This window comes from Lonchura striata, chromosome 3 (genome assembly GCF_046129695.1).
Source record: "Lonchura striata isolate bLonStr1 chromosome 3, bLonStr1.mat, whole genome shotgun sequence".
NCBI classification, from domain to species: domain Eukaryota; kingdom Metazoa; phylum Chordata; class Aves; order Passeriformes; family Estrildidae; genus Lonchura; species Lonchura striata.
The window spans coordinates 80,034,210-80,178,388 of record NC_134605.1 but is presented as its reverse complement, the minus strand read 5'-3'; the positions used below and the strand labels follow the sequence as shown (position 1 = coordinate 80,178,388).

Here is a 144,179-nt window from a genome sequence, read left to right as displayed (position 1 = left end):
GCTCACTGTGGGGTCACAGTACTCCAGGCAAGACCTCATCAGCCCTGAATCAATGGAGAGCTTTACTTCATATGTTTGAACATGTTTGAGCCATGCCAGTGCCCTCCATATTTGTCAGCACAATGTTTGCCTTTTTGCAATAGTGCAACACTGTTAACTTCTGCTGGGTTTGTGATCTGCTATAACCCCAGGTCCTTTTGTGTGAGGATGGAGGTTGGGTGAGTTCATTGGGAGAGACCTTTAAGATCATTGAATCCAACTGTTAACCCCACACTGCCAAGTCCAACACTAAACCATGGCCCTAAGTGACATGCTTACACCACTTTTAAATACCTCCAGGGATAGTGACTAAAAAAAGGGTGGAGATGCTCCTTTAACCTTCTTTTTGCTGATCATGTATTTATAGAAACATTTGTTTCTGTACATTAGTTTAAAGAGTTACAGATTTTTATTTAGTTATAAATTTTTTGGTTGGGTTGGCAATAATAAGTCAAATTTGGAAGGGACATAAGGTTAGTTTTAAAAAAGATTAATTGTTTCATGATATACAAACCAATTGAAGTATTTTTAAAGACTGTCTTTAACATAAACATTTTACAGTAGTGGGTGACTATCCTGATTTGTGCTAGGTAATTTGAAAATGAAGTTGAATTTTTCATTATTGTGACATATATTTTTAGTGAGGCTGGAGGAGAAGCAAAAATTGAACTGTATAAGCAGTACAAGGTTATTGTTTAATAATGATTTTTTTATTGTCTTGAAGTGATTTTTATAACATAAAGGTGGTTTTTGAAAAAAATATACTTCAAAGTAGACAATGCACTCCTGAAAGTTAAGAGCAGAATCTAGTAGGTTTGAAATGCCCAAGTGTCTGCACCGATCACTGCCAGCCTGCCTGTCCCTGCCTGCACTCCCAAGGCTCCTGCCCACCCTGCCATGGTTCAATACCCCGTATCAGCTCTCAGGGTCATCGATCACTGCCCCAGCAGCCCCACAGCCCTGCCCAGGCCTGGCCATGGGCCCTGCTGTCCTGGACCCTGACCACCTGTGGGCTGACTTGCCAGGCTGGTCTCCACAGCCTCGTCACTACAGCGTCACTCAACAGTCATGAGGCTGTCCCTGACCCTGGTTACCCTCACTGGGCTGACCCCACTATACACCCTCAGCTCAGCCTCAGTCGAGCCTCAGCAGCACAGCACACATGGACAGGGCTGCCCTCCGCTGCCCCAGCCTGCCCTCCTCCTTCAGTGGGGGTGGTGGGATGAACCATGACTGGTGACACCTTGCCTGCCTTGCTGGCCCAAACGGGAACCTCGCTGGCCCATGCCCACACTGCACCCTGGCCGGAAGATGGGTATGGAGAAGGCAGAGCCAGGCTCTTTTCACAGATGAAGAGGTGGCAGTAGCAAGGTGCACGCAGAGAACATCCAGTTAGGCTTAAGCCCAACATTTTCAAGCAGAAAGGTGGTGAGCACTCACGTGGGCTGCCAAGAGATGTTGAAGAGTTTCATGCATGCAGCATTTCAAAATTTGACAAGGCTGTGAACAATCCAAATCTAGCTTTGAAGGTCAGTCTGTTGACAACAGAAGGTTGGGCCAGATGAACTTTGGACATCGTTTCCAACGTGGACTGTTAACATGATTCTGCAGGTAGTACACTGCTGAGAGTGACAAATTCTCTGAATATGCAGACATTTTTACAGGAATTTCATTTTAGTCACAAGAGGCTGTTCCTCCTCATGAATTCACCATCTTTCTTTGATCTCATTCTTCTGTTTCTGACACTCCTTCTATTAAGGCTTATTTCTGTTTGACCAGTGAGATTTTTACTCAGAACTTGCTTCATACCTCTCATGCTTTATCCATTTCTGCTAAGGGTTTACCCTACATGCATTAAATTTAGTTAAACTGTTGAACTTCAACAACTAGTGCTAAGTATCCTAAGACTCCACAGTTTTGGAGTCCCTTGCTGGGTTCATAGAAATACTAAAATTATTCCAGCATAATACATATATTATATATATATATAAAAATCAATAAAACAGTAAGAATGCCTGTTACAATTTCTGTTAGTCAACGTTCCATTGTCTGGGTGTCAGGAAAAAAGCCGTACCTGGCCCAGTACATGTTGTTGGAGATGTTGAAGCACTGTGAGCACACGTCCACATACACATAGTACCATTAGGAACTTGCAGCACTTCTCAAGTCAGATGTAAATTAGGATGAGGCATATAGAATTAGTTGCATGTCTATGTAACCACTGAGGCTTCACAGCAGGCCTGGAGTAGAATGAGACTTTAATTTTCACACATGCCAATGTTATTGTTTGACTGGTAGACCATGTCCTTATTATAGTAAATCTAGCACAAGGCAATTAAAATATGCATGCCACAGTGCAGCATGTTCTCAGAAGATATTCAGGCTGTATTTATGTTTCAAGAAGATTAAAAAATGCTCAAAATAAGCATCTAACCCTTTTCCAGTGTTTGTCCGAATAGTGCTATTTTCTAAGAATTTTTCTGTTTCTACAAAAAATACCCCAAAACGGTAGAGGCCAAACTATTCACTTCTTGTTTTTTAATCTCACAAGAACAAAGCTAATGTGAGGAGTAATAGATTGAAAAGGTGATTTAAAATGCCAGTATTTTGAATATACAGACACTCTGGAGTGACTTAAATGACCTACATAAAGGCGTGAAAACTCACATTCCTTCTCTTCAAACTATTCAAAATCAACCAAATCTTCCTTGAAATATCCTGTTAAAATTAATTTCCTGAATTGGCTGGGGATGAGGAATGTAAAATATTTCTAGATCCAAAGCCTGCTTATCTGAAGGATAGGAAATCTTGATAGTGTTATCTTTTCATCACTAATGGAAATGCCTATATTTAACACTGCACATAGTTTTAGAAATTTAGATGTGCACATTTATTTCCATCTCAAATATTTTAGAGATATTTTCTAGAAGAATGTTTCAGATTAGGAGAATTTAAAATTTTTAGACTGTTTGGTTAACTGTCTCAGAACAAATTTTTCTTGGCTTCGTTTCAGTTGCACTAACACTGAATTTAGAACTGAAGATTTTTGAATGCCAGAATTAAATTACTATGACTTTATGGTATGATTTGTATCTTAATGCTGGGAGTTCACTGTCTTGCTAGGAATAATAGGATTTAGAAAAAGGCCCCAAACAGCACTTTTACTTAAATTGCTGTCTCAGATCTGTGTTCCAGTAATAAGAGCGGAAAATCTGCAAGATTCCTTCCATTGTTTATAAAAAGAGGATGAATTCTTTCAGCTCTTCCAATTACAGACAAAATTTCAAACAACTTCAGCACCTTTAGGATAATTTTGGAATTGTATTAGCCAGTGCACTTCCATTGTTTGCTTCCATAGTTATGTCTGGCACAGGAATTTTAACAGTTTAGCAACAGACAAAGCGTGCTCAGAAATTTTCCTCTTTTAACTACTTTGTCTCCTATGCACAGGAGCCCATGAAGGACTTTTTCTTCTTTTCCACGTGCTAATTAGCATAAATATTTTGGAGACTGTTTTACAAACTCTGTTTTGTTTTCCAAATCATTAGCAATGTTAAAAACAAACCTCCTGACAAAAATGTTGGCAGAAGCTCAAGCACAAGTCCTAGTTCATCAAGGAAACCCTTCCCTATGCAAAGGGTACTGTGTGGGGTCCTTTACATTCTGTTCACTTGCCAAAGCACATGAGATTTAGGACATGGGATTCCAGCTGTGCTTAGGTTTTATGTAAAAATCATTAAGAAAAGACCAATTAAAAGTTAAATTCAGTTGAATCATCAGGGAAAAAGGATGAGTACTTTTAGAGGTAGAGAATTTCCACTCTGCTTTAACAGGAGGCTGTAAAGACTAGGTAAAGGAATCGTGGGCATCAAATGACAATGATGCTCGGTTTGCAATTGGAAAAGACCTAGACAGTTTTGGCATGAGTACAAAACACAAGGGTAAAAGGAGTATGGAGTGGCCTGGGCTAGAAGGGACCTTAAAGATCATCTGGTTTCAACCTTCTGCAGTGGGCAGGGACACCTCCCACTAGAACAGGTTTCTCAAAGCCCCATGCAACCTGGCCTGGAACACTTCCAAGGATGGAACATCCACGGCTTCTCTGGGCAACCTATTCCAGTGCCTCACCATCTTCATAGTGAATAAATTCTTCCAAATATCTAATCTAAACCTGAAAGAGTTCAGTCTAAAGCCATCCCCACTTGTCCCATCACCACATGACCTTGTAAAAAATTCCTCTCTATCTTCCTTATAGGCCCCCTTTAGGTACTGGAAGGCTGCTATAAGATCTTCCCAGAGCCTCCTCTTCTATAGGCTGAACAACTCCAGCTGTCTCAGCCTGTCTTCATAGTGCAAAGCCCAGGATGTAGTTGCCTGTCTGGTCTGCAAGTACGCTGTTACAGCTTATGTTGAGCTTCTTGTCAACCAAACCCCCAAGTCTTTCTTCCCAGGACTGCTCTCAATCCTTTCTCCACCCAGCCTGTATTTGTACTCAGGATTGTCCTGGTCAAGTGCAAGGCTAGGGTTAGGGTTGTACTTGGTATTGTTGAATTTCAGGAGGTTCACATAGGCCCATCTCTCAAGATTGTCCAGGTCCGTCTGGATGACATTCCTTCCCACCAGCATGTCAACCATACCACACAGCTTTGTGCCATTGGCAAACCTGCTGAGGGTGCACTCCATCGCACTGTTTATCATTTTACCAAGCTTATCACCTGAAAGAGAACACTCGAATAATGGCTCATAGTTCATGCTTCACTAGAGCATAAAGAAGAGTGTTTCTCTCCAACCACTTTTAAGATGATTCTCACCTCATGATTATTCAGGTAGTAGCAGTTGATGTCCCATGAACTTATTCACTGATAGATCTGTTCACCTTGTCATCCAAAGAGTCTTTCTATACAGCTCTATAGAGGCCCTCAAAGGTCTGGAGACTATAGCTTTAATATAGCAGTGGTTCTGCATAATATAAATTCTTAATATGAAACTAACAAGCATCTAATAAAGACTTCTACTGAGATAACAATAACTTCCCATACCAAAACCCCAAAAGGATGCTGTATTTCTAAGGCAATATTTTGAAGATGAACTAACCTGGTCATTTTGAAATTTGACAATGTTTTCCAAATAGCATTATGTCATTTTACATAGTTAAGATTATTTCTTCTGAGCTTAATTTGTAAAAATGTCCAATTTTATTTTCTGTTGTGCAAAAGAAAAGAAATAACAGATACTTTGTTTAAACAGCAGACTTTCTGGTTTCAAGTGGTCATGTACAAGATAATTCACCATCACTGTGGATTTGCAGTTACAGGACAAGAATGACAGAGTTTCAGAAATAATGTGGTGTTGTTGCCTGTGCATAGCAATTAGTTGGTGGCCTAGTTCAGATGAGAGTTTCAGTGTCTTATAAAATGTCGAAAGAATAGCTGCCCTAGTTAATATAATTGACTGCAAGGGACAGTTGAAGGGCATGGTTTATTTATTTGAGGAAATATTATCCAATAATTAAACAAATTTGGGCAATAAATAAGCTGTAGTGATAAATATGAGTAAATTATAAATTTTAGAATAGACCGATAAAAACATTACTTCACAGCATTAAATAAATAAACAGGCGTCTTCTTGCTTAAGCGTGTGAGCTGTTTTATGGATTCATACTTGTAAGAAGAGAATTCTTGAAGAAAAACATTATTCAAAATGTGTTTAAGTGTTTCTACATAATAAATAAATACATAAATATACATATCACTACTTGTTACTCTATCCTACCATTACAGTCCTCATAATTCTTCTAGTGAATGATCACACCACATATTTCCCTTATGGCTTTAGCCAAAACCTCTAGATCTCCATTAAAAAGAGAATTACATTGATTTTATACACAGCTCATGCAGTCTGTGCTGTGACATGCCTCAAAAGGAAGGCACTGCTGGGGGAAGTACAACAGCTACAATGACGCAGAGGCCTTTCCTAAGTGGTGCTAAGTAAATTAAAGTAATCCATTGTGTATGTTTAATATTTGGATTTAATATAATTTGCCATTTCATTACTCATTCATTTGCTATTGAAAGGACTTCTGAAATTGCATCTCACTCTGCCTCCCTCCCTGCAGCTGTAAGCACAGTCAGACTTTCTTTTGCCAAGTTCTATTTGGCAATGAAGAGAAGTTTAATGAGTCAGAAAATACAAGACTTTCTCAAAATCCTGTTATCATCTATCTTTTCTGTATGGCAAAGTTCTTCTCTGAACTTGCCCTCACAGTGCAAAGATGCTGCAGGCAACATTATTTGTGGTAACTGAACTAGTGGTATGAGTATTACCCTAGTATTACCCTAGCTCCCTGTTCTCTGAAAGCCAGGTCTTGGTTTACTTCTGATGCCTGCAATCTGTGGCCAAACCAAAGAACCTCCATTACCCCAACAGTTTTAATGTTGGTTGGCCAGCACTAACCAGGCCTGCAGGAGATGGATACAATATGCACATAGCTGTACTGTGGAGCCCAACTGCAATTTACAGCTGCACTACTCAGCTGCTCCAATGTGCGAACCAGCTCGTCATTTAAAAGCATAATGGTGATCCTACTGTACTGTGCTAATTCCTTGTGTTAGGAGCACTCGTCTGCAGAGAGGCAGTTATGAATTTATTGTGGCCGTCCATGAAGTGGTTGTCATATTCAAGCCCTGTATGCTGCAGCCTCACTAGGTGCTTATTCCACCATCAATTTATCAGCAGGAATAGATGACAGCAGCTTACTAGTTAATGCTCTGGTAGAAACTGAAAAAAGCAAATAGAAGATCAAACATTAAGGGTTTTGACAAATACCTTCAGGATGAGGAGGGGCAACAGTCTTCTAGCAATGCAGGTCTGTCCCAAAGCAAGTTCAGTCACTGTGGCACAATGAATGTGGGCAATGTACCCAGAAATCACAGTGTGGTGGAGGTACCACTGGCATAAGATTTAGTATCCATTTATTTATGGTAATTCAGACTGCAGGTGATGGATTAGGCATGAGGAAATAAGAAAAAAGGGTTCTACGTGGTACTATTAGCATATATTAAAGAGAAATGTCAGTATTTTTTATCACATGAAATAATGCTTCTCCATCATAAGGTGACAGATCTTGCCTAATTAAACATTAAAAGTGGTAAGCACTTTGCCCCTTTTGTTACTAAAATAAAAAAAAATACTTGCCTCTAGTGCAAAAGTCCCCAATTCTTCTCCACCGTGTGATGTAAATACAGTGTTAACTAGTGAAATATAGGTGGACTAGAAAGGAGTTTTGCAGAAGGCAGGAGCTAATGGCCCACACAGTGCTTCCATAAAATAAATAACTAAGTAGGCAGTGTCTGTAACTTTTCTTGTAACTGACTATAGTCAGTTGCCTTGTAATGAAATTACACTGATGCCTTGCCTTTACTTCTCCCATCATGTGTGCCTCAAAACTGAGCTAATTTGATTTCTTTCCTGCTAGAAATTATTTATTCTGACTGAGTCAGAATCCAGTGAGCATTTTAGACCCCCAAAGGAATTGTTTGTTCTAGGAATTAGCTACGTGGGATGTGCAATGAGTCCAGACTCAGAGCCTTGAACAGATTGTTCAGCTGAAAGGGGGGGGGATAACTTCCTTACATTACAAGATATCAATTTTAACTTCTCTTTAAAAGATAATACAAATAGTATAACATGATTGCTCTCAGGCCAGATGTTGGTATGGTCAGTTTTAGCTACAAGGTCATACACTGTGCTTGGGTCAGGAACAGAATCTGTGAGAAATATAATCTCCCTCTCAGAAAAACACTACTGTAATCACTGTGTCCTAACAAGCATGACAGCACCAAGGTGCACTGAGAATACGTTCAATTACACGTTAACATTTGCACAACATTTAATCTACAAACTATTTTGTAAAGACTAAGTGAATAATCTTCATGCCACCTACCTGGAAACATGTAGTTGCGCTTTTTAACTTTCATTTGGCAAAACATTATGCTGAGTGTTAAGTACTCTGAATGCCCTTTGGTTTCCAGAATAAGCCTATGGTTTTTCTAGAACTGTGCCTTTAAATGATTTAGCAGCTTTCAAATACACATAGTTGGTGTATACGTACACGGTCCCTTCCCCTCTGAATTTTAAATCTGAGGTCCTCATCCAGCAAACATTTCTCTGCATATTATATTTTTTATATGTGTGAGAGGTTCACATTAAACTTCCACTGGGAAATATTTGCAGAAAGACCACACCTGCTGAGCTTCAGCCTTTCTGGCAAGTGCACTATAGAGGCCTAATGGGAAATCATGGAGAAGAAAAGTTGCCTGCATTTAAAAAGGGTGTGAACTACGCATGCCGCGTTACAACAGTGAACTCTCCAAGCTCTGAAGCTATATGCAAGTTTATATTTAGATAACCTGAAAGCTCTGCCTATAAATTGTCAGGGAGAATTAATGAATAGTACATGTGCAGTATATCAAACATTTGGTGTCTCAGCCATTATTTTCATATGCACCAAAGTACATGCGTGTTCATTACTGATGACAGTATAGAATAAGACATGTTTAAAGTTTAAAAAGACACATTATTTGAAAGCATCTGAATGCACAAACCAATGACCCATTTTCTTTAATAGCTGGGAGACACTTTTTGTGTTCCAGCAAGTATTTCTAAAGGGGTTTGTGAATCAAACAGTCCTGAGACAGTTTATCCTAGACTATAATACTGATGTTTAAAAGAAATAAAATGCAAGTTCTACCTCAGCCATGGCTTCAGTCTCTGATTTTATTCCCTTGGCCACATTTTTTCATGGACTCTATTATAATGTATGTTTAAGAATATGTCAATATTCGTCTTGCCTGTGGACCTCATGCTACAGTTGTAGATCTCACATTTCTTCTTTCTTACTTATTTCTGATGAGACACAGTGTGAAGACATCAATGGCTTTGGGATGGTATGCAATATTTATTTATTTATGTTCCAAAGCTGTTAGCAGTTGTCTTAATAAGACTGAATGCTCTGCAGCTCTTGCCAGCCTTGCAGTAGCTCTCAGTCCCCTTTCCCTTCTCACCCCAAGCTCCTTAGTAGGTCTATTATTTCATTTGGGGTTAAGGTACTGCATGTCTCATAGCTTTATCTTCTGAATCTTCTCCCTTACATCTAGAGATGGCATTCATATGAATTTGTAGCATGATGAGCCTTTCTTGTAATCTCTATGTTTGCTATCTCAAAATACTTTCTCTGAAATAGTGATCCAGATTCCTGGATGCCATAGGTTTAATTCAAGATGTATTAAAAGACTGCATAAAGTGAAGACTTTAATCTGCTTTTATATTTCTTTTTTTTTTTTTTTCCCAGTGGTAAATGAATCATGTGTTGTAACAGCCTGCTCATTTCTAAAGAACACTGATCCTGTCTCCTGCAGAGTCTGCTTCATTATGAACACCCTCCTGCAAGATGCTGAGGACTTTGGCCCTCATTCATGCAAGTCTTCAGATACTGAGCTCTGGACGAAGATCAGTGCATAACAGTTTTCAGGATATAACTTTGCTCCAAGAAGCATTGTTCATCATTTACTCCTGTCAGAGGATGGGTCCTAAATAAAGGAAATAATCTTGTCTTTCTGTTTTGTTTGTCGAGCAGAAGAGAGACTATTAACCTAGACAGGAGGACTTCAAAATCAGCTCAACTTAAAATATTCCATCCAATTGCTCTAATGATGTTAAGGTTATGATAAGCTGTATATTTCTGTATAAAAGTTAAATTAATAGCAAAAATAAATTAATACCAAAAAATAATCTAACATATTCCAACTTTGTTATTATTTCATCAAGCAATAATGAACTGGGAATTTGGCCAGTATATAAAAATATACTTAATAAATCTTACGTTATTCTTGTGGCTCCCTTCCACATCAGCATACTTTGTGATTCTGTGAATTAAGCATTTCGATGTATGTGGATTGTACAGCAAAACAGTGAAATAATTGATTCATGTGTGTGATTATTAGTGTACCAATTAAAAACCAACATTTTCTTGGAAGGCAGTGCAACTTTGACGTAGGACTTGCACAGTAATTTAGTCCATGAACTGAGAGGAGAGTAGAAAACTGTCGGAAACATACTGGGCATATGTTCTTTAGGAAAGGAAAAATTTTGGGTCATCTAATTAGTCACTCCCAAGTCCTGCATTTTAGTGTGAAAAAGGAGAATAAATTTTAAATGTGGCAGTGTTGCCATCCCAAGTCACCCACTTCTTTATCTTCAGCTCTTTGTGGAGGCAACACAGTAAAGCAGATCAGCAGCTCTATTTAATTAAAATCAACAATTTTCCAGTGGATTTTTGCTAACTGAAATAATTATCTGCACTCTGTGTGATGCACTCAGAGCTATATACCAGCAATGCAAAAAGGCTAGGGGGGTGGAATGCCAGCAATAGCTTCCTTGGTAGTGGCACTATATACTTATCCCTGAGGTACCAGATGAAACCTGAAAATTTGTTCTCGGTGTAAATGGAAAACAAGTGTTAAAAAGACATGTTCTAGGTAGATAAAAGAGCTTTGTAGTTGACTCTGAGAAGAACTTGACCTCCTGCCAGAGACCCTGCCTGTGGACATGAGGAATCTTGCAATTACTGGCTGTTCCATTTGTCAGCAAATACATTGTTGTAGAGAATATTGCAAAGATATGTTTCTTCAGTCTGTAAAGTGGTTGCATGAGAAAAGCCAGCTAGGCAAGAAGGGCTATAATGAAAAGCGAAAACACTTAAAACCCATTGAAGTTATTAAGGTATAACATGCTATGTTATGTATATAATTTTGTTTCTTAGGAAGTGACTTGCAGGGATTTGCAAATACTATCTACTATTGCAGTAGTTGCACTTGTCCTCTAACTACTTTCACTGTTCAGGTTCAGTTTCAGTTTGCATGAGATTTCACATTTCCCATGTGCTTGAGCAGAGATTCCCCTGCAGTCCATGGTGCAGATCATGGTGAGGCAGCTGCCCCTCAATGGAAATCCATGTTGGAGCAAATATCCGCTGTGGAGCAGATATGCCATGGAGCACCTCACCCTGGAGCAGGGGGATGCCTGAAGTAGGCTGTGACCCTGTGGGAAGCCTGTGCTGGAGCAGGCTCCTGGCAGGACCTGTGGCCTCATGGAGCAAGGAACCCACATTGGAGGAGGTTTGCTGGCCCCGTAAGGGGACCCACACTGGCCCAGTCTGTCCTTTAAAGGCTGAACCCTGTGGGAGCAGTTAATGAAAAACTGCAGCCTGTGGGGAGGATCCACATTGGAGAAGTTCATGAAGGAAAGTTCATGAAGGACTGTCTCCTGTGGGAGAGACCCCATTCTGGAGCAGGGGAAGAGTGTGAGGAGTCCTCCCCTGAGGAGGAAGGAGTGGCAGAAGCATGTGAGGAACTGACTGGAGCCCCCATTGCCCATCCTTTTGTTCTGCTGGAGGTGAGCATGTGGAGAATTTGCAAATGAAGATGAGCCTGGGACGATGTAGGGGTGGAGGGAAGATGGATTTTAGATTTGTTCTTATTTCTCATTATACTATGCTGATTTGATTGACAATAAATAGGTTGAGCCTGTTTTGCCCATGACAGTAATTACTGAGTGATCTCCCTTATTCTCATCTATACCCAGGAGCCTTTAGTTGTATTTTCTCTCTGATGTCCAGGTGAGGAGAGGAATGATAGAATGACTTATGTGGGCACATGCACATGGTGTCCAGCTAGGCTCAACCCACCTCTGTCAGTAAAAAGACATTTTGTAAGTCCAATCTTTGGACATGTGACAAGATGGCCTTTGTAATGTTATCCAGATAATCTGTAGTGATTTAAAATCCTATTGTAGTTTCTGTATCACTTGTTTTATTATTTGATTAAAATCCAGCAGAGCATTAAGGATTAAATTTGTCTGAGGATGAATGATTTACAATTAGTTAGAAAAAATGAAGGCATTAAAGAATATGCCAGGTTAATTTATTTGACAAATGAATGTAAAGCTACTTACACAAACATTTCAGAACAGAGCAGCACCTGGTAGGTAATACATTTTGTAGAAGAAATGAAAAAATAATTAACTGAGGATGGCAAAAACAATGCCAGGAAGTATAGCTAAGATCTATCTCACTAAGAATGAAGGGGTTGACTTTGTCTGCACCCCACAGTTGTGCTGGGTCCCAGTAGGTGACAGCCTGTAGGCCAAGGGATCCACTGGTAGGGAAGATATGCTATACTTGGCAGTTAGGACATGGTATGGAGGCATCCAGCCTGGGATTTGTACAATTAATTTGTATTACGATATCTGCTAATACCAAGCTTTTAGTATTTTCTATTTTAATGTCAATAATAGTACAGTAATGTTGACATCTAGCTTTCTAAAACACTACATGTTCTTAATTTGTTTATGTTGGCGACATTTGTTATTTTACAGTAGTGTAGGAAACACCCAGTGGTGACTGATTTAAGCTACTTGCTGCCTGTTTCAGTTTGGGTCATGATTTTGCTGTAACAACAGGATCAACACCCTGATTTGAAGCACTGCAAATGTAAAGAAACAAACTGTTCCAAAAAGTCTAACTGAGCACATTTATGTCTGTGGGTATTGTTACCTTAGGCTGTTGCATTCAATGATTGTGAAGTGTTTGTATGTTCCATATTTATTACTTCACATAGATATTGTGTTCCATGTATTTTGACAGCTGTTTAGCTATGAGGTGGTATTTTCATGGAAGTATCTATTTATATGGCATGATTTCAGGCCATAATGGTAATTATCTACTCTAGGTATACCACTGTATATGTTAAGCTGAAATAGTTTCTTCCCCATATCACTTGATGGCAATCTCCACTCAATTTTATCTGCCATTTTATTACCTGGACACTCATTGAGTATCAACCACATATCACTTGCCATGTATTTTTGTAGCTCTTCACACTGGCCACCATTTTTAATTTACCTCAGTCATAAGTATACCTGCAAATAGTCTGTGGTACCTACTTTGTCCTGGGAGGCCTTTCTTGGATTTGGCTTATGTAGTAAGAGTTTGAGAGAAGAGACTGTACAGAGACAAGAAATCATTAAGAAATTCATGCTTATGGAAGGAGAATATTCCCCTTCCTTCTCCTTCCATGCTGGGCTGTAGCTACTTTTAGAAACAGAAGACCTCACAAGGCTCAAAGGGGGATGCCCAGCTACTAGTGGTACCTTTCTCATGACTTCCCTACATAATTGGATGCCTTCTGCAGTTAGGGAGACCTAATACATCAGTCTCCACATGTCATCTCCATGAGCTCAATTGCCAGGAAAGTTTATTATCTAACTTCAGAAAAATTCCCTAGGAAATCAAACCATTTTTCCATTCTGCTTCTGGAAATGCAGAATGCCATACTGAGAGCAGGTAGCAAAAGCTAAAAGCTAAAGTTATATATTAAAACTTTCCCTCAGTAAATTAAAAGTGAATTTGACTGTTTCCTTTAATGAATGAAAAACGCAGTGGTTAGGCTTGGGAATGATGCCCTCTCCCAGGCAGGTGCAAGGATGTGGAGTGCTCCCTTCCTCATCCAGCATGCAGGTTCCCTGATTCCTTTCTTACTCTTTGCACCAACCTTCTCAGTACTCTTCCCTTCTCACACAATTAATGCTGACCTTGTACAGAAAAGCCGATTCCTCTTTCATCTTCTTCTCTTATCTATCAACAACAAACCCTAAATACTATGCCAAAGATTTCTAGTACTACAAGTCCTCTTTCCTTTGGGGGCAGGAGGCCAGGGGGAATTTCCTGCCTCTTCATCTCAAGCAGGCATGGGTTCTTATTTACTAAACCTGTCCATGTAGTCAGGCACATATTCCCAGATCATGAGTTTTTTCTGACTCCCTTCTGCCAAGCCTGCTACATTCAGTGATTGATCTTGTATCTAATTTCACTAGTCACAGTTTTCCTTGGCAAAACTCTAAAGGATCTTAATTTGCTGATGTCGTTTGTCTAGTTAATTATTGGGTTTGGGTTTTCTTTCATATGATTGATATGTCTGCCAGAATTGCAGTAACTGTTAACAGAATTGTGGTTATTTCATTAACATACAGAATGTTGAAATACATTATGATATTCTGCTTTTGCCCCTAATTACTGAAGTATTTTATATACTCTCATATCATTTATTATTATGAAAAAGAGTTTGACAGCCAAATACAGTAAAATTATTAAGGTATTCCAAAATAATATCAAAACCCAATGCTGTTTTAATTTGAAACTTGAAATTACATGTCTAAGTTTGACAAGAAATACTTACTCACACACACAGCTGTAGGAACAGTGTAAAACACTTACGTGATTATATCTGCTCATTAAATTTCCCGTACTTATTAATTTTGTGTCTTGTTTTCAGCTATATGTGTTATAGCACAAAGATTTGACAAGATGTGAGCAAGTCTTTGTACTGATGACTCCTAAAAAACCGCTTTTACATGGCTAGAATCTGAAGTAGGATGTATTGCAGATTTCTTCATTACTGTTCATTTTTGTAAGACCAGGTCAAACGTGAATGACATTTATGTGGATTTTTTGCATTCTCCAAAATCATGAAGGGACAGGATAGGCCTATAAACTAAAGATTGCTGCTTAATTGTGTTTCTTTCAGCAGCTAAAGGTTATTATAATTCTGAAGTTCATATAGACCTGTACATTTTTTTGCATAGGATTGTCTTGTATTGGAATTCCAGACCAGTGGAAAACAAGGAAGCACAGAAATACAAACCTATCATGAGAAATACTGGATAAATAGATGGAACGAAAGGAAGGCAGGAAAGAAAAGAGGAAAGGAGGAAAACAAAGGAGGAAAGGGAAGGAAGAGAGAAAGAGAGAGAGGGAGGGAGGGAAGAAGGGAGGGAGGGAGGGAGGGAGGAAGGAAGGCTGCAATTTCTGCTAAGCTAGCAAATATAACAACTCAAAAGTCAATGTTCTTGCAACTAATTTGGATGCATAGTTTGGTGAGGAGTATGACAGTACAGAACACCATCTTCTTTGAAATTTATATTGTGGAGAAAGAAATTTGTGTAAACAGCCAACCCCCAAGTAATGGAATTTTCTCCTCTTAATCTGTCTTTTCTTGCAGAGAATTGTAAAGCAGTGGCATGGGAAAACAGAATGATTAAGTGTTTTTATTGTGAGATATTTAGTTTCAAGACACAATCTCTGATACGTATTTTGGAAGTGATGAAACAATATGGATCCAATCTTCCCATAAAAGATAAAACTCTAGAAATCTTGGAGAGACAAATTCTACTTTAAATAAAGATCTGGATTACCATTCCCATTTACAAAAAATTTCATTATTATAGTATCCTAAAAAATTACAAAGGAAGCATAAGGACCACAAAACACAAGCAAGATGCCATTCAAAAATCTTTGGACTTTAATCCTTTAATTAAGGATTCATAGTTATTTGCCCACAAGAACACAAGTATTACTTGGAGGATATATAGTCTAAAAAATTCTTGTTACCTTGCTGTTTGGGTTCATTTTTTTCTTTAAATGTATCAAAGTAATTTATTTTTTAATGTATCTTCTAGTCCTAAAATGTTGATTTATTTTTAAGAAATTATATTTCAAAATTATCTTTAATCATACTTACAACCCAAATCCAGAAAAACAATGAATGTATTCTTCCTTAATTTTCATCATAGGAGACAGTTGCAATAAAGTAGCTCATGATTAATTGCACCACAGTCATAATGGGATTTACCTCCTCTAAATTTAGCCACCTAAGAGTTTGGCAAGTGTTAAGTATTCCAAAAAGGTAACTTTAGCCATTCAAGCTAATGTTTCTAGGCTCCCTCTACAGTTTTCAGCAGATTCAGAGCCAAAAATCCTAACTGCTGTGCACTGAGCCTTGAAAGGCTAAGTAAATGCTCCTCATTTGGCTGACATGCCTTACTAGCCCTCCTCATCTTCACTCTAGTAATAAAATTTCCTTTGATAGCTCATAAAAACAAAAAGCGTCTCACCTTAAAACAGATGGAGTGGAAAAGGCTACAGAATATTGTGAGCTTGTAGACTCATTTGCTTTTTTTCCTCCATTGCTAAATACAGTTTCTGGAGAAAAACCAGAGAAAGACAATTAGTGAAAGATACAGACATTTTGAGTCAGAGGTAGTGAAAGCTTTGAAGCAACTTACATCTAAGTCTCTCAGGAAGAAATCCAAATTGGATACCTAGAACACACGGAAGAAAATAATTTGCAATTATTTTTACCCTGGTCCTGTCTCAGCTGAAATCAATAAACAAATGGATATGTATCAGGTTAAAGGTTGGTCTGAAGGTTTAGTTTAACTGAAATAGTTGACTTAGAACAATGACCAGAATGAACAACAACAACAACAGTGAGGCATCTGATTCTTAGCACTTATTCCATTACACTGATATTGATACACTGAATGCGTTAAAGTATTATGAAAACAGTCAACAAAATGAGGAAGCTAGGTAATAATTTTTAAACAAATGTTTCTTTATGCAATTATTTTATAATAGTCTTTTTTAAGAAACCCATTAAGGTAGTACTGGTTCAGTTATTTTAATATTTTTATGCAAATTGCAATTTATGGCTTATTAGTTATATAAATTCTGTGGGCTCATACTCCATGTTGCAAATACTATCATGATGTCAATCTGTGTGCAATTTAATTTTTAAAAAATATACTGGAAAAAATTACAGCTATGATAACAGTGGGCTGTGAGAGAAATAGCTCAAATGGCAATTTTTCCTTGGCATATGCTTTAAAGGGTTTATATTGTGTGGTGCTTAGGTCACTTAAATGTCAAAGCAGATCCTTGCTTAATTATTAGTTCTTTCTTATTGAATGGGTACAAATGATAGAGTGTAAAAATTAACAAAGCTTCATCTATTCTCACTTAGCAACTATGCCTGGTGCTATGATAGGGCTACTGATTGTGTGTTTGTTCAGGTGACTTCCAGCATGTTCAGGGAACACAAGATGCTTTGGGCTGAATGAAAGTCTTAACAATGAGGCTTGCAGCTATTTCTGTGGGCTTGTGAATGCCCAAATTGGGAAATAATACCCAGAGTAGATCATATGGGTATCACCTATTTATTTAAAATAAGCATCCTTTTTTTTCTGTAAAGACAGCCCTAGACTGCTTTTCACCTTTTCTATCATATGAGCAGTTGTGACTATCCCACAAAATTCACCCTCTACAGGACATTCTCTACTTTCCTACCTTCAGGAGAAATGAAAATCTCTGTTTGATCTTTATGAAATCATTCTGCCTGTAGATAAGGATCTGATCACTCTCTTTATCAATCAGCAATTCCTGAAACCTGCTGACACTTCATCAAACACAATAAGAGATTCATCAAGTAAAATACTTTAAAAAGGAGCCAGTGGTGAGGGAGTCTGAAAACCCAGTGGGCTCCATTGTGGGGTCTCCATCCTGTGAGATGTATTGGATTGACTGCACAATTACTAAGCACAAATCTTAATTTTGCAATTGTGTAATAGCACTGCATATGAAATCTAGAAAGCTATTTAAGACTAGCTAAATTGATTTTAAGGCTTTAGCTAATAATTGTAACTAGGGACTAAAATCAACATGGGTAGAAAGATCTCTGCCAACATTTCAATCTCACTGTTGTGTGCTGGGAATGAAAGAAGTATAAGAAGGTTTTGAGTAAACCAATTTAATTTTCTATTAACTGGGTTAATAAATACATCTTTGTTCTTTTGACCACTGTGATTTGATTACCACCTTTTTGAATTGGGTGATTGGGACAAATGATGGCTAAACCATATAGTATTTTAGCCTACTGATGTTTTGAATCAAAATTAGTTAAAACTTTAATTTTTAAAATTATCTTAATTTCCACATAGTTAATTTCTAAAAACTTACATTTTTAGAACTTCAAATCTAAGCAATAATTTCAGTTTTGTAATGTTTGCTTCTTGCAAAACAATGGAATTTGACTTCTGCAAATATTAGCAGAACTGATTTGTTCTTTGGATAGCAGAATTGAAAAATAAAAACTACATAAATTAATGGAGGTATATAAGCTTGGCCCACTCTACAAATTAAATTTTTATCCAGTAGTATTTCACACTTTTAGTAATGTACAATGCTAATTAAAAATTATATATTTTGGGAATTATGTCTTAGAAGTTAAAAAAATCTTTTTTTGAAGGAAAATAAGAATATTTCATTTAAGGAGAAATTTTCTTGTAGTCATCTCAAAAAAGACTCATTCTAGAATTAATAAATGAGACTCACCAGTCGTGATTCTGTATGTTTTACAAAAAAGAGCTGATTCAGTGGAACTGAAGACAGTGTTTCCAATTCTTTCTGGCAAGTGGAATAATAAAGAAGTCAGAATGAAGTCAGGATCACACCATTATTTTTCTAATTAACTCCATGCAGGAAAACCTTAATCGAATATTTTAGAGTTAAGATAATAATTGCATTGCTAAGCAGCAATGCAATTTGCTGAAGTCAACAAAATATGTAAAGAAAAATTCAAAGAGAGTGAATTTCCCCATTATTCATCTCTTATTCCCTTAGGATTTTATTTTTGTTCTTTAGTTTTTAACCTCAGAGTCATATTCATGTGTTATTAAATCACTAACAATTGTTGTTTAAAAATCTTGGCTTCCTGAGACCAGTTAATAATCCAGATGAGCAGTCTACCTCCCTAGGGGAATTTTCTTATGTGGAAGCTGGTATGACCTCCACTTAAGAAGTTTGTACACAAAATTATATTTTTGATGGGCTCTGCTTGTACACATAATTCAAAAATAACTTGTAGTGAATTTTGTCTGAAAATTTGACCCATTATTTTTGCTTCTTTACTTTTACATCACCCGTTTTAGTAAGTAAATAATACATTTTTTTTTGCCATGAGATACTCAAATAAATCAAATAACTAGTAAGTTATGCAATTGGCATCCTTACAGACATTATATGCTTGCATTATTTGGCAGAAGGCAAAAGTACTCCTATGTATTGTAAGCAACACTTGATATCTATGAATAGTTAAGCTAAGAGAACAGTGGTTATGCTGTTCTCAGCCTGTGTAACCACACATTTTGTAATGTTTGAATAAATTGCTGAATGAACTTCAGTGGCTGCTACATTTGTGAAGTTTACAGAGGGCAGATGGCCCTTTCTAAATATTGATAACTGCCACATCCCCATTCAGACCTTTAACAAGTTCCAAGAAGCAATGCAAATTAGTCCTTAAGTAAACAGTATTGATTGGTTGAACATTTTGACGTCTTGAAATCTCTGGTCATGTACAAAATCCCAAGCCAGACAGACTGGGCCTATCCTTTTTAATTCCTCCTCTGCAGTTTGACTGATCTTGTAGGAAAAGTGCAGAAGAGTTGATGGAGTCACTGACAAATCTCTAACTTTCCTCAGCCATTCTGAAGTTTAAACAGTCTACCATGGGCTGGAGTAAAATCTTCCTGGGTTTGAGAAAAAGGGATAAATAACTGGAACAAGGAATTACAAATGGGCTTGAAGAGGTTCTAAGCAAATTGGGATGTTCATTCTCTGGAAGTTTTACATTATCCTAGAGAACTCCCTTTTATTTTGCTGTTAGCAACTGGGAAGCCTTTCTGCTGGTTGGATGCTTATTTAACTTGCAAGGCCAAAGCCATTTTATTCTGCAGTAAGTGTTTAAATTAGGCATATATTTTTTAGTATCTGTTTCCAAAGGAAATCAAGGAACCAGCTATTTCCATATATTTCTGACATGCTACAGTTATTTTTCTAACCCATATGACTACAAATGCTGGCTTCCTACTTTTACTCAGCACTGACTGTCAAAGCATAAGGAAGTATAAAGCCAATACACTGTAAATGAGCTATTTTTTTTTTCAAGTTCAGAGATAATTGAAATACAGAACAACATCATCACAGTTCTGAACATGGAAAAACATAATGCTTTCTGGAACAACGATCTCTTTTGTGTTCTGAGATAAAGCTTCTGAACTAATCAAATATGCTTAAACAGAAACCGATGGAAGACTGTAGCTTGAATGGCAGTTTTCAAATGAGGATATATTTTTAGATGCACTTCATGAATTACTAAACCCAAGATTTTCAAGTGGAAGTGCAGAGCTGTTGCTGCAACTGTGTGATAATAGTACTTGTGATTAAAACAGAGCAGGTAATTGCACAAGCAGAGCAACTACATACATTTAGATTTCTTCCAAAACCTGTATTGTGACAACTGAAGTAATACATGTGCATATGTATTTCATCCCATGCTGCAAAAATTAATTTATTATTTGTGTTATAATTGCTTATGTAATCTCCATCTCAAACCAGGACTCTACATTCATCTGCTGATATTTATTGTAAATGGCATACAGACAGGAAGGAGAGTACAAAGAGATAATAAAATAATGGTGGTCTGCATGATTGGTTTTGTTTGGTTTTTGCTCATCAATAGCCTAAATGTGATAAGTACTCTTTGTGTGTCACAGAAAGGGAGAGCTTTAAGGAAGCATTTGAAGGGGCCTTATGAAGTAAAAGAGAAGCTCCTTTTGAAGTGAAATGGCGAGAGCCAACAGCAGAAGCAGTTGAACTGTGATGGTGTTCACCCCAGCACAATGTGTGGGAAGCACTGGATGATGTTACAGGCAGTGAGAGGAGCTGGCAGCATAATAACAAGCAGCACCTTAATGAATAGAAAATGAGGTTTGATTTCTGGTAATAATCTGAATGTATATAAATGTTCGCCTCCGCTGCAAGCAAGGTGAGGTTTGTAGAAAAACAAGATACCGGCAAACCCCTTCTTAGGGAGTTTTGACAAAACATACAGCTAAGGAGGATTTGGTAACTCAGTCACGTGTTGTTTTTTAGTTTAAAAAAATCTTGGCTGAGCAGAAGTATATGGATGGTGATAATTCTGTAGAGTATCAGTTTTCCATTACAAGTTGGAGCTATAACTTTCCATTTGTTTTAACTTGCATGAAATTCATTCTAGAGTCAATCTTCTCACATCTGTTTTGTTTTAATGTTGTTACACTCTGCAAGGAGACTGTGGTTTAGAGAGTTAATCAGAAGGTAAAATTGTAATGGGTGGAGGGGGAGAATCTATGTGGTTATTGAATCCCCACTATTGTTTTTCTCTCTTGAGACCTGCTACAAAGTGAAGTGAAAAAGAACCCCTTTCACTCATCTTACTTAGAGCTTTGGGTTTGTCTCCCTTACCTTATTAGTAGTACCAGCATGAAGACTAAATAAATTAATAGACATTAATATGATATTGGTATTAAACAATCCAATTTACAATTGGTAGAATTGTTGAAGATGTCACTGAAGATGCATTCTCTAGTACATTTAATTCAAAGAGCCATTCAAAATAAGAAGTGCAGGTATTTTGGTATAATAAATAAACCAACATGCTACTTTTGATTTGCTGATACCTCTGACCAGTATTGGTCTGATTTAGCTACTTCCATGTTCTAGCGGTGTCCTGCTCTGCACTGTTAGAACATTGTGTGTTCTACTGTGTTATAGCTGAGACAATTTACTAGAGAATTGTGAGGCAAGAATAAACAGAAGCAGATTTTTTCCCAAAAAACTTCAGCTTGTATCATGGTTAATTCAGCTTTTGTTTTTCCAATTGCCCTCTGGACTTATGCCCAAATTTACAGTTTTTTCAAGCAATATCAGAAAAAGGAAACAATAACATATTTCCTAGTTTCTGTTATCTTTTTTTCTTTTTGTCAGAGAAGTTAACATATTTTGTTAATTTGCCTACCACAGGGGGAAAAGATGCATGCTGTATCTTCCTTCTTCTCTTTCCTTTTTCAATGTGCTGCTCTTCTGAGAGAAACCCCAGTGAGTCTTTTTGTGACTGCATGAGAATGCATCTTTCCTGAACCTGGGCGTGTCATGAAAGACAGCGAAAGGTCACTAGACAGTCTTAGGACATGTCTTTACTAAGATAAAATTCAAATTTACGTCAGACTTTATTGGAAAAAATAGGCAAACTCATTTGTCAATAGATATTCCTGTTTATCTGTCGGTTGCCTTTGAGGGTACATCTGCCTGTAATCTCTTGGGAATGATGCTAGATCTCCAGAAATCCTTAGGGCACTAGCATAGTTGGAATTACAGTCAGGAGATGTGATTGTCTTCAAGTGCTACTGCAGAAATCCATACTGAGAAAGTGTGAAGGGGTGTCTGATGAGGGCGAGGCATTTCTGCTTTTCCTCTTCTTGTTGAACTATTTACTGGGTTGTTAGCATATGGAAATGATTCCAGCAGCAAACTGAAAACCTACAGGCAGCTTTAAAACTATCTGAAATATGCAGAGGCTTTGTGATCCAAGAAGGATGGTTATGAGTGATCACTTCCATCTCCTGTATTACCCACAAGAAAGATCCCCCTAAAGACCTTTAGCTGCAGCTGTGCTTTCCCTGTTACCAACGTGACCCAGTCCTGCCTAACACAGGGGTGGTCACAGGGGAGAATACGTGAATGAACAGGAAGACACAGAAGACAACTACATGAGGTGCAAAACAGAAGATGCACTAAAACATGTCCTGGGTGCTGTTTAGTCTTAGTTTTCCATGCCAGCTTCAGAGGCAAAAAGGTAATGTACATTTATCTGGGTGGCAACAAGGCATACTTAGAAACCCTGATGCCATATTCACCACGGGCTTTGTCACTCAATATAATGTTGTTTTCCTACCAGTAATTATGGCTCTGAGAGATATAAAATGCTTGTGCTCATTCCAGTAGAAGATTAAGTTTGAAGTCTAAAGTGAAACCTTAAAATTTCCACCATTATTAGTTATTACACTGTTAATAATTTTAGCAGAAACATCCAGCTATTTCAAGCTTGTTAATGGAATTTTTAAACAGTGTCACCAGGTTTCCTTCTGATCTGATCTGATACCTACATTTTACTAAGAATTAAAAAAAAAGAATTAGCCTTATAATGGAAGAACATTCTGGAATGTGGTTCAGTAAGTGGTCCTTTTTAAGTGTATTTTTTCCTCTCATGTTTGTATTAATTTTAAATTAATGCAGCTATAGTTGAAAAATTAGTCATGTACTCTCCTGGTCTCCTGGGCATGTTTACAGTGGCAGTAAAAAGGTTTATGATTACCTTCAGTTAACACTTACAATAAAGACTGTACTCCATAATACCCATGAATTAGGGCCAATATCCCCTTTTTAAATGTATTTTTTAATGCAATTTCTGTTACTCCATGCTTCCCTACTTTGTCCATACTTCTGGAGGAATACTGCTTCAATATTCTGTTTGGAAGTTGAATACTCTGTTTGGAACTCATGTTTTATGCTGAATGTCACGTTTTTTCCAGTAACATATTGCTGTTAATTCCTCTGATTTCTCAGACTTTTTAAGATGTGCATTTCACTGCCACTCAATCTCTGCTGGTTTGAACAGTGATATTAGGTGGCATGTCCCTTGCCAGTTCATCTTTCCCTGGATTCTCTTTCCCCTCTCTTGGATCGATCATGCCAAAGGTAGCTAAAATCTAATTTTATCTAACATGTCAATGTCACTCTATTAACTTTTCTCTGTGGTATGCTGTTTCCATTATAGGAGTTTAGAGGCTTGGGAAGGGGATGAATATCCAGCTTTAGCCAGGCAAATTTGGGGTTTCTTCCAAAGCTTCTCAGAGTCTTTGTTCATGCACTTCTTTTCTCCTCACATCAATATGTCATTTATCCATATCATGGTATGCTGCGTTAGCATCTGTAATTCACTGAATTTCCAGCAAAGCTGCTGATGGGCCGTGCAATGGGAATGCCAGTCGGAGGAAACTATTTCCTTCAAAGTACTATGCTCGCAAAAATGGTGTGGGTTGGATTTTTTTCCTTAACAGTACCTGCTTGCAACCTGCCAACACATGGCCTGCACAAAAATATTTGCCAACTGACACATCTCCAGGAGTTCCTCTTCTTGTGGAAATTTTCCTTAAGGAAAATGTTCACTTTACATATATATATATATATGTAAAGTGAATGTTAGATACATATAGATATGAAGTGAACTATATATATATATATATATATATATATATATATATATATATATATATATGTAAATAATTTCCAGGACGTTACATATCAGGTAAGAACTGTAGGTTTTGTTTGTTTAGTAATGATGAGTGGGCAATCAACTCTGCTTTTCTACTAAATGCACAAATGTTAAAACAGTGAGCCTGTCCAACTTCATTTTCAACTGCTGCCCTGGAGGGACATAATAATGTGCTAAAAGTCAGGAGCTGGGTGGTGCCTGGTTTATTAACTGACTTACTTTCTGCACTGTTAGAAAAGCATCTCTCCTGTGGATCATATACTGAGGCACATTTATTTTTTCTTGCTGACTCACTGAAGAAAAAATTGTAGAATCAGAGAACAGCATGCATTGTAAGGGACCTTAAAAATGATCCTGTTCCAACCACACTGCTGTGGACAGGGACTCCTTTCACTCAACCAGGTTGCTCAGAGCTCCCTGCATCTGCTTGATTCGATCACAAACTTGACACATTTTTAACTCAGAGATGGGACTTCATCTGTTTGCACTGCTACAAAGTGAGGTTTTTTTCACGTCTGTTACTTAGCCATATATCTAGTTCTTAAACCCATATTGTGAAAATCAGGTCACAATTAGACGCCTCAATTTTCACATCCCTCCTTTGTGTTATCGGTAAATTCCTGTGTTGATGACAGTGCACTCATTATTAACCGCTATAGGTCTGGCACCACAGTACTTTATACATCCAATTCTAAATGGATACCTCACTGTACTGCTATAGTCCATTGGTCTATGCAGAATTCTCCTGAATTCTAGCATTTCAGGAGAGCTAGCAATGCTGTTTGTCATCCTCTCTGTCCCCATTGTGTGCACTGTTAAACAATTACACGATGTATTGCAGTTTTTGCATCTTTTTCAAGTTCTCAAAGGCAGGGTCTCTAACAGAGGCCTGTTTCATTCAGGGTTTCAGTCTAACTGGTCAGCACTGTGTCACAGGCACCTCTGAACAGCACAATAACCAACCCCACTGGTCCACAAAACAAAAGGGCCTCTGTGGCAACAGGCTGCCACAGAAGAGACACTACCATGGAGACTATTCGTGATCCTGTAAGAAATATCCATTGTATTTCACATCCCTTTGTGCTGAAAGCAGTAGGAAATATCTCACATTCATTCATCACGAGCCAATGAGTTACCCCAAGTTTAGAGTTTGGGAATTGGATAAGTGTTAAAACTCACTAAAAATAGTCTAGGACCAAAAATCTGTCTGGGATAAGAAAAGTAGAAAGGAAGGAAAACATATATCAGCTGAGCTGGAAGAGTACCCACAAGCTTCAACTTGAGAATTAAAGAAGAAAAGGGAGTTACCTGTACTACCCAAGTAATCATTAGTTTTGGAATAAAGCATATGGGTGCTTGTATACATAAGTAGAAGAAGAGCTGAAGAGAAAAAGGGAAGAGATTAAAGCTGACTTCTTGTGGATAATACAATAACTTTTAATTTGGTTACAGGCATTTGCATTCTTTTTACATCCATGAACCTTGTTTCAGTTTTCCTGAGTTGCCTGTCTTCCCTTAACTCACATGTGAAAGAATATTTTGTGGGTAGGTGCAGTACAAGGAGTACAATTCAGAGGTTGCAGACAAGGCATGTTGTGCTGTGATCAAATATTTTTTGGATGTGTGCAATGCAAGACCCACGTGTTCATCCAACACCGCAGGGCCAAATGACATTCCAGGAGCAGCTGCCCAGCCACTTACATCCATGCTCAGTGTATGTTCCCTGCAGGGAAAATTGAAGCTCTTATATCAGATTTCTACCTTAAAAAAAAAAAAAAAAAAAAAAAAAAAAAAAAAAAAAAAAAATCTGAGAGAATCTTACTTGGAAGCATTTTGTAACCCATTTTGTGCATTATTTACCCCAAAATAAAATTACAAAATTTCTGTGAATTCACTCAAATCCAGGCTACAAATCTGATGGTAAAAACTTGAAGTTTTTACTTTATATTCTTTGTGGATATGCAGGAAGAATTCTGATAGACGTTAGTGCATTCTTGATGTCTTGATGTTAATGCAAATTTTATTTTTTTATCTGACTCTTTTTTTTTTTTAAATTTAGGTATCATTCTTTCAAAGTTGCAATTGAACATCTCTCAGTTAGTATATGATCTCAAACTTATTTTTGAAACATGTAAAAATACCAAAAGGGTTGTTAATCTTTTGATGAGATAAAATTACTTCTGAAAGATAAAATTAGCATGCTGGAAATTTTCCAACAATTATATTTTTACAGTCCTACTATGTATATTATACAGTATATTCTTAAAGAATCACTACTCTGAAATATACATTACTTACATCTTTTGCAAACTATATTTTGCTAAAAAATATAATATTTTAAATTTTAAATACTATATTAATTTTTTTAATCTCTCATTATTTATGAAGAATGATCCATACTGTATAATATTGTTATTGTGCGAAATATAATATTAATGAAACAGGCATCCTGGTTTTGGCTAGGATAGAGATAATTTTCTTCCTAATAGCTGTTTCAACACTGTGTTTTGGATTTAGTATGAGAACAATGTTGGTAACACACTGATATTTTGGTTGTGGCTCAGCAGTGCTTACCCTGAGTCAAGGACTTTTCAGTGTCTCCTGCTCTGCCTGTGAGGAGGGGCACAAGAAGCCAGGAGGGAGCATGGCCAGGACAGGTGACCTGAACTGGACAAAGGGATGTGCCATACCACAGAACATCATGCCCAGTGTATAAACTGGGGGGAATTGGCTGGGAGGTGCAGATCACAGCTCAGGACTGGCCTGGGCTTCAGTCAGCGGGTGGTGAACAATTGTGTTGTGTATCACTTGTCTTTCTGGAGCTTTATTCCTCTTTTTTTTTTTTTTTTTTTTTTTTTTTTTTTTTTTTTTCCCTTCATTTTTCTTACTATGAATATTGCTATGGTTGTTGTTCCCATAGTGTCCAACTTTATTTCAATTATTAAAGTGATGTTATTTCAGTCTATGGGTTTTAACTTTTTCTGATTCTCTTCCCTATCCCACTGTGGTGGGGAGAGTGAGTGAGAACCTGTGAGGGGGATTAGTTACTGGCTGGGGCTAAACTATGACACAGAATTAAAGAAAAAATGGTTTAAAATAACTGATAGGTCGAAAGCACACTGATCCCATGACCCAGAGTTCAACAAACAGAAATGAACCTGCAGCATCCATATTTTCTGAAAAACAAGAAAGAAAGTATAGGGTAAGGGGGATCAGTTTTTCAAGGGATGATAGGCTACCAATAACAACCTGCTTTGTGCTGCACTATTCAGCATATTCATAAATAGTCTGGAAAAGAGCGGAGCAGTCGGTGACAAAGCCTGATGAGGCTATTATTTAGGTTAATAAATATGAGACAACCTTGATTATGTGCAGGAAAGTTTATGGGAGTGACCGTACAATAAAATTGCAGTGGAGTTCAGTGTAGATACAAAGTGTTCCACAAGAGGAAAAGGACCCTTACTTCAGATAGGCAATGGCAAGATTTGGTCTGGTCATTACTTCTTAGGAAAGAGAGTCCTGGAGTTAAGAAAATGGCCCTATGAGAACATCAACCTGGTGATCACCAGATTAAAAATATAAAATAAATTTTAAAAGTACTAGTAAGTATTAAGAAATCAGCCAAGAACAAAATAAATAATATTTTTTGTTGCCACAAATATCCATATTTTGCTTGCATCTTCTGTATAGGTAAAGAATCATAGAAATATTGGTTGAGAGGGACCTCTGCAGGTCATCTAGCTCAACCTTTCCCTTGAAGCAGGATTACTGCCAACACTAGATCAGATCAGCTGTGGCTTTGTTTAACTGAGTGTTGGAAACCACCAAGGATGGTGATTCCACAACCTGTCTGGGTAATTTGTTCCAGTGTTGTAAGCTCCTTTTGGTGAAGAAATTTTTCCCCATTACCAGTTTGAACCTCCCTAGCTGCAGCTGTAGCTCGACACAGCTGCCCAATGTGAATAAGCTGTTGCTCCTTGCCATGGCCAAGAAGTGTTTAGCTGCATCTTCCTTCAGATGCTTTTCTGGTCCCTGAATTTCAGCAATAGGATGGAAAACAGCAAAGTTTTTGATGTAAAGCACAGATAACTTAAATAGAATTCTTCAGGGTAGGAGAGGAGTTACAGACTATATGATAGATAACTAGTGAGCATCAAATGAAGATAGCAGTAGCCAGGTTGAAAAGACACTAAAAGAGGCAAGATTTCACACAACGATATGTTTGACCTGGAGAATTTGTTACCAGACCAGGCTGTAGATACTACAGATCCATATAGGTTAAAGGGAAGACAAGCAAGAACCCGACAAACAAATCCAGTGAAGGTTACTAGATCATAGAACCTGCACCTGCCTCATAAAGTCTCTGAGTCTGAAATATTGGTGGCAGTGAAAGTGCTGGAGGGAACTACTGCCTTCAGTAATGCAACCCGATACTGGTCTAGCAAAGCCTTTGGTTTCACCCAGTGTGGAAGCTCTCATGTTCAATATATCATTTGTAAAACTTAACTACTTTGCCTACATTTCTGTCTTGCCTTGCTAATTACATTGGTAATTATTCAGGTAATTTTCTCTGGCACATGAATTATTATTATATTATTGTTATTTTTCTTTGTTTTTAAGTTGTGCACACAAACAACAACAAACCCAGAATTACAAATGAAATCTACATTTTGAAGAAATAAGCCTCAGTCTTCAAAATGAAACTGCAGGCTGCAGTTTGCTGGACAAAGCCTCATTTCCAATCTCTATAAATTTGGGTCCACTAAGTTTTTGAAGTTAGGACTTTTAAAGGAAGGATATGCTTATGATTAAAACAATGAATCTGGACTCTGGAGATCTCACTCTGATCTCCAGCAATGCCACAAATTTCCTGCTGGTTTTGGCAAATCAATGGTCCTTCATTTAGCATGAAATGAGTTTTCAGCAGATGAACTCAATGGAAGTGCTTGGATTAAGCACTAGCAGACCTGCTTAGTGAGGGTACGTTTCACCTTGGGCGTTTGTGTGGCAGTGGAAAGCTTTGGGGAGGGCCCTGCTGTAGTGTCAGGGGGTGATCCAAAGAGGAGAGACCTCCACACAAAGCTTTCTGCCTGGTGAGGAGAGACCACAGCAACCCCGAGGGAAAGGAGGGAGGCAAAGAGGAACAAAGTGTGACGAGGAGAGGAGGAAGGTGCTTCTAACCTGGCCTCTGAGGCCCAGAGGAGCGGGAGTGGTCCAGAGGAGGGGGGCAGGGAGGGTCCCTGAGGAACAAGCGCTCCGGAGGAGCGGGGCTGGGAGACAGGGGCGAGGGCAGAGAGGAGCGGGCAGGCCACGGTCCGTGGGAACGCCATTCCCCGCTCCTCGCCTTCCCCGGGAGCGCTCCGGCGGGGCGGGGGAGCGGCGCTCCCCGCTGCCGCCCGGTGCCGCCGCCCGCGCAGGTGGAGCGGAGCGCACGGTGCGAGCCCCGCTGCCCTTCCCTTGGGACGGGGTGCCTCCCCCTCGCCGCTCGCCCCCGCCTCCCACCCCCCGGCAGCCTCTCCCGCCCCATCCCCGTGCGGGGCACCCGGCCCCGCGCCCGGCGCCCAGAGGAAGCCGCCGCCGGGGCGATGCGCCTCCCCGCTCCGCAGGCAGAGCCCCTTCCTCTCTTCCCTTCCCATCCGAGGAGACACCAGGATCTGCCTCCGCTCCCCTCGGCCCTCCCCCTCGGCTTCCTCCCTCTCGCCTTCTATTTCTTCCCCCCCCCCCCCCTTTTTTTTTTTTCTTTTTCCATCCCCTCCCCCGCCTGGGAAGACCTGGCCGCTCCCCCCGCCCCGTCCTCAGTAGCCGCGGGCGCTGGGCGGCGGACGAGCGGCGCGGAGCGGGGAGCCGGGAGCCTGAGCCCCGGGGCTGCGGCCGCCCTGCCCTCCGTCCGTCCTGCGGGCTGCCAGGTATGGCCAAAACCCTTCCCGGCGTCGGTCCCTGGGGAAGAGGCAGCCCCCAGAGACCTGGGTGGGCAGGAGCGGAGCTGGGAACGGGGGCTGAGGGGGACCGGCCAGTGCGAGATAACCAGCATCTCTAAGGTGATAGTTTTTTTGCGATGTCATTCTTTCTATGCGGGTCGTTTTTTAAAAAATGATGGTGCTGAGCGATGTCAGTACCTTGAGACTGGCAGCTGAGATGTTTTGTGTAAAGTTCCTGCCTCTTTAGCCTGATGGATATATTTTTGATAGGACTAAAACGCCACGCATTTATCTGGTCCTTATTTTTTCATATTTGAAACCGGTTTCACAAGACGGCTTAACGGGACTGAGGCAAGGGGCATATTTATTGGATTTTTGGGGGTTTGTGTCTGTGCTGTACCTTCTGCGAGGAGCAAACAAGGAGCCTCCTGACCCTTCAAAACAAACTCCTTTAATTCTAATTCATCCCCTCAGTATTAGCGCTACCATCTCCGCGCTCCTCTGGAATTGACACTAATTTCATCCAGATTCGTCACTGCTGGAAGTAGATTTGTCTTGGAATAGCAAAAATAAAAGAGCCGTGCCAAGGTATTTAACTTGCAGGCTTTGTAGAGACGGGAATTTCCTTCGGACCAGGCGCGGAGAAGCAGAGCCTCCTGTGGAAAGCAGGACCAGGGAAGGCTTAAGGAGAGATAAAGGCTTACTCTCCAAATCCTCCTCTCCTTCCAGGACAGCCCTGGGCTTTCACGCGCGAACACATAGGAGCGGCCAGCAAAGCGGAGAGGGCAGAGGGAAGGCGGCCATCCCGGCAAAGCCCTCCCGTCCCGGCCGTTCCCTGGCCGGTTCCCGGTCTGTGCCCACCCGCTGCCCGGCTGGCAGGGCTGGACCCCCGGAGCCGCTCAGCAGTAGAACAGTGGCCTGGGCGCGACCTCCTTCCCGTCCGCCTCCTCCCGGCGCGGCGGAGCGGGGAGCGGGGAGCGGATCCCGGCCGCGGGAGGGGAGCGGGGAGCGGATCCCGGCCGCGGGAGGGGAGCGGGGAGCGCGGAGCGGGGAGGGCGGAGAGCGGAGCGATCCCGGCTGCGGGAGGGGAGCGGGGAGCGGATCCCGGCCGCGGGAGGGGAGCGGGGAGCGCGGAGCCGGGAGCGGGGCGGGCGGAGAGCGGAGCGATCCCGGCCGCGGGAGGGGAGCGGGGAGCGGATCCCGGCCGCGGGAGGGGAGCGGGGAGCACGGAGCGGGGAGCGGGGAGCGATCCCGGCCGCGGGAGGGGAGCGGGGAGCACGGAGCGGGGAGCGGGGCGGGCGGAGAGCGGAGAGATCCCGGCCGCGGGAGGGGAGCGGGGAGCACGGAGCGGGGCGGGCGGAGAGCGGAGAGATCCCGGCCGCGGGAGGGGAGCGGGGAGAGGATCCCGGCCGCGGGAGGGGAGCGGGGAGCGCGGAGCGGGGAGCGATCCCGGCCGCGGGAGGGGCGCGGGGAGCGGATCCCGGCGGCGGGAGGGGAGCGGGGAGCGATCCCGGCCGCGGGAGGGGAGCGGGGAGCGAATCCCGGCGGCGGGAGGGGAGCGGGGAGCGATCCCGGCGGCGGGAGGGGAGCGGGGAGCGATCCCGGCCGCGGGAGGGGCGCGGGGAGCGGATCCCGGCCGAGGGAGGGGAGCGGATCCCGGCCGAGAGAGGGGAGCGGGGAGCGATCCCGGCCGCGGGAGAGGAGCGGGGAGCGGATCCCGGCCGCGGGAGGGGAGCGGGGAGCGGATCCCGGCCGCGGGAGGGGAGCGGGGAGCGGATCCCGGCCGCGGGAGGGGAGCGGGGAGCGGATCCCGGCCGCGGGAGGGGAGCGGGGAGCGGATCCCGGCCGCGGGAGGGGAGCGGGGAGCGATCCCGGCCGCGGGAGGGGCGCGGGGAGCGGATCCCGGCGGCGGGAGGGGCGCGGGGAGCGGATCCCGGCCGCGGGAGGGGCGCGGGGAGCGATCCCGGCGGCGGGAGGGGCGCGGGGAGCGGATCCCGGCCGCGGGAGGGGCGCGGGGAGCGGATCCCGGCCGCGGGAGGGGCGCGGGGCTGGAGCGGGCGCGGAGCCGCTGCCGGCGCTGCGGGAGCGCCGCCCCGCGGCCGCGGCGGGCACTGCGCCGCTTGCTGGCGGTCCTTCCTTTTCCCCGCCCGGCGGATTTCAGGAATGAGCTGTCACGCCTGCCGTGTAAAATTAGCTCTTCCTATGAGTACTGAAGCTGCCTAAATTTTTGCAAGAGACAGGAGCCGCAGTAGGGTTTTTTTTTCTCAGATCAGAGAGGAGGACAACATCCTTACACCACTGTATAGAGTGAGCGCACCTGGAGGAGGGAAGGGGAAGCAGTGGTGGGTAAGATTAGGGCAATGTTTTCTTCCAGGGAGTGTGAGATATCAAAAATTTGTTCTCTGTTTTGCTTTGTCAGAGTAGAACAGTGAATTCCAACTTCCGGGTCATGTCAAGAATGAGACCAAAAGCAGTTAAAGGAGATGGGTACTATAGAAGCCTCTGTTATTTTAGGGGTTAGAAAATGGATTTTAAATTGTGTAAGCTTAGTTTGAAATGTGTCAACTTTTCTACAAGAAGAAGGAAACCCCAGGGTAGAGGCTGCACTGAACAGACCAAGATAAAACACTGTCAGGAAGTGGGACTGAATTGTTCTTCTGTCTGAGCTACACTGGCATGTAAATTTCTTTTATGATAGCCTGAAGAGAAACCTATTCTAGTTCGGCTTGACTATAAGCCTTTTCCTGAGCATCTGACATGCATTCAGCTGGAGTAAAGTAAGACAAAATATTGGAAGGATATCCTCAAAAATTAGGTAGTTGGGTTTTTTTTCGTATGGGTGCAGAAAGGTTTAATTTTGAAAGCAAGAAATGAGAAGAACTAGAAGTAGTTTTATTTGTATGTATATGCCTAGTGGCTGGAATGCCACCAAAGTTATCAGCTGAGTTTGGAAACTGGAGGAAGAATTTCAACATTCAGAGCTGGGGATCTCTCTCTTTCTAGTTTCCATCTTGTCTTCTCTTAAGCCAATTCATTGTATCTTAAAGAGCTGACTCAAGAATTTCAATTACTGTAAGCCAACCCAAAATCTGTATGGAAAAGGAGTGAAGGAAAGGAGAGGGCAGAGCATCTTGGGGTGGAGGAGGAGTGGAGAATGGGTAATTGAGGGTTTTTTTTCTTACAGTCAGCATGAATCCTTCTCAGGACATTTCCTCCTTCTCCTGGAGGCTGTATTCTCTCTCCCTTTCTCTCACCCTGAACTTATCTTTGCACCCATCTACACATTTCTGTCCTCATCATCTGGCAAGAGGAGCCCTGTGTTTCCCTTTAGCCAGCAGCCTGTGCTGGGCCATGGCAACTGCTGACATTGATCATGCTTGGATTTAGCCTCCCCTAAACAGTAGAGATGGGGTTAGTAAATAGATCTTAAATGCATGGCTGGAAATGACAAAGCTGCCTAGCAGAACCACTGCTCTGGTCTGTAATGAGAATTACCATGTTTATCAAGTTCCTTGAACTTCTTCCAGTTATCCTGAAGTATAGTTAGTTCATTCCCAGTGACAAGTGGTTCATTATAAATGAATTTGGCTTCCAAGACTGCCTTTGTAAGTAGTGAGCACTTGAGTACTGTGTTTCAAATGGAGGGCTGCAAGGGATCTATGGAAGGTTCTGTGCTTTGTTTTTTTCTTTCTAAAGAGTGCCAGAAGGGAGCCATAGTACTCCACCCACTTGCTTGCAGAAAGTCTCTCTATAAAACAGAAAGAAAAAAAATTGACTTCTCTATAAATTTACTTATGAGATCATCTGGGAAGACATCAGCCATCACAGTGGAATGATATCAACCCAGACTTTCTATGTCAACAAGCAGTTAGTGACTGAGCTTTCCTTAGGGCTCACAAAGTTCAGCTACAGAGAAAGATCAAATAGCCAGACCCTTAGGAAAAGCTGAGAAAGGGAGGAGTATTCTAGGGAAAATTAGAAAAGTAATTCTCAAGCCTGATATTAGAACTGTCTTGTTCAGCAGTTATATTAGGGCAAAGAAAATTTAAAACAGATTTTCTACATTAATAATACATTATTTATCCTGAAACCATGCTAGTTTGTGACAGGCTGGAGATAAGGACACAGAGATGCTTCCTCATACAACATGTAGTTAAGATGTGTGACTCCTGGATGCAGAATATTATGGCTACAAAATGATATGTGTATTCAAAGGAAGACTGTCAAACTATGAAAGAGGAATTAAGTAAGGTTTACTTACACTACAGAAACTACCTCTGTTCTAAAGTCCACCAGGTACAACTGCTTGTAAGTTAGTTAAGAAACTGTGAGGGAGGAGGGCCATACCTGGTTGCCCTGTTCCTGTCTCTATCCTCTACCCTAGGCAAACACATTTAGGCAGTGTCAGAAACAGGATTTTAGGAAGGCCTTTGGTCAGGCCAAGAAGCTACTTTCATACTCTCATTATAACATTTTTTGGCACCTTCTAGCTCACCCACAGATATGTAAAATAGTAATTCCTCCTCAGATTTAGTGCTAATTGAGCAATAACTGAACCAACAACGTAAAGTTAACTTTGTATATCAAAGTTAATGTTTAAATGTGCACATTTCTGCTATACCAATAAACTAGACTAGTGTGAACACCTGGTGTCCTTCTACAAAATCTTGTGTCTGGGGTGATTCCCCAGCTCTGCTTTCAAAACTGTCAGATATCTTTTCATATGACCACATACACCCCGGAGCTCAGATCTGTGAGTCACTGTAATCTCCAGATGTCTTAGGAAAGTCCACACATCTTCTCCAAAACCTGAATTAGTTACTTTAAAGCCAGGGAGGGTTTCCTTGTATTCTAAAATGTATCTATCTATATATATCTCCTAGTAAGTGGACTCCATTTCAAAGTTGGTGTTCCATCTGGCAGAGGTGGAAAGTGTTAAAACTATGCTAAAACAAATCCAGCCTCTTCTTGGCATCAGGAGCAACAAGCTGTGGTTGAACTGTAGTGTTATGTAACTAAAAAAATTATAAATATTACTTATTATAGACAACAAATATGTCTATAGGGTAAAAATGCCTTAAAAATCATAGGAATCACTGGTCCATTATGCAGCTTTGAAGGCAATGTTCCACACTGCTTTTTCCATACACCCCTATCTTTCATGCTAGACCTTCAGTTAGCCTGTAGCCAGGCTGTTTCACTGGAGAGCACCACTTCTACTATTCTAAACTAAAATTAAGGAAAGTGGTTACGTTTGCTCTGGCCTACACTGCCACTGCAATGTAAACCAGAGAGCTAAACCACATACAAATCCTTGAATTGCTTTGCTTTTTAAGTTTAATCATAGACCCTTTCTTTCTTCACTGCTGAGGTTTCCATGTAATTGGAATGAAGGATGTTGGAACCGAGCACAGGTTTCCCAGTGGCAGCTGCCAGTAGTTGGATAATGCCACTGACATCAGTGCTGCCAAAAGAGAAAAATGGTCTTTTCAGTAATGTTTTGAGTTCAGAATCAAAAGTTCTGGGTTCAGTTTCTGGCTCTGCCTCAGACTTCTAACAATGTTACATTTTTCCTGCATGTTTCCCAACTAGAGATGGGAATAATACTGTTTTTTCTCTTTCCCATTTAAAGTATTAGCTCTTGGTGTGGTGGATCACCCCATCTAGGTGGGTCATTCTACATGTGACCATAAGGCACAGACAGCACAGTTCCTACAGCCTTTGTGGGATCCTGAAAAATGTGATGAGTAACCAAACTTGTCCCTCCTACTCAGCTGTGCTTTGCTGCATGGATATAAAACCAGGAAACTCCTCTACATCAGCAACATTCTCCTTTCCTCATTTTTCTGTCTATCCTGGAAGACCTTGGTTCCTTGGAATAGTGGTTAGCAAAGTGCCATTTTTCATACAGGCAGATTCATAGTTATCAGCTGGGTGTGTAATGGGGAACCTTTGCTGACTTTTAAGTCAGCTAAAGCCATGTTTTGGCCATTGCATGAAAGAGCAAAATCGGTTTGGTTTCCCAAGGATTCCTAAGTCTCATGAGTGTAGTATGTCTATCCATGTCTGCTTAGATCTCAACTTTTGAATACACTGAGGGTTTTCAAGTGTGTTCTACCTTCAACTATATAGCTGTAGAAAAGAGAAACAGAAACTTAATATGTAACTGCATACCTTTGAAATAAATAAAACCAGGATAATCTACCAAGTGGAATGACCCAGACTCTCCACTGAGGGAAAAACAGGTAAAACTCAGATGGTTTCATCTTCCAGTAGGTAGCTCAGCATGGATGCTGACTGAATTATCTGCATCCATCTTTCTAGAAACGATTGGAAAAGTCAGAGGCAATACAAGGACTATCTGAGGCACTTCTATTTTGAGCAGATTGTAGAATTCTGCTCCACTGATGTCAGTTCTAAAATTGCATGATTATACTTAGAAGATAATAAGATAACGGTATATATTTCCAAAGTGTATTTTCAAATCTCTCTTTCTTGTTTTAGAAAAAAGTAAAATAAAATGGAGCACATGTTACTGCTATTCCTAATTTTCCTACCTATATTGGGTCTCAGTAATGGAACAGAAACTGAACAAGATTTTACTTGGCACTTAAAGAAGATTCCCCAGATTGTGAGAGAAAGAACTTTCTCCCTTGACAGCCCTAAATTTGAAGCAAAAACCAAATTAGAGCTGAACAGTGTATGTGGAATTGAATGTCAAAGAAAACTGCCAGTGCCAAGCTTGTCTGACTTGAAGAGCCTCTTTTCCTATGAGACTGTTTACGAAAATGGCACACGGACCCTGACTGAAGTGAATGTCCTCGGAGCAGTGCCTGACCCAGCTGCAAACACAACCACACAAAGACCTCTGAGAAAGAAGAGGCAGATCTATGGCACAGACAGTAGGTTCAGCATCTATGACAAGAGGTTTATGACCAACTTTCCGTTCAACACAGCTGTGAAGATCTCCACGGGCTGCAGTGGCATTCTCATTTCCCCCAAGCATGTGCTGACAGCAGCCCACTGCCTGCACAATGGCAAGGATTATGTTAAGGGCAGCAAAAGACTGAGGGTGGGCCTGATGAAGACAAAGTCCAGAGGCAATGGCAGGAAACGCAAAGGTGCTAAGAGAAGTAGGAGAGAAATTTCTGCGGCCAAAGAGGATCCCAAAGCCACCACAGAATTAAGGCAACGATCCAAAGGTGATGAGAGAAAGCAGCGGGGATCTGGGAGGAAGCAAGGTACCTCAGATGGCATGCCCTCCTTCCAGTGGACCCGGGTGAAGAGCACTCACATCCCAAAAGGCTGGTTTAAGGGTGTCTCTGGGGATATTGCACTGGATTATGATTATGCTGTTCTTGAGCTCAAGCGTCCCCACAAAAGGAAATACATGGAGCTGGGGATCAGCCCAACAATCAAAATGATGCCTGGGAGCATGATCCACTTCTCAGGTTTTGACAATGATCGGTCTGGGCAGCTGGTCTATAGATTTTGTAGCATTTCTGATGAGTCCAATGATCTGTTTTATCAGTACTGTGATGCTGAGCCTGGCTCCACAGGATCTGGCATCTATCTCCGTCTGAAGGAGCCAAACAAAAAGAAGTGGAAACGCAAGATCATCGCTGTGTACTCAGGCCACCAGTGGGTGGACATCAATGGTGAACAGCAGGATTACAATGTAGCGGTACGAATAACTCCTCTCAAATATGCCCAGATTTGCTTCTGGATACATGGGAACGATGAGAATTGCACACAAGGCTGAAAAGAGCCGAGCCTCAGTTGCTGAGCACCCTCGCTGCCATAGAGTGAAAGGCGGCTGCAACAGTGACTGGAAGAACATCACTCCACGCCAGAATGTTCTTGAACTCAAAGCTGTCAAGTAGTGCTATGGTGACTTAAGGAATGCTGAATTTATAGGGGAACGGTAGAATTGTCAGACAAACTATTTCTAATTGTAATCAACCTAGATATGCACTTAAAATCCCAAACTATATTTATGTTTGCAATTGTGATAAATTCAAGTCCTTATTGAGGAAAAAATTGGCTGCACCGGTTTATCATTTTTTTCCCCAAAGGAAGAGTTGAAACATCTCAAACTGGTGTTATTAAACAATATCTATTTTTTTTCCAATGGATTTACTTTTCTCAGGGTTCTGTTCCAATTTTCAAATGCAAGTTGTGCATATAGCATGTTCCTGTCTGTGCAGAATGATCCAGAGAACTGCATGAGAACAAGACTTTATTCTGGCATTCTCTAAAGACCACAGGTCCATGCTGAGAAGCAGCACTATAGTTAATGATTGTTATTTTGGAAAACTTCCTCTTCTGGTTGCTGCAGGAACACTCCCATGGAAATTACAAATTTATGTAGCTGAGGGTTACACCTTAAAGAGAAAGTCACTTCATTGCTCAGTAAAAACAGAAAAAAATAAATTAAAGTTTCTATGTTTAGAAGAAGACACATTTGGACATAGTTCAATGCCTTTAAACATTCTTAGAGAAGCTATAGAAATCTTAAACACATGCATTTGCCTTCCAATTAGTATTTGGAGAGCTGTAGGTTTAGTTTCTAGTCAAAAGTTTAGCTTTACCACTGGGAGAAGTCACTGACTCCTGAAGTGGCTACTTGACAATCATTTGGAGCTTCATAGATGAAATATTTTCTGGGTGCTAAACATTTCTTCCGTTTTTATAAATTACTTTTATACGAGTTCAGCTTCATAGATAGGATAGTATGTATTAGACTGGGAGTTGGAAATCAATATTTTAGTTTGGCTTTATACAGTTTGGCAAGGTGTGTAGTTTTAATCATGTTATATTCAGGCTCCACCTCAACATGATTCACAGGGTTAACTAAAAAATTTCTCCCAACTAAATTATAGCACCTTCTGAGTGGTAGAACTATCCTGTATATTATAAAAGGTATCTTCTTAGACAGCAGCAGTAGTTAGCAAATAATTTGGTACAATATGTTTGCAGAACCATGTATTTAATGGAGACACAAACTGAGCTTGACTTTTACACATTTAAACACAAACCACCTTCTTAAAAAATGTTGTTGATTACTATTTTATGCCAAGATTTTGAAGTACATAGAATTTTTATGGTGCTATGTTAATCTAATAACATAAAAAATACTGTGCCTTTCTGATAATATCCTTTCAGTTTCAATACTTTCAGATTATTCACCACTGTAATATTTAATTTTTTACCATAAGTTTATGCTGACCAAAATACATTTTCTTCCTATGCAGGAGGAAAAAAATACAAGATTTTAAAATAATTTTTGTTTGTTGGAATCTTTAAAACATGCTTATATCTTTTGATGAAATAACATGATTTTAAATAACCCTTTTTTTGGTATATGGTTGAAAGTATACAACCTGACACATTGAATGTGCAGGCAACTTTGTCCTATTATTGCCAAAGCATAAAAATTTAAGACTTGCTTCCATATCATAACCCTAACAATACTTCATTCATTGGAAGAGATCTGACTTTAAAGGAAAATATTTCTTTTAATTTCAGCCTTTCCAAGGAACATGCAACTTTTCTTCCTTTATAATGTTTTAATTTTATTTTGTGTATTGTTTGCAGAAAACTAATAATAATTTTTAAAGTTTAGAAATAAATCTCTAAGATTTTAGGGTTAATTATTTTTTATTGTTATTAATGTCTCTATTAACACATGTGGCTTTGCTGACAGTAATTTTAAATCACCTCAGTCCTGTATTTAATACTCTCTATGCAACAGATTTATAGTATTTTTTAGTCAGGTCTGTAATGTTTTTCTTAAGTGCCTTTTTCCATATTTACTGTGACAAATAAGACACCACATCATTAATCTAATACAGGACAACCCAGGTCCATAGATATATTTACAATTATTATCATTGTTGATTTGGGTCAAAAACTGATCAAGATAAGGGGGCTAGTAAATTTCTTGTTTTATTGAGTCTTGTTTAGGTGTGCTCCTAAAGAGCACACCTAAAGAAGAAATAAAATCTATTTCTTTATCACTTTGGGAATTGGGAGCAAGGTAAGAATGAAAAATGTTTAATGTCAGCTTCCAAATGGTCTTGTTATAATATTCATCTGCTGTAAATATCTCAGCCACAATCTGAAGTTTCCATACCAGGTTGATATAAACTCTTTCTATTCAGAGAATAAATACTAGATGCTCAGTCTAGTAGACTTCATTTTGTAGTACTAAGAGATTAAAGAGGTTGGCCAGAGCAACATAAAAATTAATTTAAAACAAAAAAACAAACCTCTGTGTCCATGCACAAACACTTGCAAATATACAGGGTTGGAGAGCACGTCTTGTTTTGACTGAGTTTTGGTGTTGTCAGCACCTTTTTGGTGTTGTCTTCTACCTTCATTCCTTCAGGGAATGAAGGTAGAAGAAGACACAGACAAAATGTTTTTCCTGTTGTCTTGGCATGGTAGGCATTTTTGTCTTCCACTTGGTCTAACAGAGAAATAAATGCTCTATGTAGGCATTGTGATTACCTACTACAGGGACCTCTGGAATAGTTCACAAATCAAGTACTTACACGTAATCCCAGGAATTCAATGTCCTGAATAGAGCTCTGGGTACCCACCACTGCAAATGGGACAAGAATTTCTGAGTCATCTCAGATTTTCTTAAAAACTGTGGTTACCCACCACTGCAAATGGGACAAGAATTTCTGAGTCATTTCAGATTTTCTTAAAAACCTGTGGTTACTATCTAATTGCCAATGAGAAAATATGAGGAGGAATATATGATCCCAGTAGATCAGATCTTGCTGTTGTCTAGGACACCAGCAGCAAGGCTGGGTTTCCAGCCCTTGTGATGTTTACCTCAGGGATTTTTCCTCTCTCAGGTACCAGGCTATGCATAACTTGTTCTCATCAATACTAATTCTTTTCCATAAGAGTTTGTATTGTAGATCTTTTTCTTTAACTGTATTCCTGGTTTTAGGAAAAAAGCAACTTCAGGCAAATCTCTTTTCTCTTAGAGGGCTACTGGAATTTATGAAGTCAACAAGTAAGTTTTTTTCAGGGCCAAAGATAAACCTCATATGCAAGCCATTAACACACCCAGACCAGCTTCTGCAAGGTATTTGTGCATGTGTTTAATCTGAGGTCCTGAGACACACAGTGGAAGTCAACGGGGTTATCTGCAGTGTGAAAAAATAAGTCTAAGTTTGTATTAACAAAAGAAAAGCACAACATAATGTAGGAAAATTCTTTCTGTTATATCAGGTGTAGACTACCCAATGTTATAATAATTGCTTAAAGAAACTCCTTGGCTCCTTAAGATTTACCATCTTAATTTTGCAGATATATGTGTTGATATGGAGTATGAATCAGCATGAACATTGCTTAAATAAAAAAAAAAAAAAAAACCAAACCAGAAACATCTTATCCACGTGAGGAGAGAAGCAGCTGGGGAGTTCTTTCTATTCTGCTGATAAGGGATGACCTGGAAACAAAAAGCAAATAAAACAGAAAGAAAGAACAAGAAGATGGTATGGAAGGCCAGGAAGATGGAGATGGTATGCAAGGGATAAAGAAAGTGTGCAAAGTAACAGATAAAATGGCTGCAAGGTAGCAGAGGCACCTATTGTGAGAAAAAGTAGGCAGATGGTAGACACTTAATAGTATGAATTAAGATGTGAAATTCACAAGTTTCATGAACAATTTTTCACTTTTAAAGATAAGGCTTTGCTTCCCAGCCAACAGCAACTGGGAAAGGGCTGTGAGTGGACTCAGGCTGTGGCAGGGACTGCTAGCAGGCAGGGGTTTTGACCCTTATCTGCAGTCCATGCCTGAATTTGCAGGAATTATGCTTCTGTTCATTCAGGGTTCTTGGAAAGCAGCAGATCCATGTTCTAACCAAAAAGCTTGGCAGTATGAACCTCCCAGTACACTGGATCACCAAGAATGTAGTGAGTAAAGGGAATTTCTCAAACCTGATCTTTTTTTTTTTTGTATTCCTGCAAAGGCTGTTCTCCACTGGGAAAAAAATTAAACAAAAGAATCTCAGACTTAAAGTGTTTAAATGTTGGCTCCATTTTTTGCATGTATCTAGAAATTCTGGGCAATATTTTTTTTTCAAGTGTCTTGTGTTTGGCATCTATAGAAATTTAATAAACTGCTTCCAATTTTAAAGCACAGATTACTGCAGATAGTCCCATCTACAAAATTCTGACACAATACTTTAGAATATTTTTAACTGTGCAAAATGACAAGCCATTTGAGAAAATAAATGCAAACCTTTGCTCTGTTAAGATATTATATGATGCACTTATTCTGTTAATAAATATTTTCTGTTGTTTTTCTTTTCTTCTGTTGTGATGCAGTTTGTTAGCTACAGTTATGTTACACAAACTTCATTCTCCAAGTGGCTGTAATGATTTATCAGTGAATCATCTGAGACTTGGTCTTAAAAGATATTAATGTGTCTTTAAACTTGTTCTGGGAAAAAAAGCCTCTCCGTCTTCAAGATAATCACTCCATGAGCAAATTTGATGAGTAAAAATATTCAGTTCTGCAAGGAAATGACTCATAGTCTACGCCACAAGTTATTAATTCTAAAATAAGTAATTAGTTCTGTTTCTGCTATTTGCTAAAGTTACACTTTCTGCCTTGGAGAGCTGTTGAACCAGGCCAAATTAGAAGTGTGTAAAGTATTATAATTTTGGTTCTTAGAATTATCTTAACTCTGTAGCCTTGAAACTGGTGCTGATTTTATCTCTGAGGGTAAAGGGAGAGATTTTTGGCAAGGTCAATAGCTGCTAAAAATATTTAATGGAAAGTTAAGAAATTATTACACGGTAATTAACCGTGTGTCTAATACAAGCAGTATTTACCAGGGGTCTGGTAATGGCTTACCCACCAGCTCTTATATAGCTCTTCACATGGGGGAGGAGTAAGTGCCACAGGGAAATAAGTAAAATTGGGAAGTTTTTTGACCTGGAAAAAAGTCCTTTTGGGGCTAGTAAAATATTTTCATTGCTGAAATCTACTTTTTGCCATGATCTGGGCAAGTACCTTGGTGCCTGAGAAATATCTCTCAGCCTCCATTCAGGGAACATAAACAGGGACCCAGGGGTGACAGCTGTGTCCCCTGCAGGCCATTCCCAAGCCACTGGCACAGATGTGGTTTCTTTGGTGGAAGATACATTCCAACACATGTTATGGATTGTACATTCCCTTGGGCCTTGGGGGACTTCAACTGGAATCTTATCCAAATGTCTATTCAGCCCTAAAATGTTCCCATACAATCCAGATCCTTGTGCAGGTATTTTCCAGTCATAATCTCATTTCCCATTGTGTTTAATAAATGTTCAAAAGGCCTTCCCTAAATTACAGACATGCAAATCCTCCAAAGTAGCACCTTATGCTGTTTATTATACAGGTATTTCTGATGAATCATTCATTCTTTCTGCATCAAATATGTCTTTAGATCTTTGATAATGGCTAATCCTTCACTTGTTATTGCTCAGAAAAGAAATCAGATATACTGGAAAAGCCACACAAATATTTACTTGTGCCTCTTGGTAATTATGTACACACCACACTTTTTGCAGTTGCTATGGCTCTAATTCTTTTTCTTGTGAAAGAGTTTGAAAACTTTGGATGAAACAATATTGGGCTGGTTTTCAGGCAAATTACTCAGCCGCCCTTTGGCTGCAGTTGCAGCATTCTCCCACCCCTCTCCTCCAGTTTAACTTCCAAATTTATGGATAAAATGCTGTTTAAAGCTTTGCTTTATCAAGGATGAAAGCAGCCAGGAGGCAGCACACAGCAGCGGAGCCTTTCTGGCTGTATCTCTCTGTGGACATTTTGAAGCAGGGAGAAGAAGAGGACAAGAGAAGGCAAAGGTTAAGCCCCATGAGCAGTAGCGAAAAACTCAGTGCCTTACTGAATGGGACAAAATGTGATTTCTATTTTTTCCTACTTTCAAGGGCAACACTAGTTTTTGTATTTACAATTCCTTTGTGTTTTCTTGATGATTCATCAGTTAAATATTTTTGGCTCTGTACAGAAATGAACCAGTGGTAGTGGGGATACAACATGGCCTTGAACACCGGCAGGGGCTTCCCCTCTCCAAAACACACACACTAAGAAAGAATTCTAAATTACCCCAAAGGGAATTGCTAGTAGTACAAAGAGCGGTCAAAAGCCTCCTCTAAGGAAAGCACCAATGGGATATTTGGGAAAAAAGTTTATGCATAAAGGCAATGGAGGCTTTATAGCTACACGTGGTTTATGGGTTTTTCTGCCATGGCTGTCTGTGCAGGACATTGATGCAATCCAGAGCTGTGGTGAGTTACATGGTGAAAGAAAATCCACCTGCTGGTTGTCTATCCCACCACCACCCCATGGCAACAGGGACCTGTTGCCACCTGTGCTACCAAACTCTCGCTGCTTGTTGTGAGTTTGAGCTCTGACCCAGCCTTCATAAACAGTGGATGTGAACAGAGACTTCCAAGGGTTTGGCCACTAACATTTTAGGTTTTATACATTTGCATCCACACGGAGGATGTATGATGACATTTTTAGTGAGTTGAAACAGTAAGCTCTGTAAACAAATATTCTGATATTCTGATATTCTCCTCTCATTTATAATGCTTAGTCTTGAAGGGAAATTTGACCCATCGCATAGTGTATCTATATTTACTTGTTGTAGAACATTATACACTAGCCATTTGTGACCTGTAAATTTCTTTTTTTCTGAAAGAAATGAAAAGGAAGCCAATACTCAAAAGGGAAAGTAGCTTTGTCAGTGTTCAATTTACTACTCAATTTACTTCCTTGCTTGCCAATTAACCTGGTACAACAGTGATCTGTGATCCAATAATGCTGCTCATTCAATTGATGTGCTCGAGTCCTTCACATCTTGAAACTGATTTTTCCTTAGCAGTTCATGCTAGATAAAATCAGGCAACTGTGTGAAAACAGTGTCCACAAGCTTTAAAACCCCCCAAAAAAGCTGCCAGTAATTGTATTTCATTATTTCATATGTTTCCTACTTCATTTCTTTCTTTCTTTCCTGCCTATCTTGGATTCTAAGTGAGTGAGAATTCCACTTTAAATGTTTTTTAACTGTGCTCATTTTGGATTTTCACCTCATTTAATTAAATAATGCCCAAGCATGGCTGTATAACAAGGAGCTTGGATTACTGTTTAAGAGAAGCCACTTTAAGTTGCTATTAAGATAACAGCTGCAAACAGAGAATGAAAGGCAAAATCACTGAAAGCAAACTAGTGTTCATAGCTCTAAGACAACACATCAGATCTGGAGCTAGCCCTGGGAAATGCTTTTGTAAGCTTTGAGTCAACATAAACACAGACTGCCAGCTGAAGGAACAATCTTGTGACATCCTTACAAAACAACTCTGGGAAGCCCTGACAGCTCCTCCTGCCACAGATGCTGATGGAGGGAGAAGCCACTGGCTCTGGACCCCAGCAGCAAGCACAGGGTTTTATTGCCTAGGCACATCCTGCTCTCCAGGGGAAACTGATTTAATTTCACTGGTTTAAATGACTGCAAAAATAGCAATTATTTGATCCTATTAATCAAGTTATACTACCTGGGCTGCAAATGGCTCCTATCACAAGATTCGCTGTAATGACAGTTTCAAATAAAAAGCAATCGATCCCTGACAGGGAAATGTGCCTGTGTGGGATCCACATCTGCTCAACACCTGCAGAGATCTGGCAGAAACTTGGTTGGTAGCTGGCTGTGGGTGAGGTTTATTACACCAGTTTTTGAGCCCACTGCTAAGGCAATGTCTTGTTGCAGCAGCACAACCTTCTAGGGCTAATCCAAGGACAAGGCACAGAAGAGAGCAGTTAGAGATGTTTCAGAAAGGTCTTGTGGCATTTCTTTACGCACCATTTATGAAAGAGAACATCACAACTCTACAGAAAGGGCAGAATCTCCAAACTCCAGTACGTACAATGAACCTGCCTTCCCTCCCCTTCTCCCCAGCGCAACAAAACAGCACAAATGAAAAGCACTGTAAGTATTGGAAAGAACTCAGGAAATGCCATGCTTCATTATATCCCTATTGCAGCCCTTCCTTTAATACTCAAGGAGGAGCCAGGGCTGTAAGCACAGCCTGATTGCCAAACCCATGCTGCCCCTCATGCTCATCTCTTGCCACAGCTGTCAGAGCCCACATGCAGAGCCAAAATTACACAGTCCTGGGACAGAGGGGTGCAGCCACCTACTTTTCAAGGCCACAACGTCATTTTCTTTTTTTAATTTGGCTAAGATTACTCTTCCAAGTAAGTATTTTTAGACACATCAGAAGTCACATTTCTGGATCTAGAAGCCGGGTCCCTCTTCCTAATTTGAAAGCAAAATTTTTGTAAATTTTTAGGCTTGTCTGGCAACATTACTGTGGAACCAGCTCCTGGTAGAAACATGATAAAGATAGAGTTCAGACTGACTGATGGGACAAGACTGGTTGGAAACAAAGCTACCTGTGCAGCAGATAATTACTAAAATAAAATAAAACAAAACAAAACAAAATAAAATAAAATAACAGCCATTATTAAGAAGATTTTACAGGATGTCTTTTTTTCTACTACTTATTGACTATGTGCATGGAAAAAAAATGTTTTGCTTTGTTTTGTTTTCTTTTTATTTTAGTAATATGCCAATGTCATCTTTTAGCAGAAGGCTTTTTAGGCAGCTCCACCAATTACAGTATTAGGATTTAAGCAGATAGTGTTACATGCCCTGGGACAACCTAAAGGCAGTAGGGATGGTGATGATGATCAACGTACTCATGAGACTGGTTTTTGGAAAACAAGCAAACAAAAAACAGTCCAGATATTACGGCCATTAATACCCACAAAACTTTCCATGACAGCTGAGCAGTTTAGACCTGTGCCCTGCCTTTCACTATTGTCTCTTCCATATTCACAGCTGTGGTAGTTTGAAATAGCTTGGGTTTTGGAGAGGATGGTTCTTTTCCTTGCACAGGATTCTTTCCCTTGCTACCTGTGTCACATACATGTGCCATGAATAAATGCAACTAGCAAGGAAAAGAAAACTGTGCTCTCAACCTGTTAATGCTACCACCATCCTTATCTGAGAGTCATCTAAACATGCTGTGTCCTGTCTCTTCCCTCACCTCTCCCATATCCTCCAGAGACGTGCAGCTGCTTTTTGCTTCTGTCTCTCCTGCCAGGTGCATGAGCAAGGCATATGAAGGAGAAACAGAGGTTGAGGATCCTGCATTTGAGGGTCTGAGGAAGATGGATAGTCCCATCTCCTCCAGAGCCCCTCTGCCATCATTGCAGCATGCTGAATTCTCCCAGGACAGTTCCTGATGCTCAAAGGAATACATTCACATGAAAAGCAGGATGTGGAGAGACATTCAGCCCACAGCTTCCCTCTTCCTTCCCAAATTTCTTATTTTATAAAAATATAGCAGTGTGCTGAGTCTTATTAATGTCACAGAGTCCAACGTTAATGCTCTATACAGAGCATATATTATATAATATATATATACTGAGCATATATTATCTAAACAATCAAATTTCTCCCTTTTAAAGCTTTTAAAAATTACTTCCTTTTAGAATTTTTATTTCTGTTCTTTTTTTTCTCTTTTTATTATTTTTTTCTTTTTTCAAAAAATGGCTACACACTATGAATCAATGTATCCTGAAGAGCAATTTCTTGAGCTACAGTTCTTCAGGAAGGTCTCTAAGAGCACAGAGGAGCATAGGCTGCCCAACAGTGCAATTCTGCTGGGGAAGGCACAGGTGCCACAGTTGAGCAGAGTGCAGAGAACATCAAGATTAATATCCAGAAAACTTGATTGGCAAGGAAAGTTTGAAGACAAAGGGCATAAGCCAAAAGCATGACCATGGTAACTGTCCAAATACCATCACTCCTACTGCAAAGAACAAAGAGGGTCTCCCTGTGGACAGAAGAAATAACAGTTCAACCTGCAGCAAGGAATGGTCAGGCAATACAGTAAAAAAAATCCAGTAACTCTTTCAGGGTGAAGGTGATGATATTCTTTGGTGGTGTTTGGAAAGGCTGTGGAATTATGGAAGTCTTCTAGAAAACCTGTTTTGTATTACCCAGTTTTGGTTTTAGAGCAGGAAACTAGAGTAGATAAATGTGATTTCTATCTTATCACCCTGCCTAGAAGTCTTAAAGTGGAAACTTTATGTGCTCTGACAGCATAACCTTTGCAGTGGAATGCAGAAAGCTGTGTTGGTCTTGTTTATCTGTAGCAGAAAGCCAAATTTTAAATGGAACAGTATGCATAGTTATACTGATATTTTATATTGGCAATAAAATGCTTTGGATAAGAGAAAAATATTTTATTTCATACCAGAGTCTGTCCCAGGAAAGCATAGATTGGATCAGCTTAGCTCTTTAGTTTGGCTAGGGAAAAATTATTTCATTTGCATGTCTTCTCCATCTCTGACAGATCTATCAAAATACTGGATTTACCAGTTCAAGTTTTCAGCCACTGTAGGCTCAGTTTTGAATGGAAAAGTATTGCTGGCATGCTGAACTCTGCTACTAGAAAAAAAATATTCTTAAAGCCTGCCAGCTATTTTAAAGGTTATTACATGACAGAAGAACATCATGGCAGGCTCTGCATGAAAATTCTGCTGAATTGGGTTGTAATCCATACATGAGACCAGCTACTTAATTTTAAGCTTTTCAGAGCAACCACTTGCAATACTGCAGTGGTTACTAAAATTAAACTGGTTAAAAGGTAAGTTAGGACAATTTTTACGTTAGCCTCAAAGGGGTGAATGTACAGCAAAGACAGCATTGCTGGTTTGAGATGATTTTCCTCGCTAGTGACAGAAGCAGTTCATGGGATACAGCCTGGCTTAGGTGTTACTGCTCCCAGGGCTTGCAATTCTTTTGCAGTTCTCTGTTTCTCTAAAATATGCAATTGAATGGAATGTAGATGATTTGCCCATTTCTCAGTACACACTTCTCATCTAAAGAGACATGGAGGTTGTTAGTGATATGTTTGCAAATTCTTGGGAGTATTTCTAAAAGCTGTTAAAAGCACAAACCACCCAGATCCAGCCTTCAACATCTGTTTGGGGAAAAAAAAAAGAAGCTGTCTGAAAATTCCACAAGCCAGGGTAAATGACATAGTAGGATTAGAGTCAATCTTGATGATCAGTCATGAACCCAAATGTCTAAAGAAAGAAAATATTTTAACAGATACATAAGCCACTTTATTACAATAAATAATTTTCAGGATTCTAAAATTGCAGAGAAATCAATCCTAGATACAAAACACTATATTTTGGGTGGACAGAACAGTGTAACCCTCCCAAAAACTACATTTTTCTTCACTGAATGTATATGTGCAAGACATATCTATCAAGACCTAATATTACGTCTTAGTAATCATCAAGAATGTAATCTGTCAGGTTATGTTTTAAAACCTCCAGAAAAAAACTCTTCACTTAGGAACCACAAGGTGCACTTTTTTTGAGATACTGAAAATACTGGAGAAACCAGGTAGGCTTAAATATACATGGGTACAACTATTACCTGTCCTCCAGCAACATGTTTAAAGAGCTGCTCATGAGAAATAGATTTTCTTGGTATGTCAGACTAAAGAGTGTGCAGAGCATTAGAGAATTATACACACACGTTAATTTTACAATTGCTAGTTGCAATTCTAAAAACTATTTGAGCTTTTAAATAGAAAAATCTGTTAACTGTCACTATGTAATCTTTTTATGTTATTTTGAAAAAAAACAGTATTTTTTGTATGGTCTCTGTTAATCAATGGGAATCAACTCTCTTGTCTGTACAAGGATTATGGTAACAAGGTGTTTTCATCTGCATATTTTGGATTTTAAAATATAAAGTTAAAAAGATAAAAAAATGCAAATAAATAGCCTAATTTAATTTCACATTAGTTTAGGAAGATGCTTAAAACTGTCCATGCACAAGCCCAGATGCACTGCTGGGTAATGTGTATACAACTCAAATTGATGGAACTTTTATGTAAATTCAAAATTAGGTTCAGTGTGTTGAATTCTACCTTGCCTCTCTCCCTTTCCGGGCCTCGATCATGCCTTAGAGAGTAAAACATTTCAGCCATCCTACAGGAATCACAGCCAGTCAAATGTTTTGAGAGAGAAGTACATTTCCAGTACAATTTGCCTTGGAGCCAGAGGTTCTTTAGGCAAATTCTATACAGTCAAATCTTGAAGAAAACAAAAAGAGGCAAGCAGCTGGATTTCCATCAAGACCACTTCTGAAATGAGAGTGATGGGAAAGTAATTCAGGCGTGTTGTTGCAAACTTTCACAAAGAGAATGACAATACTTGGGACCCAGGCAGCAAGGAAAAGTCACCAGCTACCTGCAATCGTAAATGTATTTAACTATATATATTTATTTGTGTATTTAAATAAATATTTATATATTTAGATATTTAAATATAGATATATTTATAAATCTTTTATATTAAAAATCAGGATGGCTCATGTCCCACAAGACACTCAGAAAAGCTCAGTGTGTCTGCTCACCCCTGAGCAGCAGGGATGATAGACATGTGTGTCACGATGGGATGGAGGTGAGCTGGGAAGGGGGAATTTCAATACACTGCTGGAAACCTCTTTTTCAAGCACAAAGGGTTGCTCTATCTCCCAAAGGCATGTCCGCAGAAACAGATCCTAAACCAAAATCTCATAGTGGCTGTGAACTTTTGTGCAAAGGCAGATTCAAAAATGCTCTATTCCTATGCCAGAATTTGTATAGTTAAACAATTTTATTTATGCAGTATACTGGTCTTAGTGTTACTTCCTCCCCCGCCCCTTCTTCCTTTGTTAAAAACTTTATTTTTCCATGTTTGGAAAGAGAAGTGATCTATTTTCTGTCTTGATGTTTTTCAAAACAAATTCAATCCTACTCTTTTAGTTGGCTGGAGAAAGTGTGGGATTACTGCACAAAGGAACAATCACTAAAAACTCTCTTGATTGATCAACTCAGACTGACAGGGTGTAATTACAGACACATCGTAGACACATAAGGCATAATCTTAAAATTAACTTCAGAATTTAGCTTGTCCTATGCTTGTATCTCAGTAGCATTTAAAAAAATCTCTTTTATTTATATGCTGACACTCAGAGTATGAAAGGTGTCTTTTAAAGCTTGGTGTCTGCTTGAGGCTGTAAATTGTTCTTGTACACAAAATCTTTTTGCTGACATTTAATACCCACAATGTTCCAGTGCCTACCCCCTTCTTTAATTACAGACAGCCTGCAGCCCCAAGAGCAAACCCACACTATTTATCCCCCACACCATTCCCTAGTGTATCCATCTTGTCCTTCCTCTCCTTAATGCAATACTATCCCCTCTCCTGCAGTCTCTTTCCAAACTTGGAAAGGCAAAAGTGCAGACAAGGACTATGGAAAGGTGATGTTCTTGGGATCCCACCAGTCCCTGCACTTTCCCAGAAAACAACTAATCTTTCTCCAACTACCAGTTTAACTCTGAAAGTTAATCTGGCTCAGATTGTGCAGGATGTGCCCTCCTTGGTGCACTTAGTGGTATGAAATCTCTGCTTCCAACAGAGTGGGATAGTGCTTTGACAGGACCTGCAGGATCTCTTAAAAAGATGGCTACTTTAGAATTTTAGGATATTGAGGTAAATGGAGAAATCTCTTCCATCATAATAAAGTATATTTTGAAAATATGGCTCAAACTTGGCCATGTTCCACCATGAGCATTTTAATGCAGGTGCTTTACAGTGCTGTGCAGAGTGGGCATTCACCAACCCTTCCACAGGTTCTGCAACACCATCAGAGAACAGGTTTGCCCTCTTCAGTCCTCCTGCAGTGGATGGCACACCCAGACACACATTTCTTCACTTGTTTCCTTTTCTGTTTCTGGTCTACTGCCTTTGCTAACTCCCAAAGGCTACTATTCTTATACCTTTAATTGCATGAAGAGATGTCACGGGCAATGAAGCAAGCATCAGACGTCTGCTGCCCATATCACTTGCAGAATTTAATTAAGGGAAAGGAAAGAGGTGGTGAAGCTTTAGGAGCCAAGATCTGGAGCAGAAAAAATAGCAGTGCTGTCTGCTTTAAAGTATGTATAGCCTCTCTCCTTCTGTAGTCCCATCTCTAAAATTCTTATTTCAACCCCTCATTACCACTCAGTGTCTGCCACTTCCCACACTGCTCACAGCACTAGCAGCACATAACACATGGAAAAAAGATTTTCTATTTTAATAAAACTCCTGATATATTTCAGGTCCTGGAAGGTCTGAATCACTAACTCAGTGTATTATCTTCATGTCACTGCCACTACTCCTACCACAAGTTTCACTTGGCTTTTCTAGGCATTAAGAATTATTGGGATGTTTTTCCTTCCCCATGCAGAGAAAGTTATCTGAACATGCAGCTCTTATTCTGTGATGAGAGATGGGGAAGGAGGGGCAGGAGCAAATGTTCATGTCACAAAGACAAAACAATGTCATCTGTGGCCAGCAGATATTTCATGAACTAGATACTATCTGACCCCAAAAAACAAATCAGAAGAAAATCTTCCTTTCTTCCTTCCTTCCCTTCCCTCTCTTTTGCCCCCACCCCAGAACAGCTTTTGCTCTTGACTTTCCTGCTTGTTTTTAGATCAAGTTGCTAGCCTTTGCAGCTGCCTTACTAAATCTTAAGAATGGAAGTTCAGGCATCAGTCTGACTGCACAACCAGCCTGAAAGGCTAAGGTGGTCCCCAGGATCTCAGAAGACAACTCAGAGGTTTAGTTCTCACCATCCAAGCTTTCATCTGTGGAAACACCAGCATCAATCTAGAAGCCATCAACTCAAGATACAGTACATTTACAGCTAAAATTTTCAAATTAAGCCATTGAAAATGAATGAACAAATGAACAAAGAAGTGGACTAGGAGGAAATGCTAACTCTAAACATTCAAAAAAATTGAGTCCATTCTGCAGAATGAGTTGGATTTTTTTCAAACCTCTGCAGTAGGATGAATTCAGGTTCTCCAGGTGTTCACCACTCCTTAAGGCACTCACAGCTTAAGGGGGAGCTACAAAAGCCTCATGTGGTCAGAGGTGCCAGCTTTTAAAGAAGTCAGCACACAGGTCAGCAAGAACTTGGACAAGGGACATATCAGCTGTCTGAAATCTGTCCTCCCCTCATGAAAATTGCAGGGGAAGGAGATAGTTTCTTCTTTCTACAGATGGGAGCACTTCTTTCCACCCACTCTTCCCTACAGCTTGTATTGAAAAGTGGTTAGTCATAGCAGGACACAGACACGTTCATGCCTGGATGATGAAACTCAGATGATAACAAGAACATGTTCTTGTCTACAGGCCAGGAGACAACCATGTGGTTCCCTTGCAAGCCAGATTTTATAATTCCTTTGTGCTAGGGAGAGCAAGTAATTTGTTTAGCCCGAGTCAGCATTCCAAAATACACTGGTTTTACTTCCCACAGTGAACAAACTTCTGGATGCTTTTCCCCTCAGCTTCCTTTTTGTCCAGGCTTCTATTTGCTCAGAGGATAAGAAATCACACACACACAGCTGCTGGCCATGACATGTACAGAAAACTAACCAAAACCAGTACCAAGGGCTGTGGACATGGATGAAGCTAATGCAGAAAGTCAATTATTCTGTGGTAGGGGCATGTACCTGGCAAGGAGAAAACCCTCACCCTGGTCCCTTGAAACATGTGATGTTGTAAACATTCATTTGCAATTCAGTGAGTAGTAGCTCTTCATCTCAATTTGAGTAAGATACGAATGAACTGGTCTAAATATATTTACTTGTTTGGTTATGATTCTCCTATGCAAATGCTGTCCTCACTTTGAGAAGACATGCACAACACAGCGGTAAGAAGTCAAGCATTCCCTGCATTTGGCAAGACACAGCACACAAGCAGGATGGGAAAAAACATGGTGAACCTTTCTGGGGGTACATTTACTCACCGTGTCCAGGTCTTCATGCTCAAACAGTGAGAAAACACAGCAATTTGCTGAGCCTTACATATTTTTAATCCAGAAAATTGGGATGCAACTGAGCTCATCATAAGGCTGAGATACATAATTGATGCCCCCTTTATCCTGCCCTGGGGCACTGTGAATGCTGCAGTGCCAGGTGGTGGCACTGTGACATGAGGGTTCTGGGGTCCCCCAAGTGCAGACCTGCCCCCCCACCCACCCTTACACCCAGCACCCTTCCAAGGAAGGCTTTTATGGTCCTGAGGGAGTCCCTGTGCCCAGGAGGCTCAGGGGGCTGGCTCCTGCCCATGGTTGCCATACACTGGGCACAGCTGAAAACAGCTGGGAATGGCAGCAAGCTGAAATTACTGATGGGGTTATTCAGATACATAAAAGAAACTATAAAAAAAAGTCCTCTAGCACACACTTGGTAATTAATTGGCTGCAAAATTGGTGCAATGAGCGCAGAAAGCTGTCAATGTGGCACTTAGGGACATGGATGGGCATAGAGGTGGCAGTGTTATGTTAACAGTTGGACTCTATGATTTTAGATGTCTTTTCCAATCAAAATGATTCTATGATTCTATAAAAATCATTCCCATATGCAGCAGACTCATCAATCAGTATCAGGATCTAAACACATTTTTCCCCTCTCAAAGTATATTATTGTGCTCCACATCTTAATGAGTATGAAACTGGCAACAAGATATTTACTTTGATCAAGGTGTTTATTGCATCTCAGAGGGCACACATGCACTGGGGTTTTTTTGTTTTTTGGGTTTTTTTTTCGTTTGGGATTTTTTTAAACTGAAATACAAAGAAAAGCCATTTTGAAATTAACTTTTTATAGAACTTTCCCATTACAGTGTATGTTATCCCCACAGCAAATTCAGATACAACCACTTTTAATGGTACCATACATTGATTAAATAGTTCATTTGAAAGATTTTAGGTGAATATCTTTCCAACCCAATATGCTTTTACAGAGAACTGCCAAGCCACTTGTAACACTGATCAACAGTGACCTCATTGAAGAGTCAAGATCTTACACCAAGCCATCAGCAGAAACAGTATGAGAACAAATAAAAATTAAAGAAACACAGTATGTACAGTAAAGGGCATGGATCTCTGGATCAGAATTAAATCTAATCACCAATAGTACAAAAGCTACTCACAGCGCATTCGGGGCAATGAGAAAACACTATCCTAAGGCATACACAGGTAAGCACTAAATTAAGAGATGTACGGAAGAACTGAACAGAGATGAGGAACATCACTTGTAATGTTTTGACTACAGATATACCAAAAAGTGCTCTCGTATTTGAAATCCCTTACTGCCAGCACAACTATGGTTGTTTTTTCCCAACTACATGGAGAGAAACTGACCCTTTACTTATTTTCAGTGCATTTAGTAAGAACTGATAAATAGGCCAATTATAAATGCAGAAACTTAAACAACTAAAATAGATTTAAAAATAAAAACAGCAATAAATATGGTATTCCTTTAGATATGATTTTTGATTCTTGGTAAATCATTGAAAAAGTATTTGTTATGGAAGTTTTCCTTTATATTAAATTATTTTAACATATACAGTGCCACAAAAATAAAACATTTTTTTCACGACAATTGAGATTCCTGTGACTGGAAAAAAAAAAGAGTATTCTGCACAATTTTGTAAATATTTTCTTTACTATTTGTTATTATCACACTATGTTTTGTAACAGATAAAGGAGAAATTGAGTCCTAGGGAAACTTTGGGTGTCCTCAAAAAGTTATATACATTGAAACCTTCAAAAACCACAGACATTGCTCCAAATGGCTCACCAAACAACAGCTGCATAATCTGCCCCTGTGGGATAGGTTCAGAAAAGCACTAGAAGGCATCAGAAACATACATCCATTGTTTAAATTGTAAAACACAAATAACCCAAGTACACAAATTTCGAGAGAGTAGGGATAACAGCTAAGGTAGTACACATTCCTAATGTTCACTTTCACAGCTGTGCTACACGTTTCAGGAGGAAGAGAAAGTCTGAGTAAGCACTGGGTTTGGTACTGGTGGCTCACTGAGAAACTCTGAGCATCCATTTGTAGTCTCCAAACTCACGTTTTTAGCATCCAGTCAGAAAAAACGCAGCTGTGAATATAGAAAAGTATTAGATGAAAACCGATATAACGAGTTAGTAAAGCATGTTCTACTAAGAGCACAAAATCTGCTCATCTCTTCACACCTCAAAGGATTTACCATCAGATTCTAGTGAAGTATCAGTCTTCCCAGAGCCAGTTATGAATCTCTCTATTACAAATACAAGTTGAAAGCAGTGATTCCCAGCAGTGGTGTATCTCCCTCCATTCCTGGCTGTCTCTGCCAAGTGCCAGGTACACCTCTCTGGGGCTGGAATTTGGAGAAGGGTGAAGTAGGACTGGGAGATGCCTGCTAAGAGCAGCCTGAATCACTTCTGCCAGCTCCAATGCAGAGTGGGCTCAGAACAAATTTTAGAATTAAGCTCTAGGAAGGGAGAAAAGTGACTCATGAAGAAGGCTTTAAAGCTATATAATGATTGTCCTCTCCTCACCTTATTCTAGACACATTATTCTAGTCTTAGTTATAAAATGCATACCTTATTTCTGCATTATTATTTTTTAATTTGCTTAAGCATTTAATTCAATTTTATATTCCTACTTAGCCCTCCAGAACCATCAAAATTATGTTTTGGCCTTTATTTCCTTCCATTATGCAGTAGTGTTTTCTTTTCTTATCCTCCATTTACTCCTCTGTTCTTCCCCATTGTTGCTCTACATGGCACTGCTCAGGATGTCATGGCTTTAGCATTCAGAAAAGCAGTGCCTTGAAAAATTGTATGGCAGGGTAGAACATTAGCTGGCAGCAGTAAAAAGCTGCAAACAACTTTCCCTTGATGACAAGAATATATAAGTTTTTCTCCTTTTGACACCTTCATACCTATGAAACCAAATCTGTTTCAATACCCACAAGACTGGAAGAAGCCTCTTCGGCACCATTTCCCCTCATCCCAGGATTTGTACTCTGCTATCATTCTATGTGTTTCAGTAATATCTTCAAGAAAATACCCAAACATGAATGCTTGGACTAAATGGAAACAAGGAAAAAATGGAAGCTATGCATTGAAAATACTTTTTTCTTTACAAAAAGCAACTGTCAGAAAAAGTTATCTGTGAATCAGGATTCCAGGCTAAAGTTAAGAGTGTGGACAGAGAATTTGTTTTTTTTTTTTGTTTTTTTTTTTTTTTTTACAGTGCATGTTTCTAGCGCTGCAGCTGTGATTTTATCTGTCATATTCAACCTAAACAACATCTGTGTGCTAGACATGTACCACAGTGTGACATGCTCAAGGAGGCAGCCACAGAATACCTTATCGTTTACAAGAAATCCTTGATGTTAAGATCCGCTAATGGGTCCTTTGTTGGAGGTTTCTTGGGGCTCTGAGTAGCAGGAGTTGGGCTTGGAGAAAGCTGACAGACACCAGCCAGGAAGGCAGGAAAAAAACAAAGCAGACAAGAATACACAAGCATTAGATAGGCACACAAGCACATTGCAAGCATAAAAAGTTCTCATTTGTCTGCAAGTCCAGCCATTTTGCTCAAGCATTGTACTACAGGGTTAAAAATGCTTGGCAGGTTTAGTGGATAGGGCTGTAGACACTGCAGATCCTAATTAGCACAGCTTGAGATCACTCCCTCCCTGTTAATCAGAATGGTGTTAGAATCTTCAACCCAGACAGGAGAGACAATTGTTAGATGTTAAAAACCGAGGTTCAGAGCAAGCAGAGTGCATCCTGCAGGGTACGACTGAAAATCCCTGTTACCATCAGTTAAGTACAAATTATTTGACACTGGTAATGTAAATAAGAGTCCAAAGCAAACTGTAAATATGACTAGATCATATTATGTTCCTCCTTTGATAGGTACAAAAATCATAATTCCATAGAAAACATCAGTTTTGAAGTTCCATGCAAAACTTCTGACTATAGTGGTCAAATGATTCTCCCACTCTGTCATTACTCCTCCCCATTCCTACTTCAACTCAGGGCACAAGAGGTATTTTATATGTAGCCCCAGCACCTTGATGACCACTCTTTCAGGAAAAAAAAAAAATCTGTGTCTCATCATAATATTCTTGGTAAGTGCAGAGATAGCTTAAAGTAGGAGGAAAACCAAGACTAAGTATATTCTTAGAGAACTTTCAAGTTCTTTCTATTTTTACACAGAAAACCTTGACAAGCTTCATTGGGAATATAGTTCCCTACATAAAAAAGTGTGGTTTGCTATATGTTGATTACTTAGCACTTGCAAGGGTAGCCTGGTTTCCAGGGTTGCCAGTGAGATTTTACAGCTGCAACATCAACTTCCATCTCTTCCTTACTTGAAAGGCAAGAAAGACTTCTAACTCACAAAGAGAAAAATACTACAGCTAAATAATTTCCTGCATCTCCTCTGGAAAGGCTTTTTCTTTTTAGTGTTATTACAAACCACACTCTATTTGAAGTAATAGCCTGGGACAGGTGTTACAGCTTATGCTGCACCACCTGCTGAGTGTAGCTGTAGTAAATTTTGGTAGGCTGTGAACAGAATAGCAGTGCCTGAGAGTTCCACTTGGAGCTTTATTCAAATATCCTCCAAAACCAGATCTTGGATGTAGTTAGCTGTAGGAGACTTTTCAAACCTGTTCCATTGGACTCATACAAGGCAACTGAAAAAAAATCCAGGTGGTTCCTGTGATTTGCTGCAAGGAGGCAGCTGATCCTTGATGACATCTGTAAGAGGCCGTCTGAAGACCCTCACTCATTTGCCTGTCAATTGCCACGAGCAGGAACTCCCTTCCCCCTCTGCAGTTCCAGCTTGGAGAAGGCAACAGTGCAGGTGCAGCCGCTGCACTGCTACGTTGGCTGTTCCCAATGAGGCCCGGCAAGAACTTGGCAAGGAGTTGGCAAGGACTTGGCAAAGACCCAGTGTGGACCCAGCATGGAGCGGCCTGCTGCAATTCCTGCTTCACTCTCCACCCTTAAGCCGAATGAACTGTTGGGGTGACCCTGGTGGTCTCTCACTGAAGACCCCTCATCTGCCTCACTACCACCATGACAGACGGAGATCAAAAACCCTCTCCCCAAGGACTGAGACTGAGACCCCTACCACAAAGAGTGGGGTGGGGGGAGGATGACCTGACCTGTTCTTCTCCAGTAACTCCAATGGACTTATTATTGATTGTGTTTGTTCAGCCTGGATGATTTTCTGTAGATACACCTGTTCCCCCCATAGCAATTTCAATAGACGCTTATTGTTCTGCCTGTTCCCCCCTTTTCCCTCTGTGGACTATAACTGGACCCCTGGGTTAGGTAGGACTTTGGAGACTCTCCCCAACACAACAAGACGGATCCCCATCGTCCAGACCAGTGAGGACTCCGCCTGTGTTGGTAGCTATTCCCATCCCCCCTTCTCTCTCTCTATCCTTCTATTTCCTTTCTGACCCCACTATCGCATTTATTGTTTTGGCCCCTAATAAAGGTACATTTTTTGTGATTAAACTGATAGTCCCCTGGTGTTTGTCTTTTGCACTTTGGGATCGGCTAACGAACCATCACGACACCCCACTATAAGTGGATCGTGACAACATCTCATTTACAGGCCCAGAGCTGGAGTTGAACTGAGATAATGCACACACACGAGCTACTTTCTAGAGCCATGGAGAGCAATTAAACGTTTGTGTAGCAGGAACACTCACCTGTACACCAGGGCCAGCGGTGGCTCCAAATGGGGGCCTCATCATCGGCTGCCCGTACATCACCGGCTGCTGGGGCATCATGGGCACCCCGGCACCTGCTGGGGGCTGCAAACCAACACCGAGTCAGCAGGGTCTGGCTGAGGGAAGGAGAGCGCTCTAGCAAAAGAGACTCACCATCCCAAATGCTGCTCCTGGCTGCGGGACAGGTGGAGTACCTCCTGCTGCAGGAACAGCACTTGCTGGAGGCACAGCTCCTGCCTTAAAAAGAAAAAAAAAAAAAAAGCAAGAAAAAGCAAAAGTCTAACAGCAACCATCTGGAAACCACACAGAGTCTCCAGCATTCTCAAAGCTGTTCTGGAAAGTAGGACTGTTATGCAGCCTCAAAACCACAATGTTTCAAAGAATGAGAGAAATGAATGAGTCTTTATGCTCAGCTTGTTTCTCCATAAGAAAGCAATGGTGACAGACTTCATTCTCCTCATGAACAGAGTCCATTTACTGACTACAACTCAAAATAGGCCCAAGAAAATGCAGTTTCCTTCTCTTTCTACATAGTGTAAGAAAGCATCCCAATTTTGTAACAGCTAACACACTATGGCACTTATTGTAGCACTGCATTTTAGTAAAAACTTAAGCAGATTGTAAAGCTAAAGGAAATAGCTGCTATAATTAGTTTACAGTGAAGACAAAAATAATTATGCACCAAGATTCATTGAAGTTAAAGGATAAGTTCACACACTTAAACCACAATCAGAACCATTACATACTTTACTACGAACAGTTTAGTTTATCTTGCTATGATTTTCATTCATATGCTTGACTTATGATTTTCATTAAAATAATAAAAGGCAAAAAAAAGGTTATTTTCCCTTACAATTCAGAAAGAGAACTATTAGTTTAGTACTCTGATTGGCTATACAGCACAAGAACACCTTTAAAAAGGCCACCCCACCTCACTTATCTAGCACAGCCTACACATCATTGGCTCCCTTCTGTGTAACTTCCCATGCAGTGTCTCCTTATAGACTTGAAGGCATCTAAAACTTTCCTTTTCACAGATATATACAATCCAAATTATTAACAACTTTGAAGAGAGGCAGAAAGTATTCAAGGAAGGGATGTAAAAATGGCAGCAGAATTTTATTACTGCTCTTGTATGGCCTAAGCATACTGGCACAATTTCTCAAGATGTTACATGAACTGTATGTCATGCCTGTGCCTCCACATCCTTACCAGTAACATCCCACAACACCTGAAGAGCAGCTAGCACATTTACACTTCACAGGAGAACTGTTTCTCTGGAGATATGCTAAACTGTACAGTCCACTTCTGTGAATGCTGCATTTTAGTGCCCTTGGTTGATCCTTGCTTCCAGACTAAAACATGTCAGTTTCTTAAGAAGCTGGAGACAAGTAAAGATAACCTGTCCCAAGTTCATTTATCCAAACCACTACATCTTCTGGCAAGGAATTTATGAACTCTATCCCAGTCTGAAAGTTTTCTGGGGAGCACTTCAGTTAAAAACTGTACTGTGCTAGCAGAGCCTCCAAACTAAAACCAAGATCTGGACACTCAGGTATGTAAAGCAAGAAACTAAATCATACAGATTAATAACATCAGAATCAGTGATCTGACTGCTTTTACAGAGACCCATTGTAGCACAACATCCAGTCAGGCAGATGCCAAGAAAATGGCCACATAAAGTGAATCTACTCTTGCCTTTAAGCACAAGGTCACTCGAGGGAATGGGGTTTGATGTAATTCTGCTGATTTTAATCCTGGAATTGAAAGGTCACAAGGACGGGAAGTAGTGACCAGAACTTAAGTGGTTCAACAATGTAATGAATAAAAGCTTCATTTTTTCATTCATATTTATTTTGCCTGCAGACCTGGGCTTCTTTGGTTTCAAAAAGTACCTAAGTGCATGATTTTGAATAAATATATACAACACATGTTTCATGAAATGTTATCAAAACTACTCGGCTTCCCAGAAAGACAAGTTACTTATCAGATGGTAAAATCACTACAAGATCAGACTGATGCTGCAGAAGCTCAAAATTACAGGCAGTACAAGTCATCAGGTAGTTCATATCCAAGTAAAGCAGTAAAGAGATAATTTTCAAGCTTACAGCACAGAAATGGTTAATAACTACTGCCATATTCAACCCACTGGCTGAGAATTGTCTGTTGGACAGATAGTTCAAGAGGAGCCATGTTAGAAGCTTCTAGCTAGTTTTAAAGCCAGCAGTAGTAACTGCAGTGCAGGTGAGGTGCTGTTAGTATCTTCATGTTTAGTAAATGCAGTAAAAGGTCAAAAAAAATTCACTTACACAGTACAGTATTGCCCAGCCTTTCTATTAAGAAAAAAAGTTGGCGTTACAACTAGCATTAAGAGAAGTACAGAGAATTCTTGTGTCTTCCATAGTGTTATGGAACATGCTCAGAGTCATGTCAGCACCTGACTGTGGCAGCAAGGAGCTGAACTGACCATAGTTCCCCTTCAGAGCTCTTTCTTTCCTTTGCCAACCCAACCTCATCCAAATGGAGGCTTTTTAAGCTTTGTGAGACATTTGATGAGATGAGGTATTAGTCCTCTTCAGAATACTTTTGTATCTCACTCATGATCAAGATGCTCTTGTTCCAAGTTTAGATTTTTAGCTCAATTCAATCCTCTTCTCTCAAAATTAGTGCCTTCTGATACTTTTTACAGGGTAATCTTACCTTTTCCAACTGCTTTACCCTGCTAAATAAGCTACTCACTCCTGATCTAACATCAGGTACTAGATCAGTATCAATACTGTGTAGTCTTTTGATCTACTTCATCCACTAAAACTTGAGGAAAATCTATATATTTTATCTCCTTATAGTACATCAGCTTTGGATCAATAGTGTTTTATGTTGGGCACTTGACTTGGGCCTGATCCTGGACAGACCTTGGAAATGCCCACAGGTATAAAATGTACAGGTAGAGCAATACCTTGATACACACACTAGTGTATTTTTCATTTGCTACTCAATGGTTTATTCAGCTGGAAATCTGTTCTTAAAAAATGTGACTTGAAATACTCATTATAATTTACACAGAAGCAATCTCTTTAGCCTCAATAGAGTGGAGCAGACCCTACAAGTATGTTTGCACAGTCTCATCAAATATTGGAAGTCCAATACCAGTGCTATCTATGGATTAATCACCTACCAAAGGACCACCTGGGACACCACCAGTTGACCATGTTGCAGGTGCTACTTTTGGCTGCCAGTTTGCTCCTCCTGTTAACTTTTTCTCTCCAGCATTCCACTGAAGGTCTCCCCTAACAGAGAGGGAGAGAGGCAGGCTATTATTTGCATACTTCCACAGTGAAAACGAAAACCAGTTGCAGCATACATTAGCATTAGACGTGCAGCTACATTAGCTTATGGTGTATGCAGTTATTAACAGAAAGATATACTTTTAGTGACACTCAGTTTCAAGGTTGTTAGCAGTAGACACCAGAACACTCTAAACTGAAGTCAGTTACATGGTTATGGCCTTTGTGGTGAGAATTAAAGAGAAGTTTTACTTAGTATTGACTGAAGGTGACACATCATATATACCCTTGCAAGTAGGAAGAGGGACTGCTACTGCCTATTTTACTGGGGCCAGGCAGGACAGCTGCCTGCTAGATGTCTTTGAAAGGCCATTTCAGTGCTGGAAGTCTTGCTCAGACAGCTGAAGAAGAAAAGCATTCAGTTCTGCAAAAAGTTGATAGATACAAGAGAAACAAATCATTCATAGAATAAAAGGGCTGCTGAAAAACCAGGTTTTGTTACAGGCTGCTCTACCCAGAATAAAATACGCCATTAGAACAAAGTAGATTGAAGGAAGTCACATTTTGAGGCTAAACCTCATGATGTGTTTGTACATATCCCTCCCATCATCTCCACAGAGGAATAAAACATTTTGAAGTCTTGCATAAAGAGGAAGGCTCAGGGCATAAGCAAGAAGTTAGATTAGGAAGATAAAAAATAAACGCAATGTTATAAGTATTTCTTTTTGCAAAAAGAAGCTTATCGCTGCATGGAATGAACCTCTTTTCTATTTTGGAAGTATTTCAATGCCTACACAGTAAGTACATCCAGTATCTGTAAAACTGTAAATAAACTATTACATATTAGCATAGATTACTGAGGGGAGCTATACAAATATATATTACCTGGATTATTTGTTCATTATAAACTATTTGGAAATCAGCTATCCAACATGAAGACAATAATTTACGGAAAAAATATTTCTAACATTCAGATTAAAGACAGTAATTTTGTAAGTTATATCAGGAACATTGAACCTGTACAGAATGGAATACTTCAGAATTTTCCTGGATAGGGAGGTCAGGGCATATAAGCAATTCATTGTTATTTAATAAACACTGAAATAGATGTAGTGCTTTACAGCAGAGTAGAAAACTTCCTTTTACCTTTAAGCAAAGTTGAACTTACTTTTTAGAAGTAGTACCAGAAATTCCAAGATCTGAAAATTATAAAAAAAGAAGGAAATAAAAAAGAAACCACATGTTTGGAAAATTGAAGCATGTCAAAGCAACAGGTTACATTTCATTGCATTAGGGCCTATCAAGAAAAAATAACTTTTGGCTGTCTTCATTTAGACAGCATCAGAGGACTGGCCACGTCTACCTATTCTTCAGGACAAACATCTGAGAAACCCTGCAGATGTCTTGCACTTGAGAAAGTAATTTTTGCTTCAAAAGCAAACCACAGTAAATATATGTAGGCCAAAAAGTTCTAAGCTATTTAAGAGCACCCAACTATTTACCATGAATGGCAAGACTAGTTTCTGCTCCTCATTACACATGCAGAAATAAAAAGCTGTACTGTACATACACATAAATGTGGACATTGCCTGTAAGTTTGCACTGTTTTACCTGCTCTGTCATACATAGAAACTCCAAATAGTTTCTTTAATTACCCTTTGGAAGAAGTCTTAAGTTAAATTTTAAAGAGTACTCTTCTCACAGGATCATTTTAAGTCCTATAATTCAGAAATTGCTGTTTGATTTTCTCCTCCAAACTTGGATATAGCAGATGACTTGCAGAAGACATTTCAAGGGATTAAGAGTCTTGTTGACTTCTAGGCACAGTATTTTCCCCCACATCTAACAGTCATGTCTGCATCATAAGATCAGTTACATCTTTGTTGTGGTGTGTTTACATATACTAAGGGAGTATACATTTTATCCAACTTCAGCAGGATTACACCTTAGCCTAGGTGAGCTTCTGTTAGGTTTTTTTGAGGGGGCTGCAGCTACTGATCTCTAATTACAAAGGCTCTAGCCCTTTTTTTTACTAGGGGAAAGTACATATTTAAGTTTAGCATTTTAAGAATGCTTGGCACGTTCTCTGCCCTGAAAGAAGGCCTGCTCTTGAGTGCACTCATCATTCCACTGTTACTCCTTCTCTCATTAAACATGAAGTCAGCTACTTGTGTCCACCAGCTTTGCTGCTTAAACTGCCATCAGACACTTTGGACAATTTTCACCTTTCCACCTATTACAGAGGGGCACATCCATTAAGAGTCTGATGTTCCTCTGAAACGTAGCTGGGATGATCAGACATTAAAAATCACACCTACCAAACAAATGCCATTATTTGACTCAGATCCTGGGCTCCAAGAAGGACAAACCTAGACTAAGTGAATCAGCTATCTGAACCAAGCCTTATTCCTGCTGATAGCTTCCCCAGTTTCCACAGCAGAACAGGAGGACACTGAAGCGAGCTAGAATAGACAGGTAGTTGCTCCATGGAAAAGCAACATGCATGCTTAAAATCAACATGCACTACTTAAAACCAAAATTTGTCACTTACTGCCTACTAAGTTTGCAAGAGATGAATCAAGATCACTTCCAAGGCCTTTGCTCGCTGCAGCAGCAGGGACTGTTGCTGTGGCTGCAGGTGCTACAGGTTGACCAGAAGGAACCATAGTTGGCATAAGAAGATCACCTAAGCCATCAAACACTGGAAGTGAAAGGAAAGTGAGTTAGAACAGCAGCTGTGATCAAAAATGCACTGCCTGCTACTCTGCTGTTGCTCAACGATTATAGCACAGACAGCCACACCACAACTCTTACCAAAACACCATTTGACATTAAAAGTAATGCCAACAAGGGCATGCATGTCATTTTACTAGACACTGAATGTACAGTAATCCTCAAAAAACTATACCAATGAAAACTAATATGAGAAGACATGCCTAAAAGGGATTTAATTGGAGCATTGAATCTACATAGATACAGCACCACTTCCACATGACACTATTTTTCTTACAACCATCCTTACAGAGATGTCAGATACACACACATTTGTCAGGAGATATTCATTTAAAAGTTTTTAAAATGAACATCTTGCTGCAAACACCAGTCAGAATTACTGTGGCAAGGGCAGTTTTATACCTTGACATCTCACAGCAACAGGATTGGCAGTCTCAAGATGTTACTATTCACTTGCAAGCAGCAGGGAATCAGGAAAACCTATTAACATCTTATGAGATCAGAAGGAACCAGAACCATTTTCCTTAGTCCAGTCATCTAACTCAGAAGTACATTTTTTAGATCCCTTGAAGTCAAACTGCTTGGTACATCTCATGCCTGAGTTCTATCTTCTGATCTGTATTTGAGGTACATGCTAATGTTAAGTCAACAGGGAGGGGTAGCATGTGCACTGGCAAGCAACCAAATAACCAAGCAGCAGTACTATTTCCATCTTTTTTTCTTGTACGGTTGTAGAACTCACCAATTTTAAGTTTGTAGCAAGGACCCAGCATGAAAAATATAGAATGGAAGAGATGCAAACAAAATGATAGCAGTGATAAAAGTTTAAGCTTATAGTCAGGCAAAGAACTCTAGGGCAGTTTCTGTTGTGTGTACCCTCAGGTGCCATGCAGGCTCCAGAGCACCATCAGAAGCAGAAGCAGAAGAGGGCATGATTTGCCTGTATACTTGATTTACAGAGTAGAGTTTTCCCAGTTTGTGTAATTTCTGATTCATGCTATCAAGCACATGCAAGGATGATGTATACACTAGTTTGTTTTTTACTGACATGGTAGAATAAAAAATGGGTAGAGAGAGCTCTTGGTAACACACCAGCCTTATCACCACCCTGAGGTTCTTCCAGTAAGAAAGAAAAATGAGGTCACTGATATTGCTTGTACTCAGAGCCTAAATATGGTGTCATAAACTTATCTACCACACAAAACATATTCAAAAATTCACAGGAAGAAACCCTGTAGCTCACCTGATGCATCAAATGAACTGCCAGTTGTTGGAGCTGTTGTCCCAAAAGCTGCATCAAAGTTAGGCTGCAGTAATCCAGTTTGAGCTGGAGTGACTGGGGATGGAGATGGAGAGGGAGCAATAAAGGAACCTCCAAAGCCTTTAAAAAACACATAAGAGAGGTGAGGACATTAGAGTTAGCTTTGTTAGACTGTGTTTACCAAAACCTCATTCTATAGAGGGTGGAATAATAAAGACAATTCTTACTAGACCATTTTAAAATAAAGAATATTTCAGCAGTCTATGTGAGCTTCCCTATGTTTATTAGGCCTACTTCAGTATAATGGAACCAAGAGGCTCTCATAACCTAAATCCTAACCCACAGCAAGTCTCCTGCTCACAGTAGCTAACCCTGAATATGAAAAAACACACTGGCATCAGAGATCTGCCCTCATCTCGCCACAGTTTGTTCTTGACATGAGTTTGTCATGGAATAATATAGGTTGGAAGGGATCTCTGGAGGTCAGCCAGCCACACATCCTGTTTAAAGTCAGTCTAATCAAATCAAGTTGCCCAGATATTTGCCTTAGCACCTCCAAGAGGAGCTCTTACTGGCTCTCTGGGTGGCCTGTTTTCATATCAGACCATTACAGTATTTAATGAGTTTCCCACACACATTTCCTTTTTTCACTATCTTTGTGCATTTCCAAGAAGAACCTCCTCTGCATACTCCTGTGAGTTTAGACATCTATAAGCATCTTTGGCCTTTTCAAGGCAGAATGAGCCCAGTTCAGCCTCTTTGCTTATGTCATATGCACAAGTCACCATCTCTGTGGCTCTCTGCTGAGCTCACTCTGGTATGCTCCACATCAAGAGATTCTCTAATACATTCCAGACTACCCATGCCCAGCTGCATTCCCTATCTCCCTTCCAAAACGTACTATGGCGGTTCCAGTCGCCCTAGTGCCAGAGCTTGTCATAGTGATGCTTTCTCCAGATGCCTAGAAGAGGCTTCCTCTACTTGCCTCTTCTAGGTGGTCTGCAGCAGAGACCTGCTAAAACACTAGATCATCACCTGCCCACTTGCCCAAGGCAAAGCTCTGTGCATTAAACTATCTACACAAAAGTACTAATCTCCACAGAACCAGATCAGAAGCAGGTTGAACAGATCCAGGGATGACAAATACACTGCAGCAATTCCTAAAGGGGAGCCATCTAAAGAGGCTGTCTTTCCACATCCTGAGGGAGAACAAGGAGCCTGGCAGAAAGGATGAGCCAATATCCTTTAATAAGATTCTGTTTAGAAAGTTCTGTAAGCTTTTGCAAAGCCCCATAAAGTGTCTGTTTTTCCAGCTACAGAAGAAAGGACTCCCCAGCTGCTGATTTGTATCATCACTGGTTTTAATCTGATGGCTTTTTGACTTGTGCAATTTAAGAGGAACACCAGGCACAGGAGCCATAAAAATTCTTTAAAGAACCAAGTTCCTAGGTGTCTAGAGATTGCACAAGACCCCTGGAAAGCCTGAGTTAGATGTGTTGTCTGGACACCTCCAACTGCCTGATTTTGAGGTTGCTTTTACACAGTCAGGTAAAATTTCATATAACAAGATGTTATTTGCATACATACTAGGGCATACAAGCACACAGTTTAATTGGATAGAAAGATCTAGAAGGGAAAATGGCTAGAATGCTTTATTTATCAGCATAATTCTTATTTTGTCTGTGAAAGGCTTAGGGTAGGAAAAAATTGATTCAAAATTTCCCAAGCAAGCCAAGAAAGGGCAGGAACTCATTTGACAGCAGAACATATAAGACAATTATGAATAGTAAGTATACTCATAACATTATGTATATAAACACTTAGTACAATCAAACACTCATAAACCATGAAGGACAAGCCTTCACCCATGATATGAACTCCAGACACTCTTAAATTTAAAACTGGATTACACTGCAGGCTATACATCTGCCATTATCTAGAGTGAACAAATGCTTAGCAATATGCTGCAATGTTTATAGACTCCCTCTGTCTGCCAAAAAAAAAAATCAAATCTACTTGGAGCCCTTTGGAATGTATATTCAAAACATAAATAAAATAAATTTTTAAAAACCATCTATTCACCTCAACTGCTTCAGGCCTGCTTAAGTATTTAGACTTAGAACATCCCTTTTATAATTTAGGTTTTGATTTAATGCAACTCATCAGATTCAGAGTGCACATTGCTGAGGTTTAAAGCCATCTGGAGCACAATTCCTGCTTGTATTTAAGTTTAGTTACGGATAATGACAAAATATTTTGTACTGTAATGTTTGCATAAGGAGAATTAGCTTCTGTCCAACAACCTCATTGCAGCTGAAAGTCTCCTGATAGTACATGTAACTGCAAAATACAATCATGTTCCAGAATCTATTAGTTAAAACTTGATCAATGGCCCTAAGCCATCTAAAAACTAATACAAAGACCTGTTGAAGCAATATGAAAAAAAAAAGTAGTCTTCCACCTTAAAATCTGAAGCAGTCTGTCCTAAAGCTTTAGCATGTGTTTACACATTATGTCCCAATTTAAGAATCTGGCTTGCTGATTGAGAATGGATGTATGCCTTACTATAATCTAGACAACTTCTTCCTTCCTGTGGCCCAGCTAGACAATGTCCACACTTTGAGAAGGTACTTGAAAATGTAGTCATAACTACCCACCAATTCTACAAATTGTGGTGGTTTTGGCTGGGGAAGCATTAATTTAAATCATGACACAAATTCCCCTTTCAGAAACATAGGGGAATTTAAGACAAGTCTTCTACAAACCAGAAGTGCATGTGTTGGGATTTTGCCCTCTACAAACTTCAAACTGGGATGGGGACAAGTCACACTATTTAACTCAGCCACTACAATACATGGTATAGCACGAATTTTGGAGAGTAGTACACAAAGAATTAAGCTGAAGCTGCTTACCTGCAGGATGCAGACTAAAATAATAAAGTTATCCAACCTTTGATAGAGGGTGTGCCAGTGATGAGAGAACTCATCTCACCCAGTATAAGGGGAGGGTCTCTATCACTTTCTGTCCTTGTGCTCAGAAAACCATGCTCTTATCATCCCACTCTCCTTGGCTAAATGCAAGACTGCTACCAAGCCACTCGTTCAAACTACTAACATTTAGGTGCTCAACCCAATTAAGAAACCAAATTGAATGAACTCAAAGTTTAATTCGCAGTAAGGAACAAGAAGCATAGACTGAAATATTGCTTAACTTTAATACTGCTACTGCCAAAGAAACTTTATGGAGACACTCATACTCAGTGAACAGTACAGAAAAATAAGGCTGTGTGGGAGGTAGGAAAACAAAGAGCAAGGAAAGAAGATAATCTAGGAAGTTAGCTTATATTTCAGTATATTGCTTCCATTATAAGTCACTCTAGTTTTAATTAAAACATCTAAAGTACTAAGAAATCTTTTGAGTTACACCCGAAGAATATAAAAAATTGCAAACACCATTTCTTAGGATTGCTCTAAAGTAACAAGTTTTTAGAAGTTCTTTATTACCAGCAAGTAGGTCTGCAGAAGCTGAGGAACTAGAAGCAGCCTGGGTAGTGGGCTGGGGTTCAGAAGCACTACTTCCAAAAGCATCTAAAGGGAATTCCAGAAAGCATCAAGAGAAAGTGAGGCATTCAATATTAAATACATAAATTCATCACTTATCAAAAGATGATGAAAGAATAGCCACTTAATACATCAGAAGAAGAAAATGAAACTGCTTGGCCATCCTTATTGCAGAGCAGTACCATGGATGCAAAGTTCAGGTGGAAAAAAGGATGTACAACAAACCAGTACTTGAAAGAAATCTCCTTTATTTGGACCTCTTCTCAGATACAAATCACAGCATTCAAGATGACAAGATGAATGCATGAAATATTTTTCAAGGAATATCTTACTAATGTTTGAAATTCACTGCTTCTAAGCACCACTTCTGTTCTTCAACGTGCCTACAGTTCATTGTGTCCATCCTAATTTCCACCTTGTCAAATTCTGTGATTCAGATATACCCATTTGGAGACAAGTCACCCTCAAAACTTCAGCTGCTTTGAGAAACGGAACTGAGAGGAAACAGCATGACCATGGAGATTAGCAAAGAAGAAAAAGGACAGAGCAGAATTTCACTGAACATCTGAAGAAGAGCCACACATGCACTGACGGGACAGAATGGCAAGTGTCGTGACAACAGAAGGACCACACCGACAGCTTATTTGCAGTTCGTTATGGTGCAAGTTTAAGAACCACAGGTGCCAGACTCAGCCCTAAGGACACACAGAAAAGCTGAGAAGGGGAAACCCACAGTTTTAGCAAAGCAAAGGTAATTGAAATGAAGTGATTTAACTCTGAAGTGGTGAGGAAACAAAAATACCCACCACCAAATAGGTCAATCACACCTGAAGAATCCACCTTTGCTGGAGAGGCAGCGGGTAGAGGAGAGGGGGCTGCAAATGCATCCACTGCAGTAAGCATAGGATAAATAATATTTAGTATCAGCAAGGCAACAGTGATAGCTAAATATTTCAAAGCCATATGGGCTAACCAACAGTTAGTACCAGAGGTTTGGTAAATTCAGATAATAGTCTCCAGAACTGCAAACAGAAAGTGTTACATTTCTCACACAGCAACTGAAAACCACAGTACTTTAAAGAAAACATTGCTTATTAAGCATTTTCTTATGCTTAGAGGAGGATTTGTTCTCTCAACAACCACATCACTTACTTACTGAACTTGCGTCAGCCACTCCATGATTTGCATCTTCAGCAAGTGCACATCTTGTGACCAAAGAAGCAAACCCAAAACTTAATATTTCTTGATATTTTAGTTTAAAGATGCAAATTGGCAGTAAGTTGATTTTTTTTTTTTTAACTTTTGGAAAAAATCCAAACCCAGGAAGTCTGCGGAATGTCCTGTGAAAACAAGCACTCACCAGATAAAAGATCACCAGTGAGAGAACTCTCAGGCACAGGAGAAGCTCCAGGTTGTGGAGATGAAAATGTATCTTCCAGAAATGAAAAAAAGAACAAAAAGTTTAGTGTCATTCAAATCAGTTTACACCATTGCACAGCCTCAAAGCAGCAGAGTATGGGAAGAATTCTCTCTTTACCTGTACCAAAGAGATCTATGCTAGGAGTAGCATCAGGTTTAGGTGCTGCAGGTGCATCAGGAGCAGACTCAAATAAATCTAAGGCCAAGAACACAACACATCTTTAACTCATTTTTGAAAGGCAGGACTGAAAACAGAAGTTTCCAATTTTGCACATCATATTTGAAATTAATAGGCTCTCTGGTTTGAAAGCCTAGCACACGACACGCATGCAACAACGAATTGTTCATTTGGTACTCCTGACAGATCAATCCACCAGAATCAAAGAGTTAAAAACAAAATTACCACCAAATATATCTAGAGCAGGAGGAGCGGAGGTGGTGGCGGTAGCAGAAGTGGTGGCAGTAGTGGTGGTAGTGGCAGTAGCTGTAGTAGCAGTAGCAGCAGCAGCAACAGCAGCAGCTGGAGAAGGAGTTGTTGCAGGAACTGGAGTGGCTGCACTAGTTGTAGGGGTAACTACAGGAACAGCAGTCTCTGTTGGCTTCATAGCAAAGAGGTCCAGCTCAGGAGCAGCCTCTGCATTACCTTCGGATGGGGCAAAGGGGTCTTGTAAAAAGGAGAGGGGAAATATATGTGTATGCATACTTCGGATCAGTGAGGGAGGAAGTCAAGAACAAAGCAACTGTAGGCAATGCACATACTGCAAATACACGCACACACACAGAGGAGGTCGCTCTAACATCTAACTTATGCAGACATGTTACTTCAGTTTTTTTCTAAAATAAAGACTGTCTAAAAGGCTGAGCAGTCTAGTTACTAGAGGGGAGAACTTTCAAAGGTTCTTTGACATGGCCAAAAAACCAAATATGACAAGGGACTATCCAGGCTTACAACTCAGCACTGACAGAACTGATCATTACCACTACCAAAGAAACACAAAGTCCCTGGGACTCAGAAACGAGCAGTTTTGTTAAGCATGCTCTTCAGTCTAAAGTTTGTTTTTACCAATTCCAAACAGTATGAAATTTTCAGAAAAACACACTGCCATGTAGTTTAAACAAAAAAAAAAACCAAAACTAAAACAAAAACCAGCAAAAAAAGAGACTAATGACATAAAACCCACCATTTCCTGAACATGCATCAAGAGCTGCTGCTACAGGGGTTGGGGTAGCTGGTGCTGCTGCCCCTTCAGCTGCTGCAGGGGCTTCCCCAGGAGAAGCTGCAAAGGCATCTTGGGTGCAGTTTAAGAACAGAAATTAAAAAAAAAAAAGGAATAAAGAGAAGAAAAATATAGTAAAAGAACCAAGTTAAATTGCACAGGTAGATCCCCTTATACAACATGAATGTAATTACTCCAACAGCAAGACAACTCATGCAGCGCAAAACGCTTTGTCTCTCCCCCAACCCCACACAAGCAGGTTCTAGACAGGGTTTGCAGATGGAGCTTCTTGGGTTGCCCACAATAAGCACAGTGAGTATAAAAGAAGGCATTATTCTCATTGTATAAGGGTTCAGAGCAGCATGCTCCTGTACTACCCAAAGTTAACTAATTAACAAATTTAGCTTAAGAGCAGATATTAACAACTTGCATGCTCAAAGCCTGTATTACATGTGATTAATCTGCAACTGTAAGTTTACTTGCATAGTGCTTTGCACTGTTATGAATAACAATCCAGTTACTCCGGTAGATATTTGCATCTACCATTTCTAGTCTTTGAGCCAAGTCAGTCATGCAACATCTGAAAAATTGAACTTACTTGTTTCTTAACAGTATTCCAACTGGATCTTTCTGAAGCCATAACGTGATGCATAGGTTATATTTACTCAGCTTGCTTCAAACAGATCAAGATTGTTCATCTTAACTAATGGCTGGCCAGCCATAACCTGTCTTTTGTTTTGATCTTTCAGGATCACTTCTAGGCCAATCAGCCAAGTTGGAGAAAGTGACTAGTTTGGGGTTTTGAAATGACTTGCTCATTAGTTTTTTTTTGTTGCTGTTTTTGGGTTTTTTTTAAAATTTTTTTTGTTTGCCACTTGCTCTTTGACTATTTTTTTCCTTTTTGTTTGCCAGTTCCTAAGTGGCATGCTAACATTTCAAGCTATGAACAGCATTATTTCTAAGCTTAAACCAGCATTTGTGCTCTTAATTCTATGAAGTAGTCCTAATGGACAGTGCCATTTGGACTACCCTCATAGGCAAGCATTTTATCTACAAAAAAAGACTGCACAATAAGGAGTAAATACTTCAAGATGCTTGTAAAGGACATTTTTCTACTGCTACAAAAATTAGCAAGTTAAAAAAATCATTTGGGGAATACTGCAATTGCACTGTCAAAGTAGCACAGGAAAAAGCTTAACATGCTTTAACTTGAACGTCAATTTTAAAATGAAAACAACCATTTTAAAAACAAATTCGTGCCAGGAAATCTAAAAAGCTCAAAAGAACATGCATCAAAACTTCAACAGAAGAGAAGAAAGCCCACTGGTCTTGTACAATAGAATTAAAATGAGTTAGTAGCAAAAAAGGCCTGCTAATAAACCATTTCAAATATAATTCTATTTTTCAAGTAACAGGGTTGTTCAAGAACAAAACTGGATGGCAGTTGTCCAAGTAAAAACATTAGAATGAGTCAAACATCCCAGTGTTGTATGTGTGCCAGACACTGGCAGGCACCATATGGAAGGAATTCAGCACAGAACTCCACTGGAGGGTTTTGCATCATCCTGTTTGAGATGATGTTTTGTGTAACATCATGTGTGTTCACTTTTGCACTACAGGGCCAGCTTTCAGATGAAGGGGAACCCTGGGCTCTTTCAAAAAAACATATTTATGCTCACACAAACTTGTAGGCCAACAGCACAGACATTAGTCAACCCTACTAATAATTATTTCCCAGAATGAAAGGATAGACTCCGGATAACATTTAAGGCAGAAATTCAGAATGTATAGAGGCTAGTCACTAGTTCTATGTTGGGATCACTTCAGCCTCAGAGTGATACCTATTCCTGTCCAGATTTAGGCTATTGAACTTCCATGTAACAGTCGCAGATATTCAGGTGGGCATAAGTTCCTTCCAGCCCACAGATGCAAGGAAACAGTTTGGCACCAGCTTTATTTCTTTATTTTTTACTGACACTTCTGAGTAAGGTTCTTGCCAAGCACTGTAAGTTTTTTTTACCATCAGACTTGGGTTAAATGGCAGGTCGGATAAACACCTAAGTTCATACTAGAATCTAAATGAAAAATGTCATAGTAAAAACTTGGAATATTAATTAGTCTGATTAATTCAAGAAATCTATATGAACATAGAGACACATGAACCTGAATAGGTGATCCTACAACTCACAGCTTAAACCAAGGGCTTGCCATTGGGTTTTTCTTAAGTTAATGCTTATTAAGTTCTTTTCAAAAGGCTCTGCTGCTCCAACACAATTGCCCTCTGCTAAAATCTAGCATAACATGCAAAAATTGATACAATTACATCTGCATATTTTATTATTAATAAAAAGGACAGATTCCTTTTTTTCTTCCTCTATATTGGTGTAGTAATGCTAAATTTGGACATTCATCAGCGTAAGATATTTTTCTCCCTTTAAAGAAGTTACTGTATTCTTTATATTTTTCCATCTCCTGTCTAAAAAATGAATTTAGCTTTTGACTTCCAGAATCAAGTAACATATGGTCGTCACTTGATTTTCTTGACATCCTGAAAACTTAACAAGATGTTGCTGAAACCTTTGCAAGTTCACACTGCATGGAACATCTACTAGAAGTGACAGGTATGTATTATGTACTGCATTACACTTGAATGCATAAATATAGTTCTTACTGAAGTAATGTGCAAACAAGGGACTTTCAAATTTGTTAAACACTGAAGTAGTGCTTCAATAGATCTTGTCTGCAGCAAAATAAGTGTTCCTGCATAGTGATCCCTCACCTCATGAATTTGGGCTTTATCTGATGCCATGGCATCAATACATGACAAATTTACTCACACAAATAACACAACTGATTTATAATCATTAATGTATTATGAAACATGTGAAACAATCCTGTAGAAGTCACAAGTAGAGGAAAGATTATAGAACTGAAGTGTACACAATAAACTGTTTCCAGAGTTTTTTCCCTCTTCAGTCACCCTTCATTACTTTTTGACATAGAAACCTGACCTGAGTTATAAAGAAATATTTCACTATGCTCAGAGCTAGGAAATAATAATAATTATTCAAAGTGTTGTTTGTTTGGTATTTATTAACTAAGCACTAGCTTGCTATACCAGCATGTACCAGCATAAGGGACACTAATTAGCCCTTAACTGCCAAAAGTCTTCACCACTTTGCCTGTAGTTTCTTTACAGGAAGACCATAGTTCTGCCTACTTACAATTCAGTGCCTAATGCCTAATAACTGACATTTGCACAGTGTCTGCCATGACTTTTTACTTGCACTGATTACAGAGTAATCCCACAACAAAATGTAACTCAAGTGCACAATACACGTGTCCAAAAATACTGTGCCCAAATTCTATTACTGAGTGGCATATCAAAGTATTTTGCCTTTCTTCTACCTTTGCATTTCTCTTTCACAGGAATGATTCCAGCTGCACTTTGAAAACAGCCTCTTTTTATTTATCTTTGAAACACGATTAGGAGTTCCTCAAGTTGGCCCAGGTCACTGAAAGTTTGCCTCTTAATGAGATGGAGTTCTTAAAAAAAGCTATGCTGGATCAATCCTGTGTGTCTCATCTGCTTTCCAATACCACATTAGCAATGAACACATAATGCAGAGCTTATCTCTCAAAGACAAAGCCCAGTCCTAGGCAGCACGCAGGCTCCTATCAGCTGAAGCATCAGCCATACAGTGCAGTCAACAGTTATTCCAAAGCCTCTTCTACTGCTTCTTCCTTCAGCTTGGCTACCTTTTCCCTGCAGCTTTCAGCTTCTCTCCCTACACAGATTCTCCTTGAACTCTTTACATTCTCTCTCCTGATGTCACTGCTCCTGTACCTACACGTCACCACAAGAAATCATGTGAAGCAAAAAAGCCCTGGCAAGCTGCAAGAAGTTAAGGTGACCTTGAAGACTCTATCTCCAATAGACTTCAAAGGTGAAATACCTACTCAAAAGGATTAAGTGTAAGCATGTCTAGCATCAAAAACACTAGAGAGTAGCAGTGTCTGCCCAAAAAACAATCTCTTCTAGCACTGGACACAGTCTTAAGGTAATAAGGAATGTTAGCATATGATACTAGAATATACTTGCACCACAGCCTTCAGGAAAAAAATAAACAAATGAAAAAAAAAACCATGAGCAGAGAGATGGAAGTTCAATACAGACTCACAGATCTTAAAAGGGTCTGTCCACTGGGTGTCTTGAAGGCACTGCAAAAGTATCTTTACTGCTGAGTGTGTTTGGAGATTTTTTTTATTGAGAACTAGAGGTTTTCTGCTATCATAAATAATACAACCATGCTTCACTCTGAAGCGTTCCAGGAAAAAAAAAATCAATATGCATCTAATATATAATCCACTGGAGATTTATTGCATTTGAGTGACAAAATACATTTTCTTTAAAGGAAGAGATTAAGTCACAGAAGTCCACATACTGCAAGAGTGATATTCTTTCCACACTGAAGGGTGAAGCTCTACTTCTTAACATATGTCACTAAGTTATCTAATAATCACCTGTATCTCTAGAAATGAAACACATCCTAGTTTCTGCTTGACAAGCCTGAAAGCAGGCACATGATTTGGTAGTTGCTGTTTTTTCTAGGCACAGAGTAGTGGAAAAGTAGGAAAAAACAACTGCATCTTGTTGCTGCAGTACTGGAAGAGTAAGTACAGGTAGTTGTTTTTCTAATCCTGTTTCAAGTTTACAGTGATTTCAATCCATTTAACTATTCTTTTGTTTTTCCAAAAAGTCATATACTTATTACTAAATTAATGACTAAATTACCAAGATAAATAAATTAATAATGCAATTTGAAGGTGTTGTATCCAAGACTGGCTAGACCTCAGTGCTTACATACCATAAGTTGCACACCCTATGCATCTGCAGGGTTATTAATGAGCACAGGCTTCTGCAACAAGCTCCTGAGAGCAACCAACATCAGACTCTCTCTCACTCCTAGTGGCATTCAGAACCTTGCCATGACAATTCAGAAGATGCTTCTCAACTGGCTGATCTTGTAGCATTTGGATTATTATTGATCTCCTATAAAAGGAGGGGTAAGCAGCAAGTAGCAGCTGTATTCCTTTCTTACGGTTTTTCAGCACTTTACAGGAGCATATTTTTGTGCTGTCTGTTGAAGCCAGTCCTAAAAAGCCTTCTCTTCTAACTGGGAATTTTCAGTCTTAAGGAAACACTTTGTAGTCAAACTGCTTATGTGTGCTCTGGCACTCCTGTCAGTAGAAGTGATAGGTAAACAGACCTCACAGAGAAGATACTGGAATTCAGTCTTAATAGCAAATAAGTTATTACTTATTCCTGACATCCCCTGTCACGCTGGAAGTATGCATGAGAGAAAACTAGAAAAGAACAGTGGTCAGGTGATCTTACACACAGATTGTAAACGACAAAGTTTCTCCATTACTGAGCTGGTATAGGGTTCAAAAAAATGTACTTTCTGGCATGCTGTTGGGAAGCCTCCTGCTCCACACGAGTACCAAGAAAACTGACAACATACAGTGGGAAATGTTTTCTTACTCAAGTGGATAGCAGATAACAATAGAAACTGAATGAGCACAACTAAACTCTAAGAATATTTCTCCTTTTTTTCTTTACATATTATTGTTTGCATAGTTGACATTTAGTCCAAATTCATCACCCCTTCAATTTACTGCAAATACTTTTAAAATAAAACCCACATTCAAGATTGCTGAAATACAGTAATTTCAGCTGGCTCCATACTCTATTTGCAGGACATAACCAAAAGAAACATCACATAGCACAAGTGTGACACATAACGAAGGGGAGGACACTGCCACATCCATCCTCTTCAACTACAAAAGAACAGCTGCTTTTTTCAGAAATTGTAGTAGAGTGCAAAGTTATTGAATAATGTGGAAAATTCCTGCTTACCCCCATGTAGACCTGAGAACTACTGTTCTTAGCTGTTCAATCATAAGGTTACTCAGTCTTAAGGTTTACAGTTTTCCATATATTTTTCCATATATATGCAGCTGGTGAAACTAGAGGCCTTATTACACAGCAGAGCTCAGTATTGCTTCGACTGCATCACGATCTGGTGTAGAGCACTACAGCAACCAAACTAACCTCCAAAGAGATCCACTTCAGCAGTGGCAGCAGGGACAGTGGTAGCTGTAGTGGCAGCAGCCGTAGTAGTTGGGGTATCAGTAGTTGGAGCAGTAGCTGCAGTAGGCTCTGAGGCAAATGGATCTGAAATCTGTGGCTCAGAGGTAACACCGGAAAGTGCAGCCAGATTATCTACAGATAACCATATCATAAAGATGAAACAGGAAAGGTAAGGGGAAAGGCAAAGACCACAGCTGCTCAGCTCCAGAAAGCTGCAGCTTTTAGTGGGGAGTCTTAACATACAGAGGTCTTAGAAATCGAAAATACTACTCACCCTCTCCCAAGAGGTCTAGTGATTGTCCATTAAAATGACAGCAGAATAAAAAAAACAGAGTAATTAGAAGAACTGCCAGATTGAAGATATTCATTAGCCAAATGTTCATTCTAAATCACATGCCTAGGTTATATCTAGAAACATAACTTCTACACTTGCTTTTCTAACATTAAGGAAGTTATTCTGAAATGACAAAGCTCATTCTGTTTAATAACTCTTCAAAGCAGAACCAGTACATCCCTAGAACCCTTCATAGGACAGGCACTAAATCAAGGGTACTTCAGCAGTGTGCAGCTTGCAAATAGTGTTGTTAGTTCAGGATATGATACATGGCATCCCTAGTCCCCAAATACATTCTGAGAGACAAACAGGTGGTGGTTCTTGGACTTGGGACAACTGTCAAGTGCAAAATAAATAAGTAAATCAATAGAGCAGCTCCTCTTCAAAAGCCTTTTCTGCATTTATGATAGAGCAAACATGCTCTGCAGGAACAACTAACTCTGTTAACACTTGCTACTAGGAGTATGAATGTTGACAGCATAAGCATAAACAGACTGGCTCGGCTCCAAGTTTGGCTCCTTAGTCAACTGTTTCTGAAAGCCAATGAAGCATCTTTAATGACAGACTTTCCTACAGTTTGATGTCCTCTAAGATCAGTCAGATTGAGCTCAAACACAGTTATGTTTTGCCTACATAAAAATCAACTACAAGATATAAAAACATGTAAAAACTAATGAGTTTGTCCTATTAAATTTTTATTCTGTAGTTAGGATAGTCTGAGCTCAGCAGCTCCCTGTTTAGTAACCAGTGTCTCAGTGCTGCTCCTAGCTTCTTTGTACCCATAACATAACATCTTATCCATACTGAACAGCAAGCAGAGTCCTGATGCTCTACTGTGGGTTAGCATTTGGAAGCAAAATTATTTGAGCAGATGCAGTCCTACCTTCACAAATTTGTCTTTATTTTACAACACTTGTAAAAAATGCAGCAAAAACCTACATTTAGGTTGTTTACAATTTTCATAATTGGTTCCTTGGGCAAGCTCTACTTGAGACTGACAGCCAAAATACCATTCTGAAAGAGCAGAACAGTACATTAAAAATACAGCACTCTGGTATCCCATTACTGCACACCAGGTGAATGTCTCACAGCTAGACTTGAAATAAACAACTGTTGTCAAATGTTTAAGTTCTATTAGCTTAGTCTTCAAAGCCTTTTTGTTATTATGTTATAGAACTCAATGCAATGAAATGACAATTATCCAACACAGCAATTTACACTTAGTCTTAATATGGGAATGATTTAAAGCAGTATTTTTTTGCACAGTAATGTTAAAGTAACAATACTGTTAGCAAATCCATGTTCTAAGGCACACTGTAAGGTAGTTCAGATCAGAAATCCAAGTCAGTTTGCTTTTATATCCAAGAGTAAAACCTCACAAAGATCCAGACTTTGACCTACTGTATGTTTTGCAATACTACAGTCTACACTACCTACTACATGGCTATCTATTCTCTTGCAGCATGCTGCAAGGCACCATATTATCCTATCTTGATGGTTTCCTGATACCACAGAAGTGTATATTTTCACAAGTTATAGTTCATTTGGTAGATGACATATGTATTCAGAAATACAGTAGGTATACAACAAAATATACAGGGTACAGTGCATAATCCCAAACATAATCCAAATATACTGAATATACAGCATATGCCAAAATACATCAACTCTACAGTGACTGAGACTGAGAAAAGCAGGACTGTTTACTGTTGATATGTATGGATGCTGCAACATGAAGTATTTGATATTCACATTTTCCTGGCTATTCTGAACCACAGCACTGCTTCCAGCTGCCTCCCTCCAGTACTATTTTTTCATGAGTTCCCACATTAACTTGCTGTAGGCCCAGAAGAATAAGCAGCTCAAGTAGCAGGGAGGCATGGCTACACAGCCTCCCAAAAGTCCTGGGTGGAATAAAGGCCATTTTGTCCACCCTTCTGCTCAGAACAGTGCTCCCAACACCAGATGAAGTCAGTCATGGCTCAGACTAGTCAGGTCGTGAAAAATCTCCAGGAATGGAGAGTTCACTAGCTCGCATCAGGGATCTGCCTCAGTTTTGCCCTAGCCTCCAGGTGAAATATTTTTATTCTGTCAGAGAGTTCAAACAAAATGAAACAAAGCAAAACAAAACAAAATCTCAACAAAAACAAAACAAACAAAAAACAACAATAACAAAAAGCAAGATTCCAGTGCAATAACAGGTCATCATACCTGGACTGCTGCCAGCAGTAAAGCAGACAAAGCTGAAGCTTACTAAATTACCAAAATGCTATTCTGAAAGATAAGACTGAAGTATACTTAATGAGGGTAGTAACAACTCTGGCCATAGGAAAATAATTAGCTGTCCTTTTCTGTCATGGAGCATTAGTAGTCAATTTCAAAGTTTCTAGTAATTCAGAAGAATAAAAATACCTATGTTTCAAACTATGGGTGTCTTGTCCAAAAAAAAAAAACAAACAAAAAAAACCCCAAAAAACCCCCAGCTTTTACTTTCTATGCAAATCAATACTTTACAATGTTACTGGCTATTTATTTGTATTTCTATTATTGCAGGAATGAGCAACTGCTTAAAAAAGTTAGCTCTTTCATGCTCTTTCAAACACCTCAAAGCTTGTATTTCAGTGCTTGGCAATGACGCAGTAAGACAAATAGGACACAGATAAAATACTGCAGAATAATTAGTCCCAGGCATTCTAGAATAGATGACTCTCTGGTCTTGCTGCCTGGGTAAGATTATCTTTCTGTTAATAAAATTGACATTTGCAGGGACAAAAAAAGAAATTAATTCAACAGATTAAACTGGAATATGCAATACAGCATCTACATGACAGCCCTAACTATCTTCTCTTAATGAACTACAACTAAGAACCGAAATAGGGACTGCAGAAGCCACCAGTAGCCAGTATGAGCACTAATAGCAGAGTCAGCATGACTCAGTGTGCATTCCTGCTGGGAGCAGGCTGATGAGTTCATTAAGCTGCCACACAGGATCCCTTAAGATTACACCACAATCGGTTTACAACTGTATAAATTAAATCACATTTACTGGCCTAATTCCTTGTTTTAACAGGACAAGAGTGAGCACTGCCTACATTTACTATGGTCCTCCATCTTGCCAGCTGCTACTGCTGCCTGGAACAAAAGGGTCAGATTTCAGAGAGCTGGTTAGTTATCCCTTTTTCAAAGCAGTTAGCCCTCTACTTCTATTTCTATATTAATATTCGAAGCACACAGAGAAGATACTTTATTAAAATATGTTAAGGCTTGTCAGAGGTAATCACACTTACAGAAGAACTAAGTTGCGACCATTTGCTTTACATGGATTTTTGTTTTAAAATCTATTTTTGTTTCTCCTCCTATTGATCTGCGGGCTTTGCTCCATGAACAGAAGAGCTGGTTTCTGCCCTACCTTGCCAATAAAAACACAAGCAGTTCTGGTTCTTCTGTTTTGAAGTGCCTACCCTAGTTGCTCACCTTGATCCATCCCCTTCCTGCTCACTTTTAGTCACATAATCCTGGCTCCCTCAGCTTTGCAGTCAGGCCCTTATAAGCAGCTTATACTATTATGCACATCCCTGGAAAGAAGCAGCAGCAGCCTTGTGCTACAGAGGGATGCCTGACTGTCAGGTCAGCAGAAGCCTGGGAGTGAGTTGGGAACATCTTGTGCTAGCAGAGAAGAGGCTGATTTCAGTTCAGGCAGGCAAGAAGATGGAGACTGCAAGAAGGGATGCTGACAGTGAGGTTTCTCTACCTCCCCATGAAGTGCCTCCAGCAGCAGCAGCAGCAGCAGCGCCCACAGGAGCAGGTGCTGGAGCTGCCTGCCCAGCACCAGCAAAATCTGGCTGGAGATCCAAAAGATCACTGGATGGTTTGGAAGAGCTGCCAAGAAAAGGAAGAGAGACATTAAATACTGGAGGAATTTGTCCATTTTGATTTTTTTGGTTTTTTTTAACGTCATGACTGGATTAAGGAATCAACCTTAGTTTGGATGACAGAGACTTTTTTTTCAAGCTTTAGGATTAGAGCAGAGGCACCTCTAGTAAGCACCCAAGAATATGCTACAACCCAGGATGGGAACCTTAACTTACTTCAATCTCCTGATAATTGCATTACAACACATCTATGAAACTTAAAATTCTTCTAAAAAAACCCAAATAACAAAACAAAACCACCAAACCAAACCCTAACCCAAACCCAACTAACCAAACCTAAGAAACCCACCACAACACCCAAAACAGAAAATGAAAAATTCCAGGCTGTGCCTGAGAACAGAGAAAATAACTGTTGTGACTGAAACCAGCACCATTCTACTTCCATATTTCATCATACCATGTCAGAAAGCAAAAACCCTGCATTTCCAGGCAATGAACTGGCTTTAAGTAGAAGAGAATCGGCAGAATGTCTATGGGTTAAGCCAGTCAGTTATTTACTTAGGAAACCAGATCTTGTTCATCTAGAACAAATGACTTTGGTACCTACATCAAGCTCAGTAACTTAAGTACACTTTTTAACTTACCTTACTGGAGCAGCTGTAGATGAAGTTGCAAAAAGATCAACTGGAGGAGATGTATCAATCGTTTTTGCTGGAGTAGAACTAGGAGATGTAACAGTTGTGGCTGGAGAAGACTGGAGAAACATTTTAAATATATATTTATTATACCAGCATTTCTCTCCAACCAGCTCATGCACAGATTGACATATATAAGAACCCAATTATGATATAATGTCTTTTTATTGTGAGCTGTTTTCTCCTCTGAAATAATTTAAGGAAGACTGGACTAAGTTTTCAGATGGTAGTAGAGCTGAGAAACCCTAAGGTGACTTCAAAGAAGGAAGAAAGTTTCTACAAGATTTATTCTAAAGGAGTTGTTTCTATAACTGTCAGACTCTTCATTTTGTCTACGGAATGAAATAGTTCTTTGTCCACAACAGCACTTCAGTACTCTAACCACAGAAATGGTTAGAGAAGAGAAATCCTTAGAAACTAGTTAAAGGTGTGTTTGTAAACCTTCAGAAGAGAGTTGAAAGAGCCATCAACAGCACTCAGGGCTAAGTTCTTGGGAAGATACAAAAGACAGCTCATCCTATGACTTTGCTTCATTAGCTGCTCCAATTCTGGATAGAGACTGCGTACGGCAAGGACAAACAGTCAGGAGAGTATATTGCAACTCCAATGTGAACTTGAAGACTCAAGTTACCTTGTAGGGTGTCAATTTAATTCTAAAAATACTGTAAGCTTTGTGCAGCATCTCACATGCTAGAGATCCTTTACCTAACAACTGAAGAAGTCCTAATTTTAGTACTGTTTGCCATTCTGACCACTTCCAAGAAGGAAAAAGAATGGCAAATTTGAAGAGATTTTCTCCTGAGTTCTTCTACTGCCATCCCATTACCATAACTCTAGCAGATGGGTGTAAGCTTTCTGGACTGTCCTCAAAGCTTTAGTAAGGCTTGAGGCTACAATGGTCCCAGTCCCTCATGTGCAGCAAGGAAGATGTGGTTAAAGCTGTAAGAACACTTACTGAGCCATCATGTAGCTCTCACCAACTGCTCTCATATCAAACAGCAGAGCTGTGGGGGTTACATTTTGTTGGTTTTGTTTGGTTTCGTTGTTTTTTTTTTTTAGCAAAGGGCTTTTCAGAAAGAAATTTAAGGGCTCTCTCTAGAATCAAGCATTGAATTCCCTGGATTAGATTCAGAAGACTTTATTGAGTTTTTCCCTCTACAACTCATTATGAGACACAGCTATGGCACCTGGCAATGCTCCAAGGATACCAGGAGCTACTATTACTAACACCATAAAGCTCATTAGTTTATCTGACACTCAAACCAAAGCATTTTCACTGGTAACTCTTGCTTTAAATTAAGGTCAGCAGTCTCACTAATGAAGGTCATTTCTGAAACTAGACATATTGAATGAAAGTTTTCTTCCTTTCTTCCTGGCTTTTCACATGAATATGGTTTAAAAAAGAGTCAGAACTTCCTCCTAAAAAGCTGCAGAGGGAGTGAAGGGGTGAAGGATTTGGAGGAGATATACCCTGGAGCAAGTTTCTTGGTGACATGAGAATTAAGGTGGAGTGAAGGCAAAAAAAAAAAAAAAGAAGTTGAGATAAAAATATGTGCATCTTTTATGCTTTCATAAGGAGCAGTCATCACACCCAAGTGAAGTTCCTTAGCACCCTGACTGGCATAAGACTGCAGCCCTTCAGAACAGTGACATGATCTTATGGGGCCACTATTTATAAAGCCATTAAAAGATCTAATTTTGTCAATTAGGTGGCAAAGTCTAAAAAGTTGATTAAGAGATAGAAATTTAACTCCTTACAATGTTTTAAACCATATCACCTGAACAAGAATTATCTAGTATAGCAACTGGCAGTATTTACCTTGCTCAGAGGAGAAGGAGCCCCAGATCTAGAAAAAAAAGGGGGTTTTCAGATAAGTACAACTTTGAAACTATGTTTCTAGTCATCAAAACTCCTGAAGAAAGACCAAAACCTAAACATGAAAGCTTTCTGAAGATCTCTTCAATTGCATGCCCTCTACATTTCTCAAACTTCCATGTGCCACTTTAGACAAGGAATGCAAATTTTACTTCAAATCTTAAATAAATCTTTTATGCTAACTGGCATCACAGAGTTATTCTGCCTTTTAAATAAGCTCTAATAAATGGAGGAAATGCAGAGATGCATGCAAATATATTGCTTTGGGGCCTACAGGACTCAGCAGGAAAGAGTTACTGGGGCAAGATGTCACCATATTAGAAAACCATGCAACAGCAGCAGAACACCACCAATACTGAAGCAGTTTCTAACAAATCTTCTGAGGATGTGTCAGCAAATTTTCTAAGTCTACTTTCTTTTAAAGAAAGTCAGAATTACTGGAAAATAACTACTTTTAAAAGTATGAAAACAGCGAGTTGGAAAGTTCAAGCTGAAAGTTCTCCCACATGCACGAAAATCACACTAACAGTAACTGACAGAGCCTTAATCATAACTTAAAATGCATGTCAGTGCATTTGTTTGCTTTCATTATGAAGTTTGAAAATACTGCTACATATTTTTAGAGCTGCTTTGATCTAAAAGATGAAAGGAGGAGTTGAAGATAAAGCTGCACCAGTATTGAACTAGCATCCATCCCATAAGTTATTGAATTGGGTAAGTCCTTGGAGCTGTAGAACAAATTAGATTTCCAGATCTTCTAATCACAGAAATGACAAAAAAACCCCAAACTTAATGACTATATACAAAAGCAAAGAACAGTTTAGCTCAACTCAAAGAGAATACCCTATTTCTAAGTGTTCAAGAAAATCTTTTAAAAATACACATAACCATGCCTGCAAGCAAGTGATGTGTAAAGGTATGTACTTACCCTTCACTAAATTGCAAGGATAGCAACAGTAAAAGAGAAAACAGAGGTTTAGCGTAATCCTTCCTAGACTTAACCATGGCAAGTATCTAGTATGAAGATGCAAAACCATTAGAAAATAAATAGATTTTGATGATAAAAGCCTTAGTAGCAAGCAAACCCCCAGTTCCTTCTGGTTTCCTCAAGTAATTTTAGTTCATTTTGGAAAGCATCTAGTTGTTCTGTGTGTTTCCCCCACCACCAATAATTAAAGAAAAGGTAGCCACTAAGATGACTTTGTAAAGGAAAGGAAAAGCCTTGTCTTATTTTCTAGCTAAGTGACAAAAGGAGGTTGGGGGAGGCAAACCTAAACATCATCTAATCTCACACTGTCGCTATTATGCCTAGATACATGGTAGAACATATATACCTACTTGTTGCCAGGTTTTTTTCCTTCCAGTGAGTTTAGATGTTGCTCAAGGGTCTCCATGAGACTGCTGGGAGCCTTGAAAGTGAAGACAAAGATACACACCTCAATGTATTGCAGCAATCTAACCACAATTTGAAATCCAGCACCAACTTCCCTGAAGCCCACGATGTGCATGTTCATGCAGTTACTTATTTACATCAGTGTGGAAACAGTGAATTTCCATGCTAGAAGTATTCAGGCAAAGCCATTTTTTAAAAATACATTACTGCATCCAAGTTTGCAGAGAGAAAACATTTACCTCCACTGCGCAGCACCTGAAGCCTAAATCCAGGATGTGCTGCTCATCATGCTTTAAATCAGTGTTAAACATTGACAACAGCACAAGCATCTACAGGGTTGATTTTAAGATTCAAGGGTTCAAGGTCACACTTCCAGTTTTGCTTGTAGTCAGATCCCTCAACACCTCTTTCATGACCAGAGGGTTAGAAAGTATTTACAGGCTAAATAAAACACAGTCCTTTCCAATGCCTCTAGAAGGACCTACCTTTGGTTCTAGACTCCCAACATCACAAGACCTTATACCTGTTTTCAAATGGTACACTGGCAGAGGTTACTGTGCAGCTAGCTTGAAGTGCAGAAAGATTTCTATTTTAGACATCTATAAAAATCTAGGCTTTTTCAGGCATCCCTGATCTTAGGTTTTATTTTAAGTAAAACCTTTTTGTGGTCAGCAGCCAATACCCACAGGCACTTGCTGTTACAATGGCAGAGAGAAAAAGTAGTTTTAAATGCACACTGGGCTTAATTATTCCAGTATGAAAATAGAATCTAGATAAGTAGACTCCTAAAAGATCAACAAGGAGGGAAGAAATCCTTGAGAGACACAGTAGCATATAATAATTTCATCAGGGTTAAAAGTTCATCAGTTCATCAGTCTCGAAACAGGGAATTCTCTTTACCAGTCTCTTTCAGATCAACCACAATTTCTGACAGCAATACCTCTGATGTTTTTCATAAATAACATCTTTTATTTCAGTGCAGATGTAATTACCAAACAAGTCAGTTTGTGATGTGTGGAAACCGCCAATCCTCTGCTCCTATATTGAAAAACCAGCCAGCTGGCTGAATCAGGTATTTCAGGATGCATAGCACCTGTGAGTACCAATGCACAGCTGTGTACTTGCAGTGCCTGCATATTGATTTCAGCATTAAACCAAGTAACTTAATGCATCCAGAAATTTAAAATGCTCAAAATAATCTTAAATGACATATTGAGTTTAAATATGTCCTACATATATAAGCAATGAAGAGACATCTTGACCTTGCTGCTTTCACAGGCATATTGATTAACTTTTAATTCATTTGGGCATAAGAATTGGTTAAACACAAGTGACCTAGTTATAAGAATTCTCCAGCAGGAAGTAAAAGAAGAAAAGTAAAACAAATTAAAAAATCCAGAGAGATTCAGACTTTTACGTATTCAAAAAGAATATATTGTAAGATACACATTGTGAGACTTTAATATGTAAGTAAAAGCTATGTTTAAAAACAAAAAATATTTTGAAAAAAGATGCATAATTTACTGTTACCAGTTACCTCTAGACATTTTAGATAGCTTTCCAATATATTAGTCAAAGGTTTCTTAAAAATCAGCAAGATAATATAAAACTTACCTATCAAGCAGAACTCAGAGAAGGAGCTTCAGAAAATTTCTAATCAGATGCAATAATTTGGAAAGGAAATACTATCTGGTACCCAATTTGCAACATTGAACATCGCTTAATTTCTTCTAGATATAGCTTTAACATTAGATAATCTATCAGTCAGCATTGTGCTGGAACTTCAGATATGGGTTCCCCACTAGCTACCTGGGGCAAAACTGTCATACTTTAGGAAATGCTAGTAAATAAAAATGAGCTAAGATTTTTAGTCACTAAGATGCTTTCTCAGCCTCCAAAATTTTGCAGCCAAACTATAAAGTCCAAAGGTGACAACTATCAGCTTGAACTACACTATTGGGACCACTTGTCTAGATTTACGTACACATGGAGTGTCAACACAACCAACCTCTTGCACAATACTACCACTGTTGCCATGGCTTGCTATAGGAATTTAGGAGTACCATTGATACTACATAGAATTATGTTGCAATTGTTAGCTGAAATTCCATTTTATTGTTCACCTTTTATTTATTTCTCTCTGAAATACGCTGTCGAGGTCTTACACATAGGCTATACATCACGTCTCAGGCTAACCTTAGCAAGTGAGTCCCAAGCAGCCTTTGGGAGAATGCAGCTGTGAGGGACTACCTAAGCAGAGACTGAAGTCATCAGGAAGTTGGATGAGATTATCATTGTAGACCCCCTTCTTTCCAAAAGAACTGTTCTTTTTTGAAGTGTTGGCTCATGGGGTGGAAGGTAGCTGTAACTGAGGTGCTGCTGAGTAAGTGCAGCACTGACTGATGATGTAGAACAGGCTGGTGCAACACAAACAGAAGCAGACAGAAGTGCCACAGAAAAAATAAAGTATATTTCATTAACTGGGTTGCAGGTGATTTCTCCTGGTTTAAGGACTTAGTTCATCACTGACTGTACTGTGTTAACAAAGAGCCCCTGAGAGTTAAGGGAAAATACTGTGCCAGCTATTTCAAAATTAGGTCTGATATTGCACATACTTCTTTTGGCTGCTGAAAGAGTGGCCAGACTTTTTAGCTCCATTGTATTTGAAACCCACAAAAATCAATAATCTCCACCTTCTCGTGATGTCTCACTTTCAGAATTTTTTAGTGGCATTTAACTGAGACAGATGCTATTCTACTGTTGATTTAAACAAGGCTTTCAAGAGACTATCAAAAGCTGCATGAGCAAAAACTATGTGAACAGTTGGGGTTTTCAGCTGCTAAGTAGTTTGGGTTGCTCTTCTGTTCCAATTTTACTGGCATCAAAACTGCCACAGGTGAACTTTTCAGCATGGATGTCCTCCTCTAAGCAAATATCCTCTTCACATTCAACACAAAGCCAGGCATCCAGGCCAATTTGCAAGTGATACTTAAAAGGGGCCAGCAGCTACATCATGTTAGGTGGTATGACTTCACCAACACTTGTATTCCTGGTGTGCTTTCCTAATTTCTGCACTTTTATTTATTACATAAATGCAAAAAGATTACAAGAGAAGCTTACCTGTGTAAGATCAGGGATATCACCTTTGTCAATTCCAACTTGCTGTGGAGATAAAAGAGTAAAGGTAAAATCTAAGTACATTATTCCACTGCAGCTGGCATTAATTTTGAGTAGACCTGCTCTTCAAGCTATAATGCACCCTGTCTTTAGAAAAATACCACAAAGTTAGAAAGAAACGTCCATTTTTCCAGTAGCTACCTACAACATCCTGCAGCAGGTTTTTTTTCCCCCACAAATTAAATATCCATTTAAAATAAAAGGATAAATTGGAGCTTGATTTCACACATATGGACCTCATAGTCTATACTGAAATACCCTGCTCTTATTTATTATTATATCCCAGAGGACAGCAGATTAAGGTCTAAGTCTGCAATCTTCTATTACTAGCCCTGTTGCTTCACACTGTGATTCTTTAGAGTGACTGCTAGCTCAGCTTTTGCAGAAGAAGAGCAAGCTCTACTGCACCTTGTAATCCTCAAGAGAGTCACTATAACCCCTGTCCAAAAAGCTGACCTGTGTCTCTAAAGTACTTTACTCCCTTAAGTTCAATATTCATATCTGACATTACAAGCCATTAAGGAGTCTATCAGACCTCTCCATAGATAAATGAATTAGCAAAGAAACAAACATTTTATGCAGCTCATTACTACTGTCCATTATAATGAAGCATGAAACATGGAAAATGTGCACCCTGTGCCAAAGAGCCAACTACCACAAATGAGAATCCAGCAAAGGAGTTAATTAACCATGTAATATTCCTATTATCCATATAAGAGGATGATAACAAGGGGCAAAACCAGGAAAATCTCACATTAGTTAACTTAAGGCTGGCTGCAAAGACTAAAAAAACAGATTTAAATAATCTGCATGCTTCTATTCCTAATTGCTGTATCTTCCTCTAATGTTCAACCCTGTCATAGAAGTATGCCCTTACCACAGCATTTCTCAAAAATATTGGAACATTTGAAGTTATGTCATCTGTTAATATAACTAGGAAAGTCAAGTTTGGCTGCACCATAGAGACATGTGGAAGTCCTAAGCAAGCTTAACTTCAAGACCTGAAGAATCAGATCCAAGATCCAGATCCACTTGGATGGATTTAATGGATCCAAGAGCCATTAAGAGAGAGGCTTAACAAGTGCAATTAATGTTTTACATTGGTGCTAAACAAACAAACAAAAAATAATCACAAAATGCTGGCCTCCAGAAGACCAAAAGCCACTTACCTCTGCAACTTTAAGAAACTCTGATACTCTGGTCATTCGAGTTAGAAATCGTTTGTAGATTTCAAGAGCATCTTTACATTGTCCCTTTTTCATTTCAAAAAATTTCTCTAAAGAAATAATATGGCAAATTTCAGTTAAGATGTCTTACATTGGGTCTTATATTAGCAAGTCTTGTTTTCACAAAAATCATGTGTCAAGAATATGACACTACATTAACATTTACTACTTGGACATTAATCTAGTGGCATCTCTTGCTTAGTATAGTTTAGAAGTTGGGCTTGCTGAGCTGCTGAAGAATTACAAAGACCATAAGATTGAACCTCAGCTAGCCACGACATTGCGTATGATGTCAACCACTTCTTTAAAGACTGAAAAGTAAGCAGGTGAAGTAGTTACCCAACTTAAAGTTCAAAATAATTAAGGATACTGAACACATACTAGCATATGTTTATATCTCTCCAAATTATCTCCCCTCCAAAGAACTGTATTTTTTTCACTTAAGTAGTCTCCAAAGTCCATTTCTGTCCATTATTAAACACAGCTGACACATATTTCAACCCAAACTTACACTTTAAGTAACAGTAGACAGTGAAATTCCAACTGAATTTTTATGCCTAACCCTTGTGTCATACTGGTGATCACACCAGGCTGCCTGAGCTTCAGAACATGCCCACAGTCTCCTTTACACTTTGTAGGCTGATGGTAGGTAGGGTTGTGGAGGGGATCCAGTTTTGGCAGTCATGCTTTCAGGCAAATCAGGAATGTCATTCAGGAGTGTATTAGTTCAGACAAGGCTATCACATAACATTATCACTCTACAACTACCTGAAGGGAGGTTACAGCCAGCTGAGGGTTGGTCTCTTCTCCCAGGCAACCAGCAAGAAGACACAGTCATAAGCTATGCCAGGAAGGCTTAGGTTGGACATTAGGAGGAATTTCTTCACAGAAGGGCGATCACACATTGGAATAGGCTGCCCAGGGAGGTGGTGGAATCACCATCCCTGGAGGAGTTTAAGGAGGAACTGGGTATGGCACTCAGTGCCATGGTCTCTGTGATAACATGGTGTGCAGCCACAGGCTGGACTCGCCACTCTCAGAGGTCTTTTCAAATCTAATTGATTCTGTGATATATAACAGAAGAACATGGGCATCTTAAAAATGCAAAAGCTTCTAACTTTGCAGGACATATTACACCTGCTGACACAGCACTGTGCATTTCTTTAAGCACAGAGATGGTCGCTCTCTTTAAAGTATCTATCTACACACTTTTAAGGACATGTGATGATTCAGCCTCAGATAAACACTAATGTAAGAGGGTACAGCTTAAATTTGTCTCTCATTTCAGACTAGAAGAGTCAAGAAAAATATAGCTTTAATGAAAGTTAAGTAAAAAAAAACTGAAGCAGATCTGAAACTGATTCTTCACTCATGTATGGTATGTGAGATAAAAGCCACGTTACTTACCTAGTAAGTTAATAACCCCATCATTGTAGCAAGCAAAAAGTTTGATGAGATCTTTAAACAGAAGCATGAATGCAGCATTTATGACACCATTTGTCAGTTCATTTGGATGAACCTACAAATAAAATATCAATTATTTACAAAACAAGTGTCAAATGCAATCAAACATTTTGGCTTACACCAGGTATTTGGTGCTGCTATAGACAGAATTAGGCACTGAAGTTTTCATGCTACGACACTGAACAAAAGTTTTGGTTAGCATATCAAGGATTGTTTTCTCCACCACTTCAGAACAATTCACTAGAGCAGAGGAGTATTCACATCAACAGTAAACATCTTAGTCTTGTCTCCTTCGCTTATCATGAAGAAGAGGAAGTCAGAGATCCTGTTTACAGTTTTAATGAATTGGACAAAAGATGTCAGATTACAGCAGAGTTCAACAAAAACTTAATAGTCTATGAGATAATTTATTTGGACTAATGATATCAAGATCCTTTCTCATATTAACTTGGGAAGAAAATATGTGCTTATTTATTAAAAGGTCTTTCTTCTCTTAAATATATCTTCTCTTCTGAGAGCACTATCACAATTCCTATGCCATTTAAGGAATGGAAAGCATGATGAGATAGGTACTTCAAAGCCTTTCCTCTGAGAACTGTAGTGGGCTCTGCCTTCTTCCTCAAAGTGTATCTTGCTGCCCACCAAAAATAGAAGAATGAATTCCTTCAAAAAACTCTTTGAAATGTTACATTGTGACTTCTACAACTACTGATTCCTGTTTTTATCCTTAGGTCAGATAAAAAATCCCACCAGCATTCATAACATGATAACTATATTGTACACACTTATTTCTATGAGCAATCTAGATTAAACATTAGCCAATTTAGTTCACAGCTGAAAACCAGAAGATCATTTTGAGGAAGCCAAACAATGTACATGTGGTATTTTAATGGGGTTTTTCCTCCCCCCAAAAGAAGTTGGTTGCCAAGAGACAGAAAACAGTGTTCAGTCTCCTTGCTTTGATAATTTCTTCCCCCTCACTGATGCAGAAGATGACACTCCAAGTTCTCGCTCTACAAAACCAAAAGTGCAATTTTTACATTTCATGCATATGGGCAAGGGCCATCCTTGGACACAATACCTCAGTGGGACACTGAAAAGGGGATTTTTTAGCCCTCACTAAGGGATGATGAGTAAAACATTATAGGTGAAAGGTGTTCATTATAATGCATCATTTATAAGTCACTGCCCAGTGTTAATACTGTGTCAGCTTCAATACATACATCAAATTCAAGTAGTGCATCAATTTGTTCCTGTAATATTGGCATACTCTTCAGCAGCTTTTCAGGAGCCATTGTTCTCATTACACCTTCAGCTCTGCAAGAGGGAATACAGATTAAAAGCCATGCTATTTCCTCTCTCCCTTCTCCCAAACTGATCTGTTGTCTAAAATTTATGCTTGAAGCACCTATAACTCATTTCAAACCATTTCAAAACCACAGTCTGATTCTCCTGCTTTTCATGTCATCATGAGGGAGGTAAGAAAAATCCTTTATCCAGCCACTCTTCCTGACAGCAAATGAGGAAAGGTTTTGTGTTAGAGTGATGAATGCAAGAAATTGATCTCATTATGGAAAGATGACACTGGGAGCTTAAATGACTAACTAGAAATACTGCCACAGATGTATTTAGAGAACTGATATACTTTGTGCACAAAGTTTGTTAGGAAAAACTAATGACAGCTCGTTGCTGACATGTCCATGGATGTGTAGCATTCCTTAAGTGTCATCCATAGTCTTATAGCAGTCATCAAGCATGGTCATTTTTATCTATGATTATGATAAACCTGCACAACCATCATTGTCTATTACCCTGTTCTGGCTGCAGACAGGAAATGCATACCAGTATTCTTATTTTTTTTATGCTATTTTCTGAGGCAGCATCTTGTTCTGAGCACAGAAATAACAGGCATAGAAAGTCTTTCCAGGAATTTAGAGCAAGGCAGGAACAGTAGGATCCCCAGCAGCCCAAACTTAACTTTATTTAATATCAAGTGTTCAAGAGTGAACTTGTATGGCCCCCACTAAGGGAATGGCTTCCAGCTGCACAGCAAAACTGCCATGGTAAACTCTAGACTTCTTGGCCGTTTGAGAAGCAGGAGAGAACAGCCCGGTAGTGATAGCATTAGTAGTGATAGCCTGGTAGTCTGCATTAACAGGTCAGAATCCCAAGCTGCAGAACATACCAGAACTGCCAGAAGGCTCTTGTATGCAATTCAGGACTAGCAGGAACATCTTTAGCATGCACCCCATCAAGCTGCATCTTCAGGGGTGTTAAGCCACTTGCTGTCTCAACTATTCTTCATGAGAGTATCTAGAGCCCTTAAAGTCCCAGTTAGAGGAGTCAGAGACCAGAAAAATGTCCTCATAAATACCAACACACTACTCTGTGCTAGGTCAACTTTTTTTTAACACAGTTCTTGTGGGAAATAAAGCCAGCAGTTTACAACCTTATTCTGTTCAGTTTATAACTGTTTGCTCTGTTGCCTGCTAAGAACTCCAGGCATTCACTTCAGGCTTTGTTTGCAAGCAGCCATCTTTCTTAGGGGAAGTGCCTGGAGAATAATGAAACATCCTAAACATAGTTTCAGAATGTGTCCTTCTCCAAATTCTAAACACAATCTCACTGCAGCAAAGTTTAATTAGCGTAAGGTTTAAACCTAGCACTAAAAGCTCCCAGTTTCACAAGGCACCTTACTTTGGTCTTCAGTATTTGTCTGACTACCCAGTAAGTAGAGTCTTTCCTCTCCTCTTTGGGCAATTTTTAACCAATAACAAGTACTTTAAAAATCAGGTTTTTCAATGTAGCTACACAAAGCATGTAACAACAAAGTTACTGGCAAACTAAAACTAAGTCTAATGCCACAAATAAGAATTTCACGGGTCAGACAACCTTATTAATTTACATATCTAAACCTTGCTTACCCTTTCTTCACTCTTGCAAAGTCAAAAGCCATTTGTCTGTAGGAAAATGCTTTTTCATTCAAGTATCTACTATAACGCCTTATAAAGGTGGACATGTCATAACCTGCAAAAAACAGTTTCACATTTTACATTTAATTTTCATGCTTGTTCAGAAGTTCTTTAGTAAAAAATAAGACATAGCCATCATACCCCAAGATTATGTGATTTCTGCTACACTGTGCAATTTCACATACAGAACAGGCATCACAAGATATCTTCCAGCTTCTGAAGAAAAATCAGTAGTGGTACATCAAAACAATCTACCAGTGTCCTCTGTTTCCAAGAGATTTATACAATGCACCAGTGGCATGGTTCCAAGGGAAACCTGCTAGACGCCCCCACATAGTTATGGGGTAACATTACTTGGTGGCCAAAAAGTTACCCCTCTATTAACAGATGAAAATACCAATTTAACAAAAAAGTTTTTACTGAACTGGTACATGACTTCCAGGACATAGCTCAAGTGTGACTTAAACACTCTTGATATTTCATATATATTAGCCACTCTGATTCTTACATGGGCCTCCAAAATTCCCCTGACTTGGTTTACCAGAAGAAATCATGATGACATCCACAGAGACTACTGCCTTCCTTGAACTGTTACACCAGAAATACTCAAGACACATAATACTGTACAAGGTGCCTCAAACTTCAGTGACTTCAAGCCTATGACACCTGAGCAGTTAGTATTACAGGCTATCCTCCAAAGTTTCTTCCTCTAAGCCACAGAAATGTGTACAGAAGGCAACTCATTATCCTCTTCAATTCAGGTCCCTTTTTGCTACCTTTCTAAAAATCCACACCTCTCAATTTAGTCATTGACTGTATTTCCCCTTAATATCTCTCATCATAAAGTATCCCTGCCAACTCAAGCACAACACTACCAAACCTGATGCCTCATTATCTATGATACACTGTGCATTATCTATGAAATGGCAATCTAAATTTAAAGAAATGCATGAATTTAACAGAATTAATTGTTGCCAAACACCAGTGTCTTTGAGCAGATATATATATATATATACACACATATATCATATTTAGCTTAGACAAACACACTCTTAGTATTTGTTTAGCTTTGCTCCTTCTGTTACCACATCTAAAAGATGCTAAAGTTTTTTGGTGTCACATGTCTACAGCAAGACATGAAATTATGTGGCATTGCTTTGAATTTGCCCATGATTGTAGCAAGTCTGTAGTCTGCATACAATTTACAAATACTCTCTAATAGTTGAAGAATTATATTTTCCCTCTTTTCTGGTAGAGCTACTATGAAACAAGCTTTTCGTCCATTAATTGAGGGCACAGGGAAATTCTCTAATAATTCCAGAGGGAAAAGTAGAAAAGCAGGCTTTGTAAGATTCAGAAGAAAAAAAGTCTTCAATTTCTGCCTAGACTTTCTAAATTCATTACTCAAATCAAAACCAACCAGTCCTTTTGGCCTTTTGGTGCCAACAGTCCTACCATTAAGAAGTTATAGATAATGCCGAAAAAGCACAGTGCCCCCAAGCAACCAAATTACTATTTAAGACTGAGTAAAACCCAAAAAACCAAATGGAAAGTTATCCATTTCAACTTTTAACATCCATAAGAGTTAAGGAGACAGCTGACCTAGCCCAGATTTCAATCAGCACCGGAAGGATTTGTATAGTTTTACCTTTTGTGTAAAAATATTGCAGGAAATGAGAAATATTGTTCTAAAGTTGTTCAACAGTTCATTTGTGCTCCTGTACTTATTAAGTACTTAAAAAAAGGCTTCAGTAGTGCATTTTTATCTTATTTATATCTTATGAATTAAGGAACAAATTAACAATAGTATTTTATATAAAATCTTGTTAAGATTATATATAAATTGGCTTACCATGAGATCCACTTTTGTCCAGAAAGTTGCTGAGATTGAATAATGTGTTTCTAGATGCCAGGTACTGAATAAATCTCTGCAACACAAAGTAATTTTTCTTATCACAGGCTGTATCTAAAGGCTTTGTACCTTTTAGCAGCAAGATTACCAGCATACTTTCAGCATACAACATGAAAGCACTGATTTTTGTCTTAGCCTGCAATACCTTCCCCAAAACATTTTGTGCATTCAGATTAACTACTTTTAGTCAGAGTCCCTAGTAAGTATTCTATGGCATGTATAAAAAATAGACTATGTGCAAAGCACAAAATATATTGCAAAAGGAGCAATAAATGAGGGAGCTCAAGATTTATCTGCTTACAAAGCACATATCCAGGCTAGTGCCAGGCTTCTCAATCCAGCATCCCTCAGTTTCAGCCAAGCTGAGGGCCTGTTTTAATAATAAGCAAAGCCCCTCATCAAATACAGGGACTAACAGCCTGAAACAGTTAGAGAAATCAGATGAGAACATTGACCAAAACTTGGAATGGAAAAATGGGAGTAAGAATTTACACTGTGAGAAGTTCATTGCATGAAAACACTTCATATACAGTCAGGGAGGAATTGTTTCACAGTCATACTGAAGTTCTTTAAATGTGCTGTCTCATTTTAAGCAGACACACCTGTCTATACAGGTCAATACAAAGCAAGGATAAGTATAACTTGATCTAAAAGGCTACCAAGCTAGATTTACAGCTCTAGGAAGATTTTAACACCCATGCAGAGAAGGCAACTATTTGGATGGCAGTATACATGTGCCAGAACACCAACTTTGACGTTAGTCAAAAAATCCAGGTAGTATTTAATCCTGTGTAGCTGTTTTCAGATTCAGTGCATAAATTGTCAGCATCCTGGCACAGGCTGCATCTTGGTCTTACGTTATGGTTTTGTAAATGGAGAGACAGATAAACAGTCTAACTCTGTTGTCAACAGTAACTTCTCTTCATCAAGAATCATTCTTGCCCTTTGTTCTCAGGTCCTTTCTGGTTCAGACAAGATGCCTCTGCACTACTAACACTTTTGGCTTGAAGAGTGTTCAGTGCCAACGTGGCCTTGAGGGAGCTGTTTGTGCTTACCTCATTGCCATGGACCATTAGATGATGTGTGGTGACTAAGGCTTTGAATACGACCACCCAGCTACTATTCGTTGCTCGCTCAAAAAGCGTATCAGCCATCTGAGGGATATTCACGTTTGTTTCATTTGTTGCTTGGATCAAGTCTGTAGGAGACACAAAAGGAAAGTGTTAGGCTCTACAAATATGATAAAAAGTTTGCAGCATAGACAAGTTCTCAGACCACCAGGCTGCTGGCCATGGTTGTGACAAACAGGAAGTTCAGTGATTACATTTCACATTGAAAAAAAAAAGAAACAAAACCAACAACAACAACCCCAAACCGAGATTACATTAGTATGTGCTGACAGCAACAGTGGTCTAACTCTTTCATCCAACAACAGTTTTCCAACAATTCTGTCCTGAGCTATGACCAAACATTTGTCCATTTTTATCCCAGATATCCATTTATATTTATCCATTTATATCCCAGAAGTTAGAGTGCATAACATCATATGAATTGCAAGTTTTTAAGTTAATTGTCTCAGTTCATTACCTCTGGGTTAGAGAAATAAGTACTACTGAATTCTTAAATTACAGGCAACATGTCAAGCACACTGAACCCAGTCACATCAGCAAAAAGAGGCATCACCAGAAACAGATACTCTGTCATTCCAGAGGTTGTTTTAATCAGCAAGCTCCAGCACACCTCCTAGAGCTTCAACAGACCCAGAAAGCAGAAGAGTGCATTCAGGCATGCATTAAGGCTTCTTCAACAGTGAGAAAGAACACAAGGAATGACATTACTTTATACTGAAGCAACTGCACCTTACATAGAAGAAGTAAGACTGGTTCAGGGGAAAACGACAACATACACCTTGGTGCTCTGTACATTTAAGAATATGTAAACTTGAACAGAAGAGTGCATGAAATTAAGGTAAACAGTTAAATCATAACCAGTGGGGCAGCAAGCTTTCCACTATCCTCTATATCCCACAGCATCTGTGATTTTCAACACCCCCTGTTATCTACCAACTCCAGTCTGGCAGCCAGCAATTACCTTCTACAAGCTATCACCTATTTTTGAGACACAGCTGGAAACTGCATACTACAACTGCATGCCCAAAACCTCTGTCATGCCAGACATAGCCCTAGCAAGACTCAAGGATATCATTCATGCAACATGAAGAGCACAACACACAGATCTCATTGTAGGGCTGAGCCTTAAAATTTCAAGACTTAAGCAGAAAGAAAATTAAAGTTTAACTACTAGACTAAGCATTATTTGAAATTAAAATACTCATCATTTATTTTCCCTCAGAGGACTAATTGTTAATGACTTCTTCCCCACCTCCAGACTAGAAACTTTCCTCCAACTGTTCAAGTAATTCGTTGATTACAGGTATTCTACCTTAAAAGCAGACAGGATATTTTGTGACTGATCCTTGCACACTTAAACAATGTGAGTCTACAGGAGTTCACTTGGGCAGTGGGGTCACCACTTTACTTCCTTTCCCTCCCCTACATTATCCCAAGCAATGGAGATTATTAATGTTGCTAAGAGTGAAAAGTGCAGGTTCATAAATCAGCTACTGATTCTGCCTTTGCAGAACAGGAGGAAGAGTCCAGAGGACAAATCTGTCTAAATAGATCAATGAGTCACATCAACGACTGAGACCCACCTGGTATGTACAGAAACCTGAACTGCTGTTACCAGAAGCATTCAAAATTCAGGTTTTGTTTGTTTGGTTTGTTTGTGTATTTTTAAAATTCCTGGCACATAATCTTTATGGGTTATCTTCTATTACAAAGACTTAATTTATTTAAGATCCAAGAGATCCCTAGCTCAGAATTACAAGCTTGGGTAAAACATAGTGCTTGCTCACACACAAAATTGTCTATTGTATGGGCATAAAAGCTGCAAGTTGTCCTCAGCTTCAGACCAGGGGAATGATTTTCTGGGATGATACAGGAATCAAAAAATATGTGATCTGTTTGCCAAGTTTGAATGAAAATGTATGTTGTCATGACCTTTTGTTGCCTGGGTTAAGGAAGCTGGGTTTGAAGTTTTTTTCAGAACACCTTCTGAAATGTGTTTACTTCTATAACCTCAGTAACACTACCCTTGAAGGAGGCAGTTCTGCAGACAAAGTATTATAATAGCAAAGCCATGCTATTGAATGACAGCAGCTCAAGATCACAGAGCTCCAGGAATTCTCCTTGATCTTGTGGTACAAACAGGCCAATGATCTTTTATTCTGTACTGCTGATTAATGCATTACAGACACTGGTTTGTAAAAGCCTAGAAGCAAGTCACAAGTGGCTTACTCATTGTTTACCCCGCTCTGAGATTTTACTGCAGGTGACAGTATTTGTCTTGTTCATATAAGGAAATGCATTAAATTTGTCAGCTTTCAGTTTTAGGCTTCAGTATGTAGATTTCTGTGAAAGATTGATGCTATAAATTGTGATTTCCATCGGTGTACTTTAGATAATGAAACCCCAGAGGAGTCCATCTACAGAAATGCTGGCAATGGAGACAACAAGGCACTGCTATATGATGCCATAGCACTGCTTCTGCAGTCACTCAGTCATTTTTGCCTCCTCTCCAAACTGCTGGAGGGTACAGCATCTCAGTCTGCAGCTCTGACTGTTTTAGGACATGAGTAATTATAGTGTGCAAAATAGAGAGGCATGATTAAAATTAAGTCTACTACTTTCAGTGCACAGAAAAGAATTAAACCATGCATGAAGATGTCGCTTGTCATCTGAGGCCAGAAAAAGGAGATTGGGGGTGGGGGAATAATTCTTGCAGAGCTGCTTCCTATTTAGTCACACCACAAAGATAAGGTATTCAAATTTCCTGGGTTTCTTTTCCCAGTATCACAGAGTCTCAGCTTAACCAGTAACCATCAGCATCTGGAATGAAGCACCAGCAAAGCTAACTTTACAAAACTCAGCAGCAGAGTTTGCTAGCTAAGCTAAATTTTAAAATAAGAGCTGGAAAAATAATTTACTTTAATGTGGCAAGAAAGAACAGATACAAGGAAAAAGAAATCATATGCAGGAAAAAAATCTAGAAACTACATTTTCAAAATATACAGATTCAGACATTTGCTGGGTGGACAAGAGACAATAAAGCTTAGTCTTCCAAGGAAGTCACAGATACATTTGCTAATACAAAATAGGTAATGTTAAGGAGTAACAGATGAAGAACAACACAACAGAAACCATATGAAGCTATTTGCAAAGTTGATTCCATTTGGGGCACACACAAGTAGGGCAAACAAGGATTAAAGGTACCTTCCTGAAGAAGTTTCTGCTACTGCAGGCATCCAGTACACTGACAGCTAATCCCCAAAACCAGACACTGAGCTCAAATACAAATTACAAGCACAGTCAGAAATCAGAATCATACTGCAACAGCAGCAAGTGCTTCTACCACAGATTTCACAGAAGGGAAGTAACTGGAGAATGAAGACCTATATAGGCTTTATTTGAATCAATTTGTTTACTGTGGGACTAAATCACAATTGTCAAATTACAATATGTGATTTCTCCTACTTCCTCTCTTCACATTTTCATAGTTGCTATTTTAAAGACTTCTCCAATTAATGATACTTTTAAAAATTATAATTTTACTTCAATATACTTTTTCTAGTTAAGCTTTGAGATGGCAAATCAATGCGATAGACGAAATATATGGTTATCAGTTCTCTGACACTAACTTAAATCTAAACAGTCTTTAATCTAAACAGTCCTAAATCTAAAGCAGTCTAAGGTCTTGGACAGGACCATTTTTTCACCCAGACTTAAGAGAATTGAAACTTAACCATACTCTAAGTTTACTTCTCTTCCGTAATTAACACCTCCATTAATAAAAAGACAAACCTGTCAAATAGAGGAAGAATGGTGGAGGGTTCACTGAGACAGACTGAAGTAATTTAAGAGACCTTGGCTCTTCTTCATGACATTTTGAAGAGCTCAAAAAAATGATGGGACTAGCTTTAGTGATTGTTAAGCTCATAAGGTAAAAAAAGGGAACAGTAAGAACTTTTCAAAGGTTTCAGAATTTCAGACTCTTTCCATCTCATTAAAAACTAGTTCCTAGTTATTTTTATTTTTCTGAATGAAAAGATGAGAGAGATTATACAATACTTTGAAGAAACTCTTAGTCTGTTAACTTTCCAGATGGTATTTTGGATCTGGGCTGGGTTTTTTCCTGTTTTGTTTTGCCCCTCCTGCCCCATCCCCTCCCCGCCAAATCCTCTAATAAGCAGACATGGGATTTTCCAGTTCATGATTAATTATTCACAATTTACATTGCAGTATGCACAGAAACAGCAGCAGAGCAAAGACCTCTCTGTTCAGAGAAGTATCAATGCCAACTTAAGAGCAGCTGTCATTTCAGACTGAAAGAACACACAAGCTGCCTCAGCATCTGAACTGTGTCATACATTCAGTTCCTAAACTTTGCCAAATCTTTCCAGCAGTAACCCCCTTACAGACCTTCTTCACTACTAGTCAAATGTTACAATAGTCTTCAGGAGGTTTTTTTTTCCTCACTTATAAGTATTTAAATAATGCCTTGAACCTATTGAAAAGGAAATGCAGGATTGTTCCAAATCCAAGTGAGTCAAAAACAGAAAGAAGCACCTCAGAGGAAGAGTTTACAAGCCTCAACTAAGAAAGTTAAGTAGGCAAGTAAGAGTACAGTCCCTCCCCTGCAAGACAGAGCTGTATTAGGAAGCTACTGGAGCACTGTGCTAACCAGTGCAAGAGCTGAACTTCCCTGTCTGCACAAACCTGACCACAAAGCAGTATCAGAAAGCAGAACAAAGTTACCAGTTTCTGCTTCTACAACAATTGCTCAGAAGATCATCAGCTAATTTGAATGTTGTTGGCTTTGACTATCAGGAAATTACATAGAAAAGAGTTTGGAATTAGTTTCTGAGGTTATAATTTATTATTTATTCTTTTCACTTACAGCTTGCCCTGTCTACACGAACACACATCTTGATCTGGCTTGTAACAATGACTCCAACAGCAATGCATCCTCTCTCCTCCTTCCTCCTCAAAAGTCTGTCTCAAGGGTTGCTGTATCTCACCTTGATGACAGCAAGCCTACCTTTTATCAAAGTCCAGCATCTTTCAGATATTGCCTTGGAACTTCCGTACCTATGCCAAATCAACAAACCTAAACACAATCTTCCACTCAGCATGTGCTCTCCAGGTATTTTACACTCCCACTAATGCAGCTGTAGCTCTTGGGGGTGGTACTTCCTCTCTCCAGTCTTACTTCCAGTACCTCCTCCTTCCAAAATAAATCCCAGACTCTTGTGGGGACAAATACTTGCTGCAGATCCTGAATTTTGAGATGTTACGACAATCAGTCTTTGTACCACACAACAGCACCCCACACCAGAACAAGTTTTATATACAATTTCTTCCTCTCTGCCTACTCACAGGCATAATTGTGAGTATGCAAAGTATTAAGTGTTTTACAGTGTTTTGTTTTGTATCATGAAGGATCTGCAGAGAGACAGGGTAAATTACTGAGCACTAGCAAATTTCTCTTGAAGTATCCTCCAGTTTCTCAACCTGAGATTTTAATTAGCCTTTGAACCATCTTATTACCTCACTACTCCTTTTTAAATACAACAGTGCACCACCTCCTATAATATCAAATACCTCCTTTGAAACAAAGTGAAAAATCTACTGCCCATACACACTGCTGGATTTTATTCTGACATACTTCCATATGGTTTGCATCCCTCCTTAACCAACATATCAAGGCAAGATACTTGGCTTTAAGTCATCTGCAAAAACCACCCTAGCTCATTAGCAGGTTTACATCAGTTATGCTGCAGTTAATTATTTATATGTATGGCTTTTCCTCCTGAGAGGTTCAGGTTCAGCTCTCTTGGAAACAGAAAATAGAAGCCAACCATCAGATGGTCTTCTACTGGAGCTAAAAGGGTGCAACTACAGCAGCTGTCTCTCTAAGTACTGATAATGGGGGGAAAGTGTGATTACACTGTTTTTAAAAAAATTGATCTTGCTTTAAGCAATTCCTTCAAGTTTCATGAACTATGAATATTTTTCACATAAAAGTTCCCAGAACTCAGAGCTCCACTGCCTCTGTGCACTGGGCAGAACAGTGTGCATTGCCTTTAATGTTTACATTGGCGTTCTCTCAAAGAGAGTAACAGACCTGACATACAGGCCAGCTGCAGAAGCTCAGACTCTTGTGGGGACAAATACTTAGAACACAACTTCAACACAAAGGACAAGTACTTCAACACAAACAAGTGTTAAGGAGCACTCATTGAGGTTTTAATTATAGTCTTTAAGACTGCAAATTAATTAGTGATTAATATATGTTATTGATATTAATATATTTGTTAATATAAAATATATATTTGTTTTATGAACAAAGTCTGAGACCTTGCTGACATCTGTGATGAAACCAGTTAGAAGAATAAAAGCTTCATTTTTAGTCTGGAATTACATACCTGGAATACCAGAAGATAGGCTACACAAAATATCTAGTACAAACATACTATGGAAAGCACCTTTTCAGCTTCACACATATAAAGCCAGAACACCAAACAAAGGTGGAAAGGCCTCATGTTCCAAGAATTCTGCCTGCTTTCTTCCCCACTACAGCTTCCCCAGCTTTTTAAAGCATCTTCACTATAGGAAAAGTATTAATTATCAAGCATGGAATCTTCTCCCTCTTAAAGTCATGAGAAGCTCAGTCTTGAATCTTATTTGTACAGAATTCACTCACTTTGAATATCAAAGAAAATTCAGAAAAGTAAAGATGAGAAATCCCAGCTTTAATGATCTTTTACTCTTACCCACAGAACTCACTTCCAACCCTCTTTCCACACAAATCCTGCTCCACAACTAGCTCAACAGAAACATGCATTTTTCTGCTCAAATACAAGAATTAAGCATTTCTGCTTAAGTTGATATGAAACACCAAGTAATTCTGGGACTAAATGTGCCACTTCTCTCTTTTTTGATTTACTGGAAGTAAGAGCTGAGTCACAAATCATTACTGCAGTGCCTTTTTTGCATAGTTCTTAATACTTTAAGATATGAAAAAATCCATTTGCATTTGGTGGACACCAACCAATGGTTATAAGATTAAAATATAACAGCAGCTGTCTTGAAGAAATGTTATTTCCCATCCTATTGTAATATGGCTCCTTAAATGCCAAACTCTAGGGAACGAGGAGACATGGAAAAAACCCTGTTAACATTATAAATAGGTTTTGATTAGTAACTTTGCATAAAAAGGAACTTTTATCCCGCATGGCAAATCTCAGACCTCATTCTACAAGACATTTCCTTCAGCACTTCCAACCTGGAAGCCTTAACCAAAATACACATTAATTTAGAGACAAAACTGGAACCACCAGCCAATCTTCTGTCAAGCCTTCAAAGCATTTATTCAATTTCCTCTAAGGGAATTGTTGTCTCCATCCATGCAAGCATTAAAGTGATAGTTCTCTTGCATCTTGGCTCTTGCTGCAAACAACAAAGCAATTTTAAAGGCATTATAGAATTGCAAGATTATTGCTTAGAAGGATAACATTAAATTACTATTGTCGATTGCCTATTGACATCAGGCATATTCACAGCCTGATACCAGGATTCCAGCTGTGGCCTGTGATTATCCTTTCAATGAAAGTGACCAACCCCTAACATTACCTGTTGGTTGTATCAATTCATAACCTATCACTTGGAATATCAGTAACAGGATCAACTGCAGCTTTTAGGCAGAGAGTACAGCTACACTAGAAACACAAGGATTTCACATTTGCCACAATAGCACTGGGCCATTTACTGTAATCTCTGCACTACAGCAATTTCCAATCCTAATCAGCCTTTACATGCTGGGCTGATTTTACACTCCAAACACATGTGGCAGAAAGAGTAACCAGCTGAGGCATGGTACTTGAGCTCTTTCAGTTGCCATGCTGCAGTCTGAGAAGAATCCTATCCCTAAATTATCTCCTTTCCTCAGAAAACCATCTGTTTTTAATAAACTTGTAGAAGTGAAACTATCACTATGCTAACAACTCTGCCCAGAACAGCAATTTGTAATCCACTAAAAAGCTGAACGAGACTGAAAATACATTGCAAGAAGCCTGATGTTCCAGCTCCAATACCCAGCTGTTACATTTTGGGAATACATTAATAAAACACAACAACAAAAAAAAAAAAATGGAGTGGGGATGAGACAATGTGCAAACAACTTCAGTGACATGGTAATTAGCTACAGACTTTGTGCTGGAAAGAGATCAGTTGGCTAGGCAGCCTCAGAAGCTGACACATCTGATTCAATATCCACACCATGGTCCATGCTTTTACTACTCCCTCAGCAAGATTATTCTGAGTCCAGTTTTTGCATCAGTGGATGCCCCATAATGACACAACCCAAAATTTTTAACTAGAAGTGAAATGCCCACAACCATCCTGTTGAAAACATGAACATGGTTATAGGAAAAAGAAACCAAGTGTAATGCAAACCTCTGCACAAGTCAGTGCAACAGGAAGCACACTGAAGCTGTTCCAACCAGGCAGCAAGTACTTTGTAACAAGGCTGCTACCATTTCAATCCATTATCTTGTACCCATGTACCTACCATAATGCAGAAGAGTTCACAAAACCAGGTGGCTGCCTTGTAGGTGAATGCTGTGCCTTAAAACAGTCTTTTTAACAAAATAACTGATATAATTCACAGTTCGATACAGCTTTACCCTCTCCTTGCTAAGAAAAACAAACAACAAAAAAAAAGCAAACCAAAACAAAAAACCACCAAAATCCCACCCTAAAAAACAAGGTAAAATATGAAGCTGCACAATTCCTTTATGTCCATTCCCTTGTACTGTATCAGGTAAACAATTATCCTTTAATTCTGCCACACAAACAGATGAGTTTAAATCTCAAAAATCTTGAAAACACTGAAGTCTACTTCCAAGACTTGATTCTTAAACATGAACCAGTAGCCTTTCACACACTGCAGATTTCTTGATGTTGCAAAAAACCCCAAAATGTTAAATTCAATGGAACATCCACCTGAGAGATAGAAGATGCAGTAAGGAATACTAACATTAAAAAAACCCCTAACACTACTAATTTTCTACCAACAATTTAAAGTCACCAGTGCCTCTGGATGATGCATTTGCCACTGACAGTAGAAGTCTTCTATTAAGATACTGATGAGTGAGGAACTTGGAATCCATCACACAGGCTCACATCCAGGCAGCGAAGCTTTGTGCACAGTCAGATCTCTAGCCTGGAATACCCAGAAGTGTCAATTAACTCTTAAGCATTATATGGAGCATGATATTTGAAAGGTAGTTTCTAATAATACTGTCTAAGCAATTTCTAGTTTTCTGATGAACAAGAAGCAGCTCTTTAAACTCAACTGTTAGAAACATTGCCTGTGAACACTCTTGCCATTCACCCCCAAAACAATCTGAAGTTTAAATCAACTTCTCAAAACCAGAAAAACTCTAATGTAGAGTCTTTCATAGTCATTTCATAGAATGAAAGATCAGATCAGAAAGTTGCAGGTAAGGTTCAGATATGAAAATACCATTGTTTCACTTGCCAGCAACAAAATTTCACTCCTAATAAAATGTACGTGTTTTCACAACACTGGCACACTAAATATGATGAGTTGCTTCTGGCTTGCTGTCCCTTAGCAAAATGTACATTCTCCTATAAATACATTTAGATGAAGTTATAAAACTTAGATTGGGAGCTACAAACCCAATAAACATTGTGTTTACATGGATTCATAGATTGAAACATTGTGTAAACACGGATTCCAGAGCCAAGTCTCCATTTGAAAGGGGCTGCTAAAGGACTGATTCAATGATAAGTTATAGTTTTCATCTACATTCGACCTTTATACGTATAATGAGAAACAGCAGCCTTCAGAGGGAGGAAACAGGCCACCTGGTTTGCCCCTTTCATACAAGCCCCTACACTCCCTGAAGCAAGAAGTGAAAGGAAGAGTCCTGTGAAAAGCAGTTTGAACTCCCACTGAAGTGCATCTAGGTCAGCTCTTCAGTTCTGTTGAAGAAGTGCCCCTCCCAGTACAGTCCTGCACTGTGGCAAGATAACCCATCATTGCCTTACTCCGATGATCTTCCCCTACACTTGTAAACTTGCATACATTTAAACAATGTGGGCGATAAGTCAGCATGTTTTATTCATGCTTCAAGCAGTCATGTCTTTCTCTCACTTTTGTGGAGGACCATTTTAGAACATTCTGTAAAGTATCCGAGTGATTTAAGATATATTACAAAACTATGCCAGAGGCACCAGGAGCCTGCCAGGCTCTGCAGGCTAACCCCTGACCATCTGCTATGGAAGCACCTGCTGCCATTGTGTCACCTGCTCTCATGCAAAGCCAAGAGTCACTTTGAAGTGATGCACTGTACTGTCAGCAGTCAAGCCACAGCCTTGTATCACTTCTTAGGACAGAAAAGTTTAAGACACTTTCTTGAAAAGATGTGTCCTTTGGTCCTTTAAGTGCATAGTAGAACAATCTTAGCTCAAATGGACACCAAACTCTCCAATCTACCTTTACCAGTGTTTTGCATTTAGGAGAATAGATAACCTAGTCTCCTAAACAGTTAAAAACAATGAGCAAAGAATGCTGTTTTCTTTTTTATTCCTTTTTTGAGTCAGTACAGCAATCTTGTCAAAGCATATGGCTCAACTGTTTTGTCAGAACTCTGCAGCCCAATTGCAACACAGGAGTTCTGCCAATTGGCTTTTTACCTGTGGTAATTTTGCATATTGGCTTACTACCAAAAGGAGTTGATTGCCACAAGTCAGACCCAAGCTGCAGACAAGTCCTGTCAGCAACCTGCAGTTCCCAGTACACATGAGAGGCAGGGTTTGGTGGTCTTCAAGCATGATCATGTCTATCTACTCACAAAATCCCCTCTACAGAAAACATCATAACACATTTGAGTTTTACCAATAGCTAGAAAAAACAGACTCCAGGAAAGGCAACTGGTTGACATGCTACCCTTGCTCGGATGGCCAGAGTAAAAATTACATAAAGACACAACATTAGCATAACATCATGGCCTCTTAGCATCCAATCACTGTCATTAAACTAAGTCAAGATACAGATATAATCTACAACAAAGCATGAGATCACATTATCCCAGGCAGAAAAGAGAAACAAAAAGGTGTTTAGACTTGACTGGTCCAGAAGTCAGTGGTAATATTGTGCACTGTCATTTCCTGTGCCTACAACTAAGCCTTGATGCCCAGTGAATGCTCCATTTGCCAGAAAATACTAGTATTCCACCTACATTCATTTCAAGGCTGATGTCCAACATCACTTGTGATGCTAGTGCAGATGGATAGTATACTGTATTCTCCCTCCTAGTGAATTACAACTCTCAACTGCTTTAGTAAATGTGTTTCACAACCTAAAGAGAACACTTTATGAGCAAAAACAAAACATGTTTTGTATTGATTTTGAGTATTTTGAGACAGCTCTGAAGCAAACATGATCAAAATAGCAAGATTAAAAACATTAAAAACTATTTTAAGGGTCCAGCATATGTTTTGCAAGATTCCAGAAAAAGCAGACTTTACCATACTCTGCAAAGTGACAAACCAGCCTCTGCCAAGTATTTCAATTGTCTTCCAGCAATTGCCAACATCTGGTTTATTCAGCTTAATTTAAGCCACCACCTCTCATCCAAGCAAAATTTTGGACAGAAGGAAAATCAAGCAGCCATGCTGAATCTGCTGGGGCAGGATACTCTAGTATCAGCTCACCAGTGAGGCTTCACACTGCAATCTTGCTGATACTGCTGACTCAGAGGAACAGAAGTACTGCTGCAAAGCCTGCACTATAGATCACCGCCTGCAAGGCAACTGGGCAGACTTCTGTCTTCTCATTTAGTCTGAGTTCAGGGTTCAGCCCTGTGCCAGATAACCCATCCTTTTCTTTATATCTCCAGCAATGAGGTCCAGACCCAGATTTCCTGGCTTGCTTTACTCCTTGCTTTTTTGTTTTCACTGTATTTGAAACTCCTCTCTCCAAACCAGCCAGAACACTATTCCTAGTCTCTATGTCATGTGTTGAAGCTTGGAGATGCAATGTTTATCACTCATTGGTGAGGCTCCTGTATTTACCCAAGGCACACAACAGAACTTGTGCTTTTTCACCCTTACCAGCACCCCGATCTGTGCTCCAGCTGTCTGATACTGTTTGGACTCACCTTCAGGCTATGGTAAGGCTAAGGTAAGGGATATAATGTCATCACTCCACCCCCAATTTTTCCCCATCTTCAGCGAGCTCCTTCAGCAATTCTGTATGCCCACAGCTGACTGAGGAAGGGCTATTCCTTGGTTTTCTTTGGTGGCAGGGAGTGAACTCAACACACATAGCAAGGTTTTGGTAGCACTGGGAAATGCTGCAACTGGGATTTCTGAGAATGGGGCTCTCTTCCAGAGGTTGAGAGTGCATCCTGTACCTCCTGCTCCACCTCTAACCTGGTGTTCTCTGCCATTTCATTTTCCCACTTCTTCTGTCTGTCCAGTATTTTCTGGTTAGTCTTAGTTTGTTCTTAAGTCTTAGTATTTTTCTTAAGTTTGTTTTCCCTGAGGTGGCAGAAGCTTGGTGGATGGGTTCAGCTGTGTGTTGCAGCAGATCCACTGTGGATCTGGCACGGAGCATGTCCTGGTCTCTTCTCACAGAGGCCAGCCCTGCAGCCAACAACCTGGACACCCAGCACTGGGCAAAGGTAAGCAGGGCAGGAAGGGCAAACTAGTCTCAAGAATCTTGAGCAGCAGTGGAAAAATGCTAAAAGCAGCGTGCCTCTACTACACTACCATTTCTTCAAAAGTGGGAGCTGTGAGAGCAGGAAATTATCCTCTTTCGCTACCAATTTCTCAGTCCAGCAAGAAGCAGAGAAAATGAGTATCCTTCAGAATGCTTTATGCCCTTCAAAGTTATGCTGTCATCTACTTTCAAGCACTTCAGAGGATCCTTCACATGGCAGAGACACAGAAGCATGGACTGACCTCACCTACAGAGCATTTTCTTGGAGACTTCATGGAATTCCCCACTAGTGTGACAGGCCCATGTAAAGCATGCACAGAAGAGAAAGGGTTTAGGAGGCTGGGAAATCAAGACATAGATGAAATCAAAACACAGAAAATCAATCAAGACTGCAGATTTTTGTTGTTGTCATTTAGATGTTCAGTCGCTGCCAAGATCTAAGGGAGAAACATTATGAGATGAAACATACTCAACTACTAAATAGGAGTGAAACCATACTCTGGTCACTACCATACTGACCAGCTCAAAAAAACCTATTCCATTATCAAGGTCTACAATGGAAGTCAGTACAACAGAAAGACCTGACCTGTCCCAGAATTTATCATCCATGACCTTGACAAAGCATGTGTAACAGAAGGATCTTACTCACTCTTGAAAAATACTAAGAATATCTGCCCTGAGGACTAGTCAACCTTCATCAAGTTACACTGCTTACATGAAAAAAAGGTTAATATTACAGTGCCTACTTATTTTCCTGTTCCCTCATCTTCCCTCTTCCTTTCCTTAGGCATTGCACCATAAAACAATTTACACACAGAACAGTTGAAATGCAGAGGATCAAGTGAATCCTGCCCATATTTCAAAATTTGGATCTTAACATGAATTCAAACTTCTGCTCTGATTCAAACATATTTTGAAGGATTGACCAAGTCTTAGCTTGATTAGAACGGCAGCCTTCTCTTGGTATTACACATACCTTAAAAAGAGTATGGGGCTGGGGGAGAATTGAAAGGCAATGCCACTTAAATACTCAAGAACAACTTTTATTACCTCCCCTTACCCATGACAGACATTTATTTCTACTCCTATTCAAAGATCTGCATACCTACAAATGAAGTGTGTCCTCAATACCTTTTTGGGAAAGGACAGGTTAGAAACCCACAGGAACAGCCATTCAACACAAAAATTGATGATGAGTCCTTCCACATAATAAATGTGCTAATCTAATAAAGAATTAAAGAAAACAACTGCTTGCTTGAATATTTTTCTTTTCAGCTGTGAGAGCAATTCATTGATAGAGGAGCTCACTCTATAAAATCCACAAGAGCTATGACAACACAAACTGAGACACAGTATTCCAGCTGATCTTCAGCAGTAACTTTTAAACAAAGTCAGTTCTCTGACTCACAGAAACAAATTACTGCAGTACCAGATACAGTGAGACATAAAAGCAGTTTCATTAGTAAAGTGTGAAAGATTAAGCCCACTGTGTACAGGGATTGTGTTCTTGGCAATTTTCTTGAAGATACACCCACAGCTGTAGAGACCAAGCGTCACCTGGACTGCAGAGGAATGCAGTACATCTGCACTGCTCCCATTAGGAGAGAGCTTCAAGCACCAACAGTCTTGGAACACTCCCCAAATCACTTCAACAGCAAACAGCTTCTGAAATACACACATCCTAGTTAGCCTTGTCCTTTAACCCACTGAGTCAACAGACACTGAAGTCTAGGGACTCAAGGTAGTCCACTGACCCCCAACTTTTCCCAAAAAGCAGAGACAGACATATTCCCCAGCAGTAAGACAGAAGTTTCTAAGACTACCCTGTGGGACCCAGGAACATCATCTTTACTGATTAACAAATAGCTTTTGGTCAACAGACACTTTTATTTCAACACTAGTGAATTCAAACTTGTTAGGTCAACATCAGAGACTGAAGAAGAAAGGTAGAAAATGGCAGGAAAGAAGTGCCTGTACAAGCAAAATACTGACACCAGCCCTGCAGCTCAGTTACCACCATGAATTAAACTATAAACTTCTTTTTAGAGCCTCTGCTTGCCAGGTCCAAGCGAATATGCAAAATTAGACTTGGGATGAAAATAAGTTACAGCAGATACACAGGTTATCTCCACAGCAACAGAAAATCAAATCCTGATACTCCTCTGCTTTGTTTTGACTTTTCACAAGCATCTCCCAGCTCTTGATCAGGCTTCTGAGAAGGTCCTCTACCTTATGAGAATTACTTTGAAGAAGAAAGGAGACATATGTGATCTTTTCAGAATACACACTGCAGAACTTCCTCCTGCTGCAAAGCAATTGCAAAATAAGTCAAGGAAAATCCCAGCCATTTCTATCATTTTCACAAACAGGAACTTGTTACAACCACCTGCAGATGCAGCAACCTCACTAGTTTCCAATTCACTTCCCTAAATGAAAGCCTGAAGGTCTGTTTCTGAGTGAGATCCTATAAAAAGAGCTGAGTTGAGATCTACCTACTTTTCCCTCACCTATGATGTGTTTTCATAGTTGAAAGTCATGTTGTTTCCTTTCTCCACAAGCATCTCCCTGTTGATACCATCAGAGTCATTCCCATTTGAGACTGGAAGCAGTCTTTTACTTGGCCCACACAATTAAATCCTCAGTGAAGCCTTAACACATCTTTCAGAACAATTCTAAGACTCAAACTCCTATGCTGTGCACAAGTATTGCCTTCCCACTTGAATTATCAGCTTATATATCCTAAACGTAGCCCATTGCAATGGCCCTTCCCACTGCATCAAAATAAAGTTGCTAACTCCCCACTTCTTCACAGGAATAATAATTTAGGTAACAAACATTAGGTAGCTGAGGGGTAGGAATCTATATATTAGTGATGATTTTTAGACAGCTCCTGGATGACAAGAATTCTGTAAGTCAAAAATGGTCAGAGTTCAACTGTCCCAAACCATCAGAGCACCCTAGATTTACATTCCTTTTCCCATCACAGGGATTGAGAAGCTCATTTAATGCCATCTGGCACTACTTCCAGCAGTTGTTGAAAATTCACTAGTAGGAAATCTGGAGTTCAAGAAAATGGTAAATCCTGTTAACAATCATAAGGTAGCAACCAAATGATACTTTAGTACTCCTTCACATGATCAGCCTGTCCAGCACTGAGAGCCCAAGCCAAAAGAGAGCAGCATCTATATTACAGTCTGGATTTGAAAGCTATAGCAAGTACAGAAAACCACATAAAAGTAAACACTCAGCAGCTCAGCTTTTCTACACTGAAGACATTAATTCTGTTCTTTTCTCCCTTACACCACCTTTTAACCCTGTCACCTATGATCACCCTATAACCCTCTGGAATTATTATCTTCTGCAGAAAACATATGAGAACAGGCATCATTGTATCCTATCCTTACAGGACTATTAACCCATGTTAAATAGTTGATCTTTCAATTTAATTTACAAAGCCCAGTTGCTAAGTAGGGCAGTGGAAGAGAGGTTGTGTGACTTGACACCTGGCCAGTAAGACACTAAGTAAAATTATGGAGTTCCCTAAGGACACAGAACCCCAATGTCAATACCAGAATTACAGCTCTTCATAAGGGATTGCTCCAACCATCAATCTCTGAAGAATTTTTAATAATCTAAATCCTTCATACCTTGACATAAAACTTAATCTAAAGCACTGGAAAAGTTTTACCTTTCATTCTTCACATCTTCAAATGCTACTTATCTGACTTGAAATGCATCCAGCCAATGAAACTGAACTATTATTTACAGCTTGTAAAATAGAAAAAAAAAAAAAAAACAAAAAACAAAAAACCAAAACCCAGGCATATGTCTTCCCAGGAAATTATAACTTCTTTTCCTCTTTTATGTGACATGCAGGTAGGTAAGAAATTCTGTGGAATTCTACTGGCTTCTGTCTCCAGAAAACCCACTTTCTTGAATAGTAATATCAGCACCAATATCCAAACACAAATCCTTTACACTCCTTACTATAACACTGGTAGATTACTTCTACCTCACTTTAATCCTGCCTATTCCAGACAGTACTTTTGTTTATATATGTATACACACACAGAAACACAGAGACACATAGACACAGTATGCTTTCAAATACATGAGCTATGTTTGAACTTCTAAGCTAAAACTTCTAGAAACAGATGTGGTCTGTATAGGACAATCCAGACACAGCCTAAAAAGCGTTTAAAAAATTTAGAAGTGTTGATGACTACCTAACAACAAGATAGAAGAGACATCAATAACCAAAATTAATTTTTAAATATACAAGAAAACATGACAGAATACCTGATATCAAGACCAAATATCTACTTAAATAACAGTTTAGACTCCAGTGAGTCTTCAATCAATGCTGCTTACATCAGCATTTCTTGGACACATATGCAAGAGCATCTACATATACTGAAAGACCAGCCTACTCTTTGTCACTTGGAGGGTAAGCTACAAAGTCATTAGAAGTGAAATCTGGAATTATTTTCCAGAAGTAATGCTACCTGCTTTTAGCAAATACTGCATCATCAGAACACCTGCACCAGCATTACTTAGTAATGGCCAGCAGCCAAGAGACTGCCTGGTATAAAACCTGCTGATCTTTACTTGAATGTACTTCTTACCATGTCCAAAAAAACCACGGGAAACCCATTTAGTTTTAGATACTAACAGCTGCTGTTGATCTGCCAAGTTCAGTGCTGGACAGGGATACTACTGGTAAACAAGTCCAATTAACATCACACAACCAAATTTTTTCACCACTCTACTACTTGGTGTCTCCAAGCAGGGGCTGACAGCGGTAATGAAATTGTTAGGATGAAACATGACCAGCTTATTGTTTTTCAATAAATGTTTTGCCTCAACTTTGTTTCATGCCTTAACTAGCTAATGTCAGTCCAGAATACATCCAAAATCTGAGATAAAGCCAACAGCCACCTTCAATAAAACATTGACACAAACTACTGGACAGCTCACAAAGTTGCTGTCCGATATTTGGGACCTCAGCAACAGCCCTTAAACTCTCCAAAGGTTGTCCCAATCTACAGCACAGCGTTAACCCAGTGCCTTGCCATTTAAGCACGCCATCACCCACACCTCTTCAGAAGTGGAGATGCAGTGCTGTGGAGATGGCCCTACTCATGCCGGTGCTTGGCCAGCTCTAGGAATATCATTTATGTATATCTCATCCTAGCTTAATCCTGACCAAAGTAGGCAATGACAAGCATGTGTCCATTTTGCCCCATGTCTGATTCTCTCCCTTCTTCCCGAGCCCCTGCTCCATAAGGCGTTCTTTACACTGTCTTCCTGAATAAAAGGCAAGAGGTCATGAGGAAAAAAAATGGCCGAAAGAGCAGTATTATGCAATAAGAGAAGAAATGCAATAATAACTCATCCTCTCCTGGAGATTTCCCATCACCCTCATGCTTTGCAAGCTGGATTAGAGCAAGCGTGACAGCCAGCCGGCTCAAAGGCCCACTGAAGTGCCCTGCGGGCAGGCTCCTCAGCCCCGGGCCTTCGCTGGGGAAACAAAAAGGGATGCTCACAATCCAGGTGCTTTTTCTTGGGCCCCATCACTTCATGCGTGGTGGCTTTGCAGACGGCTCTGGCTACGGCCGATCCCGTAACGCTGTACTGAGCAGCTGCGATGCGATCTGTCAGCGTCTGACCCGACATCTTCGAACGGCGTGCTGGCTGCTGCCTGCTCTGCAGGGGCGAAAGACACGGAGGGGAGGGGGAGATGCCGGGTCTGTGGCCGGGGGGAGGCACGGCAGGGGCGCACAGGCAGGGGCGCACGCAGCCGGGCACTCGCACAGCCCCGCCGCACGCACAATGGTCCCCCGGGCAGCCCGGCCCCTCCCGAGGCGCAGCCCCCCCGCCCCGTTGTGTAAGCCTCTGCCTCGCTAGAAGCCGCCCGGGGCAGGAAGAAGGGTATTTTAGGCGTTGCGAGGAACAGATGAAGGGGAAATAATGACGGCAGCTGAAGGAGGCTGCACACAAATACGGTGCGAGCCCCCGGGATGGGGGGCAGGCATCCCTCCCGCACCTGCCTCGGCAGCGCCCGACCCGCGGCGGAGCCTCCGCCGCGCCCCGGCCCCGCCGCACCGCCCGCGCCGCCGCCTCCCGGGTGGGAGATTATGGCACCGTTGCGCCATGTTCTGCCCTCCCGGTGCCTCCCCACCGCCACCCCCGGTCCGACAGGGATCCCCCCCCGCCCCGGAAAGCGGGGCGCCGCTGGATGCGGCGGCGCCCAGCGCCATGCAGCATCCCGGCGCGGGGGGACAGCGGGATGGACCGAGCGCCAGCGGCCGACCTGTCAGCGCGTCCTTCCCTCCCGTCCTCCTGCCGCCGCTCCGGGGAGGGCACTGCCGGCCCCCGCCGCGACCGCTGCCCGGCCCGGCCCGCTGGCGAGGCGCTCCGCGGCGCAGCAGCCCCCCCCGTCCCCCCGGCCCCGGTAGCCCCAGGTGCCGGGCGGGCTGCACCCTCCCGCCGCCGCCGCCGGGGATGCGCTGGGCGTCCACGCCCGGGAGCCGACGCTGCTATTTCCAGCCGGCGGCTTAATCCTCCCGCAGCCTAATCCCCGCGCTACTGCCGCAGCAGCGCCGCCCCCTAGCCCGGTGCAGAGGGCGGGACGGAGCGGAGCCGAGCGGCGCTGCCGCCGCAGATCGGTGCCCCGGCGCAGTCAGGTGACCCCGTTCCCCACCCGCATCCCGCTTCCCGGAGCTGGCGGCGGGCACGGCCGGAGATGCTCCCACGCGGGGGCTGTCCCACTGGGGATCCGCGACTCGGGGGAGCCGAAGCCACTGATGCTTCCCCGGTCTGCATCATGGTCCTGTCGTGAAAAAGCTTAAAATAGTGCCTTGAGGGATCCCAAAACCGCACATAGACTAGATTTCTCCAGAATGTTGTTATGATGTTATTGTTATCAAAAACATCTGAAATATGTCCCCAGAATGGGTTTTCTCTCTGTTACCTAAGGTACCCTACGGGTCTTGGTTACAACCCAACCACACTCGGGAGGATATAGTGCTACAATTTTATTGTGTAATTGAAGCACACCGGAGTGATCCGTGGAGTATTGGGAAATGTGGCGTACATATATTACCATAAATTGGCTGAACTTAGTTTTGGAGTAAAGTGATTTAAGTGGGTGGGGTCTAAACGAAATGGCACTGGTAGCAATTACTTTGAGCTGCCGGTAGAACAAATTTCAGAATACGATGTCAGTGCATGTTATTAATTAGCTGCAGAAAACACTATGTACAGTCAGTATTGAAGAGTTGTGCACACCAAGTGATAATTGGGTTGTGTTGCACACAAAGACACACAGCACCATTTTCATTTGTTATACCAGGAGCAGAACACTGACAAAGGATTGTGGTCTGCGACAGTATGAAACAGCAGGTTTTTTACTACTTCATTCTTTCTTTTTTTTCTTTTTTCTTTTCTTTTTTTTTTTTTTTTTTTTTTTACCCAACAACGCCGACGTTTTAAAATCCTAGGTAGCCTGAAAGCTTGAGAATGCTGTTAAAATAATGGTCAAAAATTCAAGTTAGCTTTTCTGTGGGAAAATTCTTACAAAATAGCTGTAAAATGGTGCCTTGGACCACTGAAACCAGGTGTTCAGATTTGCACATTTTTGATATTGGTTAAATCTCCTTCTTTTTTGCAGAGCAGATAGAGATTTTTTGGATTTCAATATTCAAAGGTTTTCTCAAATACAGTTTGACTACGGAGAGGAATTCAATTTCAAAAAAAGATGTAAAGTGTATATCACTGTTATAAATCAGCATTAGGAATCTGCCAACTTTGAATATTTCCATAAGAGAGATTCTCATATTCCAATAGTGAGAATGTGTCCGTACTTCTCACTTCTCTTCCATATTAAGTAGCAAATAAATAAACCATGGAGTTGCACAGAAAGATAATACTGTGCTCTTTAGCATTACTGTAGTCCACCGTTCAAGTATGGACAAATTTTAGTAATACTTAGAAATTGTTTCTGTTACCACAGAAATGTTAACTTCAATGCCTAGGAATTTGTCATTAATGATATGATTTGTGGCAGCTAAAAGCATGTCTTAGCAGAAGCACACAAACAATTTTTCCCTGTACTTCACAATTGGTTATTGGGGTTGTACTCCCGATTGATTTCAGAGGAAAGAAAGAGTTGGGATCTAATGATACTTCATGTTTCATTACTGGCGTTGAGTGACTCTGAACTTTTCTTGGTAATACTTTCAGGAGTTTAGAATGGCTTGACTTTAAAAGAGAAACTTCCTTTTAAACTGATATATTACAGAAGAAAAACACAAATTGTTTTGGACCTTGTAGACTCCATAGAGCAGAAATTTAGGATGGTTTTATTTCCTGCAAGCATGATAGTTTTCAGTTTTATGCTAGTCTAAGTATTTAATTAGTGATGCAGCTTTTATTAACATCTAGTGTACGTCTTCATTGTGAAGGTCTGGATACTTTCTAACTAGTCTGTGTTGTTATCAACAGATACTGTCACTGAGATTCTCATCTGTGTCACCAAAAATTGTGATTGTTATTACTCAGCTAATTTTATATCTTCATATCGCCAATATATTGAAGCAGAAGATAAGTCAGATAATCTATATTGCCTTAAAATTTATGCAGTTTCTTAATGAAAACCTAAGGTGCTTTAAGAAGGTAAGACAAGAAGATATTAGTACTCTTTAAATTCAGAGTAAAGGGATGTGATCTACTGAATCTGTATTGCTTTTGGATTTAAAACCAAACACCAGTCCCCCAAAAATAAGCCAACCCCACAAAACAGAAGTTCGTGTTTGTATTGAAAACCGCACAGGAAATAGGAGCCATCTTGAATAAGGATACACCAGAGAGAGCTGACTATGACTAAATAGATGGGGAGTTGGGGTTGACATTTCACAGCCCCAAGATGAAGTCCCAAGAAGCTGCCTGGTGTGCTGGTGTGCTGGCTCTCTGAAACCCAGGTTCACAGCTTGGCTGGTGGAGGTCTGGATGAGGGACATATGAGCAGCTGAAAAGAGTTCTTGCTGTTAAAAATATCACAGAATCAGTGATGTCTTTCTTGACTCTTTGTAAATGTGCTTTCAACTTAATAATGAGAGCCTTAAAGAAGAGGAGATATATCAATGACAAACTGAATAGCCATTTTGAAGCAGAAAGATAATTCTTAACTTAATTTGAAGTGAGAAAAATAGAGTTGGTCCGTATTAACCTCACATTCAAGCACACGTGGAGGGAAGGAGGCATGTGTAAGGGCTGATTCATCACACCTCACACCTGAATTCTGCCCCAGAGACGCCCATCTCTTCGGTGATACAAGGCATGTAGACTATTTTTGTGCACTAAGGTGCAATGAAAATCTGGTTGTTTCTCACCATAATTCTGCTTTTTTTCCATTTTTTCCCCAGTTTCTCCTGCCAAGTCTTCCAGTTCTCCAGCCAGCTTTGGTGCCGTTTCCTCCTGCCTTCACAGGCCAGGCAGAGATTTAGACCCAGCTTGTCTGTGCCTGAGCTTGCATCAGGCCCAGTGCTGTTGTTCTGCTTCTACCTCTTACTCTTAGGGCCAGTGGTACAAACAGAGCTCCTGGAGAGGCTGGCTGTAACCATAGTGATAGCAGCAGTCCTAAACAGATCTGTTTAGCTCTAGGAAGGGGGAAAAAAGACTTTTCAAATGAGAAGCATCCTCCTGACTTTGTATCAGGTTGATAGAGCCAGGTAGTTTGCATTAGGCTTTCTCTACAATGCAACAGAAGTTACAACACAACAGTAGGTGCTCAAATAATGCAATACTCAGGAGTTTCTGGGCTTCTTCTGTCAGATATAACCTCATTGCTTGGTCTTGTAAAGGTTCTGTCCCCAAGTGTTTATTCAGCCTCTGTACTCACCATCCTTAATGGCATTTGTTTCAGTAGTTCCTTTGGTTGCTGTGATATAAAGCAGCAATGAGAAAGCAGTTTGTCAATTTTCCAGTCTGAATGATGGTCTGAGAAGGATGTAGCTTGAATGTGTTTGTACATCCCAGGCAGAAGATTCATCTCATTTTGGAGAACTACTTGAGCTACTGAATCTAAGAGAACTGCCATACACAGTGGTAAGGGTACAGGCTTGGTGGCATGAGTATATACTCTACATCCCATAGGAAAGGCCTTTTTTGTGTCTTTGAAGATCTTTGAATATTAAAAAGTTAATTTAGTTAAGAGAGAGAATGAATAGAAAAGTTACACAAAGCATGGCTGATGAGCTCTTTTACTGCTGGTTAAGCCATGCCAGAGTGAGGTCATGTTCTGCAGAATATGGAGTGCCTGCATATTAGAGCTGGTTACAGAAAGATGGTAATTGGCCTGTTCTGTACAGATGATAAAGATGTGTTCCTTACCCAGCATGCTGGTTCCCACAAGGACCACCTTAAAATCAGTATTATTTTAGAGACCTCTGTTGACTGATGCATTAATGGACCCCATCATCCACATTACAAGGATAGCTTTTGCTGCTGGAGTAGTTTTCTGGGTTGTGTCTGGCAATAACACTGAGGTTAATAGACTAGAAAGGGGACAGATGGACATATGTATCAGAAATGGAGCAAAAGTCCTGTATTTGTGAAAGTCAGTACCTGTGAAATTCCTTACTATTTAGTATTGATTTTGGTCACAAATTTTGTAATCCTGATAGAGCTTCCAAAGCAAAAGTCTGGAAGTATGAAGCGTATTGCACTTCCACACAACAGATTCAGACTAGGCTTAAATTTGTCTCTTTTTTTTTTTAACCTTTTCTTTTATGCAGAGCACTAATCGTTTACAGATTTATTTTTAAAATTTGTGTACTAAAAGCTACCCAACTTCCTGCTTCTATAGGTAATACGTATTCTAATATAGTCAATGTGGAAATAGCAGTTTTATTTTGATATTAGACAGAGGAGAGAATTACTTTAAGAAAGTTGCAAGTCAGCTTCAGTACAAATGTTTTGTATTGCATTGAAGCTGTTGATATTGGGAAGGGCAAAATTTATCAAATAAAATAGATTAGGTCATACTGAGCTTCACAAACATCATAAAACAGATTTGCAGGAGTATAGGTAAACAGATAATTGAGTACTAACTGACGTTTGAAATTTGTTACTCATTGACTAATTGACAGTCATGTCTTTGAATACAAAGTAACTCTGAAGTCATTGATCCCAATGGCATAATTTCCTCAAAGAGGGCGGGATTCTGCCTGAAATAAAATTCAAATTTCATGTACTACAGAAATTTTGATCAATGGAAAGACAATAGGCTTTTAAGCTACCTTGGCTTTGTGGACATTCAATTTTCCTTTCAAGAAAAAACAACTTTTTTGGTAAAGATGTATTGTTTTGGTATTGATTTTTTTTATTATTATTAATAGTAGTAATATTTGTACAACTGTAACAATTGTATTTAATACAATAGTGGCTGTATCCTGGCTATGACCATCGTGTATAGAACCAGGGATGCTTCACTGACTTCTGTCTGCTCTGCCAGTGGAAGCCTTAAATGCTGGATCTTACACTGAGCACAACTGGTACAAACTAGACCTGAGAAGCAGCTAGCAATAATTTTCGAGGGTGAAAGCCTCTCTATATTCTTCCAAAAAAGAGAAGGATTTAAACAGAAGGGAATTCCATTTCTTTGTTCTGCTAAATGAGTAAAGGCTGCCATCCTGCAGCCTAAGTCTTGTCTCTCACCTGCTTCTCTGGCTCTTGGCAAATCCCAATTTCTGCAAAAGCAGGGCTGCTTTTAAACTGTAACTGCTAACATGCTGAATACTCCTTTGCAAATAATGTGCATTTACAGCATTTTTTTTTTTTAGTCTTATATGTTGTCCAGCATCTGCAAGAGCTGCTGGACAGACAGTGTTAGGCAAAAGCTATTAAGATAGTGGGCCTTCAGCCAGGTCTGGGAAGGGTGACCCACCTTCTCTTTAAGAGCTCTGCCAGGTGATGTGAACTGTTTACTTGAGCTTTTTGACATTCTAGAAGCAGGTTTTAACCAGAGAAGAACTTGGTGTGTCTTAGAATGAAGCTGACCTACAAGAAGGAGGCTGTAGGGATTCAGTAACAGTTTTCCTGAAGGTCCACGGAAGTGTGGTACCATCTGAACTTCAGTACTGAGCTTTCAAGCACGTACTGCCTGCCCTTTCTGCCGCTGCTCTAGGCTCAGAAATTCTCAGCTGTATAGTCAAGTGACAGTCAAAGTCTTCTAGGAAATTTCTGAAGTTATAATTTCAGTGACAGATTTGTTCAGCAGAAGTTCAATAGATGCCAGATATATGTCAAATAGCAGTACAACTTTCAACCCTGAGGGTAAAATAAATTTTAAGCAAAAAAAGATAAGGATGTATTTAATAGGGAAGGGAGATTATGAATTGTGATACCTTATGACCAAATATCACCTCTGCTCACTTGAAAAAAAAGCTGATTTATGCAATTAGATACATGAACGTATGCTAAGACTTACATATGCAAATATGTATATCATAGTGGTGTTTCTAGCAAAACTTAATTCATAATCTTTTAATAATTTTGGTATTTTCAGTGAACATCATAATTTTGCAGAGTTGTGAGCCTAAAACTCAGCCTGCTGATGTAATATCAAATTCTTCAGCTATTATGCTTTTGAAGTGGTAGTGTGACTGGTACAGCTTAGTGAGTTCTCACTTCCTACTCTGCCAGGCTTGAAGTTGCTCTTTAACTGAATCTGTACACCCACAGGAGGACATTTTTGATTGTACTGGCCTCCAGTGGCAACCTAAGAACCATTTTGGTTATGAGATGTAGTCAATCAAGTCCTTTACGCCTTCTTCTTGACTTTATGACTCTCACATTTAATTGGTCTTGCTCGCACAATACTGACTGTGTCACAACCATGTAAAAGACTAAGCCCTTCTGATTTTGGATTGCTCGACAAACTAGGATCATTAACAATGCTTTAATGCAGTCAATTGCGTATATCTAGAAGCAAATCCTATAAGATTACTTGCTGGAAAGCTTTTACACTGAAAAAGGATTAGGGGTCATTGCAGGCAAACAACATATTTGAACTTTCAGTGTGATGCTATGTGGAAAGACCTTGTCAGGCTTAAGACTTTGTAATCAGATACTCCCAAGAGGATTGGGGTGCCATTTACATTTCTATATATGACTAGAATGACACTGGCACTACAAGACTGTTTAAATTCCTATTTTCATGTCCTCTTTATGGAATTTTGAGAAAATGCATTAGTGTTTTAGAAGGCTCTTTCTGTCCTCCTTATAGAGAAGTCCATGATAGATGTATACCAAGACTGTAGGCTGCTTTCCCTAAAGGGAAAGAATTCTTCTCTGATTTGGATAAATTTTTGATAAAGTGGAAGCAGAAAAGGACAAATAATCTTTGTCAGGAGCACCTGTAAGAGGTGCTTTATTTTTGACATTCTATTTCTGCCCAGATGTAGATGTTGCTACTAATCCTGTGAAGAGAGAGATTTATCCTTTTGCACAGAGTGGTTGGTCAAACTAGACCCGAGCCAAAAGATTTTCCACTGGCTCTTACAGGGTTGGGACTGTACTCAGGGTTTTTGCAATTTCCAAACACAGAAAACTGTAATGAACAGTGTTAAATGTTAAGTTCCCCTGCCCATTCGTTAGATCACTGTGCATTCTGATCATGACTACCTAATTTGAAAAAACATATTCCAGCACAGGAAGAAAATTGGTCACTCCTGTGTCTGTACACACCCCATGCAAGTAAGTATTTGGCATAGGTTATACCAGTACAACCCTGATGCTCAAAGCTGCTCTTCCTTCAGCACTTCTATCTAGAGACCATAATGAGACCCTTCTTTCTTGCCTATGGGGTATTTCTCATTTCTTTCCATGCGTCTTCTTGTTGTGAGATGATTTTCTAGTTTCATCAAAACCGCTTATATTTGAAAAGAGATCCAGATAAGCCGTCCTCAACTTCTTGAAAATTTGGGCTATAAAGAAACAGTGTCATAGATGAGGATCTGAGCTCATTTTATTCTTAAGATAGGAATGTTTCCTCACACACTATATGGTTAGGTTATCACAAGAAAGCCTAATTTCTAGAGGAGGTGCAGCACTTGACCTTAGTGAACTAAATTACTACTTAAAGAATATGCATCAAATTTGATTTCTTCTTGAGTTTAGTGTAATTGGGTAAACACATTGTGGAAAAATACTAATTACCATAAGAAGTGCTTAAGCATCATCCTTAACAAAGCCAAACTGTGTTTATCCTGCTGCTGTGGAATACTCAATGTAGGAGGAAAACAAATTACCTGTTAATTGCTTTGAGTACAGAAAAAGGGACAAATATTTCCTGATGCCACATTTATTTAATCCTGTGTGAAGAATAAGCACATTATTGATTTTTTTCAATCTTTATTTAGCTATCTAATGAGCCAGTTTTCTAGAAGCGCTGAATGCCAGCACTCTCCTTGAAAGTGATGGTACCCTGATCTTGCAGCTCTAGAAAATGTTGTTTTTTAAGATCCAAAGATTGACAGGACCAAATTATTGACCCTACCTCAGATTAGAAATTACATGTGTGAGAGCTAATACTGTGCTAAATTTGGGGTGACTTAGAGAACTCAAGGCTATTATTAGGAAAATGCAATGCTGTTTTAGCATGCACACTTGAATATATGTAGCCTGCGTGGTTTGATCAAGAAACACTGCTTCCAGTGTTCAGAATGGTGAAAATTATCTCCAGGAAGTGTGATAAAGGAAGTGATAATCCAGTACTCCCAGAGTGGAGCCACATAAAAGGAAGAATAGCAGAGCTTGCAAGAGCAGGAGGTTAAAGATAGCTACAAATTTTTATGCTTGAAAGAGAGGAACAGCCTCTAGAAGCAAACATGGATTGAGATCAATATGTTGACAGACATTGCCTAATAGATCATGTCTACTGGGCTCCTTATTTATATCCTTGTGCATGCAATCAAGTGCCTATCTGGAAATTTCGGTCAAAAATAATAACTGATCCACATCTAGCAGGAGCCTCATTCCTACATGTTGTTAATAGAAAAAATATAGCCATTACTGAATCATATTGACTGTTGACACTTCTCCTTCACAGTGTAATTTTCTTTAGCCTTCATTTCTTTGGTGTCTTGAATTCAAAGAGCTCCAAATACTTCACAAACGCTAATTTAACCTCCCAGCTTCTCTGTATGGAACATAAGTATTATTACCCCCAGGGACTGCCTTCACTTTGTGTCAAGGAAGGGCTCACCACATTGCTGGTGTTGCTGTTCGCAGCATAGGAGACCTAAGGAGCAGAACCAGTGAAAGACTATCTTTGTTCAACAGGAAACAATTCTGATGATAAATCTCCAGGCACCAAGTCTAAAAATGGTCAGGAAAATGCAGCTGAATGAATAAATTTTTAAAAATATGCAGCAAGGGTGCCATATATAAAATATGTATATTGTGTTATGCTCCATTTATATTTTGGTGTACAAACAGCATTGATAAACACAGGGATAAACATGCATGTGGTTTTCAGGTGTAAATTAAAATCATTAAGTCTTACTGTTGTACTTAGCAATTGAGAGAATGGAAGTTCATCCTTTTGCATCTTTTTTTTGTTGTTTTTGCATTTACAGTGTCAGACTTGGCAGATCAGGGCAGAACACTCAGTATTTGTGGGTGTTTAATCTTGATGAGTTTGAGTGGGACTATTGTGAGGGAGGCTAGCTCACTGCATAATGCTATCATATTTGCATGTCTTTTCAAATAATTGATCATATGCATTTATGTCCCTTTAGTAAGCATTCATAGAATAAACAGATATTTCTCTATCACATGAAGACATTGCTTTTTTTACTCTATGCAGAATTTCACCTGGATTATAAAGCTATTTGATAACTACTCACAAAAAACCACAATGTGCATACCTTTCATTTAGACCAACAATGTGTACAGTTTATGTACATTAATAATAGAGTCATCATTAAGTAAATTACTTTCTCATTAGGGGTGAATTTGTCTTTTTCTCTCAAGACTGACATTGGGGAGTTCAGCAAATCCATTATGAAGGTGTAATATCCAGAATGCTTGATAGTCATCCTAATTACCAATATTGACTTTGGAATAGATGTAATGAAGTGGAATAACTCATTTACATTGCATCTTGTCTACATTATTATTAATTTAAACCATCCATTTCTGAAGATTGAAGGTAGTTTTTGAGGATCTGGATTGGCAGATCCAATGGGGATGCTACATCCCTTCATCATGGCTTTTCTAACCTGTACCAGCCAGAGGGAATCTTAGTGGTCATTGCAATTCATCCAATAGATCCCAGCTCAGCTGTAGTGTTGAAGTTAGACCTAAATTATGTGCTGAGCCTTTATTTGAAATGCTAGAGTAGTTTGTAGAGTTAATTCAAACTTTAGAGAACAAAAGTGTTTAGAGAGTTTGGATGATACAAGGCAGTGCAGCAATGTCCCTGCATGCTCTGATTTTTTGTGTGTTGGTTCTTCACTGCACTCAGAAATCCTTGAATGTTATTGAACTGCCTCAAAAAATCTGAAGGGAAAAAAAGAAGGTTTCTTCTGTATACCACTGCTCACAAACTAGGAAAAACAAAATCAGAACTCTTTAAACTTTCTTTTTCATTGTGTAGTAGCAGAAAAGGATAATGAGGTAACACTTTTTTGCTCAAATAAATCAGATACAGGCAGCCTTGCCCATGCATCCCTCAAACACTTATATTCTCTGCACTACTTACCTTGGAGGGTTAATATCTGATTGTATTGTTTTACAAATCAGCCGTGTTCTGGTCCACTATTGATGTATAAAGTGTTCATATAGATGCTTTATGACAACATAGAATGTAAGAGTATATAAAAGTACAGAATATAAATTGTTAACTTTCGACAGATTTTCCTTATGTGTTTGATGCAGGTGTAAAAGAAGAACCTGGGTCTTACAGGCTTCATTACAGTAAGACCTTGCACAAAGCCTCTGTAAGAATGATGGGGTTCTTCTGAGACAGAGTGGCGTTAAAAAAGGCAGAAATTTCCAGGAAAATCAAGCATAAGTGCAGAAATCCAAATAAACCAGATACAGTAATTTTGGCAGTGGGGAGGTTATTACCATTTTTTTTGCATTGCTTAGGGGTTTATGGAAATTTTCAGAAATATCTCCCTTCACAGGTCTGGAAGTCAGGTTTAATTATAACCTTTGCTGTCAATCCTGACACATAAAGCTGTAAACAAGTAAGAATTCCCTCTGAAAATCACCAAGCCACCTTGAAGTTTGCACTGTATTTGCTGATTCCAAACAGTTCGATGAATGGACTCTTCATGATCTCTCAGCACTGAGCCTGTAAAGTTGCTTCTGGCTCATGTCCAATTCAAGGCAACAATAAATTGTTATAGTCTTTTACAGGAAAATTTTACAGCCAACATATATCTGTTCAAGTGCATATGCATCTTCAGCTTGTGGCCTGTTTGGGTTTTTAAGAAAGGATAATTAAACATTTTTTCTCCATGTAACATACATAGCAAATAAAGAATCAGATAATATTTCTGAGTGGATTTAAATATATTTCAGCTTGGGTCATTATATTTCGGTTTTCCCAAAAGGACAAGACTAAAATAACATAAGGTTCATAGCAAAGATAAAATAGGATTTTCTTAAAACAATAACAAAAACTGTAGTCAACCTGCTTCAAGCACCCACTTAAAACAATAATGAAAACTGCAGTGAATCTGCTTTAAGCACCCACTCAAGAAACAAGTGAAAAACCAGTCACTTAACATTTGATGATCTAAAAATTATGTGTTGACATATACTCAGCTTGAAATCAGTTGAAGAAGCTTTGGGGATAGCATTTTAAGAGGAGGTTTCCTAAATAGATAATACTGTGATGTTTTTTACAGTACCTAACATGTAAGTATTGTCATGAAATAGTAAAAAAAAGTGAGATTTTCCTAGAAAAATAATCACTGGGGGAAAAAATTGTAAAAAAATGTTAATTACAGAAGCATTAATCTCCAGTTCTTACTTGGAAGGGTGAAATTCTTGTCTTTGGCTGTATTTCCTGTATTCTGTAATCTTCTTCAAAGCTACATGTGCTTTTAGCTCTCATTTACACACTGGTCACTGTGACGACAGAGTACATTGTGCTAGCAATGCCAAAAGTGTGAAGAGATGTAGATTTACCTCTAGGAATGTGATTCATTTATTGAAAATTGGACATTGAGCTAAGCTATTTATCTGCTTTCCAGCCAAAAAGAAGTAATTCTGAGCTACACTCCATTTTACCATAAAATTGATGTCTTCATAAAGATCAGATGAATCCTGCAGGTATTTCTCCCTTGACAATAAAGGAAATACAGGTAATGAGTTCATAAACAAATATCCATGGTGCGGGCACCTAAGATGAATGTTAGCCCTACCTAGCCTCACCAATTTAATTTAAATTCTGTGGTCTTTACTTCCTCATTAATACTGTTGTTTTCCCTGAATAAATCCTGTAAAGCAGAGACAAATGTGATAGGACACTTGCAAATTGTTAGCTCTGCAAAACACATAGCATATGGGAATTTGTAGAGTGTCTTTGTACAGTGTTTTTGTATCCAACTACCAGGGATTTCAAAAGTGTCAGTAATTCCTTATAGCCGAAAGTGTCAAAGTCTTCTCAAGTGCAGAGTGAACACCTGGTCTTCAGCAATAATAAAGGCTCTGGGCTGTATCATAGGTCAAAATATCTGAGACCTGCTGAGCTGCTGAAAATTCTTCAGAACATCCTCCTTTATATCCCTCTTTGATGAGGAAAAAAGGATTTTAGAAGGGTGAATTTAGAGCTCTCCACAAATCATTTAGTAAATAAGCTTTAATATTCTTCCTCGAAACTGAGTGGGAGAGGTGGGGAAAGACAAGGGAAAGGAAATTCCTTCTGTTTTACAGGCACAGATGGAGAAGGAACAGGACATCTGCACCTCCAGCGGGTTGCAGTAGTAGCTGCTTCCATGGAAGAGACCATCAGGAGTGTTTCTGACCTATTTGTGCCATGTGCTTTTATCTCGTTACTTATATGACCCAGTAATACTAGAAGAGAGAAGGTTATGGTGTACTGCCTGCATACCTGCTTCAGGGACTTCCCACTCACACAGCTCTGTGTCACACAGGTAATGCCTCCCCTGTGAGTACAACTCTTTAGGATGGGTAGAAGAGATTTACCTTAATATCACCATCCCATTCCCTCAGCAAGCAGACTTTAACATGACAGGTTTTGCTAGAAATACAACACTAAGATCTTTGTCTGACGTAAGTCAGGGCTGTTTTACCTCAGGAGATGAGACTGTCCGCAAAATTTAGGGAAGACACTCTGTGCTGTCGTACCCAGTTTGGTGACACTTAGAACCCTGTGGCAGCTCTGTCCCTGTCAGCTGGCAAGGCTGGAGAAGAGACACAGTGAAAGATCTGTGTGTGCATCTGCATCCATGTGCAGATAAGCACATGTAATGTGGTGGAAATTTTAGAGGTCAGGATTGCACAAACCATGAAGGCACCACAGAACCTGGGAAGTATATGAAGACGTGCTCGCAACAGTACCCTCAGTGCTTTTTCTTAGCTTAGATGAATGGGAAAAACATTTCCCCTTGATGTAAAATATAATTGATTTTCTTATATGTAGGCACCAGGGAAGTAACTGGTAGGAAAGATGCAGGTCATTGTTTGTATCTACTGACAAGTCCCTCCTTGTAGAATGTGAGCACTGAATATAGGGCTAAAAAGGTAATAAGCTATTCTTTGATGTGAAAAAAAATTTGGAATTTGAATCTGAGAGACCATCCTGAGTATGTTTAGATTTCCTGTCCCCAGTTTTTGAACTTGTCTAGAAGTGTCAGATCATCACAACATAGATTGTTCTAACCCTCTTGCAGTCAAGAGCCAATACAAAATCCTTCAGAACTGAAAACAACTGTCATTTCATTGAATGTTTCTCTCTATGGTTGGGTACCTTCTGTGGCATCAAGATGCATTTGATTGGTGGAAAATTAATTCTATTTCTTGCATTTAATTCTTTAATTGAAGAAAACACAATGTTTTCATTGTTTTTATAAATTTTAATAAGTATTCTTCCTAATTAATTTTTTTTTTTAAATTTTTTTTTTTTTTTAGTTCTAAACGTTGACTAATAAGTACCTATTTCAGTCTATGTTTCTATAATAAAACTAACTGGTATTTCATCACTGGCTAGCCAATATTCTTGCCACATATTTTGAAGCCACAACTAGACATAATACTAATTCTACTATCAAAACTAATTATGGAACAACTCACCACTCTAAACCTTTAGCTCAGTCCCATCTGTGCACAAATGGGAGACATTAATCTTTTTTCCTTTTTTTTTTTAATTAAAAATCTGTAAGGCCAAGGAACACAGTTAAATATTACATTGATTTTATGTTTTTGCTCTCTTGCTCACTTGGGATGGCAGTGCTCAGATCATGCCAGGCAATACTTTTTAACATGATTCACATGTTCCTATTTTTTCTGTAAAATCCAACTCATTCTGTCATTGGTGGAACTAAATATCAAAAATATAAATCAGAGCAGTAGTTAAGGGTATAATATATTTAAAGAGTTTTAAAATAAGGTATAATTTAATTCAGCAATCTAGCAATCAGTAAAGGCTAAGTCTTATTTTCCTACTTATGCGAGTTACTACATTGCAATGAGATTAGTCACCTAACATAAGTAGGAGTTGGTTCTGCAATAAATCTGCAAACACACAAAAAAATCTAGTTAATCCTGAAATACCATTTTTAGCTTGCTCTCATTGTGTCTCTTTAATATTGTAGAGGTCTCCTAGTAGTGACAGTTTTAACCTTGGCTCTCCTGCTTTTTGAGAGACGAAACCAGCCCTTCATCTGAATGGTTTTTTCATAGTTTAATATCCTCATCTGTTTAACTTGAAAGCTAGACTAAAAAAATGAATAATAAATTTGATGAAATCTGGTTAAAGAAAACATTTCATTGAATCTGGATTGCTCCCAGCTATCTTAATTGAACAAAGGGAAATTTTCCAAGTACACCTTCTATAATGGCTGGCTGCCTTAGAAGTTCTCTGAAGCTAGAAGAAAAAGTCCTTCCTCTCCAAATTAAAACATATATTGTAAAAAAAATCCCAAACTGTTAAAATCTGAGATATGAAGTTACACCAGAAGTAATATAAGCCAGATTCTTTCATTACAAACTGGCACTAGAATTAAGCTGTCTGGTTTGGTGATGGAACAGATAACGGAGTTCTGGTTTTTAGGATTGTGTAATTTTGCATATTGATAAAAAACCTGTTTTTTAAAAGAAAAGGGTTCTCATTATATTTGGATAGGTGTAAACTCTTAAAAGTACCAGCACTATTCCCTAGCAATGCTGAAGTTGGTCTGCAAGAGCTGACCCCAAACTGAAGCTGGGGCTGCCAATACCTCAAAGCAGTAAGGAGACAGCTGGTGGCATCAGAAGAATCAACTGGAGCTGGGGTTATTTGAAGATTAACCCAAAATGCAGTGTTTCCTCAAGGCACATCATCCCTTCAATATATTACACTATGGTCTCTGGAGGCCAGAAGTCTGCACAGCCTGATTTTCCAGCAGCAGTTGGAGGGCAGTGCAATGGGTAAGCTGATGACTGCCAGTGAAAAAAGTTCCAAACTTGTTATACTGGGGCTTTCTGACAGGGGTTTCTTCAATATTAAGCTGCCAAGGAATTCCCTTGGTGGTGGGAAGGGACTCTAGGCGAGGCAAAGTCAGGCTGGTGGTGGCAAAGCCTCACAAGGGCTTTTCCTGGCGTGGAGGAACAGCAGCACAGGGGTTGTGAGCAGTTGGCAGCATCCCTGCACCATGAGCACTTTGAAATACAACACCATGCATCATTTTGCAAAAATCACTTTTAAATTAGCAAGTTCTGGTTTTGCCTGTTATGGCACTCCCAGGATGGGGTCTACCAAACCCCATGTTGGTGGGATGTCCAGGACCTTACACCTTGCTCTGTAATGCAGTGTTACAAGGCAGTGCATGTGGAATTGAAGGCAGTGGTTTGTATGTGGTGCCTAACAACAGCCTGTGCTCCCACCATGAGACCAAAGGCCTTTTCCACTTGGAAAGTGTACCTGCTTCTCAGGAGAAACAGGAACATGTGATTTTCATAGTAAATAAACCGAAGCAGAGAAAGGCAGCAAAAATATACATATTTAAAATGAAGGGGAGTTATTGGTTATTAGCTGTATGTGGTATTTCTGTCTGCTCATAACAGCAATCTGCCTTGTCTTCTCTAGACATAATTCCATGTACTTGTCACATAAATTGCAAGTTCATGGAAGCTGCAATTTACCATTGGGTGTATGGCAATCACAGTCAAATTATACTGAAAAATTAGTATACATAGAATTTAGTCTGCAGAGGCATGTAATAAAATAATGTTTTAAAAGAGTTATTCAGGCTCTTAAAAGTTAGGGAGTGCCAAATTTCAAAGACTAGCTGGAATTCAGCTCAATTTTTGGTAGTATCATACCGAATGACACAGTCACATCCATTTCCCACAGTGTTCCTACCTTGTTTGTCTGAAGTATTGACAGACCTCACTGAGGGAGAAAAAAATCAAATATTCCACTTTCAGTAAGCTCAACAATTACTTACACATTTTTTAACACAATTATTCAAATCCTCTATTGAATTATTAATTTCCTCATGAGATTTACTGTGATGATCTCTTTGCAATGTTATCACTGTTTACCAACATTATTTAATGTATTCTTACAGCTCTGTTTGAGGTTACTCTTCCTATAATTTTATGTCCAAGGACCTAAGACAGAGAGACCTGAAGAACAGATATGAAACCCAGAATTATCAAGTATTATCTAAATTTAAGAATGCCCAATTTTAGAAACTCAGAGCCTGATTTTTTTTATCTGTTCAAGTTGCAGCTAGCAATTTTAAGTGCAGCTGTGAATGTTGAGCCTTTTTCTAATTTAGACCCAGATGTCTCCAACTGGGCCACAAGAAAATGAAAAATGACAGAGGCAGGGATAGCATCAATCTCTCCAGGGCAGCGTTCAATTGCCTGCAGTCCCCTGCCTCATTTTCTGCACATTTTATAACTTCTGGAGCTTGTGAAGTAGGAGTCATGCTCACAACAATGAGAACAGATACATGACCCTGAAACCCTCTTTAATTATTTGATTGCAAATAATTTTTTCCCAGCTTATTCAGTGCAGAGAAAGAATGATCTCCAGAAAAACATTGTAATGCAAACAGAGCAGGTTGCACATGCATTTCCCAAGTATCAAGAACCTCTGCCTTCTCTGGTACATTAATGGGAATATTTTCATGCAAAATATTGAAATAATTTCTTAATAAAAGGACATTTTATCTTTTTTTTTTTTTTTTTTTTCTTATCACTGCTCTGTTCTGGAGAGAAATGGTCATGTGGTGAAAGCCTAAGGCAAGAAATTAGGAACTTTATTTCCAGAATAACTTTTGCCATAGACTTTCTTAGTGACCTTGGGCACTCCTTATCCTTGCTGTCATTACCTTTCATCATCTTGAGGCCTAGACTAGCACAAGGCCTGCTTCAGGGTAGTTTTGTGGTGCTTGACTCATTATTCTTGGTAGAGGGTCAGATTCTTAGGTACTATGAAATTGTGAAGTATTGTGCAACAGCATGCTGTAACATAAGTGTCAAACACAAAGTGTTGCTATTAAATACTAGTAATGGCCTAATTGTATTAGGAAATAAGCCCTTAAAAATTGTTTGTACAAGATATCTTTATGAATGTCACTATTTCGGCTTGGCTTGAGCATGATGATTAAGTCTGAAGGCTCTGATGGCAAATATAAAATGTGCAGCATCACTGCCTGGCTTCAGAGCTGTGCTACACAGAAAAACAAGTAAATACATACTGTAGGACATCCTGGGCTGTCCTACTCATTGATCTGAACTACCTGGTTACCTACCAAATATATTACCTACCAAATATTATACCTACCTATCAAATATATTTTGATATAGTCCGAAAAAATCCTACCCAAGGAACAAAAGTACTGAAGCTTGAGAACAGAGACTCAAGCTGTGTCTTTATGAGGGCCATGTGTTTGGGACAAGCAGACAAGCAGCTCTCCAGGACAACCCAGAACCACACAGGATGTTCTTGGGGTTGCAAGCAGCAGAAGTGTGGGGAGATAATGCTGTAGGTGGAGCTGGTGAGATGGCTAATGAAATACCACAGAGTCCTTTAATCATTTTAGAACACAGAGGAGAATGAAGGCAAAAAGCACAGAAACAACATTTCTGTCAAAGGGACAGAAACGACAGTCGTTAATTTGGGTAGATGTTAGAATTTTATAAAGAGATTAAATTCCTATAAATTGGTATCTTTCTGGAGAAAATATGATAGGTGGGATAAGTCTCTTCAGGGAGTTTTTAGTGGGCTGGTAACTAATCATGGGAATATGTCCCCACCAAGGATAGTGGTGGATTTTCTGTCCTTTAGGAGTCACAGCTTGGATGCCATCTGGAGGATAGGCAGTAGTCCAAGACAAAAGCATCAATATCGGTGATATACAGGACAATCTAATGATCCCTTTTGGCCTGACACTCAAGGAACTGAAGTTCACAGGAGCTCTGCCACTGACTTGAACGAAGGCAGGATTTCATCTTCTGTTCCCAAGGCTTTAATAATAGAAAAGGTATTAATTACCTCCACTCAAATGAAAGGAGTCAGAGTGATGTGCGGTACCATGAAGAAAAGCTGCCAACAGAAGCAGCAATGATGCAAATTGAAACCAACTTCCTTTTTTTTTTTTTTTTTTTTTAATTTTAAAGTGAGTATTTTCTGCATTTCAGCTGCATAGTCTCTTGAAGCACATCTGTGTGGTCAGTTCTAATTATAGAACTCTTCTGGGACATAACCCTGCATGCAGTGGGAACCAGAGCTGCATCGGCGATGGTAAAAGCAGCAGATGAGAGGGAGAGATCCCAGTGATCCAGATTTTACAAAAAGAATGGATGCAATTTTGGTAATTGAAAGTGAGGGAGATTGTCAAAGACAGGTCAAATTGAAGGTCAACTACATTCTCAGTGAAGAGAAGCAGGATTAACAGCAATGGATAATTCTGGACTCTGGAGATGACTGCATCTCTGTCAAAGAGCCAAGAGAAAAGATAGATTCTTCTGCTTCAGTGGGGTTGACTATTGCTTCAACTTCAGAAACTGGCTTATTTATATAGCTGCCATTTAGATACCTTGCCAGAAGTGAGGCTGCTGGCTATGTATTAGTTTCTGTTAATAAGACAGATTCTAATGTTACAGATCTTCACATTTTCTATTTCTTTCTGGCTCTGTTGAGGGGGTGGGGGTGATGCAACACAGCAGCAGCATACTCTGCTCATTAATGGCTGATGAGTTATTTACCTTCTTCCACAGAAATAAGATCTAGAAAACTTTCTATAATTAAAAAATATGTCTGGTCTAAAAAAATATATATTAAAGGTCAAATACAGGAAATACTCTGACGATACTGAAGATACTGAATGAATACTTTTGATTTTCCTGTTTTGATTTAGATTTGCATTTTGAGGCACTGGTTAATCAAATGCAAGAGGTCCCTCTAAGGTATGAACAGAATCCAGTGAAGCATGGATGTATACCCAGAGTGCACACCTACAGAGAAAACCAAAAACATATAATTGATCAAAATGTCTGTGAAGTATCCTCTAAAAGGATTTCAACATCAACTATTTTTGATAGTGAGTATATACAGTGTAGCCATCAGCACAGTCAAAGTATAATAGTTAATGCTATGCTTTAGATATTAGAAAATGGAGAGAAAAGCATAAATAAATGGGTTCCAGTTTATCAACTCTGCCTGGTATATGCTTGTCTCAGAAAACCCTGAAATTCCAAACTGAGTTTGTAACAACCTTATTCTGGAACAAAGATTACATGACTGCTCCACTGAATCAGTGCTTCACTGAATCAGTGATTCACTATCACATCTCATTTGCATGAAATTGCACTGTTTTTTCATGATAGTTAGAACTAGGACATACAAATTTTGCCTTGCTCTTTCCTGACATGACCTATGATCTAAAGAATTCACATAGTCTCAGTGCTTCTTGATCTCCTTATCAAAAAATACAATGTCAGTTAAGCCATAGAATCAATGGAAATATCTGTGGTTTTAGAGTTCCTTGCACCTTTCTGTTCCCTGATCTGTTTTTTTAACTTTCTCTCTAGTGGTAGGAGAATGTCAGCATGTCAAAGAAGTCTGGCTTGTCCAGCTGTACTTCTGCCTCTGGCCTAATTGGAAAATAAGAAGATAATTGAGTAAAAGTCTTCTTAAGGAGTGTCTGTGATTACTAGATTATTAGGGGATAGTGTTACCATCACTGACCAAACTCAGACATGACAGCACCATATCCAATCCTATTTTCTGTACTTTTGATATTACAAAAAACATCAAAGTGGTGCTGCTGAAATGCTAAATCTATTCACCATGAGAAGAAAAGATCCCAGTACTACAATGCTTTTTCTATTTGACAGCTTCATCACATTAAGCGTTCTCTTTTAGTGTCCCTGTATCCACTTTTGCTATATTCACAGTTGACTTTTATTTCTCTTTAATATTCTATATATTTTTCTTATATGGTGTGTTGTGGAAACACAACTCTTTTCTTTTCTTTTCTTTTCTTTTCTTTTCTTTTCTTTTCTTTTCTTTTCTTTTCTTTTCTTTTCTTTTCTTTTCTTTTCTTTTCTTTTCTTTTCTTTTCTTTTCTTTTCTTTTCTTTTCTTTTCTTTTCTTTTCTTTTCTTTTCTTTTCTTTTCTTTTCTTTTCTTTTCTTTTCTTTTCTTTTCTTTTCTTTTCTTTTCTTTTCTTTTCTTCTTCCCTTCCCTTCCCTTCCCTTCCCTTCCCTTCCCTTCCCTTCCCTTCCCTTCCCTTCCCTTCCCTTCCCTTCCCTTCCCTTCCCTTCCCTTCCCTTCCCTTCCCTTCCCTTCCCTTCCCTTCCCTTCCCTTCCCTTCCCTTCCCTTCCCTTCCCTTCCCTTCCCTTCCCTTCCCTTCCCTTCCCTTCCCTTCCCTTCCCTTCCCTTCCCTTCCCTTCCCTTCCCTTCCCTTCCCTTCCCTTCCCTTCCCTTCCCTTCCCTTCCCTTCCCTTCCCTTCCCTTCCCTTCCCTACCCTACCCTACCCTACCCTACCCTACCCTACCCTACCCTCCCCACCCTACCCTCCCTTATTTTTTTTTTTATTCCCACTCCCCATCTACATTTATTGCAAAGAAAATGTCATGAATAGTGAGGGACTTTCGAATTCTGAATCCTAAAGACCCTGGCTAGTAATATTCTGGCTCATGTGCAGTCTAAAGTGGTGTTACTATAAATATGACACAGCTGATCCTGCTCAAAACACAGGAAAGCATCTTCCATGCCCCTTCTCTGGTCGCACACAATATATGCAGATGTACAACACCTTCACTTGAGTATTACATCAGAAACCTCACTGATGTTGCCAGGAGATGTGATGCATGGCTAAACATCAGATGACTGAAACTATAGATTCAGATCTGTTGACAATTTTTGAATAATTAGGCCATTTAAATAACCAGTTAAAATATCCTTCTTTTAAATTCAGTAGCAGTTCCCACAAACTAAACTGACTAACCATCATTGCAGCCATTAGTCATATCAGTAGAAATTATTGGTGCAATATTATGAGTAACTGGAGGAAACTCTGAAATCTGTTTAGTGTAGACTGCAGCAGCTGTTTGTGGTTGTTCAGAGAAGATGGCAATGCAAGCACCTACTGTTGCCCACACACGGGCATCTAGAGCCTTTTGAACACCCCTTGGGCATCTTGCTGGGCCCTCAGCTCCAGCTGCAGAAAGGTTTGGGTCTCCTGCAGGTCTCGCTGTCGGATGTGGCAGCTCTGTGTGGATGAGTGAGATGCACAAGGGCATCTTGAACAGCACAGGCTGCTGGCTTGTGGGTGCTGCATCCCAATCCTGCCCTCTCTCAGTGGCTGTGGGAGTTTGGACAATTGTCTCACATGTACACTTTGATACGCAGACATCTATCTGCAGGTGTTTGCCTCCTTCCCTGCATACCATTGAGGGAGAGAGATTCATTTCAAGAGGTTGTTTATACATACCTAGGGCTGGTCCTAGCTGTGACATGCTCTACAGAGCACATTTCTCCACAGATTCTTTAGGAGGTCTCACAAATTCAGAGTCAGACTCTAGGACTGAACCAAGAGGGAGAAGAGAGAAGACACAGACCTCTACCTTGGGATGGGCAAGCTCTCCAGGCAGTGTTGGGTTTGTGCACGTGCCCTTGCCAGCACCACTGACTGCTCCCCTCAGAGGAGCTGCTGCTGGGGCAGGAGTCCACAGGGAGCAGTGCTTGCCAAGAGATGAACACTCAGACCACAGATACACTGCAGCACAGCTGGGGTGCCGGAGCTCACCCCTAGGTCGGGGGTGGCTCTGTGTGGTGGAAAAGTCTCTCCTCCAACCCATGCTTTCAAAGAAAGGCTCAGTAGTCTTCTGTTGTCTGGTCTCAAGGCAGTTTATTGCATGTTATCTAAAAGACTTTCTTCTTGAGCTGCTCAGCAGCTCAGGCAAAGGCACACACACCCCTGACATCCTCTCTGTCTGCCGTCTCCTCTCCCCCCACCCAGGGCTGCTGCTTTTATATGGTACATTACATTACATGTTACATGTTTAGAGTTTTTCCCCAATGCCTATTACCTATATTAAATGGTGCTTTTCTACTCTAAACCAATCCATGAGTGCCAACATCACCAAGAACATGGAGGTAAGGAAGAAGAAAGAGGGAGGACAGGGAAGGCCCAAATCCCTCCATCTTAAAACTTCTGACCCCCATGTACAAGACCTAAAACCCCCCTGTACAGCACTCAAAAATTCTTCCCTCTACTTTATGAGTACTTCTACTATAATATCTAAACTTTCGTGACTTCTTTTTCTTCCTGCAAGGATGGTAAATCATTCCATGGTTCAAATCCAAAATCACAGCTGTTTCCAGCTGCCTGCCAGGGTCTCAAATGCTTCTGACCTGGACCAGCAACATCCAAAACTGAGGGACATTTTGAGTTCTGACACTGGGGATGGGCTTGTCTAGATGTGGTTTCTACATCTGAGAGCTGTCTTTGCAAAGCCATGGGCATGGCCAGACAGCATGCCTAAAACAACAGTGATCTCTGGCTGTAGCACTGAAGGCTGGCTGTCCTTAGGATGCATGGGAGGAAAAAGGGGATGACACAGCAACTGACTTCTATAATGAACCCATCATTTGTGTCAGAAAACAAATGCTGTATCTTCTCTTGCACTGTGCTGCCTTTTTGCAGTAAAGAAGAAACAAACTTCCTAACTTCCTATGAAATTTCCTAACTCCATACCCCAAGTTAATATTCTGTGCCCTGTATGCAAAGGCCAATCTGAAAAGCATTTAGCCTTTCCAGAAAGTACTAACACCCTTTAGGAGCTCACAAGTAGCATCAAACAGCTGGCAGAGAAGTGGCACATTAATATCCATGGACAGATATAAAGGTGCGTTGTATGTCAGTGTCCTTGCTGGTCTCATCCATGTGCATGCTTGTCTTGCTAAAATGATCCTGGGGTGTGGGAGCCGGTCTCCGGCCATAGATGGCACCAAACGACCACGAGCGAAGCAAACTCTTCTTACAGACGGAGCAGCCGGCCGAGGCTGCAGCCGGGACAGCCCCAGCGAACAGACTGCCTGCCGTGAGGTGCCAGGGATGTCACAACTTCTTCTTCCAAGACACGATTCTGTATGTCATCCCAAATCAAATAACCTTTCTGAGTGTCACAATTATTTTTATTTATTTAATTTTCCTCCCTACCCTCGGTTTATTTCTTTTTAAATACAGCAGCATATAGAAAATCCTACTACAGTCACAGACAGAGAATGACAATTTGAAAAAGTGTGGAACAGGACCAGTGCAACCTTGAAGATCTAGCAGTCTGATTGGGTTTTTGCATAGGGTTGTATGCTGTGAAGCCCGATTTTTATATTTTCATGCAATTAGGTAAGGTAATCCTATTAATAAAATTATGAAGCTGCATTTTAAAACCTAATTACTGGATTTTATTCCAACAATAGTTACCTGGATGTGTTACCTGTGTTTCTCCTGTGCCTCTCTTTTTAATTTCCAGCCACAGGCTTAGGAGGAAGATATTTGCTCTTCTAGCCTTCTCTTCTGTGCCCTGAAGATATGCCCAGAGGTTTTCCCTCCCTGTCTCCCAGCAAAATATCCATCTACCACTGGGGCTAGAGCATCGTGGACTGGGCAAAGGGCTTACAAAGACATCAGCTTGATGAGACAATCAGGTAAGGTCAGGGGAGGGACAAGTAAGGAATAAACAGGAAAGGGAAGAAGTGAGGGCATGAGATCTCTAAAGAAGATGTGATGGGGTTGAACAATGCTGCAGGTAGCTTGGGGAAGACTCTCTTGACTAGCTTTGGAGGCTTCTGTCATTGCCTGTTGCAGGCATAGCAGGGAGACTAGAAAACAAGTATTTTGGGTCACACATGAGGTCAAAGCCTTTTTCAACTCACTTTGCTATTATCTGTTGTCTGGAGTCTTGCCATTAGGGCCATCAGTCTCCTGCAGCTCAGTAGCCTGATGGTCCCCTGACCTGCTGGTGTCTCATAGCTCTGTGCACCTTGGAGCCCACCCATTCCCCAGACCTGGCCACTCAATGGATCCCAGCACTGATCCTCCATTATTTCTCAGAATAAACTCCTTAATCATTTGTTTGCCTTCAAGCACAGTGTGCCACTATTCTCCATATCTTCTCCTTCCCTCAGTTATGGCCGCTCCCCTCACAGTGCCTTCTTTGCACAGCTGAGCTAAAAGATTTTTCCATTTGGAAGGCTTATTATAAACATTGCAGGGGTAGAGTCAGGCTTTTCTCCTCTCTGAAACAGGTGATTTATTTTGAAATTAGAAAAGTTAGATTAAAACTAAACAGCAATCTGATGAGCAGGCAAAACTGAGTATTCATTTGCAATACTTACCCAGAGGTGGGAAATTTGTACCAAAGCAGAGCTCCTATATTTTGGTCCAGATTTATTACTCTCTTTGCAAATTTAATTGCACACACTGAGTGAAGTTTTGTGTCTTAGTTAAGAATTGAGGCTAGAAAAATTTCATATTGCTAGGTCTGAATGTCTGCTTTTATAATCCTCAGATCAGATACACAGTTTTACATTTGGGAAGACTCCTTTCCTTTCATTACATGTCCATTTAATTTTAGTTAATTAATACTGACTGATACTGAATGATTGCTACTGGGACTAAAAAGGGGAATACTACATGAATATGGAAAAAGATAAGCAAATTTATTTTGCAAACACAAATTTGGATTTTTAAGACTTTGTTCAGGTATGTCATTAAAAATAGATAATAAGTTCCAAAGATCAGGGGTTTTGTGTGCATTCTGTAGAACACTTTAGCTGTGGAATCAATTTTGGCTGTATTTTGAGTCTTGCCTTGGTAAATGTAGAACACAAAGTACAGAAGTACAATATTAAAAAGGTTCCATTGGCTTAGCCCAAAAATTATGTATTAACAGTGACTCCCTCTGAATTAAGAAGATAATGTTTTCAGCTTCAGTTTGGAATTTATTTTCTGTACATTTTTTCAAAGAAATTAAGTCCAAATCAGAGTATCAGATAAATTCACCTGCAGATCCCAGGACACCTGGAATCAAATTGCTGTCTTTTAGATAGGCTGAATAGTACCAAAACCTAGGAGCAGGTTTTGTATGACCTCAGGCAGTAAAACCATCACCACATGCACAGGCAGGTAGAGTATTCCCCATGTCCTCAACATACCTGAGCTCATAGAAGATGAAA

General features: G+C 39.7%; 2 protein-coding genes across 4 annotated transcripts; one reads left to right on the top strand and one right to left on the bottom strand.

Moving 5' to 3' along the window:
• The first annotated feature begins 29,934 nt into the window (after positions 1-29,934).
• On the top strand, positions 29,935-42,389 carry PRSS35 (serine protease 35). 2 transcript variants are annotated; one of them, XM_021546087.3, is made up of 2 exons: positions 29,935-30,043; positions 36,560-42,389. In XM_021546087.3, the coding sequence occupies exon 2, from the start codon at positions 36,576-36,578 to the stop codon at positions 37,815-37,817; it is 1,242 nt and encodes a 413-aa protein (XP_021401762.2). In that variant the 5' UTR covers positions 29,935-30,043; positions 36,560-36,575; the 3' UTR covers positions 37,818-42,389. The 2 variants fall into 2 exon arrangements, with proteins under 2 accessions (XP_021401762.2, XP_077638442.1); XM_077782316.1 differs by lacking the exon at positions 29,935-30,043 and adding an exon at positions 32,161-32,397.
• Positions 42,390-54,744: 12,355 nt separating this feature from the next.
• Positions 54,745-118,667, bottom strand: SNAP91 (synaptosome associated protein 91). 2 transcript variants are annotated; one of them, XM_021546040.2, is made up of 30 exons: positions 118,550-118,667; positions 117,783-117,942; positions 99,420-99,562; positions 98,305-98,380; positions 96,405-96,507; positions 94,704-94,797; positions 93,424-93,535; positions 91,960-92,066; positions 90,734-90,775; positions 87,559-87,629; positions 87,149-87,154; positions 86,164-86,191; positions 84,294-84,403; positions 83,529-83,656; positions 79,718-79,732; positions 79,405-79,575; positions 73,254-73,361; positions 72,476-72,736; positions 72,191-72,268; positions 72,014-72,085; positions 71,460-71,543; positions 70,597-70,680; positions 67,076-67,213; positions 65,651-65,800; positions 64,268-64,298; positions 62,991-63,102; positions 59,969-60,052; positions 59,795-59,899; positions 57,428-57,528; positions 54,745-56,173 (listed from the first exon to the last, which is right to left on the bottom strand). In XM_021546040.2, exons 2-29 carry the CDS (start codon positions 117,910-117,912, stop codon positions 57,436-57,438), a joined length of 2,736 nt encoding a protein of 911 aa, XP_021401715.2. In that variant the 5' UTR covers positions 117,913-117,942; positions 118,550-118,667; the 3' UTR covers positions 54,745-56,173; positions 57,428-57,435. The 2 variants fall into 2 exon arrangements, with proteins under 2 accessions (XP_021401715.2, XP_077638441.1); XM_077782315.1 differs by lacking the exons at positions 54,745-56,173; positions 57,428-57,528; positions 59,795-59,899; ... (15 more) ...; positions 86,164-86,191; positions 87,149-87,154 and having other exon boundaries at positions 87,529-87,629; positions 117,783-117,937; positions 118,550-118,646.
• Positions 118,668-144,179: the final 25,512 nt, after the last annotated feature.

Excerpts from the sequence above, each read along its gene's own strand:
- PRSS35 (XM_021546087.3), top strand. The coding sequence starts at position 36,576 with ATGGAGCACATGTTACTGCTATTCCTAATTTTCCTACCTATATTGGGT.
- SNAP91 (XM_021546040.2), bottom strand. The coding sequence starts at position 117,912 with ATGTCGGGTCAGACGCTGACAGATCGCATCGCAGCTGCTCAGTACAGC. Across the intron at positions 84,404-86,163 it reads CTCCTTCTCCTCTGAGCAAG|TCTTCTCCAGCCACAACTGT; the intron begins GTAAATACTGCC and ends ATGTTTCTCCAG. Across the intron at positions 65,801-67,075 it reads CAGTTCATTTGATGCATCAG|TGTTTGATGGCTTAGGTGAT; the intron begins GTGAGCTACAGG and ends TTTCACTTCCAG.